The 144,179-nt window shown below is 39.7% G+C and overlaps 2 long non-coding RNA genes and 2 pseudogenes across 2 annotated transcripts; 3 read left to right on the forward strand and 1 right to left on the reverse strand.

Moving 5' to 3' along the window:
• The first annotated feature begins 8,175 nt into the window (after positions 1 to 8,175).
• On the forward strand, positions 8,176 to 10,176 carry LOC130416202 (uncharacterized). The gene is made up of 3 exons (XR_008906050.1): positions 8,176 to 8,369; positions 9,801 to 9,892; positions 9,997 to 10,176. It is a non-coding gene; the product is annotated as an uncharacterized LOC130416202 (long non-coding RNA).
• A 17,009-nt stretch (positions 10,177 to 27,185) lies between these two features.
• Positions 27,186 to 44,730, forward strand: LOC130416201 (uncharacterized). The gene is made up of 7 exons (XR_008906049.1): positions 27,186 to 27,563; positions 27,663 to 27,754; positions 36,630 to 36,682; positions 36,943 to 37,295; positions 43,995 to 44,066; positions 44,327 to 44,439; positions 44,568 to 44,730. It is a non-coding gene; the product is annotated as an uncharacterized LOC130416201 (long non-coding RNA).
• A 43,880-nt stretch (positions 44,731 to 88,610) lies between these two features.
• On the reverse strand, positions 88,611 to 91,795 carry LOC130416189 (uncharacterized protein K02A2.6-like; annotated as a pseudogene).
• Positions 91,796 to 110,636: 18,841 nt separating this feature from the next.
• On the forward strand, positions 110,637 to 121,825 carry LOC130416190 (uncharacterized; annotated as a pseudogene).
• The last annotated feature ends 22,354 nt before the right edge of the window (positions 121,826 to 144,179 follow it).

The raw sequence follows: 144,179 nt of genomic DNA on the forward strand, positions 1-144,179 counted from the left end.
CCAGTAGTGACATGGATGGAGAGTTTTTTCAGAATACTGCCAACATTGATATGCCCACTGAAAATTTAGAAGAAGAGTTAAAGAGGTGGATCAATGAATATAATATCAAGCACAATGCTGCTGAAAAACTGCTCAAAATTCTCAGGAATCACGGGCATAAACACCTGCCATCTACTACTAAAACGTTATTAAAAACGGATCCTGTTGAAAGCCAAATGGTGTCTGGTGTGGAATGCATTAAATTAGGAGTGACTGAACAATTAATCATGTGTTTGAATCGATATCCCTACAATTATGCAAAAGACATCACTCAGCTTGAGATATCCCTCAATGTAGATGGACTGCCACTCTTTAAGAGCACTGGTAAATCTTTCTGGCCTGTACTCTGCACAGTACATCTAAAACCAGCAAGCACATTTCCTTTGACCATTGCCCTCACTGAGGACAAGCCTAAATCACTGGACTTCATTAAAGTCATATCAGATGAACTGAAAATGATTCTAATGAATGGCTTTGCATGGGGAGAAACAACACTCAATGTAAGATTGAGATGCATTACCTGTGATGCACCAGCAAAAGCCATGCTGAAGTGCATCAAACAATTCTCAGGTTACTATGGCTGTGACAAATGCACCCAAAAAGGCAACTGGGAGGGACGCATCACTTACCAACAAGTGCATGACCTCACTTTGAGGAACGATGTCTCATTTAGGTTTGGCTCTCATCGGAGGCGGTCGCATTTTCACTCTCCCCGTCCTTGCCCATATCTTCCCTGCTTTGTCTCCTATCTTGTCTCGTCTCATCTATTGAGAGATTCTCTCTGCACTGCTCTCGAAACTTGGAAATTATGGATCTGATCAACTGGTCACTTAGCGCAATTGACACCATTTTCTCGACGAGAAACAAAGGTTCGGGTGAACCTGAATGCCCTGACGGAACGTTCGCAGCTGGCTACACGATGGACGCGTGGGAGAGATGGCGGATCGTGTGTCTGGCGGCTCTTTCCATGGAGGACATTGAAGATATCTACCTTTTCGGAACCATGATAACAGGTATTATGCTGATTGGATTATGCTTTGCCTGGGTTATCGAAAAATTCTTAAAACGGGAACATTTTTGTTTTGACGGAGGCCGTGGGAAGAGCGGTCAGCACTGAGACTGAGACTATTAATCGCAATATGGATTACATCTTGAAAAAGCTCACGGCTATGGAAAGGAAAATTGAAGATGCTAGAGACCAGAATGGACAAAGAGAGTAGCCGTGGAATTGGAATGCGGTTTACTCCCCTCAAGACTAAACAACTGCAATCTTATCTTTTCGGAACCCCTGTACCAGGATTGGCCTTGGCCGAGGCCGATACTGGAGAAACAACCCTGAAGGGCAATGTGGCGAGACGCTCTTGCACTTCCTCCCCCATCATACACACACACACAGACTTTTGGACCTTATCGCTCATACAGACACACACACAAACACAGACTCTGACCAATTCCAAACCTCCGCAGCTTTGACCCGCCAGCTTGGCAAGCGGGTCTGTGTTAAGCGCCGTAATGGCTGCAGGACCGGATGGCTGCTCGCCGGAGCTGGATTATCTTACCCTGTTGCAAGTCTTGTCTATGGTGTATTATGTGTATCTGTTTTTTCTCTCCACTTCCCTCATGTTTGCTGTATTCTTCTTCTTAAATCCATTTCGTTACACTGTACTTGTTATATGTGTTATGACAATAAATTGAATCCAAATCCAAATCAAAATTTAGAGAGCAACTCCAGCCAGAACATCATCACGAAAATGCTGTGTCCCCTTTCAGCAATCTCCAAATTGACATGATCAAGTCTTTCCCTGCTGACTACATGCACTAGTGCTGCCTGGGAGTGATGAGAAAAATGCTCCTACTATGGTCACAGGGCAAGTCGGGGCATCGGCTATCGCCGGCTCAGCTGAGGGAGGTCAATCAGAGGCTAAGGAACTTGAGAAATGACATACCCCATATTTTTGCCAGGAAGCCACGTAGTCTGGAGGAATTGGAGAGGTGGAAGGCCACTGAATTCAGGCAGTTTATGCTCTACACTGGCAAAGTTGTTCTCCGGGGAATCCTGCCAGAAACCCTGTACAGTCATTTCATGGCCTTTACTGTGGCTTTGTGTATATTAGTGTCTGCACATTTAACACAAACCCACAATGTGTATGCCCATGAGCTCCTCACATATTTTGTAGAACAAGGCCGGCATATATATGGGAAAGAATTCTTAGTGTACAATGTGCACTCACTGCTTCACCTCACTGCTGATGCCACCACATATGGATCATTAGACAAATGCAGTTCCTTTGCGTTTGAGAGCTACATGCACCAGCTGAAGAAGATGGTTAGATCAGGAAACCATGTTCTAGTCCAAGCAGCAAAACGGCTCCAAGAACGTTCACAGATCCCTATACAAACAAGTGAAGAGAAACCAATACAATTGAAACATCCTAATAATGTTTACATTGTTAGCCCAACATCCTGCTGTGAAGTTCTGGAGAGGACCAACTCCGGAAAGCACTTATGTAGAGTCTTCTCGCACTTAACGTCGTACCTTTACGAGCCATGCGACTCGATGATCTATGGAGCCTATGTATGTGGTCCATCAAAGATGGAGATCGTTGACAAGACAAACTTGCAAGGAAGGGCAATGATCCTTGAGGACGGGCATGGCCGCAAAGTTGTCTTTTCTCTCCTTCATGACCTTGATTAATGAAATATGGAAATATGTACATAGTTAGTATTTTTTTTTTTCTGTCATTACTTTAATGTCTTAACTTAGATTTCATATACTGTATATTGGCCCTCTTTTCTAAGGAGTGTCTCTTCTTCTGTTTGTAATGTAGGTTGGATTTTACATAGTTATTTTTGAACAAGAAAATGCAATTGCTGTGGCGCCTGCATTATGGGTAGAGGAGGTGAATGGGGTAAGGGTACATGCGCACACACACACACACACACACACGTAATACCGGAAATAACATATTCCCTGAAATGTTTTAGGTTCTGATTTGCTACTGGGCCCGTAGAAACGCTGCTGCCATGGCAAAGGCCTCCCAAAGGCCAGATAAGGAGCTCTGAAAGCGGCACAATATAAGAATACTCTCCGAGACTGGTGAGAAAACTGAATAAATATATAGTCATATGGAGGTACACTGCCTTTACACAGTAAAATGATTACAAAAACTAAAAAGACAACTCAAATTTACTCTGTCCTTAGACAACTATAAGACAGCCAGAGAACGAGCCAAAAAAGCTGTAGAAAGTTCAAACGTGGACACAGAAGAAGAGCGGAAAAAAAAGTGCCATCAAAATACTGGACCGAGAGTGAAGGTAAACACACGCGATTGCTTTTTGTCATGCATTACTCCACTTTTTATGTATAAAAATCATGCCATGATTACAGAGAAAACTACTCTTATAAAACTAAACTATATATAAACTGTTTCATCCTGAATAAATAGGAGAATGTGAGATTCCTACCAAAAAAAGGAGAAAAATGTCCACATCCTCTCAGAAGCCATCAAGCCTCCCAAAGCCTCCAAGTTGTAAGTAACAGATTTAACTTTTCATTGTCATGTGTCATTTCTTGTGTTGTGTTGATTTGATGGTGGTGCGTCAATTAGTGAACAGGCAAAATAAGTGCATTGCCAGCTGACGGGAAGAAGCTATTTTGTGTGAAATACAGTACAAACAGATTTCTAATGAAAAACCTATTTTAAAAATGTTTTGAATTTGGTTGGAGTGTTTTATATTGTGTGAGTTGTAGGTTGGTATTTTTTGTCATGGCATTTTGTGTAAAATTCCTTGTGAAAGTACTCAACTCCCCTGAACTGAGTTTATCCCATGCTTTCAATGTCTGTTTTTAGACAAACCACCTCCTGACATCACAGCTCACTCCGCTGAGGAAGATGAGCCACCCCTGCCAAATCTTTCTGCTAATAATACTTTTCATGGTATGCATTTTTAATGTTGATATTCTATTCATCTGTTAAAATAAATGGTTTTTTTTTAATATTCAAAAAATTAAGATTATGGCTGCATTTTTTTTACTGTCTTCTAATCTCAATCTCTGTTACCTTACATTATACATTCATCTCTGTAAAGCTGCTTTTAAACAATCTGCATTGTTAAAAGTGCTATATAAATGAAGATGACTTCACTTGACTTACTATCCAAATAAGACCATACTGTAGCTATTGCATCTGGCAATACAGTCATGCCAATGTCTTTATTTTATTTCTTGAAGTACCACACATATGCCTGAATACTAAGCAAATAACTAAATGTCAAGATGAACCCCCCCTTCCATCATCATCATCTCACCCATCTAAATTTTTCAGATTTCCAGCATCTCATCGAGCAATCTGAGCAGCGGATGCTCCTCGCAATAGAGAGAATGTCGACAGATATTTCTAATTCTATTGAGCGTCTGATCCAGGCTATTCAACAGAATCGTCCTGGTCCGGCAACCATCACAACACCACCACAGGAAACCATTGAGAGGCCCTGCAAAACATTGCAGGAGCTGCAAGCTTTCATATTAAAACTTGAGGACCCAGAAGGGAAAAAAAGGATGGTATGTTGATATAGCACAGGGGTCAGTAACCTTTTTGTTACAAAGTGACATTTTTAATTTCAAAATATAGATTTGTGTGCATGTAGGCTAAATTATCTGAATGAAATACATACACCTCTCGCATTTGCTTGTGTGTCAGCAATTAACCCTGCTCCATGTGCCATTGCAATACTACCATTTGCTTCATTTATCTTTAAATGTTGCATAGATACAGTTTTTGAGCCTGATGGGAGGTAGCAACATTGGAGACGCTGTGAGGAGAATCCTTCGGAAAATAGCCACCAATGAGGCCTGGTCAAATTACAGCCTTAAAGGCCGAAAAGGAAAACTGACTTTCATTGGGACAGCCCTCCACCATATTGTTTTAAGTATGCTTTTCAAAACTTCTCTCTTCTTTTCACTTCATCATGCAACTTTTTAAAGAGCAAATGATAAACAGAAAAATGCCTGTACTGTCCCTGTACCTTCGAATAATTTGTTTTCTCGTTTTTGACTTCAAAACGAAAAAAAAAACAAGAAAAGAAAAAACATTTTATTCAGCAAGGATGCATTAAATTGAACAGAAAAGAGAGTTAAGATTTACATTTCAAATAAATGCTGCTTTTTTTCTTTAATTCATCAAATAACCCTGAAAAAAAAACACAAAAATGTGAAGAAGCACAACTGTTTTCATCACTAATAATCATAAATGTTTCATATGGTTTTAGTTTTACTTATTCACTTATTCATATTGCTCAAAAAGTGTACTTTTGGATTTCAAAACTTTATTAAAATAAAATAAAATAAACAAATAAATAAATGTAAATGTAAATATGAATTTAAAAAATAAGAAAATAACAGATGTATTGTGATATAGGTGATTTAATGAGCTTCCTCACTTAACCAGTTATCTGTGCTTCCTCAGCAATGAAGTTCCACATTTCCGAACACGAAAATGCAGCAAATAAGCAGTTCACAATATTTTCTTCAGTTAACTCCAAAATTCTCCCACATATTGGACTTGATTTTTGATGACGTATTGTCGACAACTTTACAAACTCCTCCACTAGCTATTCTTTTCTTAAAATCCTCAGCATCCATCCAATGTGGAAGTATAGGTAACGTTATAGATTCCTGGGAGGGCGTGGCGCGTGGACACAAATCAACTGATATGGATTTTAAATTATTTTATTAAAAATGAGTTACTGTAATACGGCGTAGGCTAACACTTTTAATTTATTTTCACATTTTATGTCAAAAGTGATAATCGTCATATATTTATTTAGATTATTTTAACCCGCTTGTTGAATATGCATTTGTATCCATTTTGGAGGGAGCAGGGCAATTGCGTCATCAGCAATATTATTTCCACATCGCGCCGTTCCCCGGTGCTGTCCGAGGCGATGATGCTGAATCGGTTGATCAGTTCTTATTATATATTTAAATATTTTTAAGGTGGAACGGAAAGCGTCAATAAAACAATAGGAATAAATTAAACGTCACATGCTTTGTTTATGAGTGTCTGAAGCTAGGCAACAACGATCGTTTCTCTTATGCAGTGGCGGTTTTAGGCACGGGCGAACCGGGCAGCCGCCCGGGGCGCCAAATTTTCACGACACGTGGGGGGCGGCACAAGCACTTGAAAAAGAAAAATAATCTGCGCCGCAAAGCAGGTTTCTATTATGTATAATATAACTGTCTGTGTGGGGAATTGGTAAATCGCCGCCCCTGCTTGCTGAGAAGCGCAGAAGCTGTGTGAAAACTGTAAAGGGGAGGGGCTGATCCCCTGATGGACAGTTCATCTCCCAAATGGAGCGGACAAGGAGGGGGGCCCATTTAGTGGGCTAAAATCAGTCACACCTTGACTTTCTTCTAAATAACGCACATTTCATTCATAATTTTAAAGCACAGGCCTATTTTTCCACGTTTTTTTTCTGCATTGTGTGTGAAATGGCTAATAAAAAAAGTTAATCCAAAACGATTATGTGGAGGTGAAGTGGTTTAGTCTTGATTGTCGAGTGCCAGATAAACATGAAAGCGATGGAGAGAAAAAGGTTTAAGCCGTCAGGTGCCCAATATAAGAAAAAATCAAAGTAGAAGCGGAGAAAGGAGCAAAAGATAAAGGTATGTAACTACGTTCTCTCTGTATGATTACGGTGACGTTATCCATCATCAATGAAGGGCTAATGTTAATGGGTGGTAACGTTAACTCTTACGTTTGTTAGCCTTCTTGCTATGATGCTTATACAACAATAATTCGGTCTTAACTCAACAAACACGAGATCTAATTTCACCATAAGATTGTGCTTTGCAACAAAACTGTTACAAGTAAAGTTATTATTTATTTCCATCATTGGGGTTAATGTTGGGCCCTGTAATTAGCCAACGAAATTAACATATGTCTGGATGTGTTCAAAGGCAAACATTTGCTATAACTCTGTTGCGTGACAAAGAATATAATTTGAGGCAGTAACCAAGGAGCTAATTGTTCCTCCCTTAGATTAGATTAATAAAGCGTCTAATGAGTCATGACAGACATTTGGCATGTAAGGGCATGTTTATTTAAATTTGCAATTCATAAGAGTTATACTGTAGCCTACTGTCTTTTGATGTCAATTTCAATTGCAAATTCATGGGCACTTCTAAAGTATTTTGGAGAATCCTCTGTCACTGGTCAGCCATCAAAAACCATCAGCCTCCTTGAATTTTATCACTTTTATGCATGATAAGGATCTATCAGAGATCTACCCCAACTTTTGGACTGCTCTCAGGATTACACTTACTCTGCCAGTCACTGTGGCTCAAGCAGAGAGGAGCTTTTCAAAAGTTGATCAAGTCATACCTGAGGTCAACCATGTCTCAAGAACAGCTCACTGGCCTTCCTATCATCAGTATCAATAACTCAATAGGGGGCAGATTTCGTATGATGACATTATTGATGATTTTGCATTAAGGAAGGCCAGAAAGGTCAGGTTTTAGTTTGTGTTTTCTGTTCTTAGTGCAATAGTGTAATAATTAGATTTGCTTTTGTGTGATGAAGGATTTGTGCTATTTAGAATATTTTTTCTATATTTTATTTGTATATTATTCTTAATATTTTAATGTTGTTGTTCTCTGGTCGTGTTACATCATGATACATATGTACATCATGTACATATGTTGCAACATTTATGTACATAGAGTATATTTAAGTTCTGATAACTTATACTGATTTGTGCAGAATTGTGTTTTTAAAATGTTCTGTTGAAGGATTTGTGCAATTGAGAAATATAAGGTTCGTCTTACACTTATATAGTTATGGTAAAACATGGCTTTTTTTCTCTCGGATGGGTGGGAGTAGATGGGGGGGCACCCAGAGCGGATCTCGCCCGGGGAGTGATTCAATGTAGAACCGCCACTGCTCTTATGTGACGTCCTCGTCTACACACTTTTTTGCTTCCAACTCAAAAGTATACAAAAACACTTCATACTTTTAGTACGTAATATAACAAGGCCAATTGGGACGTAGCAACAGTCTCTCTCATTGGGCAGACGAGAGCATAAGCCCCGCCCCTCTTGATAAAGTACGAGTGGTAGCGGAACAGGTAGAATATATGAGCACCGCAGTTTAAATCATCTAACAATAGATTCACGAAACAAGTGGAAAACTCGAGAAATAAAACTGCTTTTAATGAAGACTGTGAGAAAGTTAAACTTTATAAACCGCGTTAGGAGACGAGATGATGAGAGACTGAATCTTTACCTCAGAGGAACATTTATTTCTTTGTTCTTTAATGTAAATTTCTCCTCGGTGAGTATCACTGTTGTTATGATAATTGTGTTTATTTAAATCCAATGTTGAAATTTACTATTTAACGGGTATTGAACAGAAACCGATTTAAATTCAATGTATGATGTAAAATGCTTTGTTTGAGTTTAATAATGTATAAAGTGATGTTTGGAGGTTTCAGAGAATTATATCTCAATACAGTACAGTGAGATGTGCTAATATGTGCTGTGGGGTATCCACCATGTGACGCTAGCTTTGCTAGCTCTGTGCATAGACTCCATTGTAAAATCAAATTGGCGATTAGCACGTTTGTTATATGTGTGCTAGTAACGTTAAATTGCGCATGTTTGAAATGTTGTGAATTCATTCTTGATTTAAATTTATTTCACATAATAACTGTAAAAATATTTATGTAAATTTTAAACGATGCCCAGATAGACAAAATAAGTGACTGTTACGTAACGTCAACGTAACATTTTGATCAAATTTATGTCGTGGCGACGTAATCTTGTGACGTAATCTGCCGGTTTTGGTCACGTCGTGACAACGTAAAGGATATAAAAAATTAATTTATATTAATATTTTATCTAATATTATTTGGGCGGACATGCAGCAAAACCAATCAGAGAGTCTAAACCAATCAGAGAGTCTAAACCAATCAGAGAGTCTAAACCAATCAGAGAGTCTAAACCAATCAGAGATAGTGAAGAGCGGACCCCCCTCTGATTGGCTGTGGTCCTGATATTCCTGCACGTGTGTGTACCAGAGGTCACATTAACCCAAAATTCTGTGACATTGACAGAATGTTTGTTAGTTTCCTTGTGTAGTGATGATGGCAGAGCTCTTGTTCTTTAAGTGTGCCCTGAACCATTTACCTTACTTTCCTTTTGTTCAAACGGTTTTGTTCAGTATTTTTATAGACTTCAACATTACGAAATGTCATTTATATTAAATTATTATACGAGTAAATCTCTTACCACTATAAAGTGACTTTAACTTGTGATACTGGACTGTTGTGCTTTTATTTTCATCACTTAACTTTAAACTCGTTTTTCTCCAAATCCGTTACTGAACATCTTAGCGCTTCAGCCGACCTCAGCCATAACTTTACTGAAATCAACCATTTTACTAATAAAAGAATGAAATGTATTTCAAACTCTATATTGGACTTAAAAATGTGTCCAAATATTAGTCTTTGAACATTCACTGCATTTATTAGCCGTCTCACGCTCTCACATTCACATGTGTGTGTACTGACGACAGTCCTGTTTGTTCCCGAAAGTCAAATTTTTTAATAATCAATTATTTTGATTTGTGTGTTGGAGAAAGAAGTAAACTCCTCTTTTAAATGTTACTTTGGTTGATATGGGATTTTCATATAGCTGAATTGTATTTCAAAAAATGTCCATCTATTATAATGATGACATCATTTCATGTCTCTTTGTGTTGAAGACCGTTCTCCAGACGTGGACAACTATTCTGAAGAAGACAATGACAGTTATTCTTCAGAGCAGGAGGTCAGTGATGATGCCGTTCAGGGTCAGGTCAGCACTTCTCATTATGTCAATCATCACAACAAAAATCCACTGCAGTTTATTATTGTATTGTATGTTTCTGTCAGAATAAATACTGTCTTGTGTGTTAACAGTGGATATGAACAGAAGTTCAGATGCGTCTATAGCGCTTCACTCTACAGCTGTTGTAAGTCCACATTTTTGATTATGACACATGTATAAATGTGACTATTACACTTTACTAATATTACAGCTACACAACATATAGATATAAATGACACAATGATTATGATCACTGAACTGAATCCACTGTACTGTGACTCTCTGTCACACATCAGTTCACATGTGTTATCGTCACCGTGTATCTGATGTGTCTTAAGTGGTCGTTGTCACGGCTACATGTCTGTTTCTGTGGCTGTGTGCTAGTGTTTATTTGTGTGTGCAGGAGCAGACGGCTGGGGGGATGTCACATGTGACGGGGATGTGAACGCAGACAAATCAGCAGCAAACATCGGCAAACTCTGCAAGGCCGAGTCTCAGACTCTCATGTCGTGGAGACGCTGTGTCTTTCGTTAAAAAAAGTAAGACCCTTTGTTTAGCCCGGCTAAATTGAGACAACTGAAAACGAATGGTTCAATTATATTTACAACACTGTTCAAGTTTGTGCAGCTCATTTCCAGACGACTGCTTCATGAATGCTTTGGTTAAAAGTGGGGCTATTCCAACCATAAATACTTTACAAGGACAGTCTGGCGCTTCTGATTTGCAGCCTGTAAGTATATTTTCACTGTAAAACACTTTGTTACGGACTAACGTGAGTTGACTTTGTCGTATGTTTGTGATCTGAAAATGCAGACGTGCGCGTGAAAAAAGACAACATGAGTCCTAATAATGAGTAATAATGTTCCACTAGAGGCAACAAATGTTGTGTTTATATTGTCTTTTATTGAGTATTTATTTAGGGTTTAGGGTTTATTGTCTTTGTTGAGTTGCGATGAGACGTGGCCTAACACTGGTTGATCAAGAAGGGCAAAAGCGATCGCGTCATTTTATTATGTTGCTCGGGTTGTTTTATAATGTAACCATTCCCTGCTGTAGTGTGAGCTTTTTAACTCAACTCAACTCAACTCAACTTTATTTATATAGCGCTTTTTACAATTTTCATTGTTACAAAGCAGCTGTACATGAGACACATTTAATACAAGTATGAATTCTAAAGCAGCCCCCCCGGCCAGGCAGATACTGCAAAACAATATGCAAACGGTGGTGAGGAACCCAAAACTCCCATCGAGAAAAAAAACCTCAGGGGAACCCAGGCCCAACCAGGGGATTCCAGTTCCCCTCTGGCAAAAGCTGCTGCCTCTGCACAAGCTCATCAGTGCTTGCACAACAAGGCTTAATAAAAATATAAAAATTAAAGATTATCATTAACAATCTAATAGCATTTGAAATGTTGTAGAAAAAAACAAAGTTGTCGCGTCCTTTATCCAGCTCTATCCTCTTAGCACTTGTCAGGTCACCGCTTCCCATTCTCAGCTCTGCCATCAGGTCTGGGCATGAACTGCATCCTGCGGTAACCTTGGAACAAAGAGACAAGACTGGCTGAGAGTAGAGTACTGTTCTGCACTCTTTGATGCAACAAGTACATCATTTGTTGTTGGATGTGTTCCTGGTTCCGGTTGATCTAAATAATGCAGCCTAAATCCTCTGAGGATTAATATTATGGAGGTGTAGTGTATGCAAGATTAAAAAGATGAGTCTTTAGTCTAGATTTAAACTGACAGAGTGTGTCTGCCTCCCGGACCGTGCAGGGAAGAATATTCCAAAGTTTAGGAGCTAGATAAGAAAAGGATCTACCACCTGCACTTGATTTTGATTTTAACATCGTATATAAAACAGGGTGTCCGCGGATCCTTAAAATGTCTTAAAAAGTCTTAAATTCCATAATGTCAAAACAAGGCATTAATTAGCATTACAGTTTTTCTCAAATGCTTTGGCTCATTTCTTGAAACAGAAACTACATTCTCAAAATTCTAAGATCATTTGGCAAAACAGTCTTACAGTTCAGCACAACACTATTCATCACTTGCAAAAGCTAATATCTCTCCCAAAACTTTTCACTCATGCCTCAAAACTTAATTCCTTTCCCAAATAAAGAGTCAGTGCCACGAAAATGACAAAGATCCTTCTCAAATACTTTGACTCATTTCTTGAAACAGACCGGACGTTCTCAACACTCTTGGTGCTTTTGCCAAAATAACGTGGAAATAAAATAACGTGACCTGCAAAAACTCTCTAAAACTCTCTTAAACTCGTCCACATCACCACTTATATTTTCTCTTGCGCTGCAACGAGGGAAGAAACGGCTTGCATGTCTCAACCGTCCCCTACACTGATCTCCTGTAATATCCTCACACGCAGTGTCCATTGCATGGAGGAGTGACCTCTGATCTTGAGCCCGATGCTCATACACTCTCTACCTCCAAGCGGAGAAAAAGGAACATTAGGCTGCACTCGGTGACCTACCTCTGCCATTGTGAGGTCACGGTCGATGATATGGTCTATAATTGTGGACCGAATTTCATCTGGGACAGCATGGTGTCTTGGTGCTCCCCTGCCTTTTCCTTCTATTCCACCACCAAGCACCCTTGCTCCTCTTCTTCCTCTTCCTCGAGCACGCATTTGCCCTTGTTCATTTACTTGGCCAGGTGCCTCCATGTTCAGAAATTATACTGGTCCTGCACGGTCAAGCTCTTACAGTTTTTCTCAATTGCTTTGGCACATTTTTCGCAACAGTCTTAACATTCTCTAAACTGTGAGTGCAAATGTCACAACTGTTTGCTGGAACCTTAGAACTTTATTGCATGTGTGCAAAATGAAGTTTCTCACCCAAAACATTTAATTCATGCTTCAAAACCTAGTTATCTTGTCAGTAATTTGGCCAAGGCCACCAAAATATAAAGTACTTTTGTCATCGTGTGAGCCACACTGGTCAAAATGTTTAGTTGTTTTTTCACCATGACCGTCACCCATGGAAATAAAGGTTTCATAAAAAAAAAATTTGAGAAGAGTCAATGGTACACAGAAAAAAAAGTAAATGAACATTTTGATTTATTCAGTACATTTATGTTTGTGTGTGTATTACATGTAAACTGAAATCTTGCTTGTCCAATTGCTGTACATTTCATATTTCTAATGGTATGTTACAACAAAAATACAATAGTAAATTAAAGCTGCAAGCAGCATTTAGCGGGTTCGAGCAGTCTAAGGCCTCTATTGGCCTTGCCATTGTCAACTAGGCTCAGGAATGGCACCGTAACAAATCCACAATGAATGACACTCTTCCACACCAAGAAATATGACAGAAATGGTTGGTAACTTTTAATACAGACCATGCATGCGTACACTCGTATGCAAAAACGGGCGTAAACCGATAATACCTAAGGGACGAATGCAATAAACCAATTCTCATGTCTCTATGATGATTTGTTGCAGAGATAGAGATCTTGCTAAACGGTTGCTAAGCTAACCTGTTCGGTTGCCATGGGTGTGGAATAGCACCTGTCAATTAATAACACATCAAACCACAAGTCAAACGAACCAAGCCCCTTGTCTCTATAATATTCTACTGCAGAGATGTAGGTCTGGCTAGACGGTTGCAAAAAATAATCTGTTTGGTTGCTAAGGGTGTGGCTTGGCAGCTGTCAATTGATAAAGAACGAAGCCATTAGCAAAACAAAGCAACTCCTGTGTCTCTAAAACATTCCATGCACATATATAGGTCTTTTTTGTTAATACAATGCACATTCTTCAAAATAGCTCATTTTGTGTTCTGAAAAATTGATTAAAAACAATAAGACCAATTTAAATAGATAATTGATTCACATTCATGGTCTGCAACAATATTCCAGAAGACCTTGCCATTTAACTGATGCTTATTTGGTTGAGTCTGGTGACTCTGAAGGCCATTGGAGTACAGTGAGCTCATTGTCATGTTCAAGAAACCAGTTTGAGATCATTTGAGCTTTCTGACATGGTCCATTTTTTACTGCTGGAAGTAGCCATCAAAACATGGACTTGGTTGGCAACAATCCTCAGGTGGTATGTGTTATCTAATATATCCCATACCATATATCCAACTGTTTCTCCATTTTGATGCTCGGTTTGAACTTCAGCAAGTGTGTTTACCACGTCTAGAAGCCAAAATGGATTGAGTTTATGCTATGTGACTGGCTGATTAGCAATTTGATTAGCAAATGATGTATTTATTAAAGACAAGTTTAAAATAGTAATTTTAAATGTATGATATTTCACCTTTTTGACTGTTGTGAAGGCATGCCTCTTCCGATAAGAATCACATGTTGCATGCTTGTTTTGTGTCATAATATGTATAATAGTACTTAATGGCAAGTCAGTTGGATTAATTATTAAGGAGTGGTGACCTTCACCACACTTGTTTCACGCTAATATAATAAAGGACCCTGTTATGGTCACAAAACAAAAAAAAACTCAACATGTTTTTGATGATTATTGACCTAGAGAGTCCAGAGAAATGTACTGTGGTGGAAATTTTGTAATTGCTTGAAAATCTTTGAACAAGTTTGCAAAAGTAGGTTTTATACATCATCACCAATAACTCACAAACCATTTGATAGACATCAATGGTTCAAGAGGCAAAGTTGTTATGAATGAGGAGATCTATCGTTTGATATCAATAGTTTGTGTATTAGTCAAATGTCACATGACACAAAGTTGTCCAGGCCACCAAAAGACATGTACATTTAGCCATTTTTAATATTATAGCGCCACCTAGTGTCCAAACGCCACGTTATTTTGTATGTGACCTCGGAGTGATGGTCTACATATATTTCCCGAGGCATATGATGATATGTTTAGCTGTTCTGGATTTAAGGCCATTTAAATGTGATAGGCTCCACCCATTCTTTTATTTTGGCGCCCCTAAGCAACCGTGAAAGGAAATTTCTACTTTTTTTCACTAAGTATTTACAAACACTTCCCACAGAAGTCATCTGCATTGTTGTGGTTCCGATCGGTCGAAAATCCAACGACTAGTTTGCGAAGGTAGGTTTTTGACCTTCAGCGATTATTCACAAACTGTTCGATTGACAGAAGTTGTTCCAGAGGCAAAGTTGCTCAGAATGAAGAGTACTATCATATGATACCAATAGTTTCTGTATATGTCAAATGTCACGTGATATACAATTGTTAAAGCACTCCTAAAGCGTTATTTCGCCCCCCGGTGGCCGAATGAGTTCACATTTCTTACAGACCTTAAAGACCATGAGACGAATAAGCCCAGCGAGCGTCGTTTTGTTCGGCCTCCGTTAACCCGGTCTAATAAGTGCTCAAACTTCATTGGCCAATGGCGGCCATGTTTTTTAGGATACGCCAATGTCCTTTTAGATATTCATGTAGAATGAGACAAAGACACACCATACCAAATAATAAGTCAATCGGGCAAACTGTTGCGTAGTTATAGCCATTTTCTAGCTCATTCAAATTATAGCGCCACCTAGTGGCCAAACGCCGCTTTTTTTTTTATTGTGACCCCGGATTGAGGGTGTACACATATGTTAAAAGCCCCATGAAGATATCTCAAACAGTTAAGGAGTTATGGCCATTTTAGTTCAATATGTTACTTCCGTTTTGGACATTTTTGCGCCCTCTAGCGATGGGGGATGAAAATTTCAACTTTTTTTTAATAATTATTCATATTCACACTCCACAGAACTCATCAGCGTTGGTTTGGTTCCAATAGGGCAAAAATCCAGGGACTAGTTCATTTTTAATTTTTTTCATAAAATGCTAATTAGCGAAAAAATTTGCATACCGGAAATGAAATCAGAGATATACGTTTTTTAAGTTTTGAGCCAGTGATTACACTGATATAAGACACATGGGTGTGCGACAAACGGTTTAGGAGTAACAAGCGTTAACGCGTTCGGCATCGCTGTAGCGCCACCTATGGGCCGATTTGGCTGGTTCCGTGTATCTGAGTAGCGACAAGGACTACAACCATCTGACCAAGTCTCAGCCCTGTCGGCCTTACGGTTTGGGCTGCAGTATCAGTTCTAGGGAAGAAGTATAATAATAATAATAAAACCAACAAATACAATAGGTTTCTAGCCCTTCGGGCTCGAACCCTAATAACTACAAAATAACCTCCATGAAAAACTAACTATTCTTCTTGGACATCCTGTCGCTCTTGTTGGTCAGGCCAAAGATTTTCATCAACATCACATCTTATGTTTTCCATTGTCATGCACCGGGGAAAAAATCTCCTTGAATGCCGCACCCATCCCCTGCAATGATCAGCTGTGATGTCCTCACATGCAGCATTCATGGCATCCAACAGAGACATCTGATCTTGTGGTCTATGATAGGGCTGCACGATTTGAAGAAAAAATCTAATTGTGATTTTTCTGACCAAAATTGCGATTTAAAATGCAATTTGACTACTATTTCAAATAAAAAGAGCTAGGTTTTTGTTTTAACAGCATTCATCAAAGAAAGACATGCAAAAATGTCATGACAAATTAAGAGAATAACAACAGTATTTTAAATAGTTAAACTAACAAGTATAAACTAGGGATGGGCATTTAAGGCAAAAATAATATTAGAAGATCGATGAGAACTATTCGAAGATTATTCAAAATTCGCACCCCTCCCCCATATGGACGCAATTACAGAATTGCACGCACATAAACGGAGAGAGAGAGACCACTTTAAAACTGTGACGACACACTGCTTTATTTATTATGGAATAGGCAATCTTACATCAAGCTAAACATTAAGGTAACGCACTGAAACATTAATATATTAACAACCGAAAGACAGCACTTATTAACAGTACGTCGATCAGCTTCAACCGCTCATAATGCTACGACATTTCCTTGTAAAATATGAGTATGCACATTTATACCAACAAAAAAACAGCAGGGTGATTGATCAAGGAAAATATAATAAAGGCATAAATATTTTAGACCAGACATGCGATAAAACGTATTAACCGTATGACGGCATTTATTAACAGTCCGGAACGATTTAATGAATTAACAGCTCAAAAGGCTTCAGTTTCTATTGTCATGAAAAAGTTTCTCCAGACTGGCAGTGATCGTTTTTCTAGACTAACAGTAAACTCGGGCTGTACACATTTTTAAAGCCCTCTCCTTTGACAAAGCTGATCGGAAGCGAATCCTTAGCGATCATTTTAGTAATTAAAGCCGTTATTTGCTCCGCCCATCTGGCATCCAAATCGGTTGGCCTTGCATTCGTCATAGAATAGTCTGTGATACCTCTGCAGGTGTTGATAGAGATTGGTTGTGTTGCCTCGCGAGGTCGACACACACTTTTTCGGCATGTTTTACAAAGCACTTGCTTTGGAAGAACATCATATATGAGTTTGAAATCCAAAATAGTTCCAAACATAAGCGTTGCTTGTTCTTTTAGGTATCAAGTAGTTTGCTGCTGCAGGACTTTGCGCTTCAGCAGACATAACATTACTTTGTTGCGTATTTTTAACTGCTGCTCCCTTTCGCGCTCATCTTTTCCAAATGACGTTCTTTGCTAATTCAAAAGCATGTACAGCGTTAAAATGTCCCCTATTGGTTAAACGTAAAATTGCAGAAGGAAACTGTGAAATACTACGTAGGTGTATTTTATCATATTTAAAGCCCTTAATCGAAATAATCGCAGCTTTTGCGATTTGAACATCGCATCCCTTCAAATTGCGATTTCGGTTTAAAAATGATTAATCGTCCAGGCCTTGTCTGTGATCATATACTTTCCACCTCCAAGCAGAAAAAAACTCTTCTATTGGGTTTAGGAATGGAGAGTATGGTGGAAGGAACTCCACTGTTATCCTTTCATGTGCAGCAAACCACTCCCTAACAATGTTGGTTCGGTGGAAGCTGACATTATCCCAGACAACAACATAATTAGGCCAATGTGGTCTCACTAAACCTCTTTCTTGTTCTGGAATCAGGTCTGTGTAAAGTGTGTCTAGGAAGGCCAGGAGCAGTTGGGTTTTATAGGGTCCATATAGGGTTATAGTATATGTGTGGAATGTGCGTGCTCACTCCATTCTCTGAAATGGCAGCACACATTGTAATATTGGCCCCACATTGGCCTGGGGTGTCAGTTGTGGCTCGGTGTCCAGTGAGATTGCGACCACGTCTCCGCCCTTTGGACAGATTGAACCCGGCCTCGTCCACAAAAACAAGAATATGGGTTGTTTCATGTCCTTCTAACTCCATGATTCTCTACGAAGAAACACAGAAACAAAATAAAGTGAATTTTTTATTCTAGAGTTCAGTAAATGTTTTCTCTTACAGTATTATGGGTTTCTAAAACTTTACAGTAATTACATAATACAGGCATCTTAGAAGTACAGTAAAACTCATTATGTAAGTGCACACCAATAGTTTACTTGGACATACTGGTACCGCAGCTCCTTTACTCTTTCAGTATTCCTCTCAAATGGCACCTTGTAGAGTTGTTTCATAGACATTTGATGTCTTTTCAAAACTCTGTCTATGGTGGAAATGCTGACAGAATCTATGTTTGCGAAGACATTATTGTCATTTATGATTGCACTTTGGATCTCTATTAGCCTGATGGAATTGTTTGCTGTGACCATGTTGCAAATTTCTTGTTCTTGCTGATGGTTAAATACAAGGTTGTTGAGCAGTTCTATAGAATGTACAGATAGACTTTCATTTACAATTACAATATTGTTTTTTATAAAAATGCTTTACATAAAACAAACACAAAAATACATATTTACCTGTTTTCCCTACGAAAGGTTTGCACAATTGATGACACTGTGGACCTATTTACATTAGGCTGCACTCTTCGACCACCCACTTCCATTGTAAAACCAGATTTCTGACATGATCCACAAGTGTGGCTCTGATTTCGTCAGAGACTCTGACTCTTCTATTTCCACCTCTTCCTCTGTTATGTCTTCCTCTATCACCATCACCACGTATTCTTACACGTCTTCCAATTGGTCTTCTACGAGCATGTTGCTGCAGTTCAGGGTTGTGGAAATCCTCCATGGTCAAGAAATGGTATTGATTGTGCTGTGGGCAATCTACTTTTTACTGTATATGCTCCCAAACTTCATTGGTTAAATGGTTGATTGGTTGACTGGTTGATTCAAATTGTATTGCAATTCGAGGTAATTTGCCAATGTAGCAGACATTACAAGCAATATCAATGTCAGATATTTATGCAATTTACATGCGTGTATACCAGTTTTTGAGAAGTGAATGGATTGTTTTGAATGTGATGGCGTACACGATGAAAAATGATTGAGAAGTTGTGAGGAGTTTGACAGTTTAAGTGAGAATTGACTCATCAGTTTTGATCAACAAGCCCTATGCAATTATTTGTTGTGCAAACTGCAGACGATTGTACTTAATGTTTGACCACATGTGCCAAAGCATTTGCAATTTGCTCAAAAATACAATTTTCATTTGAGAATTTAGCCAAAGCAATTGAGAAAAACTGTAACATACATGTATGTCAGCATTCACAGTCATGGACAGCACCTGTTGGTTAACAAAACTTACTGTTTGATTGGTCATCTGAGATGTATGAAACTCTTCCTTCATTAGTCAAGTTCTACTTTCACATGACTGTCAATTTCTGTAATCAATTAAATTTTCCAAGGGATTCATATATGGTATTCATGGTATTATGTTCTTGACTAATTTTGACAATTGAACAGACTTATATGCATGTGATGACTTATACAATGAAATGACGCTGACATGCTTTGGAGCGAACAACCATTAGACTGAGAATCAACAATCAGTTTAGATCAACAAGATCTAATCACTTGGAAATTGTGCTAAATGTAGGCTACCTGTACTTAATCATTTCAAAGATACATTGAGACATTAACTTAGACATTTGCAATTTGAAGAAACTAATGAGAAATTCAATTCTGTTGTGAACAGTTGACATGTGGTTTAGTAGGTTTGTCCATGTTGTTTTGAGAATGTAATTTCTGTTTCTAGAAATGAGCCGAACCAATGGAGAAAACTGTAAAATGTGTTAACTCCATGTTTCCAAGGTCTTAGAAATGCAATCGAACCAACAACCTTAAGATTTTCTTTTCTTTTAGAGATCATGTACGTCTCTGTTTATCGGGCAGAACAAAATAGCCGGAACCAACCAACAGATAACACGTGTGGGGGGGTGGGTGTTTGTTGGCTGGATATGTGCAAATTTGTTGCCATGAAATTGGTCTTAAATATCATTCTGCACTATTGAAAAGGTCTTAAAAAGTCTTAAATCTAAAACCCTGATAAAAGGTAATACAGTTAGCTATAGTTTTTACCTATTTAACCTAATATAAAAAAATAAAAACTTACCAATCCTTTACATCCTGCAGAAGTTACGGTGGCAAAGTTGATGTATCAGCTTGATCATCTTCATTTTCTGTATCAGATTCGACCTTGAATTTGCATGAGGAAGTACCCATTACATTTTATCACCTGTTAGTACAATTGCTTGTGAACATGATGTTCCGAATAAATAGGAGGCGTTACATTTCCGTCAACCGCTTGCTGTTCAACCAATCACTACACACTGGTTGATCCCAAAACTAAATACCTTTATAAGGTTTCTTTTTAGTATGGGAATTTTGACATTATTTTGTGTTTATTTGTCCGTTTCAGTATCAGAAGGGGTGAAAGAGAAATTTCAAGTTTAGTATTTTGTGCTCTGACTCTCTGGGCACGTGCATCTCTACAACCTGTGACACCTGAAGGCTTTTAGTTATTATTCTTCATGAAAGCTGATTTGATGCACGTTTGGCTTCTATCAATATCAACTGACAAATAAATAGCATTTATCGTGATGTATAACATTTTGTTTGCTTTGCAGTATTGTTAGAGAGCTTTATACAATAGTTCAGTGCTTAAAGTTTAAACACATGAGAATTATGTGGGCCGGAAGCACTTATAGATAAGTGAAAGATGGGATACGAAAATGAGTGACTGAATGCGCCGCATACACAATAGGTTGGTTTCACGTGACGTCACGCTGCTGCATCGCGAGAGCGCGAAATTCAGATTGAGGGCAGGAAGTGAAATAGCTGAGGATCTGCCAGTGCCGTCTGAAAAAATGCCAATGTTTTGTGTAGTTTACGGATGCTCCAATCGTTCAAACCGAGAAAAGGGAAAGGGATTTTACAAAGTACCAAAGATTGTCACTCATAAAGGTGAGAAATATAAAAAGTTCACAGAACAACGCCGTAAAAAGTGGATTTTTAACGAACGTCTGCGGTCGGGAGGAGCAGAGTCTGTTAATGCCCGTGTCTGCAGCGACCACTTCGTCGGAAGTATGTTAGCTAGCCAATTAGTTTTTTGTGTCTGTGTTTGTATAGCCTTAGGTTGTCGTTAAATGTTCATTTACTTAGTAATGATTATTAAGTTACCGGCAGTCTAATATGGACTTCACTGGGGCTTTTTAGGCTGCCCTAGCGCTTTGGGTGACCTTGAGTCGGTAGATTGGGCTCTGATGGTCAACCTAGGGTACCAAAAAACTAAACCCAAATCAGAGGCGTCTCTTAAACGAGAGCAGAGGATGAAGCTCAGTGAAGACCAACAAAGACGGTCGGAATGTTCTTAGGCTATGTTGGATCTCCAACAGACAGATGAGAGCCCGGATCTGACACAGACAGCCGAAAGCTCCAAACCGCAGCAGCCAGCTGACAACAACCCACAATCAGAGGGGATCAGTGGGAATGGAACATTAAAGGATCAAGGTGACCAGCATTATTATTAATTGTTATTAATTATTATTAATTGTTACAAATGTTGAATGTTGTAAAAACGTTGTAAAAAAAGATTACTTCACATAATTAATATTAACTTAAATCAACCTGTATAATTGGACCAGAAAACTTGCATGTTTGTAAAAAGGTTGTTAAAAAGATAACTTAACAGCAATTTGTATAATTCATATTCATGAATTATGTAATTATGCTCCCCACTGATATGTTGCAGGCTATGTAGATGCCGGATGCCAGACTGCACTTACAATGGATTACCATGAGAAGATGGAGGATGTTCAGAGACAAAACACAACAGAGCTGGGAGATCTTCGAGCCAAAGCAATGGACACACAGTTCAACAAGGAGTCCTTTGGAAAAAAAAATGAAGAAAAGACAAGGGGCTCCCAAACTTCTTAGTTTTAATTCCGATTTTTTAATTACAAACATCACCATACTGTACAATTTCTGATTGGTGTTGCACCCCAAGGCTATGTCACTTGCATATCTTGTGCCTGGGGAGGGAGAGTCAGCGACAAACAGATCACAATAGAGAGTGGCCTCCTAAAAAACCTGTTACCTGGAGATATTGGCCTAGCAGACCGTGGGTTCAATATTTGTGATAGTGAGGGATTTTACTGCGCTTCACTACAGATACCTGCATTTACCAAGGGGAGAAAACAGCTGTCAGCGTATGAGGTGGCAGACACAAGAAAAATAGCGAATTTGCGTATTCATGTTGAGAGAGTTATCGGTTTAGTCAGAAGAAAATATCAGATTCTGCCCATAGAGCACATGGCCACAAAACAAGGTTAGGCACTAGCATTGATTGACAAGATTGGGGTTATTTGCTGTATCTTGTCTAATCTTTCGGAGTCCGTTGTCCCATTGGAGTAAGGAGGAGGGAGAGATAGGGATAATAATCAGTCAGTCCAGTACCTGAGCCCTCACACATGTAGTGTCCAATACCTGAGCCCTGCTTCTTGGCTCTGATGATAAGTAAGAGGACAGGGAGTAGTAGTACCTGAGCTCAGACATGTATCAGTCTGTTAATATGTTTTCAACAAGTGTAATCTAGTCCAATTGTACTGGCTATATGTATTATATGTAATGAAATGGATTCTAATCTGTTGTTACACACCGTGTTCTTATTATAACAATTGTTGAAAAATCTAATCTTGTAAATAAACTACCATTTATAATTCTGTCTTCTCAATGGCATTTATTGTTTTCATTTATATTACATAAAAAGCCAGAACTCACAAAGACCACACAAAGCCAGAACCACACAAAAGTCAAAAAAGTTGTACGCCTCCAGTAGTACGATGTCTGAAGGACCAGATAGTTGGTGATGTCAACAGCCTCCACTGTCGGCAAATCTTCAAGTTCGACCCAAAACTCACTCATCTTCATGAGGAACGGGTCACGTCCCACATATCGGTTTACTAACTCCTTGTATCTATTTCTTGAAACTGGTTTAAAATTCATACAATAGGGACTATCCGCAGCGGTTTCCACCATAGACGTATTCTCCATGTTTACTTCCTGCCCCCCATCTGAAATCGCCCCGCCTTCGCGCGTCATAATAATCACGTGACTGAAACCCAGCTATACAACATTTCTGAGCATTCATTTTATAATATTCAAAGATTATTTAGGCTATTGATCAGTTGGGCAGTCGCTCTAAAATGTGACCATTTAGTCTAAAGCCCTGTACATGCTAAAATACAAATACGCACAAACAGGCGTTATTATTCTGCTGCTGTTCATTTCATTTGATTTCAGTGAGTTTTGAGCTTTATTTAAAATGTCATGATTAACACCTCAGTGAGGAACTACACTAGTCATCATTTGAAGTGGATCAAAAAAGTTAATCAATATTGTCCTAAGACAAGAACAAGTATTGTTCAAAATTCATGTATAAACACTTAGGTATAATCAATGTTGTCATCAATGGGATTTCATTCCTCATCACTTTTAATGATGCCCAGATATGATTATTTCTCACATGGTGTGAATTGACTTGTCACACATTTAAGTGTCAGCAGATGAATAATCTCTGTACTGTAAACCAAGCATGAATTGCATGGTTTAACAAATGCCTGAAACAAGTCATGAATAAAAAACAACAAATGAAGCAAAAGCCTTAAATGATAACCAGTTCCCAATTTTGGACACCTGTGACAGGTCAATTGGTACCTAGTGACAAAGAATCATGTCTGGTGACCATCAAAAGCCATTAAGGATGACATTTCTTTAATGAGAACATAGACTTATAACGGACTTTCATGTTATGCACGAATTGTTAAAGAAACACATTTTGAATTTAGAACAACTTTGATGAAAGGTTTTGATCCACTTCAAACGTTGACTAGTATACATTATCCATAATTCTGTCATCAGTCCTTTTATAGTCTGGATATTTCCCAATAATCATTTTATATTTGTTGTCACTGGTTATTGTCTACAGTTAATTAGATATTTTCACATATTTGTGTAATGTGTGTGTAGGGTGGAGATGTATTTGCAGTGGATAAGAACAGATATTCAGATGAATCTACAGCGCTGGAATCTACAGCTGTGGTACGTACACATTTTTTATTATGACACATGTATAAATTTGACTTACTAATACGTTACTAATAGTACAGAAACACAACATATAGATATAAATGACACAATGATGATGATCACTGAACTGAATCCACTGTACTGTGACTCTCTGTCACATCAGTTCACATGTGTTATCGATAGCTTTTTTTCTGATGTGTCTAAGTGGTCGTTGTCACGGCTACATGTCTGTTTCTGTGGCTGTGTGCTAGTGTTTATTTGTGTGTGCAGGAGCAGGCGGAGGAGGAAACAATGCATCACATGTGACGGGGATGTGAACGCAGACAAATCAGCAGCAACCATCGGCAAACTCTGCAAGGCCAAGTCTCAGACTCTCATGTCGTGGAGACGCTGTGTCTTTCGTTGCAAAAAGAAGACCCTTTGTTTGCCCTGCCATCATAACACAACTGAAAATGAATGGTTCAATTTTATTTACAACACTGTTCCAGAAAAGTACAAACCGAATGTTCAAGTTTGTGCAGCGCATTTCCAGACGACTGCTTCACGAATGCTTTGGTTGAAAGTAGGGCTATTCCAACCATTAAAACTTTACAAGGACAGTCTGGCGCTTCCGGTTTGCAGCCTGTAAGTATATTTTCACTGTAAAACACTTTGTTAGGGACTAACGTGAGTTGACTTTGTCGTATGTTTGTGATCTGCAAATGCAGACATGCGCGCAACGTGAAAAAAGACAACATGAGTCCTAATAATGAGTAATAATGTTCCACTAGAGGCAACAAATGTTGTGTTTATATTGTCTTTTATTAAGTATTTATTTAGGGTTTAGTGTTTATTGTCTTTGTTGAGTTGCGATGAGATGTGGCCTAACACTGGTTGATCAAGAAGGGCAAAAGCGCTCCCGTAATTTTATTATGTTGCTCGCGTTGTTTTATAATGTAACCATTCCCTGCTGTAGTGTGAGCTTTTTAACATCGTATATAAAACGGGGTGTCCGCGGATCCTTAAAATGTCTTAAAAAGTCTTAAAGTCCAGATGGGGGAGGTCTGGGTGGGGAAGTTCCAGCCCTTGGGGACGCGCCAGGGCGCGGAGCCCCAGGTGGCTTGACAGGGGTAGTCCTGGGGGGAACTGTTCTTGTCCCCTGCAGGACTGCTGGGCTGGACCATGGCTGGGCAGCCGGGCTTGACGGCGGCGGCTGGGCAGCCGGGCTTGACGGCGGCGGCTGGGCAGCCGGGCTTGGTTCCGGCTCCTGGACCGGGCTTGGTTCCGGCTCCTGGGAGGAATCTGCGGCCGGGCTGGACGCTCGGACAGTCACCTCCCCACGGCGCCCCCCCCAAAAAATATTTGGGTTTTGGGACCACCGGACTCGGGACCACACGTCGCCTCTTCTTTCTCCCCCGCTTGCCAGCAGGGCTGTTGGGCGGTGGAGTGGCTACCGGAGGCAAGGAGAGACCCACGAACCCCATCCGCAGGACCTGGTCCTCCGGGGTGGAAACCAGGGGTGGTGAAGTGCTCGGCGAGATAGGGTCCCGGCTCTCCTCACGGTGCATCGCGTACCGGAGAAGGTCAGTGAAACCCAAGGGCCGCAGCATCCTTACCTCTGAGGGCTTGAGGGGTTCATCGAGGCAGCTGTTGAAAATGACTTTGAGTTCCGCCTCGGTGAACCCTGAATTGCCCGCAGAGGCTAGGAACTCCCAGGCAAAGTCCCTTATGTCGGACCCCTTCTGCCGGAGGCCGTATAGTACGTGCGCTTGGCGGCAACGTAGAGCCGCCAAGGAGGTGGAACTCTCTGCCTGCTGGGTTCTGTCTGGCTCGTGCATTCTGTCATGAGCTCTGGTGTGAGACATGGCGTGAGAACCCAAGTGCAGGCAGACGACAAGGCGGATGAAGGGGTTAACAAATGTATTTATTTAACAAAGACAAAAAGGCAAAACAAAACCCACTATGGGGAAAACAAGACTGGGTAAACTAAAACAACACAAGAACACGGACTAACTCAACTAAGAAAACAAAGACTTGACACAATAAACTAACACTTACTAAGACACGTTGGAAACAGGAAACTGGAACAACAACTTGGCATAACATTAACAGGAACGAGTACAAGAACATGTACCTCAAACAATGCACGAGCAACGAGACAAAGAAACATGAGGACTCTTTATAGGGAAGGTAATTAACACAAACTAGGAAACAGGAGGGTTGGGCAATGACGCGACTTGAGGAGAGTATGGAAGACCGCAAGGGTCAAAAATATCTCTCCCCACATGAAACAGAGGATTCTGTATGATTCCACCTTTAAACCAAGAAATACCTGACAAGGAGAGGTGGAACCATGACACAACCAGTAACTGACTTACTTGTACATACTGGTACCGCAGCTCTTTCACTCTATCAGAGTTCCTCTCAAATGGTACCCTGTAAATTTCCTTCATTGTCATCTGATGCTTCTTCAATATCCGGTCTATCGTGGAGATGCTTATAGAGTTGACATTTTGGAATATGGCATTGTCTTGTATGATTGCAGCGCGGAACTGTCTCAATGTGATGGCATTATTTGTTAGGACCATGTTACAGATCTCTTGTTCTTGGTGTTCATCGAGAAGTTTTCCTCTGCCACCAGTGCAAGGTTGTCGTGTAATCCTAGACATAGAATTCAAAGGACAACACTCCATTCGTAATGTATACCTTATGTTTTCCTTACAGAGTGAGTTACCCATGTTATTGTATTGTTGTTTTGCTTACAGTAACTGAACCACAATCATAATGCATCACTGCACAGTGACTGGAATACTACTGTAAACTGCATCATCAATACTGTAGAAAATAAACTATTCCATACTTGATATATGTGTGAGTAGGGTGGAGATGTGTTAACAGTGGATATGAACAGATATTCAGATGAATCTGCAGTGCTGGAATCTACAGCTGTGGTACGTACACATTTTTGATTATGACACATGTATAAATGTGACTATTACACTTTACTAATAGTACAGAAACACAACATATAGATATAAATGACACAATGATGATGATCACTGAACTGAATCCACTGTACTGTGACTCTCTGTCACACATCAGTTCACATGTGTTATCGTCACCGTGTATCTGATGTGTCTAAGTGGTCGTCGTCACGGCTACATGTCAGTTTCTGTGGCTGTGTGCTAGTGTTTATTTGTGTGTGCAGGAGCAGACGGCTGGGGGGGATGTCACATGTGACAGGGATGTGAACGCAGACAAATCAGCAGCAAACATCAGCAAACTCTGCAAGGTCGAGTCTCAGACTCTCATGTCGTGGAGACGCTGTGTCTTTCGTTAAAAAAAGTAAGACCCTTTGTTTAGCCCGGCTAAATTGAGACAACTGAAAACGAATGGTTCAATTATATTTACAACACTGTTCAAGTTTGTGCGGCTCATTTCCAGACGGCTGCTTCACGAACGCTTTGGTTAAAAGTGGGGCTATTCCAACCATTAAAACTTTACAAGGACAGTCTGGAGCTTCTGATTTACAGCCTGTAAGTATATTTTCATTGTAAAACACTTTGTTACGGACTAACGTCAGTTGACTTTGTCGTATGTTTGTGATCTGCAAATGCAGACGTGCGCGTGAAAAAAGACAACATGAGTCCTAATAATGAGTAATAATGTTCCACTAGAGGCAACAAATGTCTTGTTTATATTGTCTTTTATTAAGTATTTATTTAGGGTTTATTGTCTTTGTTGAGTCGCGATGAGATGTGGCCTAACACTGGTTGATCAAGAAGGGCAAAAGCGCACGCGTAATTTTATTATGTTGCTCGCGTTGTTTTATAATGTAACCATTCCCTGCTGTAGTGTGAGCTTTTTAACATCGTATATAAAACAGGGTGTCCGCGGATCCTTAAAATGTCTTAAAAGTCTTAAATTCCATAATGTCAAAACAAGGCATTAATTAGCATTACAGTTTTTCTCAAATGCTTTGGCTCATTTCTTGAAACAGAAACTACATTCTCAAAATTCTAAGATCATTTGGCAAAACAGTCTTACAGTTCAGCACAACACTATTCATCACTTGCAAAAGCTAATATCTCTCCCAAAACTTTTCACTCATGCCTCAAAACTTAATTCCTTTCCCAAATAAAGAGTCAGTGCCACGAAAATGACAAAGATCCTTCTCAAATGCTTTGACTCATTTCTTGAAACAGACCGGACGCTCTCAACACTCTTGCTGCTTTTGCCAAAATAACGTGGATGTTTCGGCACAACACCATGGTTCACCTGCAAAAACTCATACCTCACTCATGTGTCAAAACTAAATTAACTTCTCATTTAAACAGTCAGTGCCCCCAAAATGCTTCACCCCTTTGGCATTGTGTAAGCACTATATCATAAAGTCAAAATATTTAGATGTTTTGTCACTATGGCAGAGGACCATTGAAACATCGCTCATGTCCACCTTTCAGTCTTGGCCCATTCCTTCATTGACAATAGTTACTGTTCTGTTTTTTGTCTAGCTAACAGAATGCAATTGTGTATAAAACTGAAAAAAAAAGAAATAGGATTTTAGGGTAAGAGTAGCCTCCAAGGTTTGACATCACACATTTTAATCATTATCTTTCACACACATAAAGTTACGTCAATACATAAGAGTAAAAAGAAAATGTATACACCATAGTAAAGTGTAATATAAATACACAAATAAAAAACAATTCAAATTAAATGCAGCCTAGAGTGCTGTAAATAAAGCTGGAGTTTCACAACTAACAGTTCTTCACTGGTCGCTGTCTTCACCCTCCCGCTCCTGGGCATCATCCTCATCCTCCTGGGCATCATCCTCACCCTCCTGTCCATCATCCTCACCCTCCTGTCCATCATCCTCACCCTCCTGTCCATCATCCTCACCCTCCTGTCCATCATCCTCACCCTCATGTCCATCATCCTCACCTTCCTGTCCATCATCCTCACCCTCCTGTCCATCCACACGCTGCTGTCTGTCTGGCCACAGATTCTCGTCCACATAACAGCGTATATTCTCTCTTGCGCTGCAACGAGGGAAGAAACGGCTTGCATGTCTCAACCGTCCCCTACACTGATCTCCTGTAATATCCTCACACGCAGTGTCCATTGCATGGAGGAGTGACCTCTGATCTTGAGCCCGATGCTCATACACTCTCTACCTCCAAGCGGAGAAAAAGGAACATTAGGCTGCACTCGGTTACCTACCTCTGCCATTGTGAGGTCACGGTCGATGATATGGTCTATAATTGTGGACCGAATTTCATCTGGGACAGCATGGTGTCTTGGTGCTCCCCTGCCTCTTCCCCCTATTCCACCACCAAGCACCCTTGCTCTTCCTCTTCCTCGAGCATGCATTTGCCCTTGTTCATTTTCTTGGCCAGGTGCCTCCATGTTCAGAAATTATACTGGTCCTGCATGGTCAAGCTCTTACAGTTTTTCTCAATTGCTTTGGCACATTTTTCGCAACAGTCTTAACATTCTCTAAACTGTGAGTGCAAATGTCACAACTGTTTGCTGGAACCTTAGAACTTTATTGCATGTGTGCAAAATGAAGTTACTCACCCAAAACATTTAATTCATGCTTCAAAACCTAGTTATCTTGTCAGTAATTTGGCCAAGGCCACCAAAATATAAAGTACTTTTGTCATCGTGTGAGCCACACTGGTCAAAATGTTTAGTTGTTTTTTCACCATGACCGTCACCCATGGAAATAAAGGTTTCATAAAAAAAAAAATTGAGAAGAGTCAATGGTACACAGAAAAAAAAGTAAATGAACATTTTGATTTATTCAGTACATTTATGTTTGTGTGTGTATTACATGTAAACTGAAATCTTGCTTGTCCAATTGCTGTACATTTCATATTTCTAATGGTATGTTACAACAAAAATACAATAGTAAATAACTACAAAATAACCTCCATGAAAAACTAACTATTCTTCTTGGACATCCTGTCGCTCTTGTTGGTCAGGCCAAAGATTTTCATCAACATCACATCTTATGTTTTCCATTGTCATGCACCGGGGAAAAAATCTCCTTGAATGCCGCACCCATTATCAGGATCTGCAAGGAAGACAATGCAGGGAGAACCCAATATGCAGGCAGAGACAGGCAGTGGATGAAGGGGTTAACAGATTTATTATATATATAACAAGACCAAACGGCAAAACAAAAACCCACGAGGGGGAAAACAGGACAGGATAATATATAAACTTAAACAAGGACTAGGACACTGACTTACAACTAAACTAAGAAAACAAACACTTGAGACAAACACTAAACTGACACTTACTATACACGAGGGAACAGGAACAAGGAAACAAGCATAAGGCAAAAAGGCATTCACAGGAACAGGAACAGGAACAGACTCTAACACAGCACAAAGCAAAACAACTGCAAGGACCAACAGTTACAAGTACAGCTTACAATGCACGAGCCCAGGACAAAGAAACATGAGGACTCTTAATGGGGAACAAACACGATAATTAATAGGGACCAGGTGACACATATCAAACACTAAGGGAAGGCTAACGAGACTGAAAGGGCGGGGACACAGACGAGACTCGGGGAGAGTATTGAAAGCCACAAGGTCAAAATGTCTCTCCCCACATGAAACAGAGGATCCTGTATGATTCCACCTCTAGAACAAGAAATACCTGACAAGGTGAGGTGGAATCATGACACCCATCCCCTGCAATGATCAGCTGTGATGTCCTCACATGCAGCATTCATGGCATCCAACAGAGACATCTGATCTTGTGGTCTATGATAGGACTGCACGATTTGAAGAAAAAATCTAATTGTGATTTTTCTGACCAAAATTGCGATTTAAAATGCAATTTGACTACTATTTCAAATAAAAAGAGCTAGGTTTGTTGTTTTTGTTTTAACAGCATGCATCAAAGAAAGACATGCAAAAATGTCATGACAAATTAAGAGAATAACAACAGTATTTTAAATAGTTAAACTAACAAGTATAAACTAGGGATGGGCATTTAAGGCAAAAATAATATTAGAAGATCGATGAGAACTATTCGAAGATTATTCAAAATTCGCACCCCTCCCCCATATGGACGCAATTACAGAATTGCACGCACATAAACGGAGAGAGAGAGACCACTTTAAAACTGTGACGACACACTGCTTTATTTATTATGGAATAGGCAATCTTACATCAAGCTAAACATTAAGGTAACGCACTGAAACATTAATATATTAACAACCGAAAGACAGCACTTATTAACAGTACGTCGATCAGCTTCAACCGCTCATAATGCTACGACATTTCCTTGTAAAATATGAGTATGCACATTTATACCAACAAAAAAACAGCAGGGTGATTGATCAAGGAAAATATAATAAAGGCATAAATATTTTAGACCAGACATGCGATAAAACGTATTAACCGTATGACGGCATTTATTAACAGTCCGGAAGGATTTAATGAATTAACAGCTCAAAAGGCTTCAGTTTCTATTGTCATGAAAAAGTTTCTCCAGACTGGCAGTGATCGTTTTTCTAGACTAACAGTAAACTCGGGAGGTACACATTTTTAAAGCCCTCTCCTTCGACAAAGCTGATCGGAAGCGAATCCTTAGCGATCATTTTAGTAATTAAAGCCGTTATTTGCTCCGCCCGTCTGGCATCCAAATCGGTTGGCCTTGCATTCGTCATAGAATAGTCTGTGATACCTCTGCAGTTGTTGATAGAGATTGGTTGTGTTGCCTCGCGAGGTCGACACAGACTTTCGGCATGTTTTACAAAGCACTTGCTTTGGAAGAACATCATATATGAGTTTGAAATCCAAAATAGTTCCAAACATAAGCGTTGCTTGTTCTTTTAGGTATCAAGTAGTTTGCTGCTGCAGGACTTTGCGCTTCAGCAGACATAACATTACTTTGTTGCGTATTTTTAACTGCTGCTCCCTTTCGCGCTCATCTTTTCCAAATGACGTTCTTTGCTAATTCAAAAGCATGTACAGCGTTAAAATGTCCCCTATTGGTTAAACGTAAAATTGCAGAAGGAAACTGTGAAATACTACGTAGGTGTATTTTATCATATTTAAAGCCCTTAATCGAAATAATCGCAGCTTTTGCGATTTGAACATCGCATCCCTTCAAATTGCGATTTCGGTTTAAAAATGATTAATCGTGCAGGCCTTGTCTATGATCATATACTTTCCACCTCCAAGCAGAAAAAAACTCTTCTATTGGGTTTAGGAATGGAGAGTATGGTGGAAGGAACTCCACTGTTATCCTTTCATGTGCAGCAAACCACTCCCTAACAATGTTGGTTCGGTGGAAGCTGACATTATCCCAGACAACAACATAATTAGGCCAATGTGGTCTCACTAAACCTCTTTCTTGTTCTGGAATCAGGTCTGTGTAAAGTGTGTCTAGGAAGGCCAGGAGCAGTTGGGTTTTATAGGGTCCATATAGGGTTATAGTATATGTGTGGAATGTGCGTGCTCACTCCATTCTCTGAAATGGCAGCACACATTGTAATATTGGCCCCACGTTGGCCTGGGGTGTCAGTTGTGGCTCGGTGTCCAGTGAGATTGCGACCACGTCTCCGCCCTTTGGACAGATTGAACCCGGCCTCGTCCACAAAAACAAGAATATGGGTTGTTTCATGTCCTTCTAACTCCATGATTCTCTACGAAGAAACACAGAAACAAAATAAAGTGAATTTTTTATTCTAGAGTTCAGTAAATGTTTTCTCTTACAGTATTATGGGTTTCTAAAACTTTACAGTAATTACATAATACAGGCATCTTAGAAGTACGGTAAAACTCATTACGTAAGTGCACACCAATAGTTTACTTGGACATACTGGTACCGCAGCTCCTTTACTCTTTCAGTATTCCTCTCAAATGGCACCTTGTAGAGTTGTTTCATAGACATTTGATGTCTTTTCAAAACTCTGTCTATGGTGGAAATGCTGACAGAATCTATGTTTGCGAAGACATAATTGTCATTTATGATTGCACTTTGGATCTCTATTAGCCTGATGGAATTGTTGGCTATGACCATGTTGCAAATGTCTTGTTCTTGCTGATGGTTAAATACAAGGTTGTTGAGCAGTTCTATAGAATGTACAGATAGACTTTCATTTACAATTACAATATTGTTTTTTATAAAAATGCTTTACATAAAACAAACACAAAAATACATATTTACCTGTTTTCCCTACGAAAGGTTTATACAATTGATGACACTGTGGACCTGTTTACATTAGGCTGCACTCTTCCACCAGCCTCTTCCATTGTAAAACCAGATTTATGACATGATCCACAAGTGTGGCTCTGATTTCGTCAGAGACTCTGACTCTTCTATTTCCACCTCTTCCTCTGTTATGTCTTCCTCTAACACCATCACCACGTATTCTTACACGTCTTCCAATTGGTCTTCTACGAGCATGTTGCTGCAGTTCAGGGTTGTGGAAATCCTCCATGGTCAAGAAATGGTATTGATTGTGCTGTGGGCAATCTACTTTTTACTGTATATGCTCCCAAACTTCATTGGTTAAATGGTTAAATGGTTGATTGGTTGACTGGTTGATTCAAATTGTATTGCAATTCGAGGTAATTTGCCAATGTAGCAGACATTACAAGCAATATCAATGTCAGATATTTATGCAATTTACATGCGTGTATACCAGTTTTTGAGAAGTGAATGGATTGTTTTGAATGTGATGGTGTACACGATGAAAAATGATTGAGAAGTTGTGAGGAGTTTGACAGTTTAAGTGAGAATTGACTCATCAGTTTTGATCAACAAGCCCTATGCAATTATTTTTTGTGCAAACTGCAGACGATTGTACTTAATGTTTGACCACATGTGCCAAAGCATTTGCAATTTGCTCAAATCAATAAGAAATTCCAATCTGATGTGAAAAATAAGCTAATTGTTCGGGGATCTGATCTTATTGTTTTGGAAAATACAATTTTCATTTGAGAATTGAGCCAAAGCAATTGAGAAAAACTGTAACATACATGTTTGTCAGCATTCACAGTCATGGACAGCACCTGTTGGTTAACAAAACTTACTGTTTGATTGGTCATCTGAGATGTATGAAACTCTTGCTTCATTAGTCAAGTTCAACTTTCACATGACTGTCAATTTCTGTAATCAATCAAATTTTCCAAGGGATTCATATATGGTATTCATGGTATTATGTTCTTGACTAATTTTGACAATTGAACAGACTTATATGCATGTGATGACTTATACAATGAAATGACGCTGACACGCTTTGGAGCGAACAACCATTAGACTGAGAATCAACAATGTTTAGATCAACAAGATCTAATCACTTGGAAATTGTGCTAAATGTAGGCAACCTGTACTTAATCATTTCAAAGATACATTGAGACATTAACTTAGACATTTGCAATTTGAAGAAACTAACGAGAAATTCAATTCTGTTTCGAACAATTGACATGTGGTTTAGTAGGTTTGTCCATGTTGTTTTGAGAATGTAATTTCTGTTTCTAGAAATGAGCCGAACCAATGGGGAAAAACTGTAAAATGTGTTAAATCCATGTTTCCAAGGTCTTAGAAATGCAATCGAACCAACAACCTTAAGATTTTCTTTTAGAAATCATGTAGGTCTCTGTTTATCGGGCAGAACAAAATAGCCGGAACCAACCAACAGATAACATGTTCGGGGGGTGGGTGTTTGTTGGACTGGATATGTGCAAATTTGTTGCAATGAAATTGGTCTTAAATATCATTCTGCACTATTGAAAAGGTCTTAAATCTAAAACCCTGATAAAAGGTAATACAGTTAGCTATAGTTTTTACCTATTTAACCTAATATAAAAAAATAAAAACTTGACAATCCTTTACATCCTGCAGAAGTTACGGTGGCAAAGTTGATGTATCAGCTTGATCATCTTCATTTTCTGTATCAGATTCGACCTTGAATTCACATGAGGAAGTACTGATTACATTTTATCACCTGTCAGTACAATTGCTTGTGAACATGATGTTTCGAATAAATAGGAGGCGTTACATTTCCGTCAAACGCTTGCAGTATTCAACCAATCACTACACACTGGTTGATCACAAAACTAAATACCTTTATAAGGTTTCTTTTTAGTATGGGAATTTTGACATTATTTTGTGTTTATTTGTCCGTTTCAGTATCAGAAGGGGTGAAAGAGAACTTTCAAGTTTAGTATTTTGTGCTCTGACTCTCTGGGCACGTGCATCTCTACAACCTGTGACACCTGAAGGCTTTTAGTTATTATTCTTCATGAAAGCTGATTTGATACACGTTTGGCTTCTATCAATATAAACTGACAAATAAATAGCATTTATCTTCATGTATAACGTTTTGAATGCTTTGCAGTATTGTTAGAGAGCTTTATACAATAGTTCAGTGCTTAAAGTTTAAACACATGAGAATTATGTGGGCCGGAAGCACTTATAGATAAGTGAAAGACGGGACACGAAAATGAGTGACTGAATGCGCCGCATACACAATATAACATTTCTGAGCATTCATTTTATAATATTCAAAGATTATTTAGGCTATTGATCAGTTGGGCAGTCGCTCTAAAATGTGACCATTTAGTCGCAGTCTAAAGCCCTGTAGATGCTAAAATACAAATACGCACACACAGGCGTTATTATTCTGCTGCTGTTCATTTCATTTGATTTCAGTGAGTTTTGAGCTTTATTTAAAATGTCATGATTAACACCTCAGTAACGAACTACACTAGTCATCATTTGAAGTGGATCAAAAAAGTTAATCAATATTGTCCTAAGACAAGAACAAGTATTGTTCAAAATTCATGTATAAACACTTAGGTATAATCAATGTTGTCATCAATGGGATTTCATTCCTCATCACTTTTAATGATGCCCAGATATGATTATTTCTCACATGGTGTGAATTGACTTGTCACACATTTAAGTGTCAGCAGATGAATAATCTCTGTACTGTAAACCAAGCATGAATTGCATGGTTTAACAAATGCCTGAAACAAGTCATGAATAAAAAACAACAAATGAAGCAAAAGCCTTAAATGATAACCAGTTCCCAATTTTGGACACCTGTGACAGGTCAATTGGTACCTAGTGACAAAGAATCATGTCTGGTGACCATCAAAAGCCATTAAGGATGACATTTCTTTAATGAGAACATAGACTTATAACGGACTTTCATGTTATGCACGAATTGTTAAAGAAACACATTTTGAATTTAGAACAACTTTGATGAAAGGTTTTGATCCACTTCAAACGTTGACTAGTATACATTATCCATAATTCTGTCATCAGTCCTTTTATAGTCTGGATATTTCCCAATAATAATTTTATATTTGTTGTCACTGGTTATTGTCTACAGTTAATTAGATATTTTCACATATTTGTGTAATGTATTTGCAGTGGATAAGAACAGATATTCAGATGAATCTACAGCGCTGGAATCTACAGCTGTGGTACGTACCCATTTTTAATTATGACACATGTATAAATTTGACTTACTAATACGTTACTAATAGTACAGAAACACAACATATAGATATAAATGACACAATGATTATGATCACTGAACTGAATCCACTGTACTGTGACTCTCTGTCACACATCAGTTCACATGTGTTATCGGTAGCTTTTTTTCTGATGTGTCTAAGTGGTCGTCGTCACAGCTACATGTCGGTTTCTGTGGCTGTGTGCTAGTGTTTATTTGTGTGTGCAGGAGCAGGCGGAGGAGGAGGAGGAGACCATGTGTCACATTTGACGGAGATGTGAACGCAGACAAATCAGCAGCAACCATCGGCAAACTCTGCAAGGCCGATTCTCAGACTCTCATGTCGTGGAGACGCTGTGTCTTTCGTTGCAAAAAGAAAGACCCTTTGTTTGCCCAGCCAAAATAACACAACTGAAAAGGAATGGTTCAATTTTATTTGTTCCAGAAAAGTACAAACCGAATGTTCAAGTTTGTGCGGCTCATTTCCAGACGACTGCTTCACGAACGCTTTGGTTAAAAGTGGGGCTATTCCAACCATTAAAACTTTACAAGGACAGTCTGGCGCTTCCGGTTTGCAGCCTGTAAGTATATTTTCACTGTAAAACACTTTGTTAGGGACTAACGTGAGTTGACATTGTCGTATGTTTGTGATCTGCAAATGCAGACATGCGCGCAAGTGAAAAAAGACAACATGAGTCCTAATAATGAGTAATAATGTTCCACTAGAGGCAACAAATGTCATGTTTATATTGTCTTTTATTAAGTATTTATTTAGGGTTTAGTGTTTATTGTCTTTGTTGAGTTGCGATGAGATGTGGCCTAACACTGGTTGATCAAGAAGGGCAAAAGCGCTCGTGTAATTTTATGTTGCTCGCGTTGTTTTATAATGTAACCATTCCCTGCTGTAGTGTGAGCTTTTTAACATCGTATATAAAACAGGGTGTCCGCGGATCCTTAAAATGTCTTAAAAAGTCTTAAATTCCATAATGTCAAAACAAGGCATTAATTAGCATTACAGTTTTTCTCAAATGCTTTGGCTCATTTCTTGAAACAGAAACTATAATATAAATACACAAATAAAAAACAATTCAAACTATATGCAGCCTAGAGTGCTGTAAATAAAGCTGGAGTTTCACAACTAACAGCTATTCACTCGTCGCTGTCCTCACCCTCCCGCTCCTGGGCATCATCCTCATCCTCCTGTCCATCATCCTCATCCTCATGTCCATCATCCTCACACTCCTGTCCATCATCCTCACCCTCCCGCTCCTGTCCATCATCCTCATCCTCATGTCCATCATCCTCACACTCCTGTCCATCATCCTCACACTCCTGTCCATCATCCTCACCCTCATGTCCATCATCCTCACCCTCCTGTCCATCCACACGCTGCTGTCTGTCTGGCCACAGATTCTCGTCCACATCACAGCGTATATTCTCTCTACATTGATCTCCTGTAATATCCTAACACTCAGTGTCCATTGCATGGAGCAGTGACCTCTGATCTTGAGCCTGATGCTCATACACTCTCCACCTCCAAGCGGAGAAAAACTCATAGCATTGAGGAAAGGAGAGTAAGGTGGTAGGAACACCATGACCATCCTTGGATGAGTAGTGAACCAGGCCCTGATGAGCGGGCCTCGGTGGAAATTCACATTGTTCCATACAATGACATATTGAGGCATGTGAGGCCCTACGGGACCTCTCTCATTTTCAGGGATCAAATCAATATGAAGGCGGTCCAAGAAGACGAGGAGCTTCTTTGTATTGTATTGGCCAAGACTGGGGATGTGAGTGGCCACACCATTCTCAGATATGGCAGCACACATAGTTATATTGCCCCCTCGCTGGCCTGGGACATCCACCGTGGCCCGTTGGCCAATAATATTACGGCAACGTCTTCGGCCCTTGGCCAGGTTGAAGCCAGCTTCATCCACAAACACGAGGGTGTGTTGGGTCTCCATTCCTTCCAATGCCATTATTCTCTACAATAGCGTAAAAAAACCCCATCAAATCAGTCATACAGAAGAGTCATACAGTACAGTTACAGACAATTACATAGGCACTAATTGCAGCTCTATGACCCTTTTTCTTATTGTTTGTTATTTTCTTCAAAATCAGGATAATAATGATAATTTCATCATACAGTAAACTGCAGTTTTTAGGGGAATTGTGGAAGTCAGATAAATCAAATACTTTCATACCTGGATACACAAATCAGGTTAAGTGGGTACTGAAGCAAAACAAGTTTGGGAACCACTGCTTTATTGTAAAAAGGTTATAATGATGGACAACCAGTAACTGACTTACTTGTACATACTGGTACCGCAGCTCTTTCACTCTATCAGAGTTCCTCTCAAATGGTACCCTGTAAATTTCCTTCATTGTCATCTGATGCTTCTTCAATATCCGGTCTATCGTGGAGATGCTTATAGAGTTGACATTTTGGAATATGGCATTGTCTTGTATGATTGCAGCGCGGAACTGTCTCAATGTGATGGCATTATTTGTTAGGACCATGTTACAGATCTCTTGTTATTGGTGTTCATCGAGAAGTTTTCCTCTGCCACCAGTGCAAGGTTGTCTTGTAATCCTAGACATAGAATTCAAAGGACAACACTCAATTCGTAATGTATACCTTATGTTTTCCTTACAGAGTGAGTTACCCATGTTATTGTATTGTTGTTTTGCTTACAGTAACTGAACCACAATCATAATGCATCACTGCACAGTGACTGGAATACTACTGTAAACTGCATCATCAATACAGTACAGGGTTCCTCAATTAGTTTTCACTAAGGGCCAAATTCTACCAACAATAGAAAGTCAAGGGCCACCAGTTATAATCTGATGACTACAATGTTTGTTCTGCGATTATTATTGTTGTTATTATTATTCAATTTACTGTTGTTAATTTGTAATCACTGTGTGATCAAAACTGAGGAAATAGAACTAATAAAAGATTTTGTATAATCACTGTAGTAGAGTAGGCGGGGCGAGACCGTGGTTCGAGGCCGGTGTGCGCACAGCTGGCGCTAATTCACAATTACTCACCGGACTCGAACCACGGTCTCGCCCCGCCTACTCTACTACAATCACAAAAAAAAAAAATTATTAGTTCTATTTTCTCAGTTTAGATCACACAGTTACATTATATTACATAAACATTACTTTGTATTGCTAAAAAACATTATGTTGCAGAATCAAAAAAATCTGGATCCTGTTTTCCATCCATATCAAGACGTTCTGTTCATCTCCACACTGGATCTATTTCCTTCGCTTTCCGAAAAAAGGAGAATAAATTATTAGACCTATCAGCATTAATATTTTTATTGTTTTTACAATTTTTGGTGATCAAAATGACATAGTATTACTGATGTCTATTCACCATTCAATGAGAGAAGTGACAGCGACCAGCTGAAGCAATGCCTCTGATGTTGGGGCAATATTCTGTTGTTGCAATCCTGAGACACTGATCAAGATGTGTACTGGATAATCTGTTTCTATCCTGGTTCTTGATGTTATTCATTATAGAAAATGACGACTCGCAGATGTAGGTGGAGGGAAACATTGAAAGTAGAAACATTGCAATGACTCTGCTGTTCTTGAATTTATCTTGAGAAACAATTTTGGTCCAAAAGTCATTCACATTAGACGCCTTGTGTTGCTCTCTGAGTAAATCAGACTTTGACATTTCCAAAATCTCCAGCTGCAAAGATGTTTCATCTACGCATGGGATCAAGCTTTTAGCCTCAGCAGTCCACTGTCCATCTTGCTGGAACTGAGAATGGATGTCTTAGGAAGAGAAGTAGTTCACTCGACAAGTTAAAGCTCTCAAATCGCTCCTTGAAATGATCTGCCAGTCTCGTGACGAAGTCGGGCATTAGCGGGTCTTCTCGCATATGCCGTTTCTCGCAATGCTGTTGCAAATGTGGAAAGTGTAGCTTTCTTCCTTGAAGATCCCGTTCAAATAGAGTCAGTTGTAAGCGGAAAGCTTCAACAGCTTTGTGCATGTCTGCAATAGTGTGGTTCTTGCCTTGCAATTGCAAATTAAGCTGATTTAGATGAGACATGATATCGCTCAAAAAACGCACGTATCCCATCTCTGTGCTGTCGTTCAAAACCTCAAAAAATTCTCTGCTTTCTGACTTTGGATGCTACTTAAAAATGTACATAGTTCATTTTGTAAGTCACACACTCTCTCCAGCACACGACCTTTGCTTAGCCACCGGATATCGTTGTGCAGCAAAAGATTGCGCTGTTCTGCAGACATTTCCTCCAGTAAAGACGATGTTGCAGACTCGAGCTCTCGCGAATAAAGTTTACCAGCCTCGTCACAGTATCCATCGTCTCTTTAATTTTTACAGACAATTTGGCGCACAACACCGATTTATGAATTATGCAGTGAAATGCCACAAGTGTCGGGCTGACAGCAGCTAGTCTGCTTATCAGGCCTCTGTGATGTCCAACCATCGAGGGAGCCCCATCAGTAACGACAGACACAACTTTGCTCAAATCCAATTCATTCTTTTTAAAGAATTCTGTTAGTTCGTTAAAAAGTATTTCTACGGTTGTGCGCCCATGCATCGGCAGCAAACAAAGCAGCTCTTCGCTGAAATCCTTCCCATCAAAAAATCTGACAAACACAGACAACTGTTCAATGTCGGTTCGGTCGCAAGAGGAGTCTATTGCGAGAGATATGGCTTCTGCTTTCTTTATGTCGGATAATAGATTAAACAGGCACTCACCCGCCAATGCCTCCACTCTTCTTGTTGCAGTGCAATTAGATAACGGAACCTGCTGTAATAGCTCCGTGACCATTTTCTTTGTTTTCGCGTCGTGATTTAGAACTTCAAATCTGCTTCAAGTTCCCAAATTGATTTAAAAATCGAGATTCATTTTTTTTATCCATACTGCACAGCCCTAGTCCACATCACAGCTCATATTCTCTCTTGCGATGCAACGAGGGAAGAAACGGCTTGCATGTCTCAACCGTCCCCTACACTGATCTCCTGTAATATCCTCACACGCAGTGTCCATTGCATGGAGGAGTGACCTCTGATCTTGAGCCCGATGCTCATACACTCTCTACCTCCAAGCGGAGAAAAAGGAACATTAGGCTGCACTCGGTGACCTACCTCTGCCATTGTGAGGTCACGGTCGATGATATGGTCTATAATTGTGGACCGAATTTTATCTGGGACAGCATGGTGTCTTGGTGCTCCCCTGCCTCTTCCCCCTTTTCCACCACAACGCACCCTTACTCCTCTTCCTCGAGCAGGCAGTTGCCCTTGTTCATTTACTTGGCCAGGTGCCTCCATGTTCAGAAATTACACTGGTCCTGCACGGTCAAGCTCTTAACATACATGTTTGGCAGCATTCACAGTCATGGACAGCACCTGACGGGTCATCTGAGATGTGTGAAAGTCTTCCTTCATTAGTCAAGTTCTACTTTCACCTGCTGTAATCAATAAAATTTTCCAAGGGATTCATATATGGTATTCATGGTATTATGTTCTTGACTAATTTTGACAATTGAACACACTATTGTGCATGTGATGACTTATACAATGAAATGACGCTGACACGCTTTGGAGCGAACAACCATTAGACTGAGAATCAACAATCAGTTTAGATCAACAAGATCTAATCACTTGGAAATTGTGCTAAATGTAGGCAACCTGTACTTAATCATTTCAAAGATGTACTGAGACATTCACACATTAACTTAGAAATTTGCAATTTGATGAAACTAACGAGAAATTCAATTCTGTTGTGAACAGTTGACATGTGGTTTAGTAGGTTTGTCCATGTTGTTTTGAGAATGTAATTTCTGTTTCTAGAAATGAGCCGAACCAATGGAGAAAAACTGTAAAATGTCTTAACTCCATGTTTCCAAGGTCTTAGAAATGCAATCGAACCAACAACCTAAAGATTTTATTTTCTTTTAGAAATCATGTACGTCTCTGTTTGTCACACAGAACAAAATAGCCGGAACCAACAGATAACATGTTCGGGGGGTGGGTGTTTGTTGGACTTGATATGTGCAAATTTGTTGCCATGAAATTGGTCTTAAATATCATTCTGCACTATTGAAAAGGTCTTTAAAAGTCTTAAATCTAAAACCCTGATAAATGGTAATACAGTAAGCTATAGTTTTTACCTATTTAACCTAATATAAAAAAATAAAAACTTACCAATCCTTTACATCCTGCAGAAGTTACGGTGGCAAAGTTAATGTATCAGCTTGATCATCTTCATTTTCTGTATCAGATTCGACCTTGAATTGAAATGAGGAAGTACCCATTACATTTTATCACCTGTCAGTAAAATTGCTTGTGAACATGATGTTCCGAATAAATAGGAGGCGTTACATTTCTGTCAAACGCTTGCAGTATTCAACCAATCACTACACACTGGTTGATCACAAAACTAAATACCTTTATAAGGTTTCTTTTTAGTATGGGAATTTTGACATTATTTTGTGTTTATTTGTCCGTTTCAGTATCAGAAGGGGTGAAAGAGAAATTTCAAGTTTAGTATTTTGTGCTCTGACTCTCTGGGCACGTGCATCTCTACAACCTGTGACACCTGAAGGCTTTTAGTTATTATTCTTCATGAAAGCTAATTTGATGCACGTTTGGCTTCTATCAATATAAACTGACAAATAAATAGCATTTATCTTCATGTATAACGTTTTGAATGCTTTGCAGTATTGTTAGAGAGCTTTATACAATAGTTCAGTGCTTAAAGTTTAAACACATGTTTCCTTCGTAAGTTTCACATTCATAGAATACACACAAACACATTTCGTTATGTTTGCTGTTTTTTTACCTTATCCGGGAAAATTCTTGTATTCTGCATATTTATTTCAGTTGCAAGATTGAGAGCTTCACTCGTCTGCTCTTTCGGTCCTTCACCTCTTACCTGCGAATTACGTCTTTGGGGGCGGAAGCACTTATAGATAAGTGAAGGACGGGACACGAAAATGAGTGACTGAATGCGCCGCATACACAATATAACATTTCTGAGCATTTATTTTATAATATGCAAAGATTATTTAGGCTATTGATCAGTTGGGCTGCTGCTGCATTTCTGCTGCTGTTCATTTCATTAGATTTCAGTGAGTTTTGAGCTTTATTTAAAATGTCATGATTAACACCTCAGTGAGGAATTACATTATCCATAATTCTGTCATCAGTCCTTTTATTGTCAGGATATTTCCCAATAATAATACAGTTAATTAGATATTTTCACATATTTGTGTAATGTGTGTGTAGGGTGGAGATGTGTTAACAGTGGATATGAACAGAAGTTCAGATGAGTCTATAGCACTGGACTCTACAGCTGTGGTACGTACACATTTTTGATTATGACACAAGTATACATTTGACTTACTAATATGTTACTAATAGTACAGAAACACAACATATAGATATAAATGACACAATGATTATGATCACTGAACTGAATCCACTGTACTGTGACTCTCTGTCACACATCAGTTCACATGTGTTATCGGTAGCTTTTTTTCTGATGTGTCTAAGTGGTCGTTGTCACGGCTACATGTCGGTTTCTGTGGCTGTGTGCTAGTGTTTATTTGTGAGTGCAGGAGCAGACGGCTGGGGGGGCTGTCACATGTGACCGGGATGTGAACGCAGACAAATCAGCAGCAAACATCAGCAAACTCTGCAAGGCCGATTCTCAGACTCTCATGTCACTTAGGTAGCACGTCCATCCTTCTACTCCAATCCTCTTGTTATCATTCTATCTCTCCGAAAGCTGTTTCATCCAATAATAATCTTAACTGTTTGATCAGAACTTTTCTATATTAAACATTCACATTCACTCAGGCGGCCTCTCGGAAGAAGAAGTTGAAGAGGAGACCACGACCCCGTCAGCAGCTGCGGCAGAAGCAACGCATATTTGCGGAGACATGCGGAGAACAGACTACTGACTATACCTCTTCTATAATTATTGAGGTTATTTTTACTGAAATAAAGAGTTTAATCTAACAGTGAACTTCGTGTATTCTTCTACTGAACACTTTTTTCACATGATAGATGAACATCTACGCAGTTGTTCACAGGAGTTATCATGGCTGGTATACAAAGTTTTGAACATTTTAATATGCTGCCTGTGAGTTGTGAAATTCTCTTGTTTAGTAGTTTTTTAATGTAGGCCACTTTTTCACTGACTGGGGATCAAGATCTTGTACAGACTGGGCCAGTCTGAGCTGATGGTTCCGGATGGTTTGTTGCTGGAGCATATTATCTTAATGGAGCATATATAAAACTTTATAAATCTTTTGTTCGTTCTGTATTTCATTCTTAAAAAAAACCTGTTTTGCTCATCATGCAAAAAAACATGAACGTGCATTATAATAATAATGTTAGATGATCGACATATTCCCATCCCCAACTAGAGATTACGCCAGCTACAGCTGCAGACCGACTGACCATCCCAGCTCCATCTAAGGCAATTCCACCAAAACAGTTTATTTCCACCATAGATGAAGGAAATGCAGCGGCTATGGACCAGGTCTAGAGTGTGTAACTGTACGGTTTTAACTGAACTACGGCTTATCCGCGGTGAAAAGCAAATGATTCTGTAGCAAATAGTAGCAAGGTGTGTAAGAAGAAGATATTATACACCGTGAGTCAAGAATTGTGATTTATTACCCTAATTTATGGCCCCCTGCTGTGTTTTATGATTATGACCCCTTGATCGTGCACCGTGTGTACATTTATGACCCTTTGTTGTTGATCATAAAAGATGTTTGTAATGCCAACTCAACTTTATTTATATAGCGCTTTTTACAATTTTCATTGTTACAAAGCAGCTGTACATGAGACACATTGAAAACAAGTATGAATTCTAAAGCAGCCCCCCCGGCCAGGCAGATAGTGCAAAACAATATGCAAACGGTGGTGAGGAACCCAAAACTCCCATCGAGAAAAAAAACCTCAGGGGAATCCAGGCCCAACCAGGGGATTCCAGTTCCCCTCTGGCAAAAGCTGCTGCCTCAGCACAAGCTCAACAGTGCTTGCACAACAAGGCTTAATAAAAATTAAGGATTTAAGATTATCATTAACAATCTAATAGCATTTGAAATGTTGTAGGAAGAACAAAGTTGTCGCGTCCTTTATCCAGCTCTATCCTCTTAGCTCTTGTCAGGTCACCGCTTTCCATTCTCAGCTCTGCCATCAGGTCTGGGCATGAACTGCATCCTGAGGTAACCTTGGAACAAAGAGACAAGACTGGCTGAGAGTAGCCTCGCTGTCACACACCCCTTCACAGCGGAAGAGATAAGGAATTGGTTTGAGAATGTTTGGTCAATGACCTCCTGTGAATGAAAGTAATAAAAAGTTAAAGAAACAAGAAGCACTGATGTTAAATAAAATAGATACAAAATTAAATAAGATAAAATAGTCAGGTTGAGTTTTTAAGCTTAAAAATAACTTTTTTAAAACATTATGAACTTTTTTTTCAGAATGAATGGTCTTTGACCATAATCTCTATGGATGAAATGACACAAAATGAGTTAAAGAATTAAGAAGAACTGATGATAGCTAAAATAGATGAATAGTGTTTAACTCAAATAAGATTAAATATTTTGCAGTCAGGTTTTAATTTTTTTTTAACTTGCCTGTTTTAAAGTGTGATGCATGCAGTCAGTTGTTAAAATTGAAGTCCCAACTATGTTCGAGGATTCTCTGTCCCCCTTCCTACACACACACACACACACACACCTGTACACAGATGTTATTTTAGCTCATTTCATGATCAGTAGTTTTTAAGGATGTTTGCAAATAAAATCTCAATGTTGTACCTTTTGCAGTGTTGTTTAGTGAGTCATGTTTAGATGTCTTTCCACTCTACATCACAGCATGGAGCCTCCACTTCGCATACTACTAACAGCTTAACAATATAATGGCTTGCCCTTGGTATCTTGGTGTTTTGTACTGTACACGCACCCACTTGAAGACACATGCATTTGCATTTCATTTGTGAGCACAATTTTTGTTTCATGTAATTGTACAGATTATAGGGTATGCATGTGAGTTTATCTTTAATATTTAATTTAAGTTAATGGAACAATAATGGAATTTTACATGAATAAAACGATCTTATTGGTTTTACATGTGTTTCACACGTGATCCCACGGGCTTCACATGGTTATTTATATGAGTGATCACATGTAATCCCACGGGCTTCAAATGAGAATGCACATGTGTCATATGTGATCTTATGGGTTTCACTCATGAATGTGCATGTGTTTCACATGGATTTCACACAGCTTTCACAAAAAAAATGTTCCAAAAACACATTTCCCATGTGCATTTCACAAGGGATTTTAAAATGTTCTGATGGGATTTTAACATGTTTCCCCACATGAAATTTCACATGTGAAATTCATGTGACTTTTCCGTAAGGGTGGATCCTTTGTCTTCCGGTTAAAAAACTAAAACACACTATCTGTGATAACAAAATACGCGCCACCTAGTTACTACATCATGAAAATGCTGCTGTAATAAGAAGTAAAACAGGAAGTGATATCCCAACAAAAAGACCCAATATGTTTTAACCATCTATTAGTTAAAAATAACAACCCAACAGTTTTTAAAGAGTGTTTATAGTCAACTGTATTTTATTTATAATTGGCCTATCAGTGGCTTCTAGAGATAATACGAGGCAGACAGATAAATATTAACCTTGTTTTTAACCACAGTACTCAATGTAAACCCTGAAAAACAAAATGTATTACACAATACAAAAATAACCAAAAGTGATATTAATGAACTGTAAGAAACTTTAAATATAACAACAAGATAAGAACAAAGACAAAGATCTGTAATAATAATGATAATAATAAGTCTCGCACTACTACCCAATGAAAAAAATACTTTTTCTTCGTGAACACAAAATACTATTACAAAACAAAGAATCCTCTGACTATAAAACAAATGTTTTCCATTCAATTTTTTCCCCCATAAAATAAAATTCTCCTTAGATTACAACAATCACGTTTCTTAACAATTCTAGTGCTTTCAGAACAGGATACAACACAAATGAAACCTTCACAATACACAACCTTATTGCAAAACTCACAACTATTGTTTTTACTAAACTAATAAATGCAACTTTTGAAATTTAAAACCAACATTTGTTACTAAAACAACAAAATTATGAACATCACTATATATGAGAATCTGGTATTGCAAACATTTAACCACATCCGTCTGAATTGCTGCAATACCACCAGCAAGTTCCTCCTCAGCTGACACCACCATTTGGGCTACTGCTCCACTTCCAGGTTCAATGACTTTATCGATTGAAACAACCCCGTCACTCTCTATTAGCAGTTTCTAACTGTCTACAGAGAGAAAATGTTCCTCAATATTTTGCCCTTCTGCGAGCAAATCAAGAATCCCTCTTGTTTCAAGTACTTCTTAATAACAAAATCAGACACAGCAAAGTCCATTTCATCTAAACATTCTATAAACACCAATCTGCCACTTGCTGTACGTTGTTATATTTCAGATTTCTGCAGGAATCCACACCTTTCAAAACGGTGAAATTGTTGTTTGGTGTTAAAGTTACGTTGCCAGGCATGACACTTTGTGCACCTTCTGGACACCACAATCTCTGCTTGCGTGATTTGGTCTGTTAACGTAGTGATTGCTTCCTCCTCAACTTCAGCTGCTGGGTATGACATTGCTTCACCTTCCCACTCTACTTCTTTAAATTCTGTAGAAGTTGTTGTTGTAAGATACAGAGATCCTCCAAATTCACGTGTTGCCAAATTCCACATTTGATAACAGTAACCAGACTGCAGCATTCCAATTTGATCCTCCAACAACTTGACATCTATGCTTCAGGTCATGTCTTTAACACAACATGTCTGAGTCTCCGAATTCGAACCCCGGACATCCACCATCTTTGTACCAGCTTTGACATGATATACGCGAACCTCAATCAAACCAACCTAACAGAAAAAAAAAATGTATAACATGTACCACAAGAGCATAAATACATCATGTTTATAAAAATACCTAGAATTATATTAATGTACCAAAATAAAACACAGGCTATTAAACAGAAGATAGATTTCTTAAATTATATTTAAGAAAAAGAAAAAAAAAAACATTTAGACATCATTGAAACTTTAAAGAATACAAAATTAAAACGACACAGTTAATTATTCATGTTACGCGGCATATTTATGCTGCAGAGAACGAAAACATTGCCACTTGCACAAAATGATAAAGTTGCACCAGTGGTACATCAGCTTAAAGAGCCGTGTTTATCAGACACAAAGAGGCCACAATACACTAGATTAACAATGGCAGAAAGACCAAACAGTCAATCTTACAAGTGCATTTACAATCAACGCCAATTCAGTGACAGTTAGGCTTTTAAGGCAACATAAAAAAACAGAGCAAAATGTCATTTAATCTAATAGTGCATTGGACAAGAACGGACAACAGCATAATAAATACATTTGTTTTAATGCTCATCAAACAACAAAAAACAAAATACACTTACTGTTGCTGCATGATCAACTTTAATAAATTAATAATGGTTTAATCTACATGTAAATTTTATAAGACTATAAAGACTATAATGTTTTATAACTTTATGTTTGACTCGATTATTCAGTTTCATTATCTAATAACTATACTAAGACCAACGTGAAACACCGTAAAAGCACTATTTTAATTGTGTGTTTGGTTTATTACATTTAATTGTGCTATTGCTCATAATTAGATCAACCGATTGACTATCATTATTATAAGAAGTAAATTTAAATTTTTATGGTATTCTAAACTAATTTATTAATATTACATAGGTAAAAAAGCAAACTAAGAACTAGACATAATTATTTATTCATTATTTTTTATGGCAGCCAAGTAACATTTTTGTGAGGGCTTGTAAAAATGTAACAATTAATCTATGCATAATAATCGTCATAATCTTGAAACTGTAATTATTCATCATGTTTTGTTTATGATGAATCTATTCTACTGTGTATTTTAAAATACAGATGTTTTTATTGTTGCATTCTATTGAAACGGCACCTCCAAGACTTACTATCCGTTCAGACCACCACAAACGTCAAAGTGCCAAACTTGACAACATCAAGGATAATTTAAATCAGGTCAACTTTGTAGTAAGAGCTATGATGCAGTTCGGAGGCAACCAATCATTTCTTCACAGGATTCCAAAAAACACAGCCCAAAAAACTTTAGTTCCGCCCACATTAGTTCCACCAATCAACTTCTTGTGGTCAATCTGCACAAGATCAACAAGCTTGTTTGCTTAGCAACCCCTTTAAATACAAGTTAAGATTTCAATCTCTTGCTACATCGTTGATAGCAGGATGGCCAGAGCCTTTTTAACGCTCTCGACAACAACATTCTGAACGCACAGTTTGGCTCCAAGCAACGGTTTGCTCTGCCTATAGGTAGCACCATTGTCCTGAAATTTCATCAGACCGATCAAATTATCCTACCAAGCATGTGCACATCGATATTACGTAATTTTTTACACTTACAAATCTTCCTACCCGTTTATTTTATACTGCTTTTGAAATTGAATAGTGTCTTTTTGTTGTTAAATCATTATACATATTAACTTAAAACTGGTAGTACAATTTCGTGGTATTGCACTTTAAATGAATCCTACATGTTTCACTTATGCAAGTAAAAAAATTCGACAAAATATTTAAGTTGTAAACATATTTTGTGTGTTTAATTTAAACTGGTTGTACTATCTCACAGGGTATATTGCAATGTTAAAATCTTCCTACTCAATTATTTTGTCGAAGGGATTTAGATTACATTAGTTTTACCCTGCAGTAAAACGGTCTTTTATTTTTTGCTGCTAGATTATGGTCCCATGTACACCGCATGAGCCTGAATAATAGCACAACGGCATGCGCTTCAACAACAAACGCCTCAGGCATTTGCGGAGGTGTACGAGGGACAAGAGGTTTTATACAAACTTATTTCAGTTAAAACACATTATAACATTTGTATATATTTATCTTTAAAAGACATTGTGTCACTTACCCAATGTAACAGTTGCTTTTTTTAAATAAATTTTAATGCCATTTGCAGCCGAGGCTGTAAAATGTGATCTCCAAAGGACACATGCAGCCTTCGAAGACGCAGCTACTTTATCAAAGTTTCTTAAAGTACATTCCAATAAGCTTTAACAATTGAGATTTGACTGTTTAAACCGCACGTACTTACGGTTTTGCCTGAATGGGTGTAGTATTAATGTGATCGGCCATCGTACACCATATTGATGTGATCATGTGACATAATTCTTTTACTGTTCCTTTTCAACAGCAGGTGGCTGGCATCTTACGTTTAAGGTTCATATCCCACAACTACCGTTTTGTTATGTAATGACAAGCGAAACAATTTTAAAGTGTGATTTGCCATAAATACGTGTTTTTCTGTGCCTTTGGTGTGTTATAAGTTGCCAATGCATGTATAAAACACATAAAATTGCAAAAACTTAAGTGTAAAAAAAAAAGATGTATTTTATCTAGAAGCGAATGCTCACCCAGACCAGCCTGAAATGTCTCATGTTACCACACCCTGACGAATCTACGTCATTTTGTAACAATTTTCCCCCCTCAAAAGTAATCTGGGCGTACCTGTCAGTACTATTGATTTAGAACCAGATTTTCCAAATATGGTAAGAGGTGTTACATTTCCATCACATGCTTGCAGTATTCGACCAATCACTACGTACAAGTGAACTGGCCAATCATAGCACACCTTGCTTTTCAAGAGCAATGAGCTTTGTAAAATATCCGCTCGTTTAAGAGAGGCGGAGCAAAAAGGAGAGACAAACATGCACGATATGTGGAAAATAAAGTGTTTTTAACTTTAAATCATGTATACACATTGCATTACATATAAAGCAAACAATACTGTTTGTTTTAGCCGCATCAAATGACCCCTTATGAGAGACATTTGGATTAACACCATAATATTGGTTTTGTAAAAGTAAACAACACATGAAACAAACCTTTCAATTTTCTTCAAGTAGAGCACAATCAAAGCTTTTTATTTTTAGGTATTTTCATTTTTACCAACATGGTTTTGATAAAAGGAATACAATAGCTTTGTTATTTTTTCGGTTCAATTTCAGCAATGACAGGCCCATCCACACTTCCCATTGTGAATAATGATTCTTCCAATGGACTGTTCTTTTTGTGAGAGTAACATGCTTGACTATAAACGGCTGCAAATTATTCTCTTATCTGTATTGATGTCTCTCACATAGATACATTGCTCCAATATGCATTTCATTCAAGTATTAAAATCAACCAGATTAAATCTCTTCTGTGATGTTTTTGTGTTCCAAGAACGTTTAAACATGGACATCATAAAACTATGCTCTCATTTTCCTTTCACTTTCTCCTCATTTGTTCTTTTCTTTCCCTGTCCATAAAACTACACATTGGTCAAACAACATGATTCAAATTATATTGTGAACGATTATAATGGATTTTGTTATACCTGTGAATATGAAAATCATTTAAGCAATATATAATATTGTAAAAGGCAAATATAAATATATAAATCCAAAAATACCTTTCTTAGGAAATATTATTTTGTTTGTTTTGTTTTTGTTATTTTCTTTAACTGTTCACTTTCACCGTAGCTGTTCTTTGATTTACAGCAACCTCTGTTCATCCTTCTGCATACTGTGGATGCATTCTGTCGCTTTCTTTCAACTGTCTCCGGCTGGACGAGAGGGTCAGTGTGGGCAGCATCTTGAATTTCTTACAAACGTCCTCGTTGGTAGCAGGAGATTGAGTCTGTCCTTGCTGCTGATGATAGAAATCCTCATCGTAGTTGTCGAGGTAGAAATAGGGCTGTATGGAGTCGTAATTGTAGATTTTATACGGCAATCTCGCTTTCACCGGCATTGTGACGTTGAGATGGAGAAAAGGAGAAAATTAATACAATCAAAGTGCACAGGTTTAGTTTGTGGACAAAATTTACAAAACAAGTTTAAATACATTTGTAAAATACAGCTTGTAGATATGACTACAGCAGACATCTAATACACATAAATGTCAACATGTTTAAATGGAGCGACTACACCTTGAAGGCGGTGTGTTACAACCAAAACATTAGCTAAACGCATCTTTGCATATAACAAAGCAAAAGCTCATCCAACCTTGGCATGTTAACATTCATCCTCCTAGATCAGCAATGTATTTATTATATTGCATCAGAAAGTGTGGTCTAGACTGCAGGCAAGCAGCATATTTTCACTGCTGCTACTGCACATCAACGATTAGAAGGGATGCTCTCATCAAACATATAACAAGTTGCATAAAAACATCATCCAGGCAGCCTCCACTCACAGAGCCAGCAACACCAACTTCAGCAGCTCACGCTGCTCAACCTCCATCCCCAGCAGTACCAGAAGTACACTTATGTGTCCGTACCAATAATATGACGGCATTACAATGCCAAAAAGAAACGAGCGCAGTGCTGATGCTGATGCTGGCTGCACGCGGCAAATAACTTCTGCGAGAGGACAACGGATAACCTTGCTCTCCACTGTGAACTACCACGATATTTAAGTTACCCAAACAACAATGTTTTTTAAGACTACACAAACCCATCCATCCATTTTCTTCCGCTTATCCGGGGCCCGGTCGCGGGGCAGCAGTCTAAGCAGGGATGCCCAGACTTCCCTCTCCCTATACACTTCCTCCAGCTCTTCCGGGGGGACACCGAGGCGTTCCCAGGCCGGCTGGGAGACATAGTCCCTCCAGCGTGTCCTAGGTCTTCCCCGGGGTCTTCTCCCGGTGGGACATGCCTGGAACACCTTCCCGGGAAGGCGTCCAGGGGGCATCCGGAAAAGATGCCCGAGCCACCTCAGCTGGCCCCTCTCGATGTGGAGAAGCAGCGGTTCTACTCTGAGCTCCTCCCGAGTGACCGAGCTTCTCACCCTATCCTCTCACCCTATCTCTAAGGGATCGCCCGCCCACCCCGCGTAGAAAGCTCATTTCGGCCGCCTGTATCCGAAATGCCTTGCGGCTCAGCTCCTTCTTCACCACGACAGACCGGTACAGCAACTGCATTACTGCAGAAGCTGCACCGATCCGTCTGTCAATCTCCCGTTCCATCCTTCCCTCACTCGTGAACAAGACCCCCAGATACTTGAACTCCTCCACTTGAGGCAGAAACTCACCACCTACCTGAAGTGAGCAAGCCACCCTTTTCCGACTGAGAACCATGGCCTCAGATTTGGAGGTGCTGATTCTCATCCCAGCCGCTTCACACTCGGCTGCAAACCGTCCCAGTGCATGCTGGAGGTCCTGGTCTTATGGAGCCAGCACGCTGACATCATCCGCAAAGAGCAGAGATGAAATCGTGTGGTCCCCAAACCCGAACGCCCTCCGGCCCCTGGCTGCGCCTAGAAATTCTGTCCATAAAAATGATGAACAGAACCGGCGACAAAGGGCAGCCCTGCCGGAGTCCAATATGCACCGGGAACAAGTCTGACTTACTGCCGGCAATGCGAACCAAGTCAGGTTGGCCTCTCACCCTGGGCAACTCCAGAGTAGTGAAGAGTCCATCCTCCCTCGAGGAGTGTGGTTCCAGAGCCAGAGCTGTGCGTAGAGGTGATCCCGACAATCTCTAGTCGGAATCTCTTAGCCTCACGCACAATATCCGGCTCCTTCCCCGTCAGAGAGGTGAAGTTCCATGTCCCTAGAGCTAGATTCCGCGTTGTTGCTAGAAGGGATACAGCAATGGAAGTGGTGCGAAATTTCACCATATAATTGCAAGAAATTACATTAGCTAACGCCTACTGTCATGATTCCACCTCAGCTTGTTAGGTATTTCTTAGTCTAGAGGTGGAATCATACAGGATCCTTTGTTTCATGTGGGAGAGAGACTATTTTGTCACCATACTCTCTCTCTCTCCGGTCTGCGTCATTGTTCTTACCCTCCTGTTTCAAGTTTGTGTTAATTAGCTTTCCTTGAGTGATTATCCCTAGCACCTGTTCCTTATTATTTATCCTGTGTTTGTTCCCTTTAAAACAGCCTCGTGGTCATTGTCCTCTGCTCTTTCATTGTAAGCTGTTTGATGTAGCTTTGTGTACCTGTAGATCCTACCCTCTTCCTTGTATGAGATGTTCCTTGTATGAGATGTTCCTTGTATGAGATGTTCCTTGTATGAGATGTTCCTTGTATGAGATGTTCCTTGTATGAGATGTTCCTTGTATGAGATGTTCCTTGTATGAGATGTTCCTTGTATGAGATGCTCCTTGTATGAGATGCTCCTTGTATGAGATGTTCCTTGTATGAGATGTTCCTTGTATGAGATGTTCCTTGTATGAGATGCTCCTTGTATGAGATGTTCCTTGTATGAGATGTTCCTTGTATGAGATGTTCCTTGTTGCTCTGGTACGTTGTACCTCGTTCCCAGTGCTTTGTCAAGAAAGTGTAGTTTAGTCAGTGTAAGTGTGTTTATATTCAAGTGTTTTTTTTTCGTAGTTAAGTCAGTCAGTGTCCTTGTTTGCTGTTAAAAGTATCCTGTCTTGTTTTCCCCATTGTGGGTTTTTGTTTTGGCTTTTTTCTTGTCTATTAATAAATCCTTGTTTACCCCTACCACCACGTATGTCTCTGCCTGCAATTTGGGTTCATACCTCTCCTGTGGCCAAGTGGAGAATCACAGATTATCACGCCAGAGACCCGAGTTTGATTCCAGATCCTGACAGCCTACACCTACCCTTAACCTGACCTGACAGCAATAAAAATATATTAATCAATTGTTTTCAGCATGACAACAAATTATACAGATTGAAGTCTGTATGCCCAGTGAAGGTAGCTGTATCCCTTCTAGTCAAAACCCATCCTCAGACACTGTGCTCATTAGGTTATTAATGGGTTTAAAAAAGACCATTAAGATCATTATGTATATTTGTTGATATCTAATGTGGCTGGGTTAAAGCATATTTTATTTCTCTGTGTTCTGCAGCAAACTCTGAAAAGGTATCTTTTGGAGGAGCTTCTCACTAAGTTTGAGAGAGCACTTCTCAGGTCACCGCTTGACCCTGATTACATAGAATTTGTCTGTCGCCAGCAGCTCTACCTCATGCAAGCACTCTGTAGACATGTGGAAATACCCATTGATATCAGTCAGGCTCTGCATCGAAGGATGAAGGTCGAAGGTTTACAATTGAAAGAAAAGAGTTAGCAGAGAAGCTCCAGACGAACATTCCTGTCCATTACATTGCAAAAATGATGGGTGTTTCCACAAGAACCATCTGTAGAAGGATGAAACATTTTGGCCTATCCGTCTCAGACTTGTATAGCAGCATCACAGATGAGGAGTTGGATTACTCTGTTCGAGCAATTAAGGATGATATGCCTGCATCTGGTTACAGAATGGTCAGAGGTAGGTTGTTGTATTTAGGTATACGTGTGCAATGGCACAGAATAACTGCCTCAATGCACAGAGTTGATTCAGTTGGAATCCTTTCAAGACTGGCCAGGTTGGGATGTGTGGTGAGAAGAACCTACTCTGTTCAGGGCCCCTTTCTCTTGTCCACATGAGCACTTACCGTATCAATTTGTGATTTGTGTCTAGGTTTATTCCAAGCATGTATATAAATGTCCTCTTATTTATACTGCTTTTATTTCCAGTGACTGAGAGGGACATTGTTAGATGTGGTTTGCCAATGCAAGGGCAATCCGTCATCCTTCCTGTCTCCTTCTAGTCTTATGCATTTTACATTAGATATTGCTATTTGTTGCTAGTCAGAAGAAAATCTATATTGAACAATACAAAGAAAGCAAATGGAAGTGTAGCAGAAAAGAACATCACAAGAAAATTACAAAGCATGTTTTGGTCTCTGTCTTTTGAATAGGTACAACTATTATTATTCATAATATTTGGTGGTGTGAATGGTTACTCCAGGAGGGTATGTTTACACTGGGATTCTGTAAAAAAACAGGTTTTACCAGGTTTGTGTTTGATTTGCAATGTTATCTGGTATGAAGATAAAAAAGTCCAGTCACTATGATTCCTGTTTATTGAAAAGTAGGCTGTAATACAATTGATTCCAGTGTGTTACATTTCCTTCTTCCTATATTTGCTTACTGTTGCACTTTTGTCCCTTTCCTTTGTTTTTTGAGGTTCTGTACTTGAATGCAGCCAACAATAAATGTCCATTAACAGCATACAACTTCTTCTCAGTAGGAGTCCAAAAATGTGATTTACCATCAAGGTGAGAAATACTAGAGAAAAAGCGTATTATTATTTTTTTTAAATCAGGGTCAGGGGAGACCAAGGAGTGGAGAATGTACAGATTGCCAGGTTCATGTTCACTTCAAGAGGCACTGACCGGGGAAGATTCATTTCAGGTAAAAGCGTAATCAGAGGTCAAGTAAAATTTTCTGAATTTTCCAAAATGGAATAACTTCAGTAATTTCACTAACTACACATTATAACATCTGTAGTTAGCTTCCCAGTTCACTTTAGGTGACAAAATATTTTACATTTATTTATTACACTTCACCTCAAAATTCTTGTTCACAGAATGTTTTTTAAGAATAAAAATAGGATTTAAAATGTAAAATTTACTGCATTTCTAATAGGATTGAGCGTCTTTGGCGTGATTTCAGAATCATCGTGACCAACAAATACTTAGACATACTACACCCCCTGGAGTCTGAAGGACTGCTTGACATATCAGTGGTTGAGGACCTTTTCAGTGTGTTATGTGTTCTTTGTGTTATTTTATTTAAAGTCAACAAAACAAATGATTCTTCCCCTAAACGGGGCGATGTTTGTGTTCTCGACGGACAAGGGCCTGAGCTGCATTCGCTACCCGTAACCACTGTGAAGCTCTGTGGGTGGAACTCCGAAGATAAAGCAAAAGATTTGAACTTCTGTAAAGGAAGAGAATTTCCAAATAAATAAAATAATTTATTTTATTATTAAACTGTTTTACTCCGTTTGTTTAAAGCAAGAGTTTTAAATTGAATAAATAAATAATTTGTGTTATTCTTCTTTTAAATATCATTTTTTACAGGGGTCTGTCTTTATTAGTAATCTTTTGCAGTGATTGCTTATAAAAAATTATCTCATCTCTTCAGGATAAATAAAACACACAAAAGGACATTCATGTTTGTGTTATATCAGATACCCAAATGGGACAAATAGACAAACAGCAATATTGTAATCAAACCTGGACATGACAGCACATTAAGTTAAACAACACATTGAAAATTACACAATAGGAATTTAAAGGATTTAGGCGCACTGCACGTTTGCTTTGGGTTTATTATAAACCACATGTAAAAGGAATTTGCAGTTTGGTGAAACGCCTTTGTAACGAGCAGGGCGGGACAGAGCGAGACATGATAATGAGTCTCAGCTGTTTTGCAAGGGTATCGCATCCGTCAGTCGACCGCGCGGGAGCTGCTGCCATTTTACTTTTGTTTTGTGGTTTGTTTGTTTTTTATTTAAAGTTGTTGAACATTCGCCAGTTCTCGCCTCCTTCTTCCCATTACTTGAAATTGTTACAGAGTTCATCATGTGTCACAAATGGAATGCCTACCATCATTGCTGGATTATGGTTTACAGGTTATATATTAAATACACTGTATAGATAGAGATGGTGGGATTTCACCTTACCATTTTGAGCCCGAGTCTGACGAAGAAACATCTGAAGACGATAATAGATTAAACGCTTAAATTAGCCGAGTTCATAGCTAGATAAACAACTGTAATACCCCAGTTAAACCCTGGGGTTATACTCCTTTAGTGTCATTTGAAAATTAATTGTAACCATTGTTTCCTCAGAAGTTCGTCGTTTTGGTAGTTTAAATAACACGCACTTAGTTTCACAACGTAGAACACCGGTTTCAGATGCGAAGGGCGTCTTTTCTGTGTTTTTGACCAGTTTTTTCCTCCAGTTCATTTTTTTATTTGAAACTTTGGAAAAATTTTGTCAGAATTTCTCAGCAATAAACTTTTTTTTTTTACCAAAACACATAAAATATAAAACTTGAAAATGGTCTCTTAAGGGTTTTTTGTATATACTATAGTGATAGTATTAGCTATATTTAGGTATATACAGTAGTGATGCGCGGATGGTGGTTAAATCGGGTGGGTCGGGTAATAAAAGAATACATTCTAATTACTTGCGGGTGGATAATATCATATATAATATTAACATTTCTCAAAAAATTAGAATGTCTTTTAAATGTATTTCAGGCGCTAATTTGCATTTATTTAAAAGAAATGCGGTAGAGGACGGTCTATTTCTTAAAGCAGAAATGGAGGAAAAACAGATCTGAGAGAAAATGTAAAAAGAATTAAGAAAAAAAAGCTAGAAAAGAAAAGTACCGTGTGAGAGCGTTTTAGCTAAGTGGTTCAAGTACTGGGTATGTAATATGCAACATTTGTGAGGCACTGTATGTATATGAAAGCCATAAGACTGGTACCTCTTATATGGTACTTCGTGTGTGCTAAATCGAAATATTAGATTTATGCATTTACAGACAAAGACAGTGCAAGAACATTTACGGAGTAATTTAAATGTAGATCGAGTCCGGGTATATATATATATATATATATATATATATATATATATATGAGAAAATTATACGTGCAGGCGGATAATTTATTTGAAACAGCGGCTGCGGGTGACATTTAAGCTTATCTGCGCATCTCTAATATACGGTCTGTGGAAATGTCTACCTAGGATATCTGCTAGCCCATCCTTTTGCACTAGGCAGGAATGGGGCCTGATTGACAGGCTGGGAATTGAAGTACCCCTGTGCTAGGAAAGATTTTAGGTCAGCAAGATATTCTTTAAATAAAATCTTTGTATTAAAATACCCTTACAATTCAACTGATGCACATTGTTTATTAGTTTTAACCTGAAGCTTCAGGAGAGAAAAAAAAGTGAAGCAAACCAATGCACTACAATATAAAAAACACAATGAACATAAAATGAGCTATTTATCTTCAGTCTCGGGGAAAAAATAACCAGGCAATGCTAAACCATCGGGTTACAGAACATGTGTAAAGGCTGAGGTGGAGGAGGGTGATGGTCTGGTGGCTCTTCCTCATCATCAGACGGTGTGTGCTCGCGGTCCTGAAAAATAAGACCAAACAACATCTGTTTTTTACTGCTATAAAACCCCTGTAAGTTTTCTTAAGTGCTCTCAAAGAACATACACACACTGATCTTACTGTCCGGCTGATGAGATTGGTGGTTGCCTCGGAAAAAATAACAAAACAATGAGATTTCAAGTATATATTTACAATTGATCATCAGTATTATCATTAAAAATGTCAGCTTACTTCACTGTAAGAGCTGTCTATCCTGCTGTCTGTCATTGCCATTTCTTCCAAATAAAGAGATTTCAGTTAAAGCCTTTGTTTACAATTTGTATTTGCAAGATTTTCAATTAACTCGATCAAAAGAATAAAACTTGATATTTTATTGTGAGAAGTGCATCATGTTCGGTCATGGATCAGGCAGAACCCAAACCCAGACAGTGACACATTAACAAAAGAGATTTATTATAAAGGGACAAAAAAAAAAACATAATGGGGAGAAAACAGGACAAGATAGAAATAATAATTGACTGGAACAACCGGACTAGACTAACTAAATGTAAACTGACATAGACTTAATACAAAACAAGAAAATATGACAATAGGCAAAGGAAAAACTACACTTACTTTGTCTTAGAGCAATAGAAAGCACTAGGACTCAAAATGATCACTGGACACAAGACAAGCTGACACAGGACAATGAAACATGAGGACATTATAAAGGGAGACTAACAAAGGATAATTAACAGGGAACAGGTGACAGGGATGAAATACTAATGGAATGGTAACAAGGAAACAAGATGGCGGGAACAAAGACACGGACAATACACAAACAATACAATTAATATTAAGAAGACTTAAACATGGCCTACTCATCCAGCCATTTCAGGTTCAAGATACCAAGAGTTGATCTTGACCACATTTGTTGGTATTTCAGTAAAGTTCATCTGTGAGAATCTTCTGTTTTAATGAATTACAACAATAAAATAAATCAATAACAAAAAATCTTAATGCAAAAAATCTTAATAGCCCAGATTCACAACTGAGAAATGACTCATAAAGGCTGCAGATACGTCTTAATAGCTGCTTAATGATCCACTGCTGCAACTCAAACTCTTGGTGCAAACACATATAGACTATTCTATTTCACAAAGTTTATTTCATTTATTTAAGCTTTATTGTTTAATGTTCAATGTGATGCCATGTCCAGGATTGCATAACAGTTATGCTTTAATAACACAAAGAACACATAACATGAGCTAAGAATCTTTGTTCAGTAGACAGTTTTGTGCTCTCTTATTGTATTTGTTCGTTGTTATTCATTTATATGTTATTTGGTCTTAAACTGAGGCTCATACAATCACTTGGTTTGATAAAATTGTGAAAAAGTCTATTTAACAAAAATAAAGTCACCAATGTATTATAAATACATTTAACTTATTTTTAAAAACATGTTTGAAACTCAAATGACTGATTAAACCCCACCCCATTTTAGTCCCTCCCTCTCAGTTAGGTGGGCGGGACTTTCAGGTATTTTTTCATAAATAGGGAGACCCCACGAGGCATTAACCCAGTTTCTTGCTTTTTCTTTGTGTGATGTCCAGGAGCTGTGAATTTACCTTTCTGTTTTAATTCTCTCTAAAAGGTTGATTGAGGAATTGGAGCGTCGCCACATGGTGGTGACTGATATTCTTCCAGCACGAACAGTGGCACCGATGCCTTCCACCTGCACGACTCCACTGCCAGCCACCGTCGTCACGACCCCAGAACCAATTGCTGTGGCAGAGACCGAGGAGGCTGAGCCCTCTTAGGTTGACAGTGACAGCAGCGGCGAGACCTTTCAGATGTGAGAATAAAGCTCTTTGTTTTGGACTTTGTCATTCTCACTTATATGGACTTTATAACGTGTTTTTCAGATTTCAGTGAGTCCAACATGCAGTGGAAGAATCAGGCGAGGAAGCTGATGGCAGAGGAGGGACCGTACCAGAAACACTCCCTGGATCATCCACTCCCAAGAGACTTTGCCACGGACCTGGCGAAAGACCTCCAGAATGAACATTTCAAGCAGGAGGTGAGAATATAATTTTTAAAGTGTTTCTTTTTAACATGGCAAAAAGTCTCATCTGCGTGGTAATATTTAATGCTTTTCTTTCTTTTCAAAAAACAACACACCCACGTGCAGAAGAAGTCCCGAACCGACCTGGGTCGTGACAGTACCCCCCTCCCCACCAGCGCCACTAGGCGATCAGGGTGGGGGCTTACCTTGTCTCCGGTGGAAATCCATGATCAACGATCGGTCTAACACATCTCGCGAGGGAACCCACGACCTTTCTTCTGCGCCATAACCCTCCCAGTCCACTAGATATTGGAAACCCCTACCCCGACGGCGGACATCAAGTAACTTCTTGACGGTATAAACGGGGACGCCGTCCACCAGACGAGGCGGGGGGGGGTGGGTTGGGAACTGGCCGGATTAAGGGGAGAGGTGACAAAAGGCTTGACCCTGGAAACGTGGAATACAGGGTGAACTCGACCAAGAGTCGGAGGGAGCTTGAGTCGTAAGGCTACCGGATTAACCACCTTGGTGATCCGGAATGGCCCTATGAACCTGGGCGCCAGTTTACGAGAAGGCGTCCGGAGAGGCAGGTCCTTGGTGGAAAGCCATACCCGTTGACCACACACATAGGCAGGAGGAGAGATCCGGTGGCGGTCGGCCGCTGACTTGGTTCTCAGATTGGGTTGGGCCAAAACCTCTCTGGCCCTCGTCCAGGTCCGATGGCACCGCCGGACGAACGCCAGAGCTGAGGGAACCGCAGCATCAAGTTCCTGAGAGGGAAACAGAGGTGGTTGATAACCGAGTGCACATTCAAAAGGGGACATACCTGTGGCAGAGGCAGGGAGGGAGTTGTGAGCGTATTCCACCCAAGAGACCTGTTGGCTGCAGGAATTAGGGTTGTTAGATGACAGACAGCGGAGTCTCCGTCCGAGATCCTGTAGCCGGAAGATGTGATCCACCATCAGTTGAGTCATCTCACGGGCCGAAGGAAGTTTGGGGAGAGGGATGAAATGAGCCGCTTTGGAGAAACGGTCCACCACCGTGAGAATCACAGTGTACGGACGGAGGGAGGCCAGTGACAAAATCCAGGGCTATGTGAGACCATGGCCGGGAGGGGATAGGGAGGGGGCGGAGCAGACCTGTGGGTGGACGACGGGTGGTCTTACTTTGTGCACAGACCGGGCAAGCCAACACGAACTGTCTGACATCGTTGGTGGTTGATGGCCACCAAAACTGCTGGGATACGGAAGCCAGGTTCCCTTTGATTCCTGGATGGCAGACCAGCTTTGAAGAGTGACACCACTGGAGGACTGCAGATCGTAGTGGAGCGGGTACAAACAACCGACCCACTGGGCAGCCTTCTGGTACTTGCACCCCACAGCCGGCCTCCTCTACTCGCCGTTCGATGTCCCAGGCAAGAGCCCCGACGACCATCTCCATAGGAAGGATGCTGGTTCCTCGAACAGGCGAGAGAGGGCGTCTGGCTTGATGTTTTTAGAGCCAGGCCGGTATGAGAGGGTGAAGTGGAATCTGCCAAAAAACAGTGCCCAGCGAGCCTGACGTGAATTCAGCCTTTTCGCTGAACGGACGTATTCTAAATTTTTATGGTCCGTCCAGACCAAAAATGGTTGTGTTGCACCTTCCAGCCAGTGACGCCACTCCCCCAATGCTAGACGAACCGCCAGCAGCTCTCTGTTCCCGATATCATAATTCCGTTTGGCAGGGCTGAGCCGATGGGAGAAGAAGGCACAGGGATGCACCTTCTCATCATGGCCGGCACGTTGGGACAAGACTGCGCCAACCCCGACGTCGGATGCATCGTCCTCGACAATAAACTGGCGATCCGGGTCTGGAAAACAGAGCACAGGTGCAGAGACAAAACGGGACTTGAGTTTATCAAAGGCTACCTGAGCAAGAGAGTTCCAACCGAACGGAATCGTAGAGGAGGTTAATGCAGAGACCGGTGCGGCCACTTGGCCGAAACCCCGGATGAAGCGCCTATAGAAATTGGCGAACCCCAGGAACCGCTGCAACGCCTTACGAGAGTCGGGAACTGGCCATGTACTTTATATTCAGTTGTTTTCTTCAGATATTGATATAATTGTTTTATTATGGTGAGAGCGTAACAAATGTGTTGAAACGCTTTTTAGAGTATTACGATGTCCACATTTATCACGGCTGAACTTGTTTTACCCTTTCACACGTATTTTTTTTTTTTAAATGACACCGCAACGTGAGTTTTTTAAAAAAAAAGGCAAAATTTGAACGTATCACTTTAATGTTTCCATGGAGACGCGGGATTGCATCCTGTGACAGACACACACACCTCAGATCAGTTGACTAATATATTGTTCTCACGTAATTTTATTAAAAGTATTCACAAACTTGTAACTATGATATGAAATATGATATTCCGATTTTTACAGATATTAGATTAGATTAGATTCAGCTTTATTGTCATTACACATATACAAGTACAGTGTAACGAAATGTAGTTTAGGTCTAACCAGAAGTGCAATTAGCAAGTGCAGGATATACAGTGTGAATAAATACAGAATACAATATTTGGAAGATACTATACAATGGGCATGTACTATGAAAATATGACAGTATATTAATGTGTTTTGTTGTTTAAACAGTTTTATAATGATCGTGTTAGTTGAGCTAACAGTTAGCCTATGAGCGGGCGCTACCATGTTTGATTGTGCCGAAGTTCAGAGAATAGAATCTGTCAGATTAGCTGTTTAACCTGAGCGATGAAATCATTGATCAGCGCACATACATAGAGCTCTATGGAAAACTTAGGAAGAATAAATGAGTATTTATCAATATTGTGGGACATGCCTATTGGAGACGTTTCATATTTCTCTGTATAGATACATATCGAAATATCGATATTTTTGACAACACTAGTTTTACTAATGATTTTATTTATTTACTATTTTAGCTAATAGTTGTGCAATCTAAAAAAAAATCCCATTTTATATTAATATTTTTGTGTTTTGTTGTCCTGCCATCACGTGAGTGGATTATCGTAGTGTAAAATATAGAAGCATCGAGTGGATTCTTAACATAGATTATTGGAACAAAAAAATACAAAATACTATTCTGTTATGAATTCTATTTTCCGGTAATAATTTATGGCATACATTGTATGTTTGCAAACTCAGTTTATTACAGTATTAAATAAATATATACTTGTTTTAGAATACGTAATTTTTAACATGCACTTAATTAATAACAGGCACATTTAGAGCAGAAAGTATAATATATTTAAGTTGTTTCTTAAAAATATTTTGAGATTTATCATATTAATGATGCATTTATATGCTTAATTATGACATTTTCTCTAAAGGAAATTAAATGTCAATGAATGCTTATAAAAGTATGAAGTATTGATATGTGTAATATTGCCTCTGTAAGTACTTGGCATCGGATCAATTCCAAAATGTACAGTATTGCCCATGACTAATGTGCAGCTACAGATGTGTAAAAATAATTTCCTGTAGGTTCAGCTTTAAACAATTTTATTTTAACTGTAATGCATTAATGTTCTTGTGCAGTTTACTTATTTATTTTGTAAAATACATTCAAGTGATGAGCTTTGCTTTATTAAATGAATTGTATTGTCAAAGAACTGGTGGTTATGTTGCTGGTGTTCATGCTTGTGCAAATATATATTAATTGTATTATTTTTACATGTGTCTGTTTCATAGGTCGTGATGGAGACGACTTTGATGTTCAGTGTGGCAGAAGCACTGATGTCATTATTAATGATGTTGACTTCACTGTAAAAGATCCACCTGAACGTTTAGAGAAAAGTGTTGCAGAGATCAATTTAATGGTGCCAAAACAGCAGGTGAGCATCTTGGATGTGTAAAAATTTGTTACAAAGTATTTAAATTATGTGTTTTATATTATTGTAAAATAATATATATTTTAGTGTGTAGCAAAACAATGGCTGTATTTCAATTTCAAAGAAGCAAAATTAGACTCATGTCTCATTTGGTAATTTCAAAGTGTTGTATATGATGTCTCAAGGATTTGAAACTTTTACCATATTTTACTAACCTTTGAGAGGTGTACACCTGGGGAGAGGAAGGCCTTATGAAGGAAAAAGGAAGTGATGTACAAGAGACAAGAAAATGGCAACTACGGCATATACTGGGCAAAAAGTAAAGATCTGGAGGATTACCTAAATGGAGACGATGTTCAGATAGTTTGCTGGTTCTCTCTGATCACACTTATTGGTTGTAATACTGATCGAAGTATTCAAGAGACCAATTGGGATTTTTAGTAATGTATATTTTGTAATGTATATATGGGTGCTTTTACATCCAGGGGCAAATAAAGTAAAGTCTGTCAGAGAGAAATAGACACACAGATGCTCTAGTACAATCTTCCTAGCATATTGAAATGAGTCACCAAGAGCAATTCTTTACGATCTTGTCAGCTTTGCTCAAGTGTTGTGCATGTTTGATCCACAATGCAGAAATACAGATGATCTTCACTGATGTTTTTGTCTGGTAAAGAGTGTTACAGTCTTGTTTTCATTCCAGACACTGATGCAGTTTGTCAACACACTTTATGGAGACCATGTGTGCAAAACTACACTATCCAGACTCAACACTTGAAAATAGTACACTGCGCAAAACAATTGTTTAAAAACATGCAAAAACAGTTTTCACTTAAATATGGCATTGAGACAAAGCTCAACACGCTTGCTAAAGAAAACTTTATTAAAGTTATGATTACAGGTAATATAATGGACATCAATGACACGTCAGTAAAGATTTCAACTACCAATAATGGAACTGGTAGATTTCTTTAAACAATATGACACTTATTTACAGATTTAGAGCGTTTTTTAATTACAAATTTAATTGCACTAACTCTTCCTCTCAATTATGACAAATCACGGCTTGAACTATCTTGCTTTGCATGTAATGAATCTCATATATTAGTTTCACCTTTAAGTTGCAGTAGTGAAATAAATGAACTTTTGCACGATATTCAAATTATTCGAGTTTCACCTGTAAATCTTAACACTGTGTAAACTTCAGTACTGGAAAATGGCCACTTGTTGGCGGACAAACACCATGATAGTTGGAACGTTGTCCCAGTTGGCGGTATCTATAGCAATTTATTGACAGCGCTCTGCACTCATTGTTTAAAAATGTTACAGTGTGGGACGCGAGGGTCTCGATCAAGATAATAGAAATGGGATTAACACATTCTTCGTGAGTTGTTTCTGGTTAATCTACACACTTGTGCCGTCAAACTGATGTATTCATGCAATATCGCTTGTGTATGTAGTGTTCTTATATCTGCATGAGTGTGATTGCCTCGTGTTTCTGGCCTAATCACAGCCATGAAGATATAAGAACACTACACACACTCCCACTCGAGCGATAGTGTATTAATACAGTTATACAAATAATTGTCATGTATGTCTACATGAGCCTCACTCATGAACTTACAGGACTAAGAAAAGGGTTTCTCTGAATAAATGGATTTGCTGATCGAAGCACATTCAGACAATTTTTTATAAATTAAACATAAATGGACACAAAGACACAAGATGGCGCTGTTGTGCACGGTTTTGAAAAGCTTCGAGTAATGAACCATTTTGTGATACACTTGAGGGAAAAGCTTAATTTCAACATCACTAGTTTGGGTTCTTGTCAGAGAGGGGCATGGGCGGCATTCCCCAATAAATAAAATAACGTACGTTTTTCACTGTTTGAACTGTTCATTCGTTCAAATTACTTCATTCAAGGGCGCCACCATGTTTGTTTACACAGCAAAGCATTCTGTGAATTTGAGTGTAAGGAAATGAGAAGCGAATCTAGTAAATCATTGTTTGTGCACATAGTCCAATGCACTTTTGCAATATATAATTGATTTAGTGGTTCATTATATATATGTTGAATAAAAAGTGACTTGCTGACCTAAAGTCTTTACTAGTACAGAGGTACTACACTTTTCCAAGCGTAAACAAACATGTCGTCGCCCGTGCATGAATGACACACAACCCACAACACAACTTTAAGGTAAGAATCATTTGTTTTATTGAATGTCGAAAATAAAAGAACACAACATGAACTATGAATCTTTCTTGTGTTAGGTTATTGTACTTGTTTGTTGTTATTAACAAATTATTTTATTAACATAAAACACAAAGCAATAACCCACAAGGGGGTAAAACAGGAATGATGTTAATAAATAAGAGTAAACAAACAGGAACGCATTTATCCAAACAAGACATAACACACACAAGACATGGTACTGTCACGTCCTGTCCACAAGGGTCGAAAACAAGAACAGGAAGGCCAGGACCATGACACCTGTATCCAATTTCTGCATGTAACGTTTTTAGAACAATCTTTTTTGGTTCCCCAAAAATAACCAAAAGGGAACCAACGTTAGGGGAACGTTCTGTGTTTGCTTTTGTTAACTTCATCTTCCATCCATCCATTTTCTACCGCTTTATCTGAACTACCTCGGGTCACGGGGATCCTGTGCCTATCTCAGGAGTCATCGGGCATCAAGGCAGGATACACCCTGGATGGAGTGCCAACCCATCGCAGGGCACACACACTCACTCATTCACTCACGCACTCACACCCTACGGACAATTTTTCCAGAGATGCCAATCAACCTACCATGCATGTCTTTGGACCAGGGGAGGAAACCGGAGTACCCGGAGGAAACCCCCGAGGCACGGGGAGAACATGCAAACTCCACACACACACAAGTCGGAAGCGGGAATCGAACCCCCAACACTGGAGGTGTGAGGCAAACGTGCAAACCACTAAGCCACTGTGCCCCCCAACTAATTTTACTTTTAAATTAGTTTTACACTAATTAATTATCATAAATAGAAAAAAAACATAACTTAGCTGTAGCTCTGGCAATACCCTTAAATAAACGTATATGCCTAATATGTACAATTTAGCTACGGGTATATTTTATACATTGAGTATCAATATGTACTTTTCATGTATTTAAATGCAGTCATGTGCAAGTGTACGTTTTGAAATGGTACTGATCCAGTGACAACTTGGGTACATTATTGACCATTTCTGACAGAATATTGTAATTATACTTCATCCAAAAAGATATAAATTGAGTATATTCTTTTTTCTTTTTTTTTACTGCACAAAGGGATAAAAGATGCATGGAGTGGCAACAACACACATGTCCTGCTGTCAATGATGGGGGCCTATAAACTGTTTTTTGAAGACTTCAGGAAGACAGCTCCCAATTGTGAGGTGGAGAGTGAGGTAAACTATTACCTATTAATTATAAACTATTATTATTAATCTTTATTATGGTTTTGTACATTCAAAAAATGACTATAGGTATGATTCAAGGTATAGTTTACCCAAACATCTTTCATCATGTTACCAAGGGACATTGAACCCCATCGACTTCCATTGTATGAATACAAAATGTTACACAGGAAAATAATGATATAAAGGTGTTGAACTGTCATAATCACCAGCTATGTTTCCCTAACATATTTTACCAATCGACTCTATTTCCCAGCATCCTTTGTGGTCTTACGCACCATGTCTGATGATACTTTTGTATTCTTTGTATGTTCCAGTGTATTCTGTGTATTAACCATGCCATCCATTCCTGCCAGGCAATACCTGGTATATTACTCCCTTACTGCAAAGAACTTAAAAACTAGACTGATTCATCTACTTTGTCTTAACTTACCTTGAAATAAAGCTTACCGGCTGTGAATAGGAGCATCTGTTCTGTTTGCTAACATTGGCCACATGTGGTTGCATAAATGATGACCAATTTTTAGTAATAGGGAAAACTATCCCTTTTTATAAATAAACATGTTTTCATATACTCATTTTTACGTATCCCTCAGGTGATCAATGCATACATGGCACACACTGTCAAAAACGATAACAAATGAAGAGACAAAAAGGCTTTCCACATTGACTCATATGAAATTACTAATATATGGGAAGGTAAAAGCTCAAGACTAAAGGTAGGCCCAAGATTGGTGTCTGTTTTGCTTGTAAGGTTATTTATAAGATTGTATCTAATTGTCCATGAACCTGGTCACTGGATATTGACGGTAAGACCAACTACTTTGCTCAGTAATTAGCTGACTTTGGGGAGAGCTGCAATATTACCAACAGCAGTGAAACATACAGTATATGACTAATACTCAATTCCACAGGTGATTTTTCCTTCTGAGAGAAGGAGCCTTTTGTTAGATCCCTTGGGAAATCATTCCTGTAAACGTAAGCAGTGTCTGGAGTAAACAAGGTAAAGGTATTTTCAAAATATCATATATTATTTCAATGATTAACAGATGAAACCCATTACTAAGTTGTATTGTTTTATTAGTGACCAGATGACCTCAGTGAGCTTTGCCACGATTGTGGGGAGAAGGATGCAGGGCAAGGAAGGACAACAGCCAAAAAAAACAAATGCTTGGGTAAAAAGTGTATTAAGTATACATCTATCATGATAGTATGCTATTCTGTATTTCAGTTATTTATCCTAGAAATGTTGTTGTATTACCGTTACTTTTGTTGTTACAGATCCAGTGTGACGTGTGTGACCGATGGTTACACATACAATGTGCTAAAATGGCTGACCCCAGAAAGTAGTTCAGCTGTGCTGCATGCCAGTTTATGCTTTCCACTGAATTTTCTTTTGCAAACATGCAAAACAAGTAATAAAGTAATTTGCAAGACTTGTTCTTCCTTGATGTGGTTATTTTGATTTTGTAGGTTTATGTACTAATTTAAGGTACATGATAATCAAATGCTTCTGAACTGCGCCATAATATACATTTTTTTTTCTGTTTTGAAAAATAAAGTTTATTAAGTTTAATAAAACACCAAAATACACTTAAATATACTTAAAATCGAAGTCCAAGTTACGTGCATTGTGTGATATGGTGACCTGCTGTAGGACTATAAGGTTACTCTGTACATTATAAACATATCATTTTATTTTCTTATGTACATTTTATAGCCTATAATGCATGTATTTATGTATTTATGTATAACACAAAGCTCATTTATGTTCATGTTTCTTAAATGGACAATGTTTAGAATAGTGGCAATTCCTTTTCTATTATTAGGGTAAAAGTGAATACACACATATATATATATAGTTGTATATATAATTATGCCTTTAATATCAAACTGATAGTGCATAGAAAACTCTAAATGTTATTTGTTTTTACGCATCCACATGGTGTTCTATATATTAAAAGACGTCCCAGCATATTTGGAAAACAAATAAAAGAAATGTTTTATAACATCCAACAGGTTTCCGGTCCTCCTCATATACATCATGTTGATAGTTTCTGTCAATATCCAGCAAAGTGTTCACTTTATGTAAACAATAACTCATGCATCATACAGTGTTTGAGTGAGCAACTTGGATGCGTATGCGCCGTTATGCTCTTTGTGGCACATGTGAATAGATTCATGCACCATGTAGTGTTCAGAGCCCAACTCAACCATGCGGGCAACATTGTGAAGTCATGAACATGAATTGTATGCTGACAGTGAGAAGAACGTGTTCATAAAACTTTCTTGTGCACACCAAGTACTCGCCTTGCTTTAGAAAAAAAATCACCACAATGATCAGATGGACCATTTTTAACCATTTTGTTAGTACTTTTATGGACCTTGACATACACTATTACCATGATGTCTCTTAGGAGGACTGCAAACCTCTCGGATGTGATCTGAATATCTGTCAGGCTTTGCCTTTTTTTGGTTTTATTTTTGGTTTGTTTCTGTATTTTTTTGCTTTATTTTGTCTCTAGTCTCTAGTATTGTCTCTAGTATTGTCTCTAGAATTTTTCTCTGGTATTTTTCTCTGGTATTTTTTCTCTATTTTGTCTGGTACCCCATTTGGTCTCTTAGTATTGTTAATTACTCTCTCCTGCTCCTCATTTGTGTTCCCTCTATTTCAGCACGTTTTGGCCAACTCTCCGTGTGGCGATGTAAATTGTTTATACTGTGTTTTGCTCGCAGTGCTTCGAGTTTAACCTGTTCATCATCCCTTCGTGGGAACGTGGCAACCTGTAGCCGGTTTGGACTATTTTTCCCATACGGCTCTTCTTTTGGTTCTCGGTTTCCTTTTTGGATTTTTGGTGGATTATTCGTTCATGGAGTTTTACAACCTGCCGTGTTACCTGTGTTCTTGTCAGGAGTACCCGGCCGATCTATTGTTTGCTACTGTGAACTTTGTACTAATAAACTGTATATACCTCACCTGCATCTGAGGCCTTTTGACTACCGTGACAGTACATCGCCACCAAGAATGGACCCATCAGGAGAGGTCGATGTTCAAGCGGCCACTTCGGTCCAGTGCTGCACCCGTTGAAACGTACGCATCCTCCTCCTGTAGACCGGAGCCTCATCTTAATCCCCCGGTTCCCTACGCCGGAGAACCCTCTTCCTGCCTTTCCTTCCTCTCACAATGTTCTTTGACCTTCTCCCTACAACCCTCCTGCTTCTCCACCAACCAGTCGAAGGTAGTTTTCGTGGTCATGCAGTTAAAGGGTGTTGCCAGGGAATGGGGAACAGCGATCTGGGACAGTAATCATGCCTGCTGCGTTTCCTTCAAGCTATTTTCCCAGGAGCTTTGGAAGGTGTTTGACTGGTCTGCACTTAACAGTAAGGCAGCTAGGTCGTTGTCCCTTTTACAACTGGGTCGCAGGTCAGTTACGGAGTACTCCATAGAGTTCTGCACTTTGGCTTTGTCTAGTGGCTGGAATGACAAGGCACTCTGGGATCGTTCTTTACGCGGATTAGCAGGACATGTGCTGGAAGAGATCTATTCACCGGAGCTTCCTCTGTCGGGCTGATACAGCTTGCACTTCCGGTTGTTTTTTTCGGCTGGTACTCTGTACTCAACGACGCGGGAGGGGAACATTGGACAGGGAGTCCTCTAGCGCGTTCAGGGATGTTGTCCATCCCCCTTCCCTACCTTACAAACCAGGAACGTCGTCGCGGGGTAACAATTTGTCCCTCTATTGTGGTGATCCTGAACATTTAGTGGCGGGATGTCCACTTATTAAGAATCTTCCAGACAGCTTGTCTTATCGTGGGGTAAGCGTTCACTCTACCGGACTGTTCTTCCTGCAGTCATTCAGTGGAGGGGAGTGAGCCACTCGGTGATTGCCCTCATTGACTCCGTTTTCAATTCATTTGATAATATCACTTCAGAACAACGGGACTAATTCACTACTGGATGTATTATTGATCTATCAAAAATAAATGTGACATCTTACCTCAAATTTAATGTCACAGTCTTCTGTAAAACAAAAATTAAAAGGATTTATTATACAATTATGCAAGAACATTTAGCAACAGTAATATCATATATATCATGAGCACTGACATTCTCCATTTTAACATCAACCATACCCCACAAATATACTGTGTCTGAATTATTCTCCAGGCAGGCGCTTTCTCACTCATTCACAGTGCAGTTATCTACGCATATTAGACACATACAATCTCATCTATTTCAGAAGACAGATTGTTTTGTAGAGCTTTGATAAAGATAACTTTAGGCGATATGGGCCGAAACTTGCATATAAATACACAATGATGCTCGCCGCGTGACCATTTTGATGTGACACGCAGCAAACACTTGAGAGCTTCAATTTAAATATATTAAATACATTTATTAAAGGTAACAAATGTAATGAAATAAACCGTTGTTTTATTCTCTTTTTAAAAGCTAATCAATAAAACGTGACAAATAGAGCAAAAAATTAGTTTTTTATTCTAAACAAACCATAAATCCACAGAGGTGCATTTTAAGCCTTATGACAAATGTCCACAACAGAACTTTTAGATGCAGGTTATACGTGATCGAAACCATATGCAGTTGGAGTACAGAATTAACACGTTTCTCTATTACACTGATTACAAATCAATAACAAGATTTAAAACACGTGACCATATAGTGGAATATTTACATAAAGGATAGTGAATACTTGAACAAGTGATCAAAATCATACACAGCTGCGGTACAATACTAACACGTTTTTCTACCACACGTGCTACAAATCACCCACACATTTTATTACACGTGACCATATACAACTATCTCTATCGACAGATATTAGTAACATTGTAACAGCCATAGAATATTTTCTCACCTATGAAGACTATAAAAACCATCACCATTAACGTTATCATAAAAACAAACACCAAACTAAATAATTATAACTAAAAATTTCGTTTTATAAGCAAAATGCAAGCCAACATAATTACGTTAATCTAGTAACTTAATAAAACACTGAAGATACCTTTAGACATTTTTGGGTCAAAATTCAACCACAAAACATACAAAATGATTTTCAAAGTGCCTTGAAGTTGATATTATCGCAACGATGACTGATTAATTAGTCGAATCTTACTCACCTGTCCACGTGAAGAAAAAAATGGAGAATTGGATTTCCGTTTTGTTCTATAACAAATACTATAAATACCAAGTATTGACACTCTGATGCATTTTAAGAAACCGCATGGACGTCATTTTGGAGTGAAAATACTTTATAACTATCATAGTTTATTGTGAGACGAGACTTTTATCTTTATGTACTTTACAGATAAGATTTTAGCTATAATACTTTCAACAAAGCAGATGAAATAGCCATTGAGACAGTTAAAAGGTATTTGAACATCGAGTCACTTTCAATGCAAAACGACGAAAGCACAGTGTGCTGTTGTCTTTGTATTTATAGTCTTTAGCCGAAACGACGCTGTCTAATCACGTTCCCATAAATAAATATATAAAAAACATATATTAGTTTTTCAGAAGATGAACATTTTCGCAATGTTGTAACAATATACCACTAAGGACATGTTACACGTTCTAACTAAAAATATCAAAATGTTGCATTTTGACAGCAAATCCACAATTGTTTTAACTTTTCCAATTGTCAAAAAATAATTACATAACGTTGTTACAATGAATGACTTATTATCAGAGAAATAATGAAACCATTTTGAAAACTTTTTGTGTATTCATTCATCCTAAAAATTCTATTAATTTATTGTACAATACACAATATAATCTATTATTTTCCTTCACATATGCCTTAATTTGATAAAAAAATTAACAGATAATTGTTAACAAAACTCTTTACAACATAAGTGATGTTATTGGTACTTTGTCACTTTTCTGGATCTTGCCTTAACTACATATTTCATGTAATCCGTTATATATAATATATAATCATACCTAACATTGGAACTAAATTTACTTTTGAGAATATTACGATATCATTTATATCTTATTAGTTCGCACATCTTCTTGAAACATATAGTGTGAAGCCATCTTATTTTCCTATTTCAACATTCCGGTAATTACATAAAGTTTCTATATTTGACATTGCAGGTAAATATCACTGTCAAACTGCTATGCCTTACGGAACAGAGGGAAAGCATGACCCGGAGTTCCAAAAGATGCAAAGAAGGTCTTATGATGTCGCAGATGAAACAGGCAGCATTTCATTGACTGTATGGGGACTAGAGGCACTGACTGTGGGAAAATGGTACAAGATAACAAACACATCTGTTCGACTATCTGTTTGTCTGTACTGGAATGTGTAATGAGCTTCCGATTTTTAAAAAGATCTGTACTATTGTCATTCATGGACAGAGTGCTTTTTTATTGCCTATAATGTGTGCACGCTGTACTTTGATGAACACCTAAATGCATACTGCATTGAGGAGTGTAGTAACCACTTTTCTGTCATAAATATGGATCAACTTACATATTTTAAGCCCTTCGATAAAATGTTTTATTATGGGGATGACCGAGAATTCTTGGTGCCTTACTGTTACATTTTAAAAAATGTTGTCGGAAAATTGAGCTATTTCTCCATTTTGTATTTTTTTACTGAAATTTTTTTATGTTTCTACATTCTGAAAACTGTTGGCTGAAATTAGCACAATTTAAAAATATTTGCCCAAAGTAAAATATTATTGTCTTTGTTTACCATATTTAACTCCACATGAAACACCGCAGGAGTTACAAATTACACTGGGGTGAGCTTATTTGTAACAACCTACATCAATTATTTTACACTGGTTAGAGTTGGCTGTAGTTAGAGTTTTAACTCTATGCACTATTTAAGAAGTATTCATAGGAATGTTTGTAACATAGTTGTGTTAGTAGATCAGAAGTCATATTAACTTAGATGAGTAGGTTACGACATTGTGCTCCCGTTCTACCAGCCTGAAAGTGACGAGTCTGCCGTTTCTCCCGTGCACCGCCGAGCTCCAAGAGGCTCACTATAGCGGAGGTGAATGCCCTTTGACCGAGAAACAGCAGGTGAGAATGGACAGTCTCACACTTTCTTTTTTTTTTTGCAGGTGGGAGAAGTTTTTGGCAAAGTCAAGATCAACGGTTCTGTGAGCAAGGTGGTGCCCGTTGTAGCGTTTTTAGCTGCTTGTTAAATTACGGATGAGTTTACTCATCAAATAAGATTCTCCACCAGATCTATCAAGATCAAACATATATGAAATGAGTTGTTTAAAACGTCAATTTCAGTCAAGGAATTAGTTTAGCTCAAAGGCAAATATGTATAATAATCGTCATTACACATACATATTTTACAATTCTGATTAGCAGTATAGTGATACAAATCCCATATGTATCCGTCCAGCAGATACATCAATGATTTTATACACTAACGTTATCTCATGACTATAAGTAACGTGACTTTACCAAACAGAATTAAGAGCAGAGGTAGCATAGATCGAAACACAGTTTAAGTGACCAAGTTTGTGAGCGTGAACAAAGAGAACCCATCACAAATGCCTTTATGGGTTTTTATTAAACTCTACTCTACATGGTAAACAAAATGAAGACAAACAAATACATGAAACACAAATGCGCTAGGATGCGCAGAGAGAGAGAGAGAGAGAGAATGAGATTAAGAGAGAGAGAGAGAGAGAGAGAGAGTGAGAGTGAGAGGGCATGGCCGCGAGTCAGGTAAAACATGTCTGAAAATCATTAAAATCATCTTTAACAAAGAGGCACGATCTTAACGCAGCTAATCTATATTTAGAAACGGATACTTGCAATATTGTTGTTGGACCAATATCTGTATGCACGTTGATGGAAATCTTGAATGGTTTCAGAATGCAGTCCTGTTGAAACGCTGAGTTTGGGTTCTGAGTCCAAAGTTCCATGGCCTAAACGGACTCCCCAGAGGGGAGTCCCTTGGAGTGTCTTCTCGTCCTCTTTCTTTTCCTTTGTGATTCCAAAATAGTTTTTTAACACTTGGTTTGGTGATGGTGTTTTAAATGCATACCTGCCCTGCCCCCAGATGGTCTGCGGGCCAATGCCATGAAAGTGAAAAGGGGGCCTAAGAAAGATCCTTTGTTTCTCATGGCACCTCATTTGCATAGCTCTGACAGTTTGGTCAGTTTGCGTTTAATACCTAAACTTAGTTATGGGCATAGTATGATGTGTGCTATGTTTTTTATAACATAGCTCATCATATAGGGATTTCAAAGATGTGTAGTTACATATGAAACATGCAAGACATTGAACTGTGAACGTATGAATACGTCAAATGATCCCTGAATCAAAACTTGCATATCTAACAAATACAGAGTATATAAAATAGCACGAGCGACAACACACAACCTAGACATTAAGATAGATTTACAAAGTTCCTATTTGTCCTATTTGTCATAGAAGTTTCTCTGGTTAGCCTCAGATGGTAAGTTAGAGGTGAGACACAGACTTAATTACTTACGCTTTGAAGTCTATGAGTCGTAAAAATCCTACAGGGAAACCAAATGGTTATCACACTATCTTTGAGAGTTTAAACCCTAAAACCAGACCCCATGGAGCTAGGTCTGCTATGGTCTTTGAAGATGTGATCTTAATACCTAGACAAAAGGGACTGAGAGGTTGAATGGCTTGATCCATACACTACACCGTCAACGGCTCAGATTGTGAGCCCAAAAAAATCGTTATCTATGAAGGGACCGGCGACATGAAGGTGACTCTGTGGGACCCTTTTGCGAACACTGATGGCCTTCGTCGCTTCCTTCTCCGGAAAGGCCATAGTCGGGACGGACAATGGCGAAGACACCATGGTTCTCATCAGGCTAGGCGCTGTCCACATACTTGCGGGGGGCGGCCTGGGCAGTCTGTTGAATGGTGCGGAGGCCATCGAAGATCACCTTTTGGTGTCAGCCGGCCTAGACCTGACCAAAAACGCTGATGGGTTCCTTTTGTCTATGCAACGAGCTGCTGAGACACCTGCCCCTTCGGAGGAGACTTTAAACAACTCCGATGAATTCCTTTAGGAGATGCTGGAACATGCTGAGGTTGCAGAACCACCTGCCTCTTCACACACAGCCAGTGGTACTTCCAGCACCTGAAGAGACGTTCAGGTACAGCGAGTGAGGTACAGTGTTTGTTCACAAGATTCCGTTTAGTTTGTTTGTGTTGGGCCAATGACTTTGCCACAAATGTCCGGTTTGAAATGCCCGTACTTCAAATGCTTTATTTAGTACGTATTTTTGTTGAAGTTTTGCTGAATGTTTCTGTTTCGTGTTTCTTGCTGTTGCGTTAAACGTTTTGTATGTTTGTATTGCAATAAAGTTCAGATCTTAGTCGAAATTCTCTGCATGTCTTAATGTTTTGTTGTTCGAGGAGTCTTCTCCGTTAACGGTACCTTGTCTTGTGTTTAAGAATCATTTTGAAGTGGAGATGTTTTGACTAGAGGGTGAGGCCTAATAAAGTTTCGTTTTTCTTGTAATACTGCTTTTCACCTGAAAGTCTGAACTACAGAAAACTGGTAAAATATGTCAATCAAAATTATTTTTTCCCCAAAGACATCCATTAATGTTTGTAATGCATGAGTAACAGTATACTGTAAAATTATTCTTGAGGTTTAGTAAATACTAACCATGCAAAGTTACATTTTACTTAAATATAAGTAGCAAAGTAGACTGTATGCAAACTTACTGAATCTATTCAATAAAACTGGCAACAGATTTGCAAGGAATATCATTGAATTATTCAATCTCAATTTTAATTTGGGGAATTTAATTAAAAATTAGATGCTTTCCAGCTAACAAGTTTATTATCAGCTCATCCATTGGTGTTTTTTAAAAAAGTTTGTGTAGTTTCTGAATGTTTTCAGTTCCCAGCTAACGAGTCACCATCATGGTAATGTTTCCCTGAGTTGGGCTCTTGTCCCTTGACTTGTGTTTTAGACTTTTTGGCGTGTTGTAGTTGTGAACAGTTATGGCAATGCATGAGAATCTAATCCAATAGAGTTTACAGGAGGTCATTAATCATCATTCGATTCACTGAACATATATTAATTGTAAACTGTCAACTGTGCTCTTGTTATATCAGTTATAGTTTAATTGCATTTTAATATCTAGAACATTTGCGAAAACGCGACGCAAAAAATACTACAGCAGAATTCAGACAAACCGACATTAATGAATATATTGCAAATGGTATCACGGTTGTCTGGTCTGTGTGTTCACTCCTGCAGGTCTGTCTTGTTAATGTTGCCTCCGCAACCTGGGCGCTGTCTTTTAGCGGCACCTGGTAGGCATTAACAGGGTTAACAGCATAAACTAATTTCAAACTCGCGTTAACTGTGTTCTATTGTCAGATCGTTGCCTGTTTTCTATCCCAGCACACCTACGGTCCAAGTTTGCTGTGCATGTCCGTTATTCTTGTGGGTGTGGATTAATTACCGGACTTCAGGAAAATCTATCAGATGCGGATTTAATTTTGTTCAAGCAGTGCTCTAGTCACAGAGGATCATAAGAACCACCAGTAGTTCGATCAGCTTTCACAAGTGTCACTGCGAATAAACTATATTCACCTGCTATTGGATCCTCGAGTTGTTCCTCCTGTGACAAACGGAAGATTTGCAACAGAAAATAAACATGCCATGCATTTATACCCTGCATTTCATAAAGTTGCCGGATTCATTTTTAATTATTTTCCATAATTTTAGCCTTATTTTGATTATGACTTTGCTTAGTTTTTCCAAAGATTCTAATAAACTTTAAATTATCGTGGTTACACTATGCCCCTTATAGAAACTTTAATATTTTTGCAGATCTGTTAAATTATGCTGAAAATGTTTAACAAATGCTAACACATATATTTTTAGACGTCTTAAGACTTCTGTGCATGTGTACAATTTGCAGGACTTAACCTGAAACTGGCTGCCACCGGCTTACAGAGACGCTACTTTCACCAGACCATTTGGATTTCTTTTTTTTCCCTCAAATATGTTAAACAATATAAACATTATGACCATATTCTGGCTCAAATTTTTGTTCTTTATAATTCGTATTATTATGTGCCATCTGATTTATTTCGTTCGTTCTCTGTGAACTTAAAATCTGTTTGTTCAGTCCTCCTAAATAAACTCCCTTTGCATATTTTAGATAGAACCTCCACAGGAGATACTGTAAGCTTGTTCTGGATAGCATTATTATAAACTCATTGTTAACAGTGTTGGTTTGAGTCAGAAAAATGCGACGCACTGACTTTTGGACCTGTGGTGCACCCGGGAGATGTGAAACAAAAGGAGATCATGAAAGGCAAGCGTTTAAACTACACAATTTTCTCAGTATTTTCGAGAAACGCTGCAGCAGGTGTTACAGAAAATGAGCCAGATGAGGCTCATGCTGCTGTACAGGGGTCCCCTCCATCGCGATTTGTTATTAAAATAACTGTAAGGGGATTGTTGGCATATTACATTGAATCAAAATAGCCAACTTTACAAACGTTAGCTTCTGTGGTGAATATAACGCCCTGGCGAAACTTCGTGCTATGTGTCTGTTGTTGGGCGCACAGACCAGCACAGATCATTATTTAGAGTCACAGCCTCAGAGAAGACGCGAGGGCAGTGGATTCTTTTTATTTCTAATGGGAATCCCCCAGAAAGAGTTACCAAAAACCTGTATGTGTGCGCAAATCACTTCAAGCCGGAGTGCTTTGTCAACCGTGGCCAGTACGAAGCACGATTTGCTACAAAATTGTTCCTGAAAGAAGGAGCGACACCAACTGAAGGACCATTAATCAACAATCACATACGCGTATCTAAATATCTAGCATTCAGCAAAATAACTACAATCACATTAGTAGTCCAAGCAGTCTAAATCATAAGTAACACCAAAACATTCCTGTGAAACACGACTTTAACTTACGTGTTAGCGTAAAGTTGCTAAGCGGGGACTACAAGTACCTACATGAACTGATAGAACAGGTGAAACATTGAAGAAGGCCTCATGGCTTTCCATTATTTGATATAAGTTTTGTCTAATATGGATTTTTTACTCTTTCTACATAAATTACTTTATGAAACTGTAAAGTGGTGGAAAATGTGAGAAAAGAAGAACCACCAACCCCCCACTGGCCCAATGGCGTAGTCCTAGTGGAATAGTGAAGGCATTCGCGCGTTCTGTCTTTCCAGAGCTCTTGGTTGTTACAGTTAACGATATTTTAACATTACGTAATTTATCTGACTCCAAAAGATAAAAAGAAAACCTTGTTGAATGATATTATTTGTATTTGATTATTATGTGTGATAGTAATCCTGCAATTTGGGGCAGTGTTTGACTATCCCGCTTTACTCTAAACCATATTCACTCATCCGATTCTCATGTCGCTTAGAGTCTCGCGCCGGCCGTTTATACGCGGATCTCATGGTCACAAACTCGCCAGTCTTGGTCACTGCCAGAGGTAAGAGACCAGTAACATTAAGGTGGCTTCCCCCTGCAACTCACTGCTAAACGCACCATTTTGGTCAGCCTAGATTATTAACACCTAACCACAAACAACAATTATTTCAGCCAGAGGTCATGACCACTCCATAGCGATAGAGAGACCGATCTTTCCTTCTCTAATGGCAGCTTTATATAATCATGGCATGGTTTCCCATGTACACTTAACTGGAATATTATTACTGTAATCAGAGTCTGAGACTTACCCTATTTAGATTGGTTAGACATCCCCTTGTGTTATTCTAAATGGAAATTCACATAAACAGCCTAAGATCTAAGTACACTTAAACTAATGCCAAGTTGTGAGCCAGATCTCTAAAATTCTCAGCTGGTGTGTTTTCGTCACCTAGACAGGATTCTAGTCCATTACTAACCTGAGCGGGGATTTGCGGTAACAAGGATGTAACGGGATACAATATAATTCTTATACTGAATACATAATATAAGAACGTGTCTATAAATTCAGAATACTGCGGAACAATTACAAACATCACAATTTATTAGTCAGGTAAATGATTCTTGCCAATTACAATTCAATTCAGAGAATATGAAAACAAAACATCAATTCCTCAAAGATTAGTCTACGAGTCTAAGACGCATACCTTACGGTAGAAAAAGATGCGATCGGAAAAAACACAGTGCTGTGTGTCTGAAGGCTCACACACAACACCATGAGGTTCATCATAGTAAGAATTCCCCAGAACATTTTGCCAGCTTCCCTTAAATACCTAGACCAAAATACCCTTCCTCCACACAACAACAATTTACATTGTAAAGGACTCTGTCCTGGATCTGTTCAGGCCACAAATGGGCATTTGCATGAAGACACAACCTCAACAGTGAGCAGAGTATCTTAAAGCCTCAAACCTATGTTATGATCTAATGCTGTGGATATGAGACCATTTTACCAATCGCACTGAGACATTTCAAATGATACCAAATATGCATATGAAGATTCTTTGTTCTTATAAGATATTGTAGTGTATTTCGGGGAAAACTATGAGTTTGATCACAGTAAAAGACTTATAATTAATGATGATTAACTATACCTAATTTATACACTTTATCGGATTCGGCAGACCTGATAATAGCGACAAACTAAATTCACTCGTCCAGCGAGTGATCCGCAGATCGTATATCAAATCTAAGAAATATTACTTTCCTGGCCTTGGAAACATAACACTCTTCCTGTATGTAGTACAGTACCGCTCCACAAATTATAACGAAATCAAGCAGTTTAAGTGACGTAAATTTTTGATAAAGAAACAAATTAACAGTTCAATTGTAGATAACAAATGCGGGTTTATTGACTACATTAAAGGGAAAACAAACCGACTGACTAACAGAATAACAAATGCTAACAAACAAAACATGAAACATAAATGCAGTAAAGAAAGGTAGGAAATAGACAAAGTAAAAAATGGCAGTTTTACAAACAGCTATTCACCTCTGCATGAACCATCGAGGACAATCTCCTTGTAAAAAGGGGTTAAAGCTTAAACGCAGCTATTTAGGATATAGTTGATACTTGCATTGGTTCCCTGAGTGTGCTGGGACAAGTTCTGTGCGCGTTGAAAAGGTTCTATGAGTCCTGATGGTTTCAAAGCAAGCGGTTAAGTCCGTCTACTTCTTTCTTAGAGCCGGATTGGCTGACGAAGGTTGGACGAAGTTAGCCGATATAAACTGGCGGATGAAACTGTCTCCAGGGGAGAGACAGGTCTCTATGACGTGCCGGGCAGGAGCGCGAGGACACGAGATGAGCGTCGATAGCTCTGTGTACGGATGCTTTAAGCTTGAAGGGTTCACGCCCATAAAAGGTGAGCGGTCCAATATGATGAGCTGATTTTGGTGCGAAGTCAAGTTTCTTTGTTCGCTTAGTAGCTCATTTGCATGTTGGATCACTAAGGAGTTGGTGCTCTAAACTCTTAGAATTACATAAAAGGAGTATCGTATACAACACATTTCTGTGCTATACATAATCTTTCAAGGAATGAAGAGAGAAACATTTAGATATAAAACATGCCAGAATTATAAGTACATTGACCTGAAGTTTGTACAAGAATGAAAATACAAGCTGAATACAACCAAACACACATGCTTTTGAGGTTATAGGCGAGGCCGAATAACATGGGGACAAACATACAATGTGGAGATATAGAGGTATATCCATTTAGAACATTCTTTTGTGGATAAGGAGAAAAGACAGACAATTTCCATAGGAGATGAAAACCTAGGCCACATTCCTTTTAGAGCAAATGGTCCATCGTTGGAGAAGCACACCATCCTCCCCGTTGGGACTTCTTTGAAGTCCAAGGGAGGTGTTAGATCCTATCCTGACCAAATGATTGATGCTTAAGAGAGAGCAGTTGGATCAGACTTGCTGGCACTGGTTAGATCCCTACAGAGAGGTCGTAGTATTTTACGACGACAAATGGTCACCTTTGATCCGGCCAAGATCCTACAATATGGTATTTGTCAAATCCAGTTCATAGGTGAGCTTTGAATTGCTCTGAGTTCAGTTGGAGAGAGATGAGAGGGGGAGAAGAGAACAGATGTAAAGGTGTGAGTTTGTCATCATCATTCATTGTTATAAGCAAACCCTGTGGGGAGTTAATTGTATTGGATGAAGTTCTGTGTTTGCCGGGATATGGTGCCCTTTTGGTGCAGACACCTTGGCACCAGCCTTAAAAAACAATGATGAAATATGTATTGTAGAGTCTCAGACCTTTACAAAGATAAAATGTTTGTCATGATAAGGTAAGAATTCACATGCAAAATATTGAAGTTGGTCTCCTGTGCTCACTTTTTCAAACGTAATAGAGTGGGATTTCATATCACCATTTGGATAAAATCTTGGAAATGGGTTTTTTCGTAAGCAAAACAGGGATTCCGAACTAAAATCAGATCATGTAATCCGATTTTACTTTCGATCTGGATCAAAGCTGCCCTTTGGGTTTTTCAAAACTTCGTTAGGGATCTATTTGATCCAAAAAACAGGATTATTCTGATCCCATCAGAAGGGTGAATTCAGTTGTGATATTTCGAACCAAATAAATTTAGAGGAGGTCTATGATCAGAAAATCAATGTTTACTGTAGATATATTCACCATATAACATTCCTCAGCTACAAACCAGGATGTTGACAGCTATGAGTTGCTCCTGAAATGGAAAACCGAAAGGGTAGAAGTACAAATTGAACTGGGTATAGAACGAATCTTGCTAACCCAGCTGAAAAAAGTACAGATGGAGATACATCTCATAAAGGCAGAGATGGATAGAGCTAGTATCTGACCTGTAAATGATTTTTTGACTATTGGATTGTATTGTTTTTTGTTTTGTTATTTAACATTATAACAAAATAAGAAAGGTAGAATGTTTCTGTTTCTTACAGTTAAAACAAACAATGGCTATTTTTTGCCTACCTGTTGTTCTACGCTAAGTCATTGTCCTACACGGTTGGTTACATTTAAGGCTCTGGTAAACAGGATTCGATAATCCTGCAATTTTGTTTTTGAATCAAAGTGATCCAATCCAATGTTTCTTAAAAAACTGGCATAAAAGTAAGATGGATCAGGTGATCCTGGATAGCAAAACATATGATTTCCAAATTTTTTGAAAAACTGGGCCCAGGGAATTGTAATTAAACATCTAAAATGTCCTCTTTTTGTACGTTTTGTTGTGGTGCACCTTACTAAATGTTTCCTAATGCAAAGGACCCATGTCCGTCGGAAGCAAAGCGTTTTGTTTTTGGTTTCAAAATGTTAGGGAAATAGAAAAAAAAGTGTGGGTTGCTTGCTGTTAACAATTGTTATTCAGAGAGAGAAAGTTTGTTACATGATTGATGTCAATATAGTTTAATGGCGCAGAAGATTAACCACGCCCTAAATGCACCTGCATATGAGTGATTGTTCTAATAGAGCTCTAATAGGTTATTTAACAGTGATCTTGAGATTTGCTCAACATTATCCCCATTTCGAACTGGAATTAAGGCAGAATATCTAGTGATTATTACTTGGCAAGGCTCTTACGGGCGTATTGAACAAACCTCCGAAGCGGTAGGAGAAGCATACAAAATATGCAGAGCGGGGGGGCGCGAGGACCAGGATTGAGAACCGCTGGTCTACATATTATCAAAAGTGGATTCGGAAATGCGCCATGCAGACCATATAGATCGTAAAAATAGTGTCATGGTTCCACTACCATGTCATGTTTTTTTCCTGTCTCTAGTGGAGCCATGGCATTGCCTGATGGTTTTGTCTGGGAAAGAATGATTCTTTCTGTGTCTCGTCATTGTTCCCTACACCTCGTTCCTCGTCAGCCTCTCCTCAGTGCTAATCCCCAGCACCTGTTCCTCGTTATGATCCTGTGTTTGTTCCCTTTAAAACACCCTCATTTTCTTTGTCTTGTGCTCTTGCATTGTTCTTGTACCTGTACGTCTTACCTTGCCTGTAAGCTGTACCCTGTACCTGTACACTGTACCTGTACACTGTACCTGTACACTGTACCTGTACACTGTACCTGTACACTGTACCTGTACCTGTACCTGTACACTGTTGTATTAAGTTCCCGCTGTCGTATACTGTTACCTCGTTCCTTGTTCCTGTTTCCCGTAAATAGTAAGTGTCAGTTTAGTGTTTGTCCCAAGTGTTTGTTTTTTGTAGTTTTAGTCAGTCAGTGTCCTTGTTCAAGTTTATTATTTATCCTGTCTTGTTTTCCCCATTGTGGGTTTTGTTTTGTCCTTTTGCCTTTTGTCCTGTTTTTGTAAATAAATACCTTTGTTACCTCTACCATCTGTGTCTGCCTCCAATTGGGTTCCCATGCCATGTCTCCCCCTGAGTTTCATGACAAATAGTGCCTAAATTCTGATCTGTTATGTGTACATTCATTTTGATTAATGATTGGTGAAAAATCGAATGTCTACAATAATTAGATCCTTGCACACAGTAGATCTTAAAGCTGTCCGTCTCAATGTCAATCAATTAAAGAAATAAAAAATTATACAAATATTTCCTATACAGGTATTGGTATTAGCCTACAATTGATTGTAATAGGACTCAGTTTTGCTAGGACATTTGCTATAAATGATATAGAGTTTGTTGGAACACTTAAATCACCTAAACAACTTTCTTAAAATAAATTGTTTTAATAGCACATGGTATTAAAATGATTCAAAATCAAATGTGTTTTTATTTATCACTATGACACATGTCTGAAATACTGTGTCTACACATTACAATGTAGGAATTATTTGGAGATTAACTGATTTATTTAATCTATTTCTAGAGGCAACACAAAAGAACTTCAAGATGTTGAAGGCAATTGATGTGGAAGACCGAAGAGCATTAGTCCTGAAATTTACCCCACAGAGGAATTCAAAATGGTAATCACACTATTTTGCAATATAGTTTGTCTAAGAAGGCTATTAACTACGGGTTAAAAATATTTTGTCCAATGAAAGGAATGCATTTTTGTTTTATTTAAAGTTCTACAAAACCTTGTTCTGAGCCACCATAATACTCAATCACACAGCAACATCTAGTGGTAAATTAATGATCAATATTATTTGAATCTGAAATCTTGAAACTATACTAATTACTAACAACTGTTATTCTTATTCTAAATGATTAAATCAGTTGATGTGTAATACGAAATGGAAGGTTTGGAAGAAAAGATAATAATAATAATATATAATTTTGTACTTTTTGTGCACTTTAATATACGTATTTGATTTCCCCGTTTATTAAACAATCTGAATCTGTTGCGTACATTTTTAAACTCCAATGTCAAATCAGTTGTTATCAACATCAGTTTATATTGTGACGCTGCACTTGACCTGTATTCAATATGCTTGTGCTTTTCAGTAGTGAAAATACACAGAAATACTCAACACTTTTAATCTGAAAGTAATGTCTGCTTTTAACATAGGCTAAAATTAATAATATTTAGTTTTTAATCAAACCATTTGATGCGACGGTGCACAAACTTTCTTGCTAGTAAATTTTACATAAGTACAATAATTCAATAATTGTTTATTTTAATTTGTCCATGGAACTTACGTTGCCTTTCTCTTTGTTACTTTTGCAGATAACTGTGGTGACAGACATTAGATTTCCAGAGTTTGGACCGACGAAGAGTTCAAGTTAATCCGAGGATCGTTTTTGTAGGTCTATTGTTAAATAGACTTTTTTTGGCATACAGTATTTTTGTACGTATTGACAATTTTTTTTCTTTATTTATATCATATTATATTGTGTTTTATATTATATTATAAATGGGATATACCTCGTTTTTATAACTTTTTAAAAAATTCAGATTCTGTTTTAAGAAATATTTTGTCCACCACAAAAGAATGGGTTAAAAACATGGATTATGTGATTATTTGTACACAGACCTTATATAGATTTAATCATGATGTTTTTTTTAATGCTCTTTATATATACTGAATAAATAGAGGTTGTGTTATGTTCTTATGTCTTATATAACATGAATCATTTGCTGAGACTAGTGCCATGAAAACTCTCGTGTATGTACTACGGCTTCTTATATAGGTACAACATACAAAGGGGGTGCGCTTGAGCGCCCTCAAGTGCATAGAGACATTAAGTGCATATATCACATATTCCTCCCCACATAATGTTGTTGCACCCAATGCAATAGACATGTTACGTACACTTAACATAAACAAACGGTGTAACTTTTCTTTTTCTTTACTCTTCTATATATATATTGCATAACATAATTAAACACCTACGTAACACAGTACTTCTAGTAATACCAGAAATATAGAACAATTGTGAATAAACATTTTTAAGAATCATTAGATTAACTATGGGTTTATCCTCTTAAACCAAACTTAGTAACATAGCTGTCCAAAATGAATACGACTTATACCTCCTAGGTGAGCCTTATGGGCTAAACCGTACTGGAGGCTTAATGGTACGTTCAGGGTATCTCTTAGTCTCTTTGTGTGGAGAACCTAACACCTCCACCATATCGTTTGGGAATGAAACCACAGGCTGCGTCGACCCAGTCTGGACTGGTTCGGAACTCGGAAGTGGTACTACTTCTGACACCGAATGTTCACAAGGATCTGTCTCACGAACATCCTTGACCTCTGGTTCCAGTTCATCTCCATTGTCACAGTTAGTTAGGCGTGCCAACATCTGCTCAACATGACGCCTCCAGTGGACTGAAAGTCCCACATCAACAGTATATGACACAGGGCCAGTCTTTGCTGAAACAACACCAGGTGTCCACTTCTTTCCCCTCCTATAATCACGCACCAGTACTTTGTCACCCACCGCAAAAGTTCTGTCTTTAGCATGCACTTGGCGTCGCTGACACTGTTTACTTTGTGCTTTATCAACCACAGAGGCAACATTAGGCTTCAACATGTCTAAACGAGATCGCAATCTGCGATGCAGAAACAACATTGCTGGCGATTCCTTCGTGGTAGCGTGTGGGGTGTTTCGGTATGCGAGTAGGAAGGTGTCCAGCCTTCGTTGGATTGAAGTTGACCCCTTAGAACAACGCAGTGCACGCTTGAATGTTTGAACCAAGCGCTCCGCCAAGCCGTTTGTAGCCGGTTGAAAAGGTGCTGAACGTGTGTGTGTCACTCCGTTAGCCTTGAGAAATGTCTGGAACTCATCCGAAGTAAACTGAGGCCCATTGTCGCTAACGAGCACTTCTGGAAGTCCATAACGACTAAACAGTCCCCTCAGTACCTGAATGGTCTTAGTAGATGTGGTTGATTCCATCACACACACCTCAGGCCATTTGGAGTGAGCATCCACTACTACGAAGTACATGTGTCCTTCAAATGGACCTGCAAAGTCCACATGTATGCGTTGCCACGGTGACTCTGGCCAGTTCCATGGGTCTAATGGTGATGGACCAGGAGCTTTTTGTGTCTGTTGACAGGTTTTTGACAATTGTTCAATTTGAGCATCAATACCAGGCCACCAGACATAACTTCGTGCAACTGCCTTCATCCTTACGACCCCTGGATGTCCCGAGTGCAATTCTTCTAGTACCCTGGATCTCAGTTTAGGTGGAATGACCACTCTCCAACCCCACATAAAACACCCTAGTTGCATCGTCAACTCATCTTTCCTGTTCACATATAGAGCAAGCACATTATTTGAATCCGTGACTTGTGGGAAACGTCCAGTTGCCACCAACTCCATTACTTGTGACATAGTGGAGTCAGATCTGGTTTCCTTACAAACATCTGAACACAGCACTGGCAAGGAATCAAGATGCTTTATTTGAAGCAACTCTACAGAATCCTGTTTGACTTGGGAGGCGGTAGGCAGGGGTATCGTGATAACCCATCTGCATTGCAGTGGTGTGCACCCTCTCTATACTGGATATCATAATCGTAGGCTGCCAGCAACAAAGCCCAGCGCTGCATCAGAGCCGCAGCCATAGAAGGAATGGCTTTTGTTGGACTGAAGATTGTTGTCAGCGGGTGGTGGTCTGTGAGCAACGTGAACTTTCGGCCGTACAAATATTGGTAGAATTGTCTTACTCCAAAGACAATCCCAAGTGCTTCCCTTTCAATTTAAGCATAGTTTTGCTCCGCCTTACTCAGCGATTTCGACGCAAAGGCTATTGGCCTTTCCTGCCCATCTTGGAGTATGTGTGAGATGACGGCCCCAACACCGTATGGCGATGCATCACAGGCCAGTCTGATCGGTAACTGTGGATCATAATGTGTCAAAACTCTCTGTGACAACAACAACTCTTTCGCCTTATCGAATGCATCCTGGCACTCGTGAGACCACAGCCACTGTTTGTACTCCCTTTGCACAGAAGAGCATTGAGGGGTGCTAACACTGATGCAAGATTGGGGATAAATCGACTGTAATAGTTTATAAGTCCCAGAAATGAACGAAGTTGACTGACGTCCGTCGGAACAGGCGCATCCACGATTGCCCTGACCTTTTCTGGTGACTTATGCAGACCCTGAGCATCTATGATTTGTCCAAAATACTCCAGCGAATCTTTAAAGAATTCACATTTGTCACGTTGGACACATAGCCCAAACTCATTCAGACGACTGAGAACTGCGTCGACATTCTTGAGATGTTGCTTCGACCCAGTCACTAATATATCGTCCAAATAGCAATGAACATTGGGAAGGCCCTGTAAAATCTGATCCATGGCCTTTTGGAAAATTGCAGGGGCCGAAGCAATGCCGAAAGGTAAACGATTGTAACAGAACAGCCCTTTAGACGTGGTGACTGTGAGACACTTACGTGAGCTTTCTGCCACCGGAACTTGTAAGTACGCATTTGAGAGATCCAATTTGGTGAAACGTTGGCCCCCTGATTTCGATGCAAATAAATCCTCTATTCGTGGAATCGGGTAACGTTCCACACACAAAGCCGGATTCACTGTCACCTTAAAATCTCCACAAAGTCTCACGTCTCCATTCCTTTTTACCACCGGTACGATCGGCGTGGCCCACTCACTGCAAGTCACACGGGAAATGACCCCTAACTCCAGTAGGCGATTTATTTCGGCCTCCACCTTCGGTTTCAAAGCATATGGAAAATTGCGTGCTTGGCAAAATCGTGGCTGATCCTCTGGTTTGAGTGACACAGTGGCTTCGATACCTTTAAGTAAGCCCAGTTCCTTCCTGAAGACATTTTTGTATCTTGCTAACATTGTCTCAAGTGTATCCTTTCTCACACTCTTAATTTCACGCCAGTTCAGCCTGATCTTTGAGCCACTCTCTGCCGAATAGTGGTGGAGCGGTTCCTTCCACAACATAAAGCGGTAATTTCACTTTTTGTTTGTTCATTTTCACTTTTACGTCTATGACCCCTCGTGGAGACACCAACTCTCCAGTATACGTTTTCAGGATCACGTCAATTGTGCACAGTGGTTTGTGAGCTAGTCGTGCATTGTACAGTTCTCTTGAAATTAAAGAGACAGCAGCTCCCTTGTCCAATTCCATTTCCAAAATTTCTCCTTCTACTGTCGGCTTTAGGCAGATGTGTGACAACTCCTCCTTCCTAGTCATCACATGCAGTGCAAGCTCTGTGTCCGTAGTATCATCACTCGATGAGTCTTTCACATTCATTTGATGCACTTTCTTTCTTTGTTGGACATTTTTCGTGCTCCTTGGCTTTAACTTTTTGCTTTCAGTAGTGTGTTTCCCTTTAATTCTACACACTCTGGAAATGTGTCCTTTTCTACCACAATTGTGGCACTGCAGTTCTTTGTAATGGCAGTCTTTCTCATTATGGTTTGTTCTACCACAACGATAACATTTGCGACCTTCTTTCTCTTGCAACGACAGTGCGTTCACTTTCAAAAAGCCACTTAACTGTTGCGATTCCCTTGTCGCCGTTTCCATGGACACTGCAATCTCCACTGCCTTTTGGAACGTGAGCGCTGCTTCCGTCAGCAGCCGTTTCTACAGACTCCGTTTTCAATCCGCACACGAAGCGATCTCTTAAAGCATCCTGCAGATGAGTCCCAAATTCGCAGTGTTCACTGAGCCTTTTTAAAACTGCGACATACTGTGCTACTGTTTCTGTCTCCTGTTGACTGCGGTTATGAAACCTAAATCTCTCTGCGATCACAATTGGTTTCGGAGAGAAATGTTCTTTCAAAACAGTCACAATTTCATCGTATGATTTAGCCCCAGGCTTATCCGGAGCAATTAAGCTTCGCAGCAGTCCATATGTAGATGAACACATTACACTCAACAACACCGCCACTCGTTTATCGTTTGCAATGTCATTTGCCGAAACAAAGTGTTCAAACCTTTCAACGTAGGTAGCCCACTGTTCGCCTGTCTCACCAAAGGCATCCATATGACCGATAAACACAGCCATTTTTGTCGGGTTGTTGCTCCACAAGGTCACTACTTTGGTCAGATCTGCCGTAAACAGTAGCCAGTTGTCTCCCGTCGCATTAGATTATGAGCTCGACATAAGTAATCCTCGTCGCCAATATGTTATGTTCTTCTCTCTTTATATAACATGAATAATTCGCTGAGACTAGTGCCATGAAAACTCTCGTGTATTTACTACGGCTTCTTCTTATATAGGTACAACATACAAAGGGGGTGCGATTGAGCGCCCTCAAGTGCATAGAGACATTAAGTGCATATATCACAGGTTGTCCAATGTTTTCCCAGAACGTTATTTTTAGGTTCTCGATACATTCTGGGAAAGTTCCCTGTACGTTATTTTCAGGTTACCGGAACGTTCAGGAATGTTCTATTGCCGTTAAGAAAACATTGCTGGAGAATCAAAAACGAACCTTAAAAAGTAACGTTCAGGGAACCAAAAAGTAACGTTTGGGGAATGTTACGGAAACCAAAACTTGTTAGCTAGGATATTTGTCATTTGTAAACAAATGCAAAACCAAAAGGTCCACAATATTTAGCGGTACTCAAGAGTTCTTACAATTTTTCATTTTGCTAATTAAACATTTTTGATCCACACAACAGATATTTAATAGTTGCGTGAACAACAGTAATTGGTGTGACAGGAATAACCTTATTAGAAAAACAAGACAATCAGCATTGCCTAAACAAACAAATTAAAGTTGGGTGAATAATGTATCATTACTTTCAAGAATTATATAATATACGTTGAATCAACTCAAGCCTAATGCATCAGTTTGTCTCAACTATTTATTTTTTACAGTGCATGGCAATGGAGAGGCAAATGGAGGGAAGTACCAAAGACCTGGAAGAAAAGAGTTTGATAAAAGATTAAACAGATTTTTAAAGCAGTTTGTAGTAGTATGGTTTTGTCTGTGTCTTAATGTAAGTGTTTAATAGAAGTTAATGTTCTGAATCACAGATATGAGTGTAAAAAAGGCAATGCAAAGAAATACATAGTGTGTGTAGTACAGTAAAAGAATGTTAAATAAATACATTTCATGTGAGTGTAAGGGAAAACCAGCAAATGGTATTTCCAAAATCAAAATGTATCTATATAGTTACCATCATTTGATTTTATGTTTTTATATTAGTATTTTATTTTTATTAAACATTTTAAAAAACATGCCATTGTAACATGCACTGTGATTTAGTTGCGCATTTATATGTAAATTTGCTGGCAGCTGATTGGTTCAGTTTAAGTGTGAGATCTCTAATCTACATCATAACCTTCTCTGGACCAGGTTAGCCATTCGGCGCAAGTTACCGTGCCGATGAACTCCGATTAAAGCAAGCTTCTTTCATGGTACCTAAAACCCAGAATTGGCGCAAACTAACCCTAAACTTACCTGGCTAGCCATCTAAACCGACTTCACGGTACAGGCCCCTGTGATAGCGGCCCTTTAATTTAGAAAGTTTTTAAAATCTTAAATTAACCAATTAAAACTTACTGCTGTTTTGCGCCCTGTTTTATGCCCTGTAACAATATCAGAGCTTTTAATTAATATTTATTAATTATTATTTTATTTTCCATTTAATATTGTACTAATAGCACAACATATCAATCCTGGGACATGAAGGGAGTACAGCTGTGATGACAGTACAGTAGCATCAGCCATAAGCATTGTTGGCATTACCAGCTTTTGATGATTTCAATTCATTAATGTATATAATGTATATTTTAATTTTCATGGCATTCCCAGACAACACAGTTCAAATAACTGTGGTTACAACACAGACTTACCATAATCACAAACACACCAAAGTCACATGAAAAAAATAAAACTAAATATATCCCACTTCTCAAATATATTTGCATGTGGTTTTCTGTTGCTTGCTATTTATCAATACAAAAAACATGTAATTGTGTCATATAATTGTTTCTTTATAATGATAATAATATATTTAATGTCTGCTCTAATGTGTTCTAATTTATATTGTAGTATGCACTCTACATTGTTATGGAGGGGCATTTTGATGACGTAAACCTTTGTTTCCAAAGACTCTTATTATTATTATTAGTTTATATGTTCTCTTATTTCCAGTCTCGTGACCCGAGGTAGTTCGGATAAAGCGGTAGAAAATGGATGGATGGATGATTTCCAGTCTCATATGCCAATAATAAGAAGGTGATGGTGCATGATTTTGCTGACTAACTGTCCTTTGATGTAAGTTCTATCAAGTTTTACTCAATGTAAAATGTTATCAATTTATAGTTAACTATTGCAATAATCCATCACAATTATTTCAATCTAAATCAGTAATTTTCATATATTTAAACATGTTAAGGTCGAATGTCGGCATAGTCGCAGGACAAAACATCACTCAACCGTTCCGATTAAAGTCTCGAACAGGTTTGCCCCGCTCAGTGACGCACCGACTGAGAAACCTGCTGAAAGTGCCCTAGTGATCGGTGATTCTATTGTCCGGAACGTTAACATAGAGACACCAGCCACAATAGTCAAATGTTTACCGGGAGCCAGAGCGCCTGACATCAAGTCAAACTTAAATGTGCTGGCTAAGGCTAATCGTAAATACAGTAAGATTGTTATTCATGTCGGCACAAATGATGTTAGACTCCGTCAATCGGAGATCACTAAAGATAATATTAAAGAGGTGTGTGAGCTCGCAAAAACGATGTCAGACACTGTAATATTCTCTGGCCCCCTTACTGCTTACCGTGGTGATGAGATTTATAGCAGATTATCATCACTAAATGGCTGGTTGTCTGAGTGGTGCCTGCAGAATAATATAGATTTTATAAATAACTGGAAGAGTTTTGAGGGCAGACCTGACCTGTTGAAACGAGATGGTCTCCATCCCTCCTGGGATGGGGTTTCCCTCCTCTCTAGAAATTTGGCACACAGTCTTAATAATGCTAAAGTCTGACTACCTAGGGCCCAGGTCAGGAAGGAGACAGAATGGCTTAACCAACTGTCTGCTTGCCGTCTCGCGTTACAGAATACACAAAATATACAACATGTAATAATCCCTTCTTACAAACAACATAAAATAGAGACTGTGTCTGTCCCCCGGATTAGCAAACATAAGATATTGCGTAAACCTCTTGAAAGTAATTTAATAAACGTTAAACAAATCAAACATGAACAAAATACAGATAATCAGCTGTTACGACTCGGATTGCTTAATATTAGATCTCTCTCAAATAAAGCACTTTTTGTTAACGATTTGATAACCGATCATAAAATAGACATGCTTTGTTTGACAGAAACATGGCTAAAGCCAGATGATTTTATTACTCTAAATGAATCCGTTCCCCATGATTATTACTATAAACACGAGCCTCGTCTAAAAGGTAGAGGGGGAGGTGTCGCTGCACTTTACAAGAATTCTTTTATTACCTCTCAGAAGTCTAATTTTAAGTACAGTTCTTTTGAAGTCATGGTACTTCACGTATCGACACCTAATACTAAGGACAAAACATTTTTAAAATTTATTCTAGCTATTGTATATAGGCCTCCAGGGCACCACACAGATTTTATTAAAGATTTTGGTGGGTTCTTATCAGAACTAGTACTGGCCGCAGATAGAGTCCTTGTCGTCGGTGACTTTAATATCCATGTAGACAATGATACAGATGCCTTGGGACTGGCTTTCAAAGACACTCTTAACTCCATGGGCGTTAGTCAACATGTGTCAGGACCCACTCACCTTCGTAATCATACTTTAGATTTAATACTTTCTTATGGTATAAATGTGGACGATGTTAAAATCGTTCAGCAGAGTGAAGATATTTCGGATCATTATCTGATATTATGTTTGCTTCAATGGCCTACGGCTGCAAATCAAACTCCTTGTTACAAATATGGTAGAACGATTACTTCAACTACCAAAGATGCGTTTCTCGATAATCTGCCTGAATTGTCTAAAATATCCAGCATGAGTAATAACGTTGACGATTTTGACACTACTATTGAAAATTTTAACTCTACTTTCTCGGAAATATTAGACACAGTTGCTCCTCTGCGTTTAAAGAAAATTAAAAATAGCAGCCCAACACCGTGGTATAATGAACACACTCAGACTCTAAAAAAAGCATCCCGTAAAATGGAGCGCAACTTTAAGAAAACGAATTTAGAGGTATTTCGTATAGCATGGAAGGATAGTACTCGAAATTACAGGAATGCAATAAAAACGTCTAGATCCGCCTACTTTTCAACACTAATAGAGGAAAACCATCACAACCCTAGGTTCTTATTTAACACCGTGGCTAAATTAACAAAAAATAAGTCGTCATCGACGTCAGATTCTGATTATCAGCATAACAGTGATGAATTTATGAACTACTTCACAAGTAAAATCCAAGATATAAGAGAAAAAATTATAACAATGCAACCTGTAGTGAAATCCGCTGAACAAACTAACTACAGCACCCCTAAGGAGAAATTGCAATTATTTTCTACAGTAGATCACGATGAACTGTCTAAAATCATTAAATCATCTAAATCATCAACATGCATGCTAGACCCTATACCTACAAAACTACTGAAAGAAATGCTCCCCGAAATTATAGATCCTCTTCTTAGTATTATTAACTCATCTCTGACATTAGGACATGTGCCTAAAGCATTTAAGGTGGCTGTTATAAGGCCTCTTTTAAAAAAAACCAAACTCGACCCCAAAGAACTAGGGAATTACAGGCCTATATCGAATTTACCTTTTATATCTAAAGTTCTGGAAAAAGTAGTTTCAACTCAATTATGCTCCTTCCTCCAAAGGAATGACATTAATGATGAATTCCAGTCTGGATTTCGAGCATGTCACAGTACAGAGACTGCTTTGATCAGAGTTACAAATGATCTGCTTTTAGCGTCTGACCGTGGCTGTATTTCGTTATTGGTGCTGCTAGACCTCAGTGCTGCATTTGACACCATTGACCACAGCATACTTCTACATAGACTCGAAAATTACGTCGGCATTAACGGAATAGCATTGAAATGGTTTAAGTCTTATTTATCCGACCGTTTTCAATTTGTAGCAATAAACAATGAGGTGTCCCGCAAATCACAAGTCCAGTACGGTGTACCACAGGGCTCAGTCTTGGGACCCCTGCTCTTCGCATTATACATGCTACCTCTAGGAGATATAATAAAGCGACACGGAATTAGCTTTCACTGTTATGCTGATGATACTCAACTTTATATTTCCTCGATGCCTCATGAAACCCAGCAGTTTCATCGAATAAAGGATTGCATAGTTGACTTAAAAATGTGGATGAGTAACAATTTTTTACTACTAAACTCGAACAAAACAGAAGTGTTACTTACTGGACCGAAAACTGCTATGCGTAACAACCAAGAATACTGCTTAACGATTGACAGATGCTCCATAAAATCCTGTCATCAGCTAAGAATCTTGGCGTTGTATTTGACAGTACTCTCTCATTTGAAAGCCATGTCGCAAACACCTGTAAAATTGCATTTTTCCATCTTAAGAATATATCTAAATTACGTCATATGCTGTCACTGTCAGATGCAGAGAAATTAATTCATGCATTCATGACATCAAGACTAGATTACTGTAATGCACTTCTAGGTGGTTGCCCTGCGGGCCTATTACAAAAACTGCAACTGGTTCAAAACGCGGCAGCTCGAGTTCTTACACGTACAAAAAAGTATGAGCATATAACCCCGGTTCTGTCAACCTTGCACTGGTTACCTATAAAGCATCGCATTAACTTTAAGATCTTGCTTATTACCTATAAAGCCCTACATGGTCTAGCGCCGCAGTATTTGAATGAACTTCTATTGTATTACAGACCACCACGTACATTACGTTCTAAGGGGTCCTGTCAGTTGGTAATACCTAGAATTTCAAAATCAAGTGCAGGTGGTAGATCCTTTTCTTATCTAGCGCCTAAACTTTGGAATATTCTTCCCTGCACGGTCCGGGAGGCAGACACACTCTGTCAGTTTAAATCTAGACTAAAGACTCATCTTTTTAATCTTGCATACACTACACCTCCATAATATTAATCCTCAGAGGATTTAGGCTGCATTATTTAGATCAACCGGAACCAGGAACACATCCAACAACAAATGATGTACTTGTTGCATCAAAGAGTGCAGAACAGTACTCTACTCTCAGCCAGTCTTGTCTCTTTGTTCCAAGGTTACCGCAGGATGCAGTTCATGCCCAGACCTGATGGCAGAGCTGAGAATGGGAAGCGGTGACCTGACAAGTGCTAAGAGGATAGAGCTGGATAAAGGACGCGACAACTTTGTTTTTTTCTACAACATTTCAAATGCTATTAGATTGTTAATGATAATCTTTAATTTTTATATTTTTATTAAGCCTTGTTGTGCAAGCACTGATGAGCTTGTGCAGAGGCAGCAGCTTTTGCCAGAGGGGAACTGGAATCCCCTGGTTGGGCCTGGGTTCCCCTGAGGTTTTTTTTCTCGATGGGAGTTTTGGGTTCCTCACCACCGTTTGCATATTGTTTTGCACTATCTGCCTGGCCGGGGGGGCTGCTTTAGAATTCATACTTGTATTAAATGTGTCTCATGTACAGCTGCTTTGTAACAATGAAAATTGTAAAAAGCGCTATATAAATAAAGTTGAGTTGAGTTGAGTTGAGAATGCTGAAAGTAAAGAACTCTGGAAAGAGATGAGAATGCATAGAGCAGGTATGGGCTACACCTTAATTCTAAATGGAACAATTAGCAGGATTATGAAAATTATGTTGTTCTTAATCTGCAATTTAGAGGCAATGGAACCATCAGATGATTTCTTGACTAAGGTATGGACTGTATAAGCTCACTATAAACATTATAAAAGAGTGGAGTACAGGAACCACCAACCTGATGTCAGCCCTGTCATTGCTCCAGGAATTCCTGGTAAGTTCATTTGTCTTACATTACGACAGTTGTTTTCTCTTGAGATATTCAACACCAATTTTGAAAACTTTTTGACAGGTTGCTGAGAAGTTTGCGAGCATTTGGGAGCGCACATGGAAACTTGCGGTGCGGCGATTGGATCGGGAACAACATTGATAAAAAGGGCTGCGTGCAGGTGTCAAGTTTAAACAGCTTGTTCTTTTAGAACGTTTAAAAGAAGCGGTGTTTATTTCGACGTGCAGTGCAGAGCAGAGCAGTGCAACTAGACATTCACCGAGTCTGCGTGTGCCGCATGCTTCTCTAGGAACGAGAGCAGAACCGATAAAGGCGGAGTTACAAATACTCCGGTTCGTCATCATTTAGACTCAGGGTCCGTTTAACACCGGGAACAAACCACATAAGATTTAGCAGCATTCAGTTCTAACGTAAATCTTATCCAGGAATACATTTAGGCCGTCTAAACAGTGGTTGTACTTGTGCATTAGAAGCTTTCAACCATGTCAGTACGCAAATGAGCGGTCTTAACTTATTTACAGAGCACATTTTTTATTTAGGATGCGCACCACTTATGTGCATCCCTGTCTATACTATTTAATACAGTGAAACTGATTGTGAGAAAGAGAACTAATGAATTGTTAAAGACTTGAAGTGTAAGCTTGAGGACTTGGACTTGATTGTCTTGAATTGGATTATCTGGCTTGATTTAAGATTTGCATGCAGGCTAAAGTTAGCACTTAATCAAATCATCTAATTTGCCTTTAAATCTGGTTTCAACCAAATCAAAAAACACATCGAGCTGATGAATTATATCATAAGCTAAAAGAATGGGTCTTGGAACGTGGGTCAGCGGTTGTAAGAGTATTACTTTTTGTCTAGCTAGAAGGTTGAAGAGTCTAGTCGATGGAACACACAAATTTTTGGATCCGGGGACCAAGAATGACACAGAAGTCCAGTTAACTCAAAGTCCAATGTTTATAAAGGACAGGTCCAATATATGAGAATAAATGAGGAAGTGAGGTGGTTTTCCATGAACCGAAGTGTCTGAATCAGAGCATACAAGACCTCAAAGTTAGTATTTTCTGCTAAGGTTTGCTCAATGCCCTTGTTCTAAACATCTGGAACATACTGATATCGTGTACAAACACTTCAAGCCGTAACTCTAAGTGACACTTAAAAGTGATGAACATATGCAGCAGGATATAATTCTTAAAACAGAAGAGGACACTTGGTGTGGGACACAGGAAAACCTAAAGTCTCAAAGTGGTGGAACTGCAAAGAGTCCATTCATTTTTTTGTTATAAATATAAAGCAAGGGTAAAGAAATAATTAAATTATTGATCCCTTTAATCTGCACACGTGCGCGACTGTGCAGACTCATTGAAGCTCCCGCACACTGAAGTTTAATCTGCGTTTGGACAAAAACATCCATTCAGGCAGCAGAAGCGATAGAAGAAACGTTAAATCTTCATCATAAAAACCAATAGGGCCTAAATCAAACAAGTATACGTCTGTCTTTCAAGACTGTAGGTTTAGAATCAGTGCATTCTCGGTCTCCCTTCAATTAAATTCAGAGTACGCATAAAAGGAGTTGCGTGCAAATAAAGGTCATTCTCATATAATTCTCTAACTTCTGTTCAAATTTGTTAAAGCAGTAAAGAACCAATTTGACAACCAAATGACAACACCGCTTCTGCATTGTAAACTCTGATTTTAAACACGTACAATAGTTCTGTCAGTGAAATGCACACAGTGTGGTGCACTTCAAACAATTTCCCCAAATAATAACCAGGATTTGTTGCATGTTGCTCTCCGTAGTCTAATATGATAATCCGCAGAAAAAACATGACAATGCTGATCCACGAGAAAGATAACGGAGCTCAGAATCATAAAATAGGTGAATGTTCTGTAACACACAGAGATGCGGTAAAAAGAATTGCATTCAATAAAAATGGCTTTTACATCAGGATGCATAACATCTGCACTGTTTTCCTTCACATCCAGAAACCACCCCTACCTCCTCTAGAATAGTCTTTATGCCATTAACCAGTGACAGTCATCTCATCAAACCTTCATAAAAACGAAGGTTTTAGATTTTAAAGTAAATGTTTAACTGTCCATCTCACAGTCCAATGAAAATGTATGATACTGCAAATCACTTAAAATAATAAAAATAGTCAAACAATCTATATTAACGATAAAATATTTGTGCAAATATAACACATAATATTGCTGTGACGATAAGGGTTGTTTCCATTTAAATATACACATTTAGTGTAAGGGGGTCCCTGCTCCACACATCTGTCATCCAAAGAGGTCCTTGCCCGGAACAAGTTGAAGAACCCTGGCTAAGAGTTTTAGTTCATAGGGAGCCAACCAAACTGTATCAATTGTTTCAAAATTTATATCATTCCCATTCATTATTTGTAAACCCTCAAACTGGTTAAACCTTTCAACTCTCATTGCTACCCCGCTGCCCAGATGTTTTGTGACACCACTGAAATCACATATTTTACAGTTCACTTTCTAAACTTGTGAGTGTTCTGAGACAGAGGAACAAATTATGAATTCTGGTAGAACAATGTGTAGAAGAACCAGACATGTGGTCTGAGGTGTCCTTATAAAGCTTCAATCTAATAGTGTTTGTATGAGACACAGCTGCTCTCCAATGTCCAGTTTAATGAGTAAATTGATGTGTGATGTCATCAGTTCTTCCTTCACCAATGAGAAAACATAAGATCTGATGATGATGATGAGCAGCACCTGTACACAATCAAAAGCTCTTGTACTTCAGCACTTAAATACACTGACTCAACACTTATATTCCTATTCTAATCATACAATCATATATAATATAAGCCTGATATTGTTCATGTTTACTGAACAGGGTCATGTTGGTAATTGACATCAAGTTTAAAACTTTATTTCTCAATTTCTATGGTTTTCACAGACTGGGTCTTAAATGTCCTATGAATACAGACTTCAACTCTCTGCTTTGTCATCAGAATTATTTTTAGCTATTTGTTATTAGTGTGTGTACGAAAATCTACATCCAAATATTCTGCGGCAGGTCTCTAAGGTGTATCTAAAACATTTGATGGAAACATAATTGTCCTTGATGTGTATTCACACAACAGATCTTTACTATATATAGATTTATTGGTGTGCATGTTTTACTACAGCAAGCCTGAATGTGTGATATTGTAAAACTTCAGGTTCCTTTTGAACACTAAGTTTCTTTATGTTCTTTAGATCACCCTTAAAATCAAATCAGAAATAGGTTGGATGTTGTGAGAGAATTCTTCTGCAGATCTGGGAGAACTGAAACAAGACACAGAGGCATCCAGCTTTGAACTCATTTATTCTAGGGAAAACACGTCTTTGTGTAGTGCAAAGTAAGACGCCTGTTATAACCAAATAACAAAATGTGTTGTGTTTGTTTATAAACTAACAAACAACATGACAAAGAATGTCGGCCCCCTTCTCTATTAGATCTTGGATACAATAGGCTATATTTATTCGTGTTGGGAACTAAACCTAACAAATATGTTTATGTCAATGTGTACACTGATGCTCTGCTTTAGAGAAACCTACCACACAAATCCCTGTTTGTGTTTTTATTTTCAACATGCCATGTAACCACTAATATCATTCAGTGTTTACAGATACACATTTTCATTTTACATTTATGTATTTGGCAGATACTTTTAACCAAAGCGACTTACATTCCATTGCACCACATTGTTTCAAGTATGAGCAATTCCCTGGGATCGAACCCATGACATTGGCGTTGTTCGCGCCATGCTCTGACCACTGAGCCATAGGAACTGAAAGCCACACTAACATGACTTATGTCTTTATTTACACCATAAAAGTCAAAGACAAACTGTGTAACATTCACATCTAATAAAAAACCATTTAAAAATACAAAAACAATAATTTACAATAATTACAATGAAAACATAAATAAATCCTTTTCATTGACTGTACACAAAACTCCATTTACTGCCCATATATTTACAAACATTGGTAAACACTCAAGTTTATAATAATCATTTTCTATCTTAAGCCTTGATGTCACCAAACCCATGAACATTAACAACAGATCTAAACTACTTTGACCAAGCAGGTTTTTTCTTGTTTTCCAAATGGCCAATTTAACGGTTCCAAATAGAAAGTTTAGTAAGACCAAAACATCTTTCCAACTTGGTGAATACTTTGGCCCTATTATGAAAAATTGATAAGAAAATGCTTCACCTAAATGTAATCTAAAAAACCCATTGGGTTGAAAAGGAAAAGACAGAGTTCAAGAGAGCACATTGCACAAAAGATGAAAAACCGTTTCACTTTCAGACCAAAAGGGGGCAACCCACTCCTATATTTGGATTGAGGTGGACCACATGTCTGTTCGTAGCTATTGCACAGTGTACAATTCTCCATTTGTAAATCTCAAGTCCGTTTTTCAATTGGACACTTGCACATTGACCACCAACAACCTTTAGGGGAGATATTATCACCAAAAAATTCAGTCCACCTAGATGAAATTAGACCAGACAATAAATGGGCGTTGATCACTTTCACACATGCTACATTTAGAACTTTTTTCCCAACAGAATCAAAAGTGTCTAACTGAGGAGTGTTGAAATGCAATTAAAGATTTTCTCCTGCCATTCCTTTGAGTTTGCAGTAACCATCAAAGCTGGAAAGTTTTAATCCGACATAGTTCTCCATTCATTAATATGATTAGGCTCATTGACAAAAAACGTTGATCAGGATTCAGGTCTCAAAGCACTTCATCAGTGAGTTGTGTAATGAAACGAGTAGACCTAATTCCAGTCCTTTCACTCAAGACTTCAGAATTATTGCCTATGAGATGGCCCAGTTTCACACACCCACCTGTGATGACAAACTTGCAGAACACAAACGCATAGAGGGCAAAAAGGAATTAAAACTGTGGTTCTTCAAAGAGATAAGACCCAGCACATCCTTCAGATTGTCTCGACACAGAAAATTCAATTCAAGTTTATTTATATAGCGCTTTTCACAATGTGAATTGTTCCAAAGCAGCTAAACAGAAAAGGTTAAACACAGCACAGTGCATGGTGTTTATAGAACAAGCAAGATCATTCTAATAAATAATATCTAATTATTAAATAAATAAATGCAGTCTCCCGGTGAGCAAGCCAACACTGCCCTGCTGTGGCGAGGAACCCAAACTCCAATGATTGATAAATGGAGAAAAAAAACTCTGGAGAAAGCAGGCTCAGCCGGGAGGGCCAGATCCCCTTTGACGTGTCATAGCTGCACTCAGTGACCCCGCGCAAAAGCGACTGAGCAAATATCCACGAGGAAGTGGGAGAACTCACCATGGCGAAAAATGTGCAGGTTCAACCCGGTCCCACTCCACGATCGACACCAGAAAACTGAGGAACAACCAGGGAAAATAGTAATGCCATGTTGTAGCATTCCTCTGTTGTTCGACCACAAAACAAGGCCAAACCGGACCCACACAGTCCCAGCAGATGAATCCCCGCAACCACAACCAACGAGCCCCCGACAAACACCCACCCAGGAACCTCCAATCAGGGCCACTGAATGCTGCTATAACTTCAAACTGCTGACATGTGATGTAAGTTTAAGATTTGAATACAAAGTATTGTGACTTCAGCATTAATGTGACAAGTAGTCCGTCTTTGCTCTTGGTTGGGGATGTAGTGGTCTGAGCTGGGATGGTCAGATGGTCATATTTCTTTTGGGTGGTGGTGGAATTTCTTTAGATGGAGCTGGGATGGTCAGTCAGTCTGCAGCTGTAGGTGGCGTATTATCTAGTTGGGGATGGGCATATGTCGATCATCTGGAAATGGCGGAATTTCTCCCTACCTCAGGTTGGGCATCCCGAGGTGGAGCCAGAAAGAGAATAATTAGCGTAGCTACTGTTCATTAACCCTGCATTGTGAAAGCTTGGCTGAAAAGATGTGTCTTTAATCTAGATTTAAAATGGGAGAGTGTGTCTGACCCTCGAATAGTATCAGGAAGGCTATTCCAGAGTTAAGGTGCTACGTATGAGAAAGCTTGACCATGAATATGGAGAAAAGCAAGGGTCCCAAAACCGATCCCTGAGGTAATCCATAATTTACTTGCGTGAGATTCCCATTTAAATGGACATATTGATATAAATTGACATCATAAGAATTACACACTGTCTTTCAGCCAATAGATGAGGGCTAATGTTAATGAATGCGGACCAGAGAAAATAAACTGCACAAGGCAAAAGTCTAACATAAATTATTATTAATGAGGCTGTGGGAAGAAGTGAACGAAAACACGTCATATTTGCATAAATATTCTGTTTATAGACAGGTTCATCATTATTAAATGGAAGTTTGATAGAAAAGAAGTGTATTAACCTGTGTTTAAATGACAAGCATTTAAATGTTTAATTCTCTTCATGTCAGTGGGCTACAGGCTTTTAAAAACAGATTCCACTTCTCAGTTGACAGGTGACAGGAACTAGGAGAGGTGTGAATATCTCTTTTAATTTTTTTTGAAAGAGCAGAGTTTAGAATTAATGTCATATCTGCAGGGTGACAAATAAACGTAAGACGCCACAACACCACAAAATGCAGGTTTATTAAGCTAATGTACCTTAAGGCGCCCTGGAGCCTGCTCACACTCAAAGCCAGGCAACCTTGAGCTGTGACCAAGTTAACGTCATGGTTAACATGCTGTAGTTTTCGGAAAAACAGCCGACCGGTGCCTTCAAAAATACCTTTTCTGCTGGATTCACCATAGAGAGATCATTAAACGGACTTCCTCCAATCAAGAGGTCAAATGGGCCCCACTACGCTAGATGTTTCCTTGTGATGGTCCGCACATCTTTGACATATTTAATTTTGCCGACGGCAGATCTCAGAGGTTTTTCAAAACCAGATACCCTGTTGCAATCCCGTCAAACGGGGAAAGGAATATGATTGGCTGCCACTTATGAGCTGGAATGTAAGGATACACTCTGTGTAACATGTCATGGATGATGAATCCACATGAAAATGAAAGGTGCCAAAGGTATGACAAAAAAAACATTGTTACATTAATACCAGACAGATAACTGAACCAAGAGAAGAACTTCAATATAACAGATAACAAGGTGAAAACAGGTGATGGGGATGAACTAATGAGGAACAGGTGAAAACAGTCAATGATGGGATCGTGGGAAAAGGTCCTTAGGGAAAACAAGACCAGGGACAGGCAGGAATGTCACACTATGTGGCTCAAATTCAAATGCACTGTTATTTGCAAAAAACTCATTGACACAAATGCTCCAGTCAAGTCTAAGCTTGAGAACGCCATAGTTTTTAGAGGGAAGACAAATGTAACAGATCCACGGGTCGACATCCTTCAGCTTCTGCCCCCATCGTACATTAAAAAAACATCAAATTTATAGTCATTTATGTAGAAAGAGTCAAAAATCCGTATATGAAATTACTGCACTGTAAATCTACTAACGGCATCTACTCATATATTGCAACATAACTTCAATTACTGTATTAGTAACTCAGTAACTCTATTAACTGCATCTACTGCACTGTAACTTCAATAACTGCACTAACTCATCTTCTGCACTGTAACTTAATAGCTAATGTCTGTAACTAATGCACACTTAAGTCAAGTATAGTCTAAATTGTTATCTGTTCATAAGCACCTGTACATTAATGTTCATAGTATATAGCCTTCTGTATATATTGTCCATAGAACATACCGACTGTCATATTGTCATAGAACATTTGTATAGTATTTCCCTAATATTGTATTCTGTATTTATTCACACTGTATATCCTGCACTTGCTAATTGCACTTCTGGTTAGACCTAAACTACATTTCGTTACACTGTACTTGTATATGTGTAATGACAATAAAGTTGAATCTAATCTAATCTAATATGACAAAATTAGGATCAAACAATGGAAAGCCATGAGGCCAACTTCAAGATTTTGCATGTGAATTCTTACCTTATCATGATAAACATTGTATCTTTGGAAAGGTCTGAGACTCTAGAATACATATTTCATCAGTTTCATAAAGTCATTTATGTAGAAAGAGTCAAAAATCCGTATATGACAAAACTAACATCAAAAAATGGAAAGCCATGAGGCCAACTTCAAGATTTTGCATGTGAATTCTTACCTTATCATGACAAACATTGTGTCTTTGTAAAGGTCTGAGACCCTAGAATACATATTTCATCAGTTTCATGAAGTCACTCGTACTATTACATTTTGTAAATGGCAGTCGATTGATCATGGTGTTCTTGCAAACTCAGTTCTCTCTACTTTAAATGCTACGTCCTCTTTTTCCCTTGAGGATAAAATTTCATAATTGAATAATGCTCTCAAAAACAACTAAGAAGTCTTTGCTCCCCTATAAACACATGTCTCATTTGTACGGTCGGTCCCCTAGTATAACGATGATCTGCACTCAGAGAAGGTTGCATGCTGGAAATTGGAGCGAAAGTGGCGTTGTACTGGCTTAAGCGTGATTTATCAAGCTTGGAGAGACCACCTGGCACATTATAGTGGCTATTGATATTGCAAGATCATTATTTTATTAATTTATTATTGAAAATAATCAAAATAAGCCCAGAGGGCTATTCCACACAATTAACAGTTTACTCAATGCAGATGCCTCCAGCTTCATGACTGAATCTGATCAGTTGTGTAATGATTTTCTTCAGTTCATGTCCACAAACTCATATGGAGTTCTTTGGAGTCTGCTGTTTCAACTGTTGATTCATTAACCTTCTCTACTAGGCCATTTTCTAAATTTAATCATCCAGTACAATCTGAGACACTCTGCAGGCAAGTCTCTCAAATGAAAACGTCCACCTGCACACTCAACCTTCTGCCCTGTAGTCTCTTCAAATCATGCTTTGATTATTTTTATCCTTCAGTGATGGCTATAATAAATGATTATTTGTCAACTTGTGTGGTGGCTGTAGCACTTAAAACTGCTGCTGTCACTCCCATTTTACAAAAGCAAAGCACTGACTTGAACTCTCTAACTATCGCCTGATCTCGAGTCTTCCATTTCTGGCTAAACTCTTAGAGGGAACAACCACTCAATAGAAAATAATCTACTTGAGCCCCATCAATCTGGGTTCCGGAAATTGCACAGCACCAAGTTGGTCAAATTTACTATCGATCTACTAATAGCCTCTGATTCTGGCTCTCTATCCCTTCTCATTCTCTTGGATCTTAGCTCAGCTTTTGATACCATTGATCATGCAGTGCTACTTAATCGCCTTGAATATGTATTTGGTCTGTCAGAGACAGTCCTAGACTGGTTCAGGTCTCATCTTAATGACCGCAGACAGTTTGTGTGTATGGGTGGCTATAAATCCAAGATCAGTCCCTAATATAATGGTTTTCGACAGGGGTCAGTTTTGGGTCGTCTACTTCTCAGCATGTAAATTTATCCACTTGGTGGATAACTAAAATCGCTCAATCTTAATTTCCATTTTAACGCTGATGACAGACCGATTAATGTTCATTCAAGATCAGGCCAAAATGTGGACACTGTGTATCTCTCTTAACTGTGTTACTGTGATCAAGAACCGGATGTCTGGCAATTATTTGTCTTTAAACTCTCCCCATCAACTGCACAATGCCGGCCCTATGACAATGTCTACTGATGGTGTTACTCTGGAGTTTCAAAGCAAACAAAAAATCTTGGAGTTATCTTTGATGCCTCGCCAACATTTGAGCCTTTTATTCAGAACTCTGTTAAGACATCCTTTTTCCACATGAGAAATATTACTCGTTTACATCCTTTGCTGTCCATCTCAGTTGCTGAAAGGTTGATAAATTGTTTTGTTTTCTCACATATTGATTATTGTAATGCACTTCTTGCTGGAGTATCTAAAACCTCCATTAGAAAATTACTATAAAATTATTATGTACAAAACTCTAGAATTCTGTCCGGGGCTAAATCCAGTGATCATATTTCACAAATTTTAGAGTCCTTACACTGGCTCCCTGTCAAATACCGTATTGATTTTAAAATCCTTTTGTTAACTTTTAAGGCATTGCATGACCTGGCCCCTCAACACCTGTATGATCTTTTAATTCCTTACAAACCTTGTCAAAATCTATGGTCTACTCAGTATGGTCTTTTAAATATGCCCAAGACACTGCTTCACTCCATGGGTGATAGACCATTTTCTGATTATGCTCCTAAGATCTGGAACTCTCTCCCGATAAACATCAGGGAGGCAAACTTTCTAGCCACTTTCAAAACTCGTATTAAAAATATTTCAGAACTGCTTTTATTTGACAGGATCTGTTGCTTTGTTTTTAAAAGTATTTTATTGTGCTGCTTTATTAATGTGTGATGGATTATTTTGATTTTTGTGCAGCGCTTTGAGAAGGAAACGTTTAATGGCGCTATATAAAATAAATGTATTATTATTATTTAGTACGTTGTTGGAAAACACTTAATTTTTTGTACACTGTTTAAAAGAACGAAAGAAAAAATATAAATATATTGGTTAAATATACATCTTTTGATGGACTTAGACACATCATCAGTGATTGAACCTGAGGTCATTGGATGTTTGGGTCTTTCAACATCCTACATCCTCACCCAGGCGACAAGGCCGAGATTGATCAAGTCCCGAATTGTGTCTAAGTAGCGTGTACCCACGGATCACCCCTCTTGATTCACAGCCATCTAGAGGACTTCTCAACTGCCTCTGAGTTCTTGATCGCCTTTCTCTGAGGTGCCCCTTTGATGCCAAGACTGTATGCTTTGCAGAGAGATCATGCTGCGAAGCCTCTACAGCCCACCTCGATTGGCGCACACTAAGCGCTAACCCCACATCTGGCCCTCCTTTACTAAGTCTGCGTACTTGGCACGCTTCCTCTCATTGGCCTCTTCCATACGCTCCTCCCAGGGGACTGTCAGCTCAAGAAGAACCACTTGTTTTGTTGAATCTGAGAACAGATCTATGTCTGGTCAGGCTGCTTATGGGGAGACTCAGTTTGTTGTTCTGCCCATACAAAGCGATACTACTCAGGCTTCGTGGCAGGCCCAGCCATCTACGAAGGTAACGTCTGATCCTTCTTTCAAAGCCCTCTACTGTTGTTATCGGGAACTCGTGGCTCTAGTTCAAAGATGATGATGTGGACAAAATCCTAGAAGCAGCAGCCAAGGGCGACGCAGACGGGAAGGTCAATACCATGGCAACCATCATCATCAGCCTTGTTGCCGAGAGGTTTGGTACAGTGGAGAAGATCAAGATCCCCTACCTGAACAACCGTAGGGCAGAGAAGATCAGCCAGATAATGCAGGAGCTGCGGGTCCTGAAGCGGCAGCACAAGGAAGCGTGAGACAAGGAAAGAGATGCACTATCAAAACTTTGTGGCATCCTCATGAAAAAGCTTGCCACGCTTCGAAGGGCAGAATGGCACTGACGGGCCAAGAGACGGTCTGCCTTCATTGCGAACCCCTTTGGAGTCACCAAGCAGTTGCTTGGGCAGAAACAAAGTGGCCACCTCGTTTGTCCCAAAGAGGAGATCGACCACCATCTCCGCAATACCTACTGTGATGCGGCTCGGGAGGATGACCTAGGTCCCTATAGACCTTTGATAGATCCCCCAGGACCCACCACGGACTTCAACAGTAAGGAGCCCAGTTGGAAGGAGGTTCAGGTGGTCGTCAAAGTAGCCAGAGCCAGTTCTACTCCTGGACCACGTGGAGTGCCATACAAAGTGTACAAAAGGTGTCCCAGACTCCTTCAACGGTTTTGTCAGATCCTGAGGGTTATCTGGTAGAGGAGAAGGGTAGCCCAACAATGGAGATTTGCAGAATGTGTCTGGATTTCCAAGGAGGAGAATGCTAAGAACATCGAGCAGTTCCGAACCATCTCGCTGCTTAGCGTTGAGGGGAAGATATTCTTTGCCGTTCTTGCCCGTAGGTTGACGGATTTCCTCCTGAAGAATGAGTACAACGACACTGCTGTACAGAAGGGTGGACTCCCAAAGGTTCCAGGATGCCTTGAGCATACAGGTGTGGTCACGCAGTTAATCAGAGAGGCAAGAGAGGGGAAAGGAGACCTAGCAGTGCTGTGGCTCGAAGTCACCAATGCATATGGATCCATTCCCCATAAGCTGGTGGAAACAGCACTGGATCGGCACTGTGAGAATCTGGATTTCGTCCTGTCCTCTACAAATATTGCATCTGTGTTTAATACAAAGTTCATGTATCATATGTATTCATTCCTATTAATATTAGCTTCTATTCATATAAGATGTGCCTTTCATTCTTGTTGTTTAACCTCGTTGGAAGTTCTATCATGTCATGCTGTCTTATGTTGATATAAGTATCTGTTTTTCTCCATATCAAGGTTCCTAATGATGCCTATGGACGATTGTTCTGTTATTGTAATATTGAATATGTAATCATATCTGATTGTTCAGGAGGAAAGACTAGACAGAAAGTCTGGTGATTTTCCACTGTTTTGGTGGTTTTATATGACGCCTCCTAAGAGAAAATTATAAGTATTAGTCCTAAAACAATAAACATTGGACTCGGATTGAACAAGCACTTGTGTCTGTGTCAAACTTTGTCTCCAGGCCTGAAACTCTGTGTGTTCCGTCGACTAGACTCTTCAACCGTAGAATATTGTTAGACAAGGGGACATAAGAAGTTTACATTCTTTCAGTTGGGGGCTTGTCTGAGGGGAGACTCTTCTCTCATTGAACGAAAGAGAACAAAATACCTCTGGCACACTGACGATCGGACACAGACCTACATTAAAAGGGGTAAGTGTTTTTCTATACAGTTTTTATGACTTAAAGAAATCTAACGCTTACCCTGTAGGATTCTTGTGTGTTTAAATTCATGTTAGTGGGAGTTGATTCTCCCATTGTTGTAACACTGAGGCTGGCAACAGTAATTAGTAAAATAATTATTAACGAATATGAATAGGTTTCAATTCATGTTAGTGGGATTCGACTTCCCATTGTTGTGACAGCGAGGCTGGCAACAGTAATTAATAAAATAATTATTAACGCACGAATATGAATGGTTAATGCAGTCTTGATCACACTGTAATTTGGGATCGAAGTGTTAGCTTTGAGGTAAAGGCTTTGTTACTCACAAAAAATAAATAAAAATAAATAAAATCTGTTTAATGGTTATTCTAAAAGATAAATTCTTACAGTTAAAATTGAAAATATTATTGATATCACTGTTACTGCATGTATTGAAATATTGGTGTCAGAAAAGGACGGTGAATATAATATCCCCCTCTGAACACAATATAATACATGCAGCACTGTTGAAACTGTTGGTCGATTGAACACGAGGGTTTTTTTTTCTTTGTTTTGTCTGTACTGTACTGTTTATCACCGCCGGGTATATATAGAGTGTAAGATGGGAAATTCTGTTTCGAGGCCACTGCCGGGAGAAACGCCAGTCGCATTTATGTACAGAAATAATCAAGGATTTTATTCAGATCCATATGTTAGCAATATCGCAGGATGGTCGGAGGGAATAAAACCGAAAATTGATTTTCCCTATCCGAGGGAAGGTTCATTTGCTGATGAGTGTATGTTACTGGCAGGGGGCATGTCAACGGGAGGTTGGGGAGACCCAACATGGGATTATCCATACATGAATAAAGCTTATGCAGTATGGAAAGACATGAAAAAGGTTTGGGACCAGGGTCCGGAAAAATCTAAAATTATTGCGTATGCAAAGCAAAACCAGTGGCCATTTGAAAAGCCACCGGGATATACGAACCCTTGCCAGACACAGTTTTCTCCCTCTGCACCATCACTGCCGATAAAACCAAAAGAGATAAAACCGGAAAAGTTAATTGATAAACCTAATGTAACAACAAACCCTCAAAATTCAATGGTTTGGGTAAGAGCTGGAAACACGCTAAATGAAAGACCGTTAAGAATGTCTGATATGGAGGCGATCTGTAAAAGCTTGCCTTCTCCACAGGAAGCGGGTAAATATGTATCAATTTTGCAAACACATACAAAATATGGGCATTTTACAGGAAGATATTTCCGAGCGGTGTTGTTAAGAACACTAGAGAAAGATGTAACAGAGGAAATGCTGATTGAAAAATGTCCCGCATTATTACTTGACAATGATAAAATCACAAATAGCGGTACAGCTGCAAACCCACACGAGATGTTTTGGGAGACGGCTGCTAATGTTGAAACATTTTTCAAACAGCTAAGAGAGTTTCTTGATAAATTTTTAGAGAGTCAACAGGTCTTATCTTTTGAAACAGGCAGCAAGAGACTCAGCTGCTAAATTTTTTGTTCTTTTTAAGAAAGCATGGGTTGAAGATTCTAAATTGCCTATGAATAATGATATAAAGCCTCTATTTGTCAATACTCTGTTAAATAACATGAATCATAAACAAGCGCAATTGATCAGAATAACTTGCATGATATGACTTTAGAGAATGCCATGTTTACAGGCTATCTAGGAAAAAGGAACATTGAACTAACAGCTGTAAACCCTAGCCAAAGGAAGAAGTCTGAGGTCATTTGCTTTCATTGCGAAGGAGGGGCCATTACAAACGAGAGTGCAGAGAGTTGCACAAGTTTCGCACACACACACACCACAGAGCAGACATGAGAACACGGGTGCTTCATATCCTACTGAGTGGCATTCAAATCAAGCATAGGGATACTCACAGAGAGATGTCGGTTCTAATTTATGTGAGATAACCCTAACATTTTCGAGTAATGTGGAGGCCAATGGTCTTAAACCATTTTTCCACAAATCCACAAATATCCCAGGTGCTCCACTAAATCTTTTAGGTCGTGATATGATGCATAAATTAGGCATGGACATTAAGTTTACTGATAACAAGGTTGTTTTTTCCTTTCTGTCTAGTTTACAGGCATCCGTCGATCCTCTGCCTACGAGTGGACTGATAAGCGGCTCAAGGGTAACTCCCTCCGGTAGAAGCATATCTATAGGGGCGGACACCATGATTAACCCTTTGTTATGGTCTCAGTTCAGGGATGAAACTGGTTTCATTGACATGGAACCTTATAGGGCTAAACTTAAAACAAACAAACCTGTCTACATTAAACAATACCCTTTGTCTAAAGATAAGGAACAAGGCATTCAACATGTGATTGAAAACTTTGTCAAGCAGGGTGTCCTCGAACAAACACACTCACCATATAACACACCAATTAATCCTGTTTTGAAAGCGGATGGGAAAACTTGGAGATTAACTCAAGATTTAAGGGCAGTTAATCAGTTAATTATACCACTAGCACCAATTGTGCCTGATGTTTTGACTTATGAATTCAGTGCCACATTCGCACAAGTATTTTACAGTAATTGATTTGTGTGCAGCCTTTTTCTCTGTACCTGTACACCCAGATACTCAGCCTTTGTTAGCATTTACATTTAAGGGGCAGCAATATTCATGGAAACACCTTGCTCAGGGCTATGTGGACTCACCCGCTGTCTTTTCTGCAGCAGTACACAGAACTTTGGCCAAAATGACTGATTTGCCTTCAACAGTGTGTGTGCTTCAGTTTGCAGATGACATACTCGTGTCGGGGGAGATGGAGGAGGACTGTGAAAAAGAATCTATATTTGCTTGCAATGTACTTGCCAAAACAGGTTTTAAAGCCTCGAAAGAAAAACTTCAATGGGTTCAATCTAAGGTAACCTATTTGGGACATGTGTTGATGCAGGGTCTCAGAGCAATATCTACAGATAGGGTCCGGCTGATCAGAAAGGTTAAGTCCCCACGAACAATAAAGGAGCTACAAAGCTTTCTGGGACTAATTAACTATTGTAGACAGTGGATACCTGACTGTGCGATTCACGATAGGCACCTGAGGGGTCTGATAGATCACAAAGCTCCGCCAAACACATCATTGGAGTGGACTGCGGAAGCTGATGAACATTTCAATGCTTTGAAAGCAGCCATCACAACCGCACCAGCATTGGGCCTGCCGGACTACACCAAGCCTTTTCACTTGCATGTTAGGGAGACAGCGGGTGCCGCCTTAGGGGTCCTATTGCAACTTCATGGCTCAACATATAGGCCAGTTGCATATCTGTCTAAAAAGTTAGATAACAGTCACAGGTATGCCAGCATGTCTTCGTGCTGTAGCGGCATGTGCTCTGATTGTACAGATGGCTGAGAAAACTGTGCTGTCACACCCTTTAATACTATATGCATCCCATCAGGTAGGTGTAATTTTACACAACATGCAAACACAACACATGACAGCGCAACGACGCTTAGGTTACGAGGCTACTCTGCTGGCAACAAAAAATCTTAGCATTCAAACAACAGCAAACGTTAATCCTGCTTTGCTGGGTATTTTGGGTATGGTAGACATGGCAGATTTTAATGTTGAACATGATTGCATCTTTGAACTGACCACTTCTTACTCTTCTAGGTTCGATCTGTTGGACACGCCCCTAGAGGGGGGAGAACACATTTATGTTGATGGGTCTTGTTCAAAGCCATCTGACGGTGTCTACCTCTGTGGCTATGCTGTGGTTTCCGAGACAGGAGAGGTAAAAGAAGCTTTTGCTTTAGATTACAATTCGGCTCAAGCTGCAGAGTTGATAGCATTAATACGGGCCTGTGAGCTGATGACAGGAAAGAGAGTAACAATTCACACCGATTCTCGGTATGCTTGGAGTGTTCTTCACCATTATGCCAGAATGTGGGAAGCGAGAAGTTTTAAAACTACTGATGGAAAGCCAATAGCACATGCAAATCTGATAGGACAGGTAACTGAAGCAGTTCAGCTTCCGCTCGAAGTGGCCATAGTAAAGGTCAAGGGTCACGCTTCGGGGGAGGATGAACAGACTATAGGCAACAGAAGGGCTGATGAAGCCCCAAAGGCAGCAGCCCAAGCTCAGATTAAATCACCATTTCATCCAAAAAATGAATCAAAGGTAGCAATGACGGTGCACATAACGAATGTATCTGACATTGATATCAAATTCCTGCAAAGTCAAACAACACAGGGAGACTTAGAGCATTGGAGAAAAAATGTTTGCACTCCTGATAAGGAAGGGATTATAAGAGATGGACAGGGTAGAATAGCACTACCGAAATTAGGGTTAATCATCCTAATTAGACATTACCATGGGTTATCTCACACCAGTTGTGCAAAAGTAGTTCAAGCAATTAACCAATTGTACTGTATAGCCGATGTTCATAGAACAGCAAAGCTTGTTTTGGATGCATGCTTAACATGTGCTCAGGTAAATCCGCACAAATCAGCTAAGCACGATGCATTGACACATCCGGAAGCTCCTTTTCAACATTTACAAATTGATTTTACGCACATGCCGCCAATAGGTAATTTAAAATATCTTTTGGTAATTGTGGATCGATTCTCAAAGTGGCCTGAATCATTTCCATGCGCAAAGGAAGATGCTAAAACAGTGGTAAAAATCTTAACGAAGGAGATTGTGCCAAGGTGGGGCGTACCGGCCAGATTGGAATCGGATAACGGGACGAGTTTCACGTCAAAGGTAACACAGCTCTTAGCAAAAGCGTTGTCTATTGATTGGCATTTTAATATTCCATATCATCCGCAAAGTGCAGCAGTCGTGGAGAGATGTAATCGAACACTGAAAACACGACTAACAAAAGCTGTACTCGATACAGGAAGAAAGTGGGTTGATTTATTGCCCGCAGTCTTGGCAGAAATAAGAATGACCCCATCTTCCACGACAAAATTGTCACCGTTCGAGGTACTAATGTGTAGACCTTTCCCGACCCCGTGGGTCAAAGGCCGGTCTGGTATTTCTTGTTTAGGTGATCTTCAGGTGATCCAGGAAGACTACGTGACCTCCCTAGTCGAAAAGTTAAATTCGATATGTGCTGATGCTTCTTTGTGCCTTCCTCTTCCCTCAGAAAACCCTACTCATAACTTTGTTCCAGGACAAAAGGTCTTTGTGAGGAATCTGAAGCCAACAAAGGTTGGAGAACCAAAGTACCACGGACCAGCGACTGTGATTGCCGTAACACGGACAGGAGTTCTGACGGACTACCAGCCACAGTGGATACACGCTTCCAGACTGAAGTTGTGTTCTTCAGGAGAGCAGGCAAGCTCCAATTTAACATAGAATCTCAACAGGGGATTCACCTTAATACATCTCAGGGTAGAGAAAGCACTGACTAAGCTGAGGACAGAACTACCTTTTGTGAGGTAGGGGCCACCCAAAGCAAGAAGATAGGAGGCCCATTGAGCCAACAGTGCTGACTCCGTAGCTTCCTCTGAGGTGCATTGAGGGCCAAATTGAATCATTGAAATTATCCTAATCAATTTCCTATGGAATTCTTAGATATCAATTCTTACACTGCGTGCACACTAGCAGAAGCCCTTATTGTGTTCGGCCCAGATCTTCTTAACGCAGTAAAAACGACCATAGGAATTGCCCCTGACCCAACGAGAGTAGTGCTGCAACGTCGAATACCAGGTAGCCTAGTTCTGTATGCTTTCAGGCTAGAGGAGGGGGAATTAGTTGTAAGCAAGAGAGACTGCCCAAATCCACAATGATTGAACCTAACAGGCCGTGGCATCCGTTCAGGCAGCCAGGTATGTGTGGACTGCGTGGAACAACGATTATTCTAGTCCTAATAAGTATAATAATCACTGGTATAATCCTAAATGAAGAAGTAAAATTAGAGAGAAATTAAACTCTCGCCACACGGCCAAAACGGGAAGTAGATGAAAGTTTCCCTGATAAAGAGACGATCAAGGTCACTCTTAGGGCAGGCAGCAGTGCAAGCTTCCTTTGTGACCCAATATCTTTAACCATGGGGGCAGCTGGCAATATCGAAGCAGTTAGGGAACAATTCGGAGAAAGTCTGTATATCTGCAAGGGATCGTGTAGGTGGTCAGAGGTAATAGCGTATCATGGCCCTGAAGCCTTAGGCACCGACCCCAGGTTTGAAATAAAGATTGTAAAGTTACCACAGAGAGTAATGTGGGATGGAAAACGTTGTGTATATTGTGGTAAGGCAAAAACCATTCCTATAGAGTCTCATCCTTCGCTTCTTGGTCCAGACCATAAGGAAAGTTATGCAGGGGTAATGAATGTTACCATAAGAGAGGTTACATTTCGAGATGAAGGAATTTACTACTGCGTATGGGCCTTATTGGGTAAAGACCGTTATCAGGAAGTTCAAATTAAAATAGAACCGCCAACGATGAGGGAAATAAAAGAAAGAATTAAGGAACTAAGTGCAAACCCGATACCCAGCTATTTAAATAAGCAAAGAGAAGCACCACAGGATATTGAATTTTTTATGGGTTCTAATCTCGACCAAGAAACTAAAAAAGTAAGAGTTGCAAAATCTAAATGTGGTGGTAATTATGCATGTGCCTTAGCCTTATTGCAGAGAGAAGTCTTAGCAGATGAGGTTAGAGGAGATTGTTGGGTATGTATACAGCTCCACTCAATGTGGAGAACGCAGGAGCTTACAGCAGACATGCTAGTAAATGGTAAGGGTGATTGCAATATGCCAAAACAAATGTCTTTAATTGTACAAATGACTCTGAATATTCGAGAAGGAAGACCACCAACATCCGTAATGCGAGACTATAACTGTTCGTATACAGGAGAACCTTTTCAAGGTCCTGCCTTTTATGTAAATGCTCGTCCCGCAGAATTATGTGTGTGTTCCAAATCAGGCAGACATATAGTAGGAATGTCCGATTGTAGAAATGAAATTACTTTGTCTCAATCAAATAACGGACATCATAATTGCACCATACAATATCTCAATAAAACTACTGAGGGATTTGAATGTCCATTTTCACACTTAGACAGTTCACCAGGAATGGTGTGGGTTTGTGGTGAAACTGCATATTACCATTTAGATGCAGGGAAATGGAAAGGTTGTTGTTATGCTGCGATTTTGTCCACAGGAACTAGCATAATGGAAAAGACAAATCTGGCCACATCTTTGAATAGACATAAAAGGGAAGTAAAACTGCCAAATTATTATGCAGGCCATAAGACTAGTGATCCATGGACTACTCCTTGGGAGAACGTGGGATGGTCCCTAGCAGGTTTGTTTACAGGAACCGGTACTACTGTTGCTCTGAATAAAATTAATGGTCTGGCATGGCAAGTTCTTTCTTTGGAAAATGACACAGCACAAGCTTTAAACTTAATCTCTAACGAATTTAAGAAAATGAGAGTTGCCGTCGTGCAACATAGACTTGCTTTGGATATATTAACAGCAGAGAAAGGAGGAGTGTGAAAAATGCTAGGAGTATCTTGTTGTTTTTCAATTCCAGATTATGCAGACCATATCACCGACGTTGTGAAGCACATGAGAGAATCAGTTCGTGAACCCACACCGGTAGATGCAACATGGTTTCAATGGTTGGACAGCCTATCCGGGGGATGGGGATATTGGATAACCGGTACAGTAATTCCAGTTGTGATGACCATCTTAGCCTTGTTATTATTTTTGCCATGCATGTTGCAGTGTGTGGTGGGATGTGTTAAAAGATCTGTTACTTCCTTTACAACCAAAGGAACCGATCGAATGATGTTAGCAAAAAGAACGACTGACGTCAACCAGGCTATGCTGGTTAGACGCACATCTAAAGGTTATCGTCCGAAAGATCAGAATCAAACTTGGGGATCCATATTTGATCATAACAGCGATACGGACGAGGATGATATTGATTGTGTTCAAACGCAGGAGTTAGAACCAGAACCAATACCGGTGATAGAAGAACCAAGAAATGTTGATGGACGTGACAATGTAATGGAAGGAGATAATGGGCTTGACGATTCGGTAATTGAGATTGGCACGGTAGATGATGAAGAGTAGATATAATTATGTTTATGTTTTCGTTTTTATTGAGGGTGATTGGTGTTGTTATGTTTTTATTACAAATCAGTCCGATTGATCTTTTACCTCAAAGAGCAGCTTGCAAACCAGAAAACCACATAAAAATACGCAAATGCAACTATCCTTTTATTAAAGATTTTGTATTAACCTTTTGATTAACCTTTTGTACTACTCTATATATATTTGTTCTTTAAAGGGACACAGGACTGCTTGTAAGACCGTTGGTCTGAAAGTGGCCATTGTGAGAATCTGGATTTCGTCCTGTCCTCTACAAATATTGCATCTGTGTTTAATACAAAGTTAATGTATCATATGTATTCATTCCTATTAATATTAGCTTCTATTCATATAAGATGTGCCTTTCATTCTTGTTGTTTAACCTCGTTGTAAGTTCTATCATGTCATGCTGTCTTATGTTGATATAAGTATCTGTTGTTCTCCATATCAAGGTTCCTAATGATGCCTATGGACGATTGTTCTGTTATTGTAATATTGAATATGTAATCATATATCTGATTGTTCAGGAGGAAAGACTAAACAGAAAGTCTGGTGATTTTCCACTGTTTAGGTGGTTTTATATGACGCCTCCTAAGAGAAAATTATAACTATTAGTCCTAAAACAATAAACATTGGACTCTGATTGAACAAGCACTTGTGTCTGTGTCAAACTTTGTCTCCAGGCCTGAAACTCTGTGTGTTCCGTCGACTAGACTCTTCAACCGTAGAATATTGTTAGACAAGGGGACATAAGAAGTTTACATTCTTTCAGGCACCATGTCCCAAATAAAATCAGGGACCTCATCTTGGTCTACTACAAGAGTTTCAAGCTTAGAGTCATCTCTGGGACAATCACATCCGAGTGGCATAGGCTGGAGAAAGGGATCATCACTGGATGCACAATTTCAGTGATCCTCTTTGCCTTGGCCATGAACATGCTGTTCAAGTCAGCTGAAGTCGAGTGTAGAGGTCCACTCATGAAGTCTGGAGTCCGCCAGCCCCCCATTAGAGCCTTTATGGATGCCCTGACCATTACAACAACGTCAGTGCTGGGGTGTCGATAGATTCTTCAGGGCTTGGAAAGATCATCACCTGAGCTCGGATGCGTTTCAAGCCTGCAAAATCTAGGTCTCTGGTGCTCAAGAGAGGGAAAGTGACTGACAAATTCCGTTTCTCTCTGGACGGCACCCAGATTCCATCGGTCACCGAGAAACCAATCAAGAGCCATGGCAAAACCTTGATTGCCCCCTGAAGGACGCTGCATCCATCAAGGCCACAAACAGGGAGCTGGAGGTGTGGCTGACAGCAGTGTACAAATTGGGTCTGCTGGGAAAATTCAAGGCCTGGATCTACCAGCACGGTGTTCTCCCCAGGATCCTGTGGCCCCTACTCCGGGCCTGGTTCCTCCTGCATCTCACTAGGAGTGATCCCTGTGCGCTGTACCAGTTGCTCCTTTTACACTATTATTGATAAAATATATTAATATTTTGTGGGCAAAAATATTACTTTATTACTGAATAGTAAAAAAAGTTAATTCATCTGACTTAATCAAACAAGAGTCTCTAAAACACCATCTAGATAAAACTATATTTGTTGCACTGACTGAAGGACCACTGGCTATGCTAATATGACTGACTGAAGTAGAAAAAAAACATAAGATACTCTTGACCTTTAACCCGGCTGAAACCACTCGTGGTCTAGGAACTCTTCTAACGTTAGCCTGTTGGCTAGTGGAACGAAATTGGAACGATTGATCAAGTCAAGGCATTCTGTGAGGAGAAGTGTTTAAAGGAGGATTAGTCACATATGTTCTTTGTAAAACACTGTCAAACATAACAATAGCTACTGAAATATTTCGTTTTTATATATTGTTCAGGAAACAATATCCTGTTTTCTTCAACTTATAGTAAGAAAGTTGCATTTGGTGAGAAAAACTGATGAGAGAAGAAGCTTGGTTTGTGTTTAACAAGGATGTTTTGTAAGTGCTGGTGTCTTATCTTTAGATAAACCAAGATCCTTGATCGCCGGGTTGCAGAAACAAGATCGCCTCCCCTCCGGTCGTCATCATTAAGAGCAGACGACCCAAATAAAAGACCATCTTCGCAGCCCCTTTAGTTCGCTCTGTAATGCAAGACAATGTGAGCAAACATTTCATTAGCAAACGTCCTTCAAGTCACAGTATAATGGGATCAATTCATTACTGTACATTTGGACAATCTTGGGTCTATTCCATCTCACCTTCACATGTATGGACTGGGATTAGATGGTTGAATCCAAACTCGATTAATTTCAGCACCATCGTCTTTGTGTTGACAGGACGTTTTGGTTGTGTAAGTCACGATGGGAGATATGGTGGCCAATGCAGTGTTTGGCTGCGTTCACTGCTTGACGCATGAGATGACTGGCCTCCGTTTCCTTCAGATGTTCATTATGACTTCTCAGGAAATCACCCAAGGTCTTGCAGGGATGTGGATTTTCCAAAATGAGGATGTGTTTACTATCAAACCAGCCCAACATTTCTACAATGTTGGGGCATTTCTCTGGTCAACAAAGGCTTGTCATGTCCAGGCTGGAAAAAAATGGTTAAAAAAGGTTAGCAGACGGTAGGCAGGGTTATCAACACAAATGCATTTTTGTAGTTGCCTTATTTTGAAATCTCCTCTTTTAATGAAACATGTACGATGTGCACGAAACATGATGTTTCCTGTTCAGCATTCTATTAAAATGTTTCAAACAGAATCTTTCACAACAAATAGAAATCCTTTGCAAAAAGGTGTTACATGTCAAATCTGTTTATCTTATTTGCAACCTAGAAATACTTAAGTGCAGAATCTTTCAGATTTCTTCTCAATTTGTAAAAGATTTTTGGACTCCACTGTAAATATGAAATCCTGTCAACTCACAATCTTCTTAGATGATCCACTGTAAGGCACACGGTCGATACGTTTGATGGCGACCTGCAATGAGAAATCAGCACATGTCAGCTTTACAGCAGTATATCAACATATCTGGATCAAACTTTTAACATGTATGGAATTACACATTTACACAAAGAATGTTCAACCACTTTAAAATGTTTGATGAATAAAGCGAAGGCGTTTCTACCTCCTGGCCTTTGGATCTGCCAGTTCGCTCATACACTTTGCCACAGACTCCCGATCCTATAATCTTGCCCTCTTTATAAAGCGATGAAAATTGTCCTATAAACAGAAAATACAAAAGGAACACTTGAGATCTTATTTCTTTGTCTCACATAAACTTCAATAGCAGTGATGTTTGCAATTTAACAAAATTCATCGAGTGCGATTCAACAGAATGAAAATGTGTTAAAGTCGGTAAATAAAACCGCAGGGATCGCCTGGGATTTGAACCAGTGCTCTTACAATGCTACTACAATGCTCTTACCACTGAGCTTCAGGAAAGTTTTACAGGAAATTTATCGGGAATTAGAAAATGCTTTCAAACATGATAAATCTTGAGATTAACACACACTTAATAAAACAAGCCTGATATTGTGCTAGACTCGAGTCAGTAAACAACCGTTTCGTCATATTATCTGAATCAATACTTTTAGCTAGATGATTTATTTTGGGATATAGATTTTGTCACGGACCTGGATTTCTCATGTCGTTTGCTGTAACTCCTGCAGATGAAGACACCATGTGAAGCTCTTTTACTTATCGTCTGTCTGTCTGTGTGGACTTGTCGAGTTTCGTATCGTCGCTATCTGACTGTCTGAAAACACTTGATAGCAAGTTATCGTGTGATCCGTCGTCACTTTCGCTAAAAACAGCACTGAGAAGATACTTCAACTCGGCGTCCTGATAAGAATTGGTTACTGGGTTGACTTCATGACGTTGGCGTTCATGATGCAGGACATTTTTCAAACACACACACACGGTGAATTTAGGTCGCCTAGGAAACCTTTTGTAAATGTTACTTTCAAAACTAGCGGCGTAACATTGATACTTAAAAAAATCGCGTTGAGTGTATTGTTTCCGTTATGGCGTTCCAAAGGGTCCAAATACATGACTTTGCAGAACACACTCGTCTGCGTCTGTTGCTTGACTCGTTGGTCTGCCGAACATGACGTTTGAGTCTCACTGAACGCCTGAACTTACAACCAGTTTTATGTTTTTATTAGTGGTGGGCCGTTAACGGCGTTAACGCAGTGAGACTCTTATCGCGCGATAAAAAAAATGTCGCCGTTAATCTATTCTCAAAGTTGGGTTGGGAGCTGGGTCTATACTACACAAGCTATGATGACTTTCACCTTGATATTTTAGCACGGATGTATACCAGCTTAACTGCACTGTACGGGGCGAGAACGAGATTTTTTAACTCGCGTGATTCGCGTCATTCGCGGAAGCAGAAGCCGACTCATCATCTCATAACCAGGGCTTCATTCGCGCGATTCGCGCAGCAAGTAGGTCTATGGGCTCTTTCCATTACATTTAAATCACTCGCGCTTGACACGCCATTCGCGTTTGGTCTGAACACAACATAACGTTACTGTGAAATTACCGCATCAAACGTGACGTGCTAACATGGATGCAGCTATGAAGCCGCCGGGTTTGCTTCAGGGAATATTAATTTTTAAGAAGCTTCCCAATAGAAACATCGCAAGACTAAGGTTGTTTGCACATTGTGCAATGCGGAATTGGTTTAAAAAAAACACTTTCTCTCAACAGGTAGTGGTCTAGCTTTAGTTGAAACCAGTAACTTTGTATTGAGATCTAATGTATTATGGCTCCTGTATGACATATCGCTTGTTGCTCCCTCACTCTTTGTAAGTCGCTTTGGATAAAAGCGTCTGCTAAATGACTAAATGTAAATGTACTGTAGGAGCTCTTCCAGTCTCAAGTACCTCCTAAACGCAAAGCATCCCTTAGCTAATGCGGAAGTAAACACAAGTTCATCTTATTGAACAAAATTTAATTTTCATCACCAATTATCATAGTAGAACAGCTTTCTCAAGCAGTTTGTGATGCATTTTGGAAACAGGAGATGAGCCCCTGGTCTTATGCGCCACCTGGCTTGAGAAACCCGTTCTCAAATACTTACTTTTAGTCATTATTTGGGTAGCACACATATTCTGAATGCCTTCGGCAGAATTCAAATGAGCCATTTTAATCTAGATTAATCTAGATTAATTTTGGAATTAATCTAGATTAATCTAGATTAAAAAAATTAATCTATGCCCACCACTAGTTTTTATATTGACAATACCTTTAAAAAGTTATTAACTGAAAGTAAGTGTATTCTTTCTTTTTGGAATAGTAAATTAAAGTTTGAGTATGTTGTAATCATTTGACTGATCTCACATTTATTAAAATGAGCAATTAATTTAAGTTCTTTTTACCTTGTTTATTCTTGCTCACAAGATATTATCACATCCCCAAGGGGTAATATCTCGTGGCCACGACAAAACTAATTGAAACGAGCATGTCCCCTCCCGGTAGCCGTACATGTGAGATTTGTTGAGCTAATAAAAATAAGAATATAAGCCTACTTATATCTGCCAAAATGAAGATGGAGTCTTCTTTTTCAAGAAAGTGCTTCATCAAAAGAAGTACTGTTGCTATGCCAGTCCGGTTATGCGGCATGTCTGTTAGGTCATTTTCGTAGTCCTGTAGAAGTCCCTGAACTTCTCTGTTCTGAGTCAGTCTTTGGAAGAAATGTATGATCCTCTTCCCATTGGTTTGTAGAGCCTATCCAATTCGATCACAGATATCAATACCTGTGAGAGTTTTGAAATGGGCAGAGTCCCCTTTTTGTAAAGAGGAAAGGCCATTGTTCTTCAATTGAATTCAAACTTGGTTGAGGGCAGCTGTTTATCATGTGATGCTGATAAACGTATGTTAAATTCATTGACTTGTCAATATCTGGCAAGTCCGCAGCTCTGGGACCAGCAGAGTGAAATATGCCTGCCATATTTTTTCGTATGTCCTCTAAAGAGTCAACTGTTTCTCCTTCTGGGAGACATTTCGGCTGCCAATTTGTGCAGCCATAACTGTCTACTTTGCAACGTACGGTTTTGGAACTAGTTCTACCATCACTAGTTACAGTCATTGCCCTTGGTCTCCCCATTCTTTCACTTACATTGTTTCGGTTGACATGTTCAACTCTTGTTTTAAGTTGATTGACAAGAGAATAGTAACCTATTCCCAACTTTTCACCCTCCTCACTTGTGTCTGCAAAGGTAAGAGGATATTTTGAAACAATCATTTTGGCTATCTCTACACAGGCAACTCTGTTGGGATTTGGACAGTGTTCTTGCATAGCTGCCACCACAGTTCTCACCATGGCCCTTCTGTCCGCAGGGTTAGCCCTGTGCTCTTTTATTATGGGCTGTGACAGTGAAGCTGGCATTTTGTCCCATTGAATCTCAAATTGATGTATCCATCAGTTCTGTGTTTTTGTCAAAGATAATCCAGGATTTTGGGATTGTGTACGAGAAGGTGTTAGGTAGGCATGTCCATCCGTCAGTTCCATATTCAAGGTAATGACACTGGCTTACACTGGCACTGCCTGTTCATTCAGTATATATCTGACATCAGTGTCCCCTCTAGCAGTCAATTCTTTGAAAAAGAAGAAATACATTAACAGATATTTACAAATCTAATTTATTTACAATATATACAGTTTACAGATGAGATAACCATAAAGGTAGATAAAGGCACATTTAACAAGTGTTTAAGAAGCTACTTTACAATATAATTTTTCCCCAGAATCCTTACTGTCATTTTAAAGACCCAATTAATTCTGTATCTCACGAAAACACTGTAAATATTAGCCCAGACCATAAAACAACTAAAACTTCTTAAGTCTTATTAAAAGAGATATCCTCAAAGAATATCTTATAACATTAACATTGCTTACATACATTTTTTGCTTACCTCTTTGTTTAAAGGCTTGGATGACTTTACGGCACTGTATTGCTGTTAAATGATTCTGCAAAGTCATCCTTCTCAATAAAGACAAGGTTCTCTTTCTTTGTGACTCCAACCACTGATGATAGGTGTTCTACAATAACCATCAACCTCTTATAGTCTAATTCAGGAAGCACACTCTGAATTTCCTGAATGCTTTCGACATCCATACCTAAAAAGAACAACACACTGAGTGATGCAAGCAAACACTTGGGAGGTCCAAGATGTTGTACACTGGCAGTGGATAATAGTCTTGCAACCTATCCGCATTAATATATGCATACTCATTACTTGTCTTACATAGGTAGTAGACTCCAAGATCAGCTAACAAAACTGAGTGATGTATCATAACAACAAAGTAAACCTGTTACAGCAAGTATTAGGGAAATTTTCCCAAAGACTAATGTATCGCCAGTGTGCTTTAAAACAACAACGAGGCCTTTGGTGTACTTGGTCCCTTTGTAAGTCACTGCTGAAACCTCTGAGGTTTTGATTTTATCAAACTGAGCGGTATTTAACAACATCGGTATTTCCCTGTTGTATGCCTCTTCATCAATTTCGGTTGCTAGTGTCGCCAGTGTTTTACTTAAGTGTAGAAAATTATGAAGTTTTCTGGCAATTTGCTCTCAAACTTAAGTGTCCACAAGCGTATCAGTGGCCCAAATTTAAGGATAAGGTCAGGATAATGGAGCAAATAGTGGTGTTTTGGTTTGAGGGGGTGGTCAGGGAAAATACTGTTTCGTAAATACAAATATTCCTCTAGCAAAACTTTCAGATAAGCAACCTCATTCTGATGAATTTTTGAAGCACAGATGAATTCTGCTATTTCTTTAGTTTAAGGCACAACTGCCAAACCTCATTGTCAATAGGATTTTTGATTCACCTACCAACATAAACTGGTAACAGTCGTAAGAGACACCAGTTTTGTGCGGCTGAACCCTCCTGACTTTTGTAGCATTTTCCTTGATCTCACATGTTTGTTGTGTGAATCACTACCTAAAAGTAAAAAAAACACTAAAAGTTTTGTCTGTGAGATGGAATTATTTATCTGTAAGTAGGTAGAATGTTTTTCAGCTTTTACCAGATGTTTAATATAAAGAGCCAAATCATTCGCCACTACTCCCTCAAAAAGGTATGCTTAAGACATGGAGGAAGACCTTTGCAGACATGAAAAGACTTCAGGGTTTTGAAACATGAATTAAACTTGATACCATCTAGTAAAGTCTGTTCAGGGGTCAGTTGTTGAACAGTGTCATTATAATTCGCAGGTGTTCGTGGTGGGCCAAATACAAGTGGTGATTTAACAAATGTCTCTCTGTCAATCAAGCAGTACATACAAAAGTGTTTGCTACTGCTGAAATTTTCTGTGAATCCACCAACTGAGTGGTAACCAAGATTATGGTCATCAATAAAGCAAGTAAAGACCTTATTCTGACCAAAATACTTGAAATCCTGCTCTCTGGACAGCAAAACATGTTGTGCTGGGTCAACAGTGGATCTATTATGTGGTAATATTTCCCCAAACCATATCTCTGTGTACATGGAGTTTAGACTGTGCATACTGGTCTTTAATAGTGGACTGCCTAAACAAGGCAGCAAGTTTCTCCTTTAGAGGCACATACTCACAAAATCGTTCCTTACCACTGGTATCTGTCCCTAGGTATATCTGAGCAGGTGCAACATAATCAAAATTTTCTTTGAAATATGTTTTTCAGGTTCTGTCGGATCTCAAAACACCTTCATTGCAAACAGTTAATATATCCTCTTTTTCAAGGTCCTTAACTCCATTCCATTCCATTTTCTACCGCTTATCCGAACTACCTCGGGTCACGGGGATCCTGTGCCTATCTCAGGAGTCATCGGGCATCAAGGCAGGATACACCCTGGATGGACTGCCAACCCATCGCAGGGCACACACACTCACTCATTCACTCACGCAGTCACACCCTACGGACAATTTTTTCCAGAGATGCCAATCAACCTACCATGCATGTCTTTGGACCAGGGGAGGAAACCGGAGTACCCAGAGGAAACCCCCGAGGCACGGGGAGAACATGCAAACTCCACACACACACACAAGTCGGAAGCGGGAATCAAAGCCCCAACCCTGGAGGTGTGAGGCGAACGTGCTAACCACTTAGCCACCGTGCCCCCCCGTAGGTCCTTAACTATTTTCTGTATTTCATCATTTGTGATGTTTAGACCTGCCAGCTTCTCCTCCACTTTTTTTAGCACTTGCTTCATTCCACTGCAATGGAGCTCCTGAAATTCCTCCACAAATGATGTTTAATTAACATAGTTCGGGAGGAGCCGGAGCATATAACCAGCCGGCTGGTGTATAATCAGCAATCACAACGTATACACAATCAGCCTAGCGAGCTAGCTAATAAATAGGGAAACCATCTTACCTTCTCGTTCTCCTAGGATTAAGCAACAACTTTAAAGTTCGACGCTATGTTCGAGACCCCCGTCATTAACAACGCATCCACAAACCTCAATCCTTCAGCGCCAACGAGCGCGTCCCATCGGTCCAGCTCGGGGTCGGATTCAGTAGCTGATTCCCCGCTTCATCACGTGGCCACCAGCTCCGACGTTCTGCACCTAGCAAGGCTAAAACCAGAGGGGACACTTCATCACCTGCCCCAGAGAGACGTCCGCCGCCTTCACAGGCTTCTTCTTACACCTCCACGCACAACACGATCCCCGCCATCCAGAAATGGACTGTCCAGGGCCTACGACTGGCTCTATCCAATGCGGACGTTGAGTTCCATAGGCTGATGATCAAGGCGGAGTTTTACTGCCTCTTCGCTTCTTCCCTGGCCGACACCGCCCCACCGAAGTCAGCTCCGCAAATGACCACTGACAAGCCGGGCACGGCTCGTGGTTCCCCCTATTCCCGGCCCGGGCAATCCAGCAATGCGGCTCGTCGTGGCCGTCCGCCGGCACAGCAGGCCCTCCGCGAGCGCAGGTACCGCCACGGACTTCCCAGATGCCACGAACCGCCCGGTCGAAGGCTTCCAGCAACTCGTCCCTCTCGCAGTAGGCCAGCTCCAACCTCCAGCCAACACCCCGCCAGAAGTAAACACCGCGGGCCGCCCAAGAAACGTCGGCTCGCCTTCACCTGGAGCTCCGGTGCGTTCTCACCTATTCCCCGCCCCTGGCTCTTGGCCCACGGCACCTCCATCGACCACTAGCGCGAGGCTGCCTCAGCTAGCAATGCAGGCAACCGGTCCTCAGCCATTTCACCGCCCCCTTAGAAGCCGCCGCTAGCGCGAGCATGACTCCGCTAGCCGCTCAGGTGGCCGCAATACCCTCCCTTTTCTCTCTCCCGCAGAGCAGATCAAATTTCACATTGGCCACGGCGACAGCTATGCCAGTGCCAGTTAACGCACCAGCGTTGGAACCGCCTCCTGTGTCAGGGAACATCAGATCCCAGATCCCAGATCTTGACAGGTGCGGACACAGATCTTTATTTACTCCTCTCACCTTTATCACCTCCGTCAACCGAGCGGCAGATCACTACGGCGATCTGTCGCTCTCGCTAAAAAAATCAGTCACCCAACCACACCTGCACGCTTTCTTTCCCCGAATTTACCGTTGCTTTTTCCCGCTACACTGACGTGATCTGCACTACGTTCCCTCATAGGAGATGTGAGCTGGGCGATTATCTCGCTATCGTGGCAGAGCTCACTCTCTCCTATGGGGGCGCGCATTTCTACCCGTATTACAAACTTTTTTCTGCCAAATGTGCCATTCGTGTAGCTTAGTGGAACCAGTGCCCCTAATGGGGAGCATTGGACAGTGAGCTGCAGAACAGGGTTTTCCTGGGCGTCCGCAATATTTCATGTGCGGTATGTCGCTCTGTAGCGCATACCACAATAGATTGTTCCCTAGTCACTCCCTCTCTTCCCCCATGCTCAGCTTCGCCCCCCAAATCTACCTGCTCTGTTCCGCACCTGCCAACCCGCCCAGTTCACCAAACTCATGGGCAACCCTGCAATTTGGAGGTTTGCAGGAATTTCAACGTCGGAAGATGCGCCAGGCAACGTTGTCGCTTCCTCCATGTGTGCTCATTTTGTAGCGGAGCACACGCACTAATTGTGTGCCCGTTGTCTCAAACGCAGAATAAAAAACTAAAAAATTACCTTTCGACTCCCGTGAACATTTCTTGTTTGTCTTCCGAATTGTCCTCGCACCCCGACTTTCAATTCACTGACTACCTTCTGACCGGTCTCTCGAACGGTTTCGACCCCGGCGTCATCAGTCTTCCATCACACAGCTTAATATGCCCCAACCTCCAGTCTGCGCTCGCCGAACCAGAGTCAGTCGATCTCCTCATTAAAAAGGAGATCGACGCTAATTTCATTATTGGCCCCTTCGACGCTCCTCCTTTTACTGCATTTCGCATCAGCCCCATTAGCATAGCGACACGTAAATTCTCTGGAAAAAAGCGCCTCATTTTCGATCTCTCGTCACCACACGGCTCTACCTTCCCTAGCATTAATAGCCTCATTCCGATCGAGGAAGTTTCCCTGCACTACCATCGATCAAGCGATCACTTTAATAAAACATGCCGGTCGTGGCGCTTGGCTAGCAAAAGTCGACATCACATCAGCATTTAAAGTCATGCCAATCCACCCAGACTCTTGGCACCCTTTCGGTATTCGATGGCGCAATAAATTTTACTTTTCTATCCGTCTCACCTTTGGTTGCAGAAGCAGCCTAAAAATTTTCGACATGTTGTCAGAGGAAATTTGCTGGATTCTCTCTAACAATTATGCAATTCTCTACCTCATCCACCTACTCGACGATTTTTTAATCATCTCGTCTCCCGACTCGTTTCCGGCTGCACATCTAGCAAAAGTCCAGCAGGTTTTCAAAAATCTCGGCGTTCCCCTTGCCCCAGACAAAACTTCAGGTCCAAGCACGTCCATCGAATTTCTCGGAATTAAATTAGACTCGCTTAAATTCCAGGCTTCTCTGCCGAAAGAGAAAATCGATAGAACGGTCTTGATCGAGTCCTCCCTATTAGCAAATCCCCGCTGCTCAAAACGCAAGCTTCTGTCTGTTCTCGGCCATCTAAATTTCGCGATGAGAATAATCCCGCAAGGTCGCCCGTTCGTTTCATACCTCCTCTCTCTCGCGTCATCCGCACACGCTTTAGAGGACCTGTTATCCATATCCAGCTTCTGCCTCGACGAGCTGAGCTTATGGATAAAATTCCTCAGACAATGGAACGGCTTGTCATTTTTCTACACTGACATGGCCTCTTCCCCCGTCGATATTCACCTATTCACAGACGCCGCCCCTTTCGTCGGTTTGGAGGCTTTTACCAAGGCAGTTGGTTCGCGTCCACCTGGCCCCCCCAGGTTTTAGAGATTCCTTATGCTTTAGCATCTTCAGCTCTATTTGAGCTATATCCACTGGTCGTTGCAGCATCCCTATGGGGAAAAGAGTGGTCAGCTTCCAGCATAATCGTGCACTGTGACAACGAGGCAACTGTTCATTGTATTAACAAAGGCCGCTCCCACTCCCCCGCCATAATGCCGTTCCTCAGACGCCTCATCTGGATCTCGGCCTGTGACCAATTCATTCTAACTGCCAAACACATTCCCGGATCAAAAAATCAGATTGCTGACGCCCTTTCTCGTTTTGCCTTCCAGAAGTTCAGGCTGCTGGTACCCGAAGCAGACCCTTTGCCAAAACCGGTACCTCCCTATTCGGAGATGATATTCCGGTTAACCACCCCCTAAAAACCCTCATTGATGCCTCTCTAAACTCCATCATCCAAGCAGTCTCCCTCAGGACCCTCCAATCTTATCTCACTGCATGGAAAAGCTTCAAGTCTTTTCACCTGGCATTCAACATTCCCTTTCCCGATTTTTCTGTCATCACCTCCTTCATCTCCTTCCTAAACTCTTCAAAAAACCTCCAGGCCAGCTCAATTAAAGGCTACATGAGTGGAGTCCAGTTCTTCCACAAACTCATATTCAATTCGCCATCTGCAGCCATAGCCAGCTCCCAAACATCTATGCTTATCAAGGGCATTCCACTTACCCAGCCTGCTCGCCAGGATGCAAGGCAACCCATAACCCTGGATATATTGACCAGATGCATTTCCACCCTCCGTAAAGGATCCCACTCCAAACACATCGATCGCACACTCGACACCATATTTATACTAGCATTCTTCGGAATTCTAAGATGTTCAGAAATTTCCACAACATACATTTTCAACCCCCTAACCCATCCAACGTAATCCGACCTGTCAGTAGTCGATTCAGAGACTATGTCATTCTCCATTAAACGGAGCAAAACGGAACCATCTTTCACACGCATGGGCGCGAACCTCCTCCATGTCAGCCTTAATCTCCCTTACAGGAGATCTCACCGCTGCAGCGGCCTCAAGGGCCAGTGCCCATGTCTCGGGCATTGCAGTAGCAGAGTCGATAGCCGAAGCTAACATCACAGCAGCGACCGCCTCGGCAGAGGCCCGCACTTCCATCCCAAGCGTGGAAAGCTAGCATAGCCACAGCGACTTCCTCAGCAGAGGTCAGTACTTCCATCCCAAGCATGGAAAGCCAGCATCGCCGCAGCGACAACCCTGGCAGAGACCAGCATGTCCATTTCAAGCATAGAAGCCAGCATTGCCACAGCAAAAGCCTCAGCCAAGGCCAGCTTTCCTATTTTCAGGCATGGAATCAAGTGCCGCAACTAAAATTCATTCACAGTAGCCCATGCTTCCTTCACAAGCACCAAAGCCAGTGTTGCAGCAGGGATCAGCTCCGCAGGGATAGCTTCCATCTAAGGCGGCGAAACAAGCGTCGCCACAGCGATCGCCTCCGCAGAGGCCAGAGCTTCTGCCTCGCTTTCTGCCACCTACGACTTTCCACGGAAACGAGCATCACAGCATGATCACCCCAGCAGGAGCCTCCATCAGGCGCTCCGCTACAGCCGGCTCCCTCCTTCAGTCACCTCTTTCCAGTCTCAGTCTCAACAACAGGGACACCCATGAAGCCATGTTCATTTTGGACGGTTCCCGAAACCTCCATATTAGGAACTTCTCATCAGTGCAGCAGACACCTTTCATCTTCTCAGTCTCAACCATCCTCGGAGGAACCCCTACCCCATTCTTGTCTCATAACGAACAACATCTCCTAAGGAGCCCTCATCCTTTCGTCTCTACCTGAATGCAGGCCACGCCTCTGCAGCGCTCAGCATCACGTTGGGGGGTATGCGTACTCCACCGGCTGTCCCACTTTCTCGCTTTATGGGGGTGTGCTCTGGGCTCAGACCGGTTCCGAGCTCGGTGCACTCACCCGTACTAAGGTAGAGTGTTTCGGGCTCGGATAGATCTGGCGAGCTCGGAGCCTGCTTCCCGTACAGCACGCCAAATACGCATAACCAAGCTTTATCATTAGCCCTATCAATATCACTGTTTTCTGTGTAGGTGAACTCGTGAATGCACCGTATCGTTGTGGCTGGCAAAAGCAGTTTGGCCTGTAATTTTAAATAAAACAATGCCAGACTCTTAACAAATGTGTCAGGGCTCAAATCTTGGTTCATTCCATGACTATTAAGACATGGGCCCACATTGTCACCATGGAGTTGAATGTCTGGAACTTCTTCATCAATCACGTGTCACGACTACCTGGCTCACAGTAGCAATGACATAAGGGAGACCACACGGTTTGTACAGTTAAACCAAAAGTAATTTATTAAACATTAAATTATACGATGTAATTATAATTTAAATCATTACATGTATAAAAGTCAGTAAATGAGAAGCACAAGAAAACAAATCAAAAGTGAAGTGCAGATCACTAAAATGTATAAACTATGTGTAATGCACAAACGACAAAATAGAATAGGATAGTGCTGCCTGACGGCCAGAGCAAAGCAAAAGAAGGGCAGTCAGAGCAACCGCAGCCCAGAGCAACTGGCAGGAGAGGTTTTTAAACCATTCCACCAATCAGCTGCCACAAGATGGACCGGAAAGAGACAGCTCCCCCTTCAGCCTGGGAGGAGAGAGTTGGCCCAAACACTTTCTCTTCAATGGTGGAGTGAGCACATCCAGCACGGCAAAGCCGGGCATGACACACGTCAGTATCTTGTGGTGTATGTGGCTGTGCTACAAGTGACTGCCTGTGTTTTCGATATATGTGTGTGGCAAAGGACGACCTCACTCTAAAATATTTTGTGCATCCCTCAAAAGGACAAGTAACTTATTTTTACCATTCCGTATATGTACTCTTAAATGAATACACAACGAGGAAACATTATCAGCCACATAATCACATCCTTGAACACTGCATTTGTGGTTACCACTAGGGATGAGCGAGTACAGCATTATCTGTATCTGTGTCTGTTAACCATATTAATTATTTGTATCTGTATCTGTAATCGGACTGGGCGGGGCCTAAGTCGGAAGTGGGCGGGATTTAACCCGGAAATTGAGTCGGGTTGTCTTGAGATGGGCGGGGCTTTAACCAGTATGTTATTTTAAGCATGCAATTGATATGGGTTGATCAGAAATTGTTATATTTATTGCTGATTAGAAAAATATTAACATGACGGCATCAGCTTCAGATCAATGGTTTTGATCACGATAAAAAACGAACTATATACAGAACAAGTTTTGCAACAATTAATACAACACATGCGGTTGCAATTATGAAGTAAAATGTGATGAACAAGAGTTTGCGTGAAGTAAAAATAACTGGTAAGAGCCAGCTGACGGTTTAAAAAAGAAAAAAAACCTCAGACAATCAGAGACGCGAGTCGCATTCTACCAGCACCACGTCTGAACAAACCCCACGTTTATCAAAACTCTACTGGTTAATAAGTAAGTACTACAAACCGAAGTAAAAAAACAAACCTGAAGAGACCTAAAAGTTAACGGAAATGATGCGCGAACCTGAGTGACTGAGGGAGAGACAGAGAGAGCTGCGGACACAGTCAGCAACACAATACATGTGTAAGTGTGTAGGATAGGGGCGCTGTGACTAGCCTATCACAGAACGCAGACACAGTCAGCTACCCAATGAGGATATTTATTCAATCCGAGCACAGATATTGACTCGTATTACTCGTATAATACTCGTACTCGGCAAAAGTGCTTTATCCGTACCGGATACTCGTTTCAGCAGAGTATCCGGCTCAACTCTAGTTACCACTATACTGAAATGTACTTGGCTTCTGTAACAGACCAGGTCTGTGATTTCTGTACATGTGAGACTTCAACACTGCAAAATATGACTTTCTTACTTAGACTTTTTTTCTTATTTTCCAGTGAATTTGTTTAAACATTCTTAAATCAAGATGCATTTTCTTGATGAGTAAATTGACCTAAGAAAATAAGTCTTGTTTTTAGTAAAAAAATATGAAATTTCAGTGAATTTGTGCTTAAAACAAGCAAAAATATCTGCCACTGGGGTAAGAAAAATAATCTTGAATTAAGGTTTACCTTTTTCTTAGTCACTCAATTCAAGATCATTTTTCTGGAAATGGAAATTGTGGAAGACCAAACAGTAAACCAATCCACATACGAAAAATGGCAAGGTAATACCCAAAGAGCTCATCAGTGACACCGGCACAAAAGTATGGATTGTTGTCCTTATGCATCTACGATGATAGCACACACCCATCTCTAATGGATGAAGCCTTGGCCTGGAAGAGAGGTCATCGGGTGGTCCTCAACCTTCACTGGGTGTTTCAACCCTTAACCACTACACCCTCCAGTTGGCGGGTCTGCAGTGTCTGGCCAGGTCACTCCCCCTCTCCTCCAGGCTTCCAGCTTGTTTCCTCTCTCTTGTGCCAGAGCCAACAGGAGGCTCTCTCTGACGCTTCTCCCAACCTACGAACGGCTGCTTTCATCAAGTGGCCTCTCAATCCAACCTTTGTCAATAGATTCCACACAGATTGAGCTGGGAATCCTCGACATCCAACCTCCACCGTCATCAGCCATGTTGCCCACCCCTTGTCCCGGCTATTCTGGACAAGTTGCTGGTATTTGGTTTTCTTCCTCTCTGCTGCTTCCTCGCACTCCTCCTCCCACGGCACCGTCAACTCCACCAGGATGATCTTCTTTCCCTCTGGGGACCACATGATGATATCGGGCCTTAGAGTTGTGGACAGTACCGCTTTCCTCCCAAGATCAACCTCCATTTCCCACCCCTGGGCCGACTGCAAGAGATTCTGTTTGGCTTGGCTGTGGGTGACTGGTCTTTGGCCCTCCTTCACAAAGGTGATGGTGCTCAGCAATGGTCTTGGTTTGGCTGTTGGTTTCTTCCTCTTTTCTTGCTCCAGAATGTCTGCGAGCACTACCAACACCTTGTCATGGCGCCACCTGTACCTCCCTTGTGTCAGTGCGAGTCCTCCCTCCACCCCCACCTGTGCAAATTTACTGGGGTTGGTAAGGTGTCATAAACTGCTCGGAGTAGAAAGGATATACGAAAGGGCTCTAGTCGCCACAGTTCACTCCATGATATTGATCTCTTGTGGAGGTTCCACCTTGTCCAGGCTCCTTGAGTCGCGAGCTCTGTGGATTTGGCTCTTCTCCCTTCTTCCTCGCGGTATCGGACTTCATCCTGGATCATGGCTCTCTTCTCCCTAGGTGTGAACTTTGACCACTGCTGGAAATGTGTTGTTCCTAGACACTGTCTTCCAGTACATGGGTTTCCTATGATGTCTTTGGTCCTGAGGGAACATTCTGCCTCTTTAATTGCCGTGCTGGCGGCCCACTTACGGCCAGATCTTGTTCTGACTCCTGCTTCCCTGGTGAGTTGGTCTCGAGAGTCCCTATATGTCAGCGCCAGTCTGCATTCAGTCTGATATTTCCTGTCTGACTGCTTTGAGGATTTGAGCGGAACATATATGTGCGTGTGTGTGAGGTCCATATCTGCTTGGTGCCCATCTTATAAGGCCCATAGCCTTTGTTAAAATCAGAGAAGTACATGAACTTCTATAACTATCTTAAATTCATGCTTTTATATAATAAAAATATGTAATATATTTAGAAACTTTACATGTGATTCTTTATATAAGAAAACTCAGTAATATAAATAAAACTCAGTAATATACTTAGGAAAACCACCATACGCCCTGTGCCCCTATTTAACTGTCTATTAAAGAAAGATTCTTAGCTCATGTTATGTGTTCTTTGTGTTAATAAAGCAAAAGATTTCAACTTCTTTAAAGAAAGAGTATTTACTAATAAATACATAAACTAATGTTTAAACTGTTTTACTCCGTTTGTTTAAAGAAAGAAATGTGTCTTATTCTTTTAAATGTCATTTTTTAACAGGGGCCTGTCTTTATTATTAATATAAAAAAATCATCTCATCTCTTCAGGATACAGCAAAACGTATGCAATCCTGGACATCACAGCATATTCAATTTAACAAGACATTGAACATTAAACGCTACACAATAAACCTTAAATAAATAAAATAAACTTTATGGGAATACACTAGAGTTTATGTTTAAACCAAGAGTTTGAGTTGCAGCGGTGGGCTATTACACATGCAAACGTATCTGCAGCCGTTATGGGTCATTTATCAGTTGTTAATCTGGCCTATTAAGATTTTAAGCAAAACACAAGAATCATGCAAACATATCTGCAGCCATTATGGGTCATTTCTCAGAGCGAGTCAGAGGTATTAAGTTTTTAAGCATAGCACAAAACTGTTATTCAATAAAACAAGTTATTCTTACCTTACAGTTATTTGTCATTCATTGACAGCACGGATGGCTCCAGGCATCAGGATTTTTTACTACTTTAAACTCCCTTTTTTACAAGCCAATAACTTTGCCAATTTAAGTCCTAAGGTGAATAAATAACAGACTGCTTGCTTTCAAACACGGCAACATAACACACTGCATGAAATGTCATTTTCATGATCTTATGCTACTTTTAAAAATTAAATATGAACTTCAGTTTTTTTGTGAGGTTTCCGTTTTAAAAACACAGATCGTCTTTTGAGTGTTATCAGAATTTCTCAGAAACATACAAAAAAGATCTTTTTACCAAAACACATAATCAGATATAAAACTTTTGAAAATGGTCGCGTAAGGTTTTTTTGCAGCTATATACCGTGTGTGGTAAAAGCCCACCCTTTTGAACCTGGCAGGAACCGGGCCTGATTGACAGGCTGGGAATTGAAGTACCCCCGTGCTAGTAAAGATTTTAGGTCAGCAAGATATTCTTTAAATAAAAATTCTTGGTATTAAAAATACCCTTACAATTCAACTGATGTACACTGTTTATTAGATTCAACCTGAAACTTCAGGAGAGAAAAAAAAGTGAAGCAAAGCAATGTACTACAATATAAAAAACACAATGAACATAAAATGAGCTATCAATCTTCCCCCTCAGCGAAATAAAAATAATCAGGCAATGCTAAACCATCGGGTTACAGAACATGTGTAATATTTCCTCTATGTCCAGATGAGGTGGTGATGGCTGAGATGGAGGAGGAAGAGGAGGATGAGGGTCTGGTGGCTCTTCCTCATCATCAGATGATGTGTGCTCGCTGTCCTGAAAAATAAGACCAAACAACATCCGTTTTTTAATGCTGTAAAACCCCTGTAAGTTTTCCCAAGTGCTCTCAAAGAACATACACACACTGATCTTACTGTCCGGCTGATGAGATCGGTGGGTGCCTGGGAAAATAAAACACAAAACAATGAGATTAAGTATATTTAAAATTGAACATCTGTATTTTTATCATTTAAAATGTCAATTTACTTCACTGTAAGAGCTGTCTATCCTGCTGTCTATCATTGAAAATTCTGACAAATAAAAAGAAATTTCAGTCAAACTGCTTCACAGTTTGATTTTCAATTATCTTTATCAAATGATTAAAACGTGATGCACTTCTCACAATGAAATGTCATGTTCTGTCATAGATCAGGGCAGAACCCAAACCCAGACAGCGACACAGATGAAGTTAACAAAGGGATTTATTATAAAGGGACAAAAACCGCGAACAAAACCCACAATGGGGAGAAAACAGGACAAGATAGAAATAATAACTGACTGGGTCAACCTGACCAGGCTAACTAAATTTAAACTGACATAGACTTAATACAAAACAAGAAAATATGACAATAAGGCAAACAATAACTACTCTTACTTTGACTTAGATCAATGGAAAGCTTTAGGACTTGAAATGATCACTGGACACAAGACAAGGAACAAAAGGAACTGGTTCAGGATAATGAAACATGAGGACATTATAAAGGGAGACTAACAAAGGATAATTAACAGGGAACAGGTGACAGGGATGAAACACTACTGGAAAGGTAACAAGGAACCGAGATGGCAGGAACAAAGACGTGGACAATACACAAACCAATACAATATATGAATAATAGTGGTGGGCATAGATTATTATTTTTTAATCTAGATTAATCTTGGAATTAATCTAGATTAAAATGGCTCATTTGAATTCTGCCGAAGGCATTCAGAATATGTGTGCTACCCAAATAATGACTAAAAGTAAGTCTTTGAGAACGGGTTTCTCAAGCCAGGTGGCGCATTAGACCAGGGGCTCATCTCCTGTTTCCAAAATACATCACAAACTGCTTGAGAAAGCTGTTCTATTATGATAATTGGTGATGAAAATAAATTATGTTCAATAAGATGTACTTGTGTTTACTTCCGCATTAGCTATGGGATGATTTGCGTTTAGGTGGTACTTGAGACTGGAAGAGCTCCTACAGTACATTTACATTTAGTCATTTAGCAGACGCTTTTATCCAAAGCGACTTACAAAGAGTGAGGGAGCAACAAACAATATGTCATACAGGAGCCATAATACATTAGATCTCAATACAAAGTTACTGGTTTCAACTAAAGCTAGACCACTACCTGTTGAGAGAAAGTTTTTTTTTTTTAAACCAATCCCGCATTGCACAAGGTGCAAACAACCTTAGTCTTGTCGATGTTTCCATTGGGAAGCTTCTTAAAAATATATTTTCCCTGAAGCAAACCCGGCGGCTTCAAAGCTGCATCCATGTTAGCACGTCACGTTTGTATGGTAATTTCACAGTAACGTTATGTTATGTTCAGACCAAACGAGAATGGCGCGTCAAGCGCGAGTGATATACATGTTAAGTCAATGCAAAGACGCGATAGACCTACTTGCGGAGTGAATGAAGCCCTGGTCATGAGATGATGAGGCGGCGCGAATGACGCGAATTGCGCGAATCACTCGAGTTGAAAAATCTCGTTCTCGCCCGGTACAGTGCAATTCAGCTAGAATACATCCGCGCTAAAATATCAAGGTGAAAGTCATCATAGCTTGCGTAGTATAGACCCAGCTTCCAACCCAACTTTGAGAATAGATTAATGGCGACATTTTTTTTATCGCGCGATAAGAGTCTCACGTTTACGCAGCACGTTAACAGCCCACCACTACTTTAAAGTCTTCCAAGCTTATGTCGGAATATTTCTGTCGAACGGAAAGTTTATATCTATTCATCCACCTCCTAATAGATGATATGTTGTTCCAGAAGAAACTGCAGTTGCTCTTTTCCGACTGTCATTGTTGGACGACGCTCTGCAAAGTTTACACAAATATCTGCTTGCGACAAATGTTCCAAACTACTATATAAAAAATCTCATCTTCTCTTTGCAGCGACACAACCGCAGCCAAACGGTGGAGGACAAGAACAACACTTTCCAGCCAGTAGTACAAGCAATCCTCTTCCGATTCTTGTGGTCTTTGCAGAAGTCGAGAGCTTATCGAATTTAACTGTTCAGAGATGTGTTGAATTAATTCACGGGACATTTCAACAGGGTGCCTAAGGAACATGTAAAATCTATGTTTAAATGTAGTGTATGACAGTATATTTGCTTTTGACAAAAGACTGATTACAAGCATGTCGGTTATATTGGACAATATAAAACCCCGCCCTTAATACTCACTCATCCATGGCATCAAAGTGATGGAAGATTGTATGTAATTGAAACTAGCTGCAGCGAAAATACCTTTCAATGAAAAAAAGAATTACACTGTAGCTAACGAACTCAACCGCACACTGTTAAATACAGCCGATGTTAATTTCCGTCCTCACATGGCTCTACGCAGACATCGGCTTATGACATCAAAGTCTTGCGAAAGTCTAAGTACTCTCGCATTGCTTTCGGTCAACAAACAGACGAGCCTGTAAGATATACAATACTATAGTAAACAATACAATAGAACAAACCTAACATATTACTATTAACAATTAAATATTTTAGGCAGGGCATGTCTATTACAAGTAATACTAGTGTCTTAAAAAGTGAAAAGTAGTGTCAACACAACTGTGTATCTTCCTACAAAATAATGGCATGCACGAAAAGTTTCAGTCTGGCTTTAGACCGCATCACAGCACTGAAACTGCGCTCGTTAGAATTACAAATGACCTCCTTATTGCTTCAGATAAAGGTAACATCTCACTATTAGTCCTGCTTGACCTTAGTGCTGCTTTCGATACTGTAGACCATAAAATACTACTAGATCGTTTACACCATTATATCGGTATTCAGGGACAGGCACTGCAATGGTTCAGATCTTACTTAACAGACCGATATCAATACGTCCATTTAAATGTGAAATCGTCAAATCTTACGCAAGTAAATTATGGATTACCTCAGGGATCGGTTTTAGGACCCTTGCTTTTCTCCATATACATGCTGCCCCTCGGCAACATTATTAGAAAACATGGAATTAGCTTTCACTGTTATGCAGATGATACTCAGCTATATATCTCATCAAGACCAGATGATTCCTTTAAGCTATCCAAACTGGCAGAGTGCATCGAGGACATAAAACATTGGATGACTAGTAATTTCCTCCTTTTGAACTCCAGCAAAACAGAAATATTACTTATAGCACCAAAATCAAGTAAACAGAATATCTCCGACTACAGCCTGCAAATTGAAAGCTGCACTGTTACTCCAACAAATACAGTTAAAGACCTAGGCGTTATATTAGACGGCAACCTGTCATTTAAAAGTCACATCTCAAATATCACAAAAACAGCCTTCTTCCACCTTAGAAATGTTGCCAAATTATGAAATAGTTTATGTGTTGCAGACGCAGAAAAGCTTATTCATGCATTTGTGACCTCACGGCTTGACTATTGTAATGCTCTACTTAGTGGTTGTCCTGTATCATCGATAAACAAACTACAGTTAGTTCAGAATGCAGCTGCCAGAGTTCTTACTAGGTCAAGAAAATACGATCACATAACCCCAGTTTTATCATTGCTTCACTGGCTACCCATTAAGTATCGTATTGATTTTAAAATTATTTTAATTACTTACAAAGCCCTGAACGGTTTAGCACCTACTTACTTAACTGAGCTTTTATCACGATACAACCCATCACGCTCTCTAAGATTTCAAAACTTAGGACTTTTGACAACATCTAGAATTACAAAATCCACCAAAGGGGGACGAGCTTTCTCATACGTAGCACCTAAACTCTGGAATAGCCTTCCTGATACTATTCGAGGGTCAGACACACTCTCCCAATTTAAATCTAGATTAAAGACACATCTTTTCAGCCAAGCTTTCACTTAATGCATAGTTAATGAACAGCAGCTACGCTAATTATTCTCTTTCCGCCTCTGCCTCCTGAGGCCCTTACCGAGGTAGGAAGAAGTTCCACCATGTCCAGACGACTGACAGATGCCCATCCCCAATTTGAGATTACGCCAGCTACAGCTGCAGACTGACAATCCCAGCTCCATCTCAGGCAATTCCACCACCAGCCAAGAGAAATATGACCATCGGACCATCCCAGCTCAGACCACTACATCCCCAACCAAGAGCAAAGACGGACTATTTGTCTTATTAATGCTGAAGTTACAATATTTGGTATTAAATGCTAAACCTA

This window comes from Triplophysa dalaica, unplaced genomic scaffold (assembly GCF_015846415.1).
Source record: "Triplophysa dalaica isolate WHDGS20190420 unplaced genomic scaffold, ASM1584641v1 Contig1, whole genome shotgun sequence".
NCBI lineage: Eukaryota > Metazoa > Chordata > Actinopteri > Cypriniformes > Nemacheilidae > Triplophysa > Triplophysa dalaica.